Source organism: Rhinolophus ferrumequinum, chromosome 6 (genome assembly GCF_004115265.2).
Source record: "Rhinolophus ferrumequinum isolate MPI-CBG mRhiFer1 chromosome 6, mRhiFer1_v1.p, whole genome shotgun sequence".
Lineage (NCBI taxonomy): Eukaryota > Metazoa > Chordata > Mammalia > Chiroptera > Rhinolophidae > Rhinolophus > Rhinolophus ferrumequinum.
In genome coordinates, this window is record NC_046289.1 from 2,001,651 (window position 1) to 2,123,461 (window position 121,811).

The following is a 121,811-nucleotide window of genomic DNA, read 5'->3' on the forward strand; positions in this document are numbered from 1 at the left end:
GGAAGGCCAAGCACTGCCCCCTTCCCCAGTGCTCCCCTCAGACCCTGGGGGGGCCCAAGCTGGGTCTGAGGGGGAATATTTAACATTGAATCAAGTTCAGAGATTTAAGCCTATAGACCTGGACATTCTAATTTCTGAACTGAGACAGTTTGCAGCTTGAAATAACAGGTTGTCACGCTTCGGAGTGCTGGGGATGAGGTTAGGCTTAGTCCCACTTGCTTGTTCCAAAAACCAGAAACCCACTGGAGCCAGGCCCAGTAGGAGTTTACTGTAAAGATACTGTTATGGACTGTTTATGTCCCCCTACATTTCATAAGCCCCACCGTGATATATTAGGAGGCGGGCCTTTAGGGAGGTGTCAGGTCATGAGGATGGAACCCTCATGATGGGATTAGTGCCCTTCTAAGAGGACAGAGCTCCCTCTTCCCTCCAGGTGAGGACACAGCAAGACAGTCCTCTGTAAACATGAGGAGGCACTGACCCAGAACCTGACTGGGCCAGCACCCCGATCCCAGACCTCCAGCCTCCAGAACTGTGACAAATTTCAGTTGTTTATAAGCCACCCAGTCTCCGGCTCTGTTATAGCAGCCTGAAATGACCAAGACAGACACAGAGGAACCTCATGGGTGCCTGAGGACACTGGGATTCCCTGGTTTGGAGGACACAGGACTGCTCCATCCGTCAGCTGGTCACAGGGTCCCTAGTTTCTGAAATAATAAGTCTAATGCATGATACCAGCGGCCAATGTGTGAGCACTTGCTATGAGCCAGGCACTGCTCAGAGTGCTCTATCGGTGTGAATTCATTTAATCCTCTCGGAAACTCACCAAAATGCTGAGGTAGGTCCTATTATTATACTCTTTTTATCACTGAGGAAACTGAGGCACAGAAAGATTTCTAGTCTAGTGGGCAAGTCCACAGGTACCCACTGTGCAGAATGCTAAGGAAAACTCCAGGGTGAACTGGGCCTGATTTAGCCCAGAGTTATGCAAGGTTGCCCGGAAGGGACAATACTGAAACAAATTTGGGTTGAGTAAAGTGAAGGTGGTTGGGGGGGACATCCAAGGTAGAGGGCTTGGTGAGTGCAAAGGCCCTGAGGCAGGAGGGAACAGGACAGTTGAGGAGTGGCGAAAGCCGGAGAGCCTTGTCAGAAACTGAAGAGGAGGGGATAGACAGGGTCGAGAGCTGAGCAGGCCCAGGCTGAGCCTGCTAGGTCTGGAGATAAAAAGGATACATGGCCTAAATGGGGACATGTGGGAATGAAGGACATGGTTATATTCACACTGGGACAAAACATGGGGATGGTCTTGGCAAATTCAGATGTCTGATCACTCTATTTTTTTTTAATTAGTTTATTGGGGTGACAATTGTTAGGAAAGTTACAAAGATTTCAGATCTCCCTATTTTTTAAAAGCCAAGGTAAAGAATTCGGTCTTTATCCTAAAACCAGTGAAAAATCTTTGGCTTTGGGTGGGGTGCTCACCTCGGCCTTTCTTTCATTCTTTTTCTGAGGTATTGTACACACAAAGTGCAAATATTTAGAGGAGGTTTGGTCAAATTTTATATATGTACAGACCCATGTAACAAGCTGAGTCTGTCTGATGAAGGTATAGAATATTCCTCACCTCCCAGAAGGCTCCCTCATGCCCCCATCCCCTGCAGCCCCCCAAAGTAACCACTACTCTGGCCTCTAACATCAAAGACTGTTTTTGCCCACTGTTTAAAAATTAAGGTATGATACACAAAAACAGTGATATGCATTGTTCTTGAGTGTACACTTTGCAGAATGTTACTTATTTATAGGTACTCCTGTATAACCAACCACCACCGGAATCAAAGCATCGACCATTTCCAGCGGCCTGAAGGCTCCCTCCTACCCTTGCCAGTCAATACCTCCTCCACGGACAGGGGGAGCCGCTATTCTCATCCCTATCTCGTGGATTAGTTTTGCCACAGCCCCCTCTATCTACCCGCTCACCTGTCCCATTTTCTTGCCCTGCCCCTACTACAGTGCCTCCTCCCTTTCCTGAGTCACGGTTCCCACAGCCCTGCACCCTAGCTCCCAGCTGTCACCCACTCCCACCACCTGGGTGACTGACCACCAGTTCCAGGCGGTCCCTCCTGTCCTGTCCTGACGTCAAGAATTAGAGTGGGGATATTCTCCATCACCCTCCTCCCCCGCCCCCCACACACAGATAAACCAACAATCTTAGTTCAAGCAAGCAGCGACTCGCTAGGCAAACCCAGCCTGGACACAAATAGGGTTTCCAGGCGGGAATTCCCGCCCGTTCTCAGGAATAATTTCCGCTTTCCCGTTCTGGAATCCCGAGATATAAACTGTTTTCCGTTCTCACGATGAATCGTTTCCACAAAGTGACAGCCGATACTACCAACCACCTGGATTCAAGGAGCTGATTTTCCCGATTTCCAGACCAATGTTTCTCAGGATTCGGGAACCGGAAAGCGAAAATTATTCCTGAGAACGGGCGGGAATTCCCGCCTGGAAACCCTAGACACAAACAGCCGGCCGCTTCCTAACAATTTGCTATCCCAAGACATTTGTTTGCGGAGAGGGGTAAGGTGGACAGTGGAATTGAAAGTGGCCTCTGTGGGGGTATCACGAATTCACCGGGCGCTGGGTGGCCCGCTGGGCCGCCGCCTCTGCTGCAGCCCCGCCTGTCCTGGCCTCAGTTTCCTGTCTGTCAAGTCAGAGGTGGGCTCGCATTTTCGAAGGCCGTTCCGAGCTCGGACGAGCCCCGGTTTTAAAACAGTTCGTCCCGCCGCCGAGGCCTCCACAGTTGCCCCTGTGGGGCGGCCCCGAAGTCCCAGGCTGGTGCGGGCAGGCCGGGGATGCTCTGAGCTTCGTGCTCCCTATCGAGACTCTGACGTGCGCGAGCGCGGACTCGGCACACCGGGGGCCAGACGGCGAAGCGATCCCGCACGCCGCACGGGCGCCCTCTGCGCACGCGCCGCCCCGCAATCTCGGCAGCGCACTGGCTCCTCGCTCGCCACGCCCCCTCCGGGCGTCGCTCCCCTCCGACCCCACCCGCCCCCAGCCTTCCCAGCATCCCGGCCTCCCTACGGCGAGCGGCGAGGTCCGATCCCGCCGGGAGCCGGGAGCCGGGACGCAGGGGCGGGGCGGCGCGCTGAGGTCAGCGCGGCAGTGGCCGGCCCCGCCGTGGTTGGCTGCGCCCGCGCTGGCCGCGCCCTGGTTGGCTGCGGGCCGCGGGGCTGGGCCGCCGGGTCGGTGGGGCGCCGGCCGGGTTTGCGCTGCGTTCGGGTCTGCGCCGCTCCAGGTCGGCGGGTGGCTGGCGGCGGGGAGGGTGCGGCTGCGGGCGGGGCTGAGGGGCGCGCGGCGGGGACGAGGCGGGGCGAGCCGCGCCGGGCGAGGAGGGCGGCGGCGCTGAGGGGGGGAGACCGGCCCATGGACCCGCGGGGCCCGGCGCCCCAGACGCTGCGCCGCCGGGACCGAGCCCAAGATGTCGGCCTAGGCCGGGGCGCGACGACGCGGACGGGGCGGCGACGAGGCGCCACCGCTGCCGGGGCTCGCGGCCGCCGGGCCCCCGAAGGCTCGCCCTGACGGACTGGCCGAGCGGGCGGCGAGAGGCCGGCGAGTGGGGAGCGGGCCGCGCGGCACCATGTCGGCCAAGGTGCGGCTCAAGAAGCTGGAGCAGCTGCTCCTGGACGGGCCCTGGCGCAACGAGAGCGCCCTGAGCGTGGAGACACTGCTCGACGTGCTCGTCTGCCTGTACACCGAGTGCAGCCACTCCGCCCTGCGCCGCGACAAATATGTGGCGGAGTTTCTCGAGTGGGGTAAGTGCACGCGGGGCGCGGACCTGACCCTCAACCCCACAGACCCCCCCCCCCCCGGGCTCACCTTTCTCCCCACCCTGCCGCCACCTCCGCGCTGCCCTCAGGCTTCCGTTGAGCCCGCCTCCCCATCCCTCTCCGGCCGCTCCAGTCCCTTCGCGGGACCGCTCCCTCCCTGCGCTCAGGCCCTTGCACATCCGCGTTCGGCCGTCCCGCCCCCTCATCCTGCCCCTAGGAGCCACATCCTCCGTTCCCACTCCCACTCCCTCCCCCCGCCCGGCCATCGCCCCTGCCGCTTCCTAGATCCACCCTCCGAGTCTGGATATCATTTCCTGCAGCACTCGCTGGGATATCCACCCCCACCCCCGGCCCCCGCTCTGGGGTCCAGAGTCACGGTCCAGGGCCTCCCCCCCACACACACACTTAGCTGGCTTGTGGTGCAGCCGCGTGTGCTTTTTGCATCTGTCTCCCCAACAGTCCCGTGGGTCCCCCAGCCCGTGGGCAACTCCTGGGACCCTCTTAGGTGACAGCCTATCTACATTCTTTTGGTGTCTGGGGTCTGCACACCCTCTTTACTGTTGCACCTCCAAGGGAATTTTAGGGTTAAAAGCCTTCTTTTGAATACGCCATGCAAGAGCAAATTGGTTTTTTTTTTTTGTAATTACACCAGACCGTTTTAAGGTTTTGGGGGTAGCTGGAACTGTCAGTATATGGAAGTCATTTAAAAACTTTTTTCATCTGATCTTTGCATGCCTTCTCTAGTTCATTCAGGGGTCTATAGTTCTGTAATCGTTGGTCAACTGATCTGTTATGCTTTATTAGGACACAAATTTGGTTAAACCATTTAATGATCATTAGAATCCTGAAGACTGCTCCCAGTGTCAAGTGAAACCCTTTGGCTTCACCTTTCCCCACCACAGGCATTGTCAGGACCCCCAGACTCACCTAAAAGGGTCGACTTGGAAGATGCTGTGTGCAGGCCGAACCTATGAAAATCCTGTCCTTGGGTCGTTTGTGTCATTGCACTGGGACTGTGCTGTTTGAACCAGTAATTTCTAACCTTTAGTGCTGATAAAGCAGATGTTTATGTGAAGAAACAAACGAATGTATTCTGCAGTGAGGCCTCCTACTCAGCCAAAATGGTAGTAACTGGAATTGGAATTTTGTTTACACATTAAACCTTAAGTTACCATATTCTTTAGAGGGCTTCTGGTTTTTGCTCCTTAGCGAGATGTTGCCGTGATGTCTTGTGAGAGCAGCAGCAGGAGGCCCAGAGCCCCAGGACAGCCTGTTACTACGCGTTAGTTCGGTGGGGACCACCGTTGTTGGTTACATACCAGTACAGTATCAGGAAAATGAGAGGAATCGCTTTCTGGGGTCCTTTATCAGTGGCCTGATTTCCAACTGATAATTAACTGACGTCACAGTTGCTTTGGAAGTGTTGTCTTTGGTGCCTCTTACATCTGAGCCTTCTGAATATTGTATTTGCCACTCCTTCCTGAGCATTCGATCTTGAAATCCAGAGTTCCACATCAGGTTCAACTCTGTGTAGTCTTTGAGTAAAAGTGTGACTGAAAGGAGGAAGCAGAGGGAAGGCTCCTGTCGCTGGTAAGGTGTGGCCCCCTGGCCTCTGGCCTGAGAACTGAGCAGTGTCTTGGTGGAGCTAGTCCGAAGGCTGGGTGCCCTGGGGGCCAGGGGGCCTTGTGCCGCACCCCACCACCAGACAGTGCCAGCCACTCTGCATTGGCGGGCTTCGCTGAAGGAAGCTCCTCTCAGCCTGTGTGGAGCTCTTATTTTATGAGATTTGACCTTGCCAGATCTAAACAGAAGCCATGTGCTATTAAGATAGAAATATTTTCAAAATTGTATTCTGGCTTGTTGGAAATTATGATTACAGATAAATTACATTATCCCAAGAACTCAGTTTGCACAGAAGTATAAACTTTAAGTTACGGAGAGGAAGCATGGACTTCCATTTAAGGGGGCATTTTACTGAAATACTAGTATAGCTTTAGAAGCAATATTTGATCTCATGTGTGTTAGCATATGCACCATCGTAACTGCAGTGGTGTGTCATGCACCATTGTGACTGCAGTGGTGTGTCGTGCACCATTGTGACTGCAGTGGTGTGTCACTAGTTGAGATGTGTGTAGTCATTATTTAGCGTTGTCGGAAGACCCAGACACTGAGAGGGGAAGGCTAGGGTGGTCTTCCCGATGGCGTCGTTGGTGGAGCGTTATCAGGCACCCTACCGACTGCTGCTTGGGAGACAGGTCCGCAGGCTGTCAGTCTGTGGGTTGTTGCGTCGTGGGATTCACACACAAGGGTTTGAAACCTCGGAGCTGTTGAGTCTGCTCATGCAGAGGGCCAGTCCCTCCTCACCTTCCAAATCTTGCTAGGTGTCTAATGACAGGTAGGTGGAATTCTCGAAACTTAAGGAAGGAAAGTGGCTGATTCAGCTCAGATTTTGAGACTTACTGGGAAATATTTGAAGAAATCTAGAAAGTATAGATAGTAAAGTTTTTAAGTTGTAAAAGAAGACTGTTTCTGGCTCTTACTTTCTTATTTCCACAGTGGTTGCTTGGAACAAGAGTCATTCTAGCCTTCAGTGTAGGTTATTGTCTTTAATTTTCCCTTGATTATGTTTATAGTTTGATTAGTTTCCTCTATTAAATCATGGATCTTAATTAAAAGTTGGAAATACTCTGCTTTGCATGTGTATTTCTTTAAGCTATTTTAATGCAAATTTGATACCATTTGAAGTAGAGCATGTGAAACACTGAAATTTCTATAAACAGCAACAAACATGGACAACTGAAATGAGAGGAATTGTCTTTCATCTTTGTTACATGGAAATACTCTTACATGTGTTAAATATGTAAGGTGGCTGCAGTGTTATGGATCGTGTTACATTTCGGTGGAGCTGATGTTTGAAGTCCCAGCCCCTTGGCACCGGGTGGACCACAGTGGCCCTCCGTGTGTGTCCCCTGGGGCCTGTAGCCAGGGTGGGAGGTGTAAGGCTTGCTGCTGGTGCAGCCATGTCTCACGGAGGCCGGCCTAGGTGTGAGTCTACCGGTTCCCGGTCAGGGCCACCTTCTCTCCCCATGACCCGTACTTCCTCTTATCAGGAACAGGATTCATCGTCCAGCCCTCAGTCTAATTTCTTCCTTGGTGCCTTTTCTTATTATGAATGGCGCCGTACCTTCTCAGAGTCCTCTGCTGTGCGTCCCTGTGTCTTCAGCGTGGGGATGCGCTGCACGGGGTGTGTGTGAGTGGGCTCACTCTACCAAGTGGAATAAGTTCAGGCTTCACAGATGGTGCTGAACATCTCAAGATATGTTTTAATCTTACTGGTTTTTCCAGATGGGATGTTTGCATAACATGGGAACACTTTTTTTAAATAACAGATTTAAGAAACAGGTCTTTTGAATATTATAATAAGCACCAAATTGTAGGGAGATACTGGGATTGCATACTAAAGATTAGGCTAGCATAATTTAGATTTTATTCAAAGCTGTTTGAAACGCACAGTGAGAGGGAGCACATGGCATGTGATGGGAGTGGAAACCAGCAGACATTACCTACCAAGCCAGCCTTCCCTACCTTTTCTCTCCCACAACCTCCCCCACTGGCAGTGGGACTTTAAAGTGAACAGGATGTCCATTAAATCCGGACTTGCAGTAAATAAAACTGGAGTTGGAGCGAGTTATCCTCATCTCGGTACCACGATGTGAGCCACCCGCCAGAGTGACTGGTGGGCAGTGAACTCTGCAAGCACAGGACCTGGAGGCACCAGGCAGCCACCTCACACTCCGCAGGGCGGACAGGTAGCTCCCCTGCCTTTGCCCGGCCTCCTGCTGCCCTTGGCAACCCCCCCCCCCCCCCCCCCCCCCCCCCCCCCCCCCCCGGCTGTGCTCAGATGCTGGTAAACACGGGAGCAAACAGACTGTTAATTCCAAACTATATTAAGAACCGCAAAACTTCTGAAGGCTTTTCTTGGTAAAGAGGCAGAGAGTATCTTTTGAGACTAATAAAGTAAGGATCTTACTGGAAGAGACCAAATACAAATTTTTAGCTTTTTTATCAAAAAGGGGATAAAATAAAGGTAATTTCAAAAGAATTAAAAAACCACAACCCTATAATCACATCACCCTAACCCCCGTAACATAGCATAACACCTTTTGGTTATTGTCCCGTGTTGGTTTGATTCTTAGATTCTTAGAATTTTCCAGAATGACAGTATGTTACAGTTATCTTAAATTTGTGTGAGAATCTCACTAACGAAGATAGATGAGAGGGAAATACACTTTCCTTAGATTTTAAATCACGAGTGTTTTGACAATATGAACTATATATATATGGACTTAAAATCTACCAGAGAAACAACTTCAAAAAAAAAACAAACCCAAAATAGATACTACCTACGAGTATGAAATAAAGGTCATACTTTACAATATGGTTTCAGACAATCTATGTATAAGGTTTTGTGTATTTGGTTTTTGGTTAATTTTATTGGCTGGTAGGTAACTGGCAACAAAATTGTTTTTAGAGGAAAACTTTGCAAAAAGGATCATTTATATACTAGGAGACTTTGGATTTTCTTATTTATCGTTAGAAAAGAATTAGAAATTCAAAGAGAAATTTGAATTGAGCTGTAAATTTCAGTCGAATTCGATCTTGCATTGGAGCTTCTTGGAGACGTGTGGAACTTATTTTTCTAAGGGGATTCCTAATGTGATTGGGATGGTGGTGATCCCGCCAGCCTCCAGAATCACAGAAGCATGGGTTTGAAAACTGTTAGGAATTTGAGTGGTCACGTGATCTGCCCTCTACCCACCCCATCCCCACTGTCCCTTGGGTAAACCAGGCTCTGGATGTTTTCCTGAGTCATTTCTGAGCAAGCAGCTTTCCAGCCTAGCTGGGGTTTCTCTTCTCCACTGGACTGTGGTCAGCCTCGGGCCTCATTGCTGGCACCTGCTTTGAAATAGCTCAATTTTATTGTAGCTTTTTCTTTCCATTTCCATTGTCACTGGCCTAGCTGAAGCTCTGAAGCCGTCAGACCTGAGTGAATACCTTTCTCACTTGAGAATGTAAATACTGCTACGAAATCAGTCTTAATTAAACGCTGCCTTTCATTTTTATCAACTCTCCCTTTTCCAAAACCTCCACAATGACTTTATATTCTGTTGCCTTGAAAAACTCAGTTGTGAAATCCATGGTCAAATGTTAGAATTTAAAATTGACCGAAAAAGACACATCTAATCTTAGTTTTGAAGTTGAAATTAACAGCACTTCTGACCAGACCCTGTGGGGTGATTTTCTTTAAATATAATTTTACCTTTATTAAGGCATTGCATTTAGTTTTAAAAGTCGTAGTTCTACAGAGTTGTAATGCAAAACAGCAGGCGCTCTGCCCGCCCGCCCGCCCGCCCACTCTGGGTTCTGACTTTCCTAAGCAGCCACTCAACCCCTCTGTTCTACTTACCGTGTCTGTCTCAGGATCACATTCGGCTGCCAGAACAGAGAACCGAATAACAGTGCCTTGAGCAGAACCAAGGTTGATTTCTCCCTCATGTGGGATTGGGATGTTGGCCGTCCAGGGTAGTAAAATATCCTCATTTCAAGAAGTCACCTGCTCTCACTCCCTCATCGGATGGTGGCCAGCCCCCTCTGCATTCCGGGCCACAGGGTGAAAAGGTGTCTGTACTGCGCACCGTCGGAAAGAATCTCGGATATTGGCGGCGATTTATTGAGCAATTCCTGCCGCAGGCTTCGTGCTTCTATGTGGTACGCTCACACTGTTAATTTCTGGTTTCTCTATTTTAGACGTTATCTGTTGACTTCCGTGGAAGAGAGGCTACAGAACGCTCCCCACCCGCCGCCATGCCCTGACACACATCCCTTCCTCTCCCTTTTTCCAGATGGTTATGTAATAATTTTTGTTTCAGTTGATATGTTATCATTGGCTAAGTCACATAAGATACAGTTAATTGCCTGTCTTCTGTGTTTTTTGGTCTGAATTAGTTTTTCCTTTTCTTTAGCCTGGATGCCAGTGTACAAATCATGAATTTAGTCCCAGATGTTAAGTAGCTCTCGCCAGTACAGCCAGTCGCCTGGAGTCATCTGTCACTTTCATCCCTTGCAGAGCCTTTCATTTACTGTTCCATCCTCGGCCACTTGTTCTCACAGCCTGCAGTTTAGCCGTCATCTTGAGACTTCTCTTCATTCCTTACGGAAATGCTTTTGTCGCTCTCCTCTGTTGAACTCCCCTTTTCTGGACTCCATGTCTTTCTCCTTTGGGTGGAGAATGTCTTCTAGTGGCTTTCTGAGAAAGAGTTCATCAGAGATACATTTCTTGAGACCTCGTCTGTCTGAAAATACCTTTTCTTCCCTTACACTTGGAAGACAGTTTGCCTGGATGTTGAATTCTAGCTTGGAACCCATTTTTCCTCAGAAGTGAAAGCATGACTTCATTGCTGTCTTCCTTTAATTGTTGGTGATGAGAAGACAGACCATTGTGATTCCCAAGACTTTTTGTGATTTGTTTTATCTCTGGAAGCCTTTGGAAACTTCTGTCTATCCCTAGTATTCCTTGGTGGGGCTTTTTGGTGGGGACACTTGGGTCCTTCAGCTCTGGGAAACTTTTCTGTATTCATTCTTGAGAATCATTTCTTTGATTTCTCCTTCCTAGCCTTCTTGATCTCCTATTACCCAGATAGTGGACCTTCTGGAGTGTTCTGTTAATTTCCTTTTCTCCTACTTTTTCCCATTCATTTATCTTTTTGTTTGATTTTTCTGGGAGAGGGCCTCAACTTTATCTTCTAGTCCTTATATTGAATTTTATTTCTGCCATCATGTCTTTCATTTCTAAGTGTTTTTGTTCTCAGTATTTCTTTTTCTAACATCCTGTTTTTGTTTCATGAAGGCAATACATTTTTTACATCTTATTAATTTTTTTATTGATTTGTGTGCACATTTATGTTTTATAGACTTTTTCTTTATTTCCTGTGTTGTCTTTGTTTCTTCTGAATCCTTTTTCTCCTGGTTTCTACTTTGGTCTTTGTGTTTTGATGTCAGAAGCTTTGCTCCAAATACCTGGTGATTGTTGGCCGTCTTTTCATAATTATGAGCGGGCTGATTCGAAACTGTGTGTGCGCAGACAAACTTTAAATGTTGAGTCTCACTTTTAGGAAATAGGCCGGGGACCATGCCAGTTTGAGGGGGCACTTCCAGAACTTGCTAAAATAACTTTCTCTTGGGCCTGTCAGTTCCCCCAGAGAGGGGTTTCCGGTCCGGTGCCTGGGAGGTGGTATTTGCCTGGCGGCCAGCTTTGTGGGAAGTGGGGTGAGGTGGAGGAGGGCCGGTGGGGGAGTGGCGGACGGCGGGTGGAGATCTGGGTGTGAGTGCTCCTGCAGGCATGAGACATGAAGCCAGTCCTGTGTTCTGGCCATTGCCGTTCAGGCCTTCAGAGACCTTAGTGCCGCTGATAATTCCTGAGCCTTCTTACCGCCACCTCACACACACTTACCTTTTGGCTTTCTAGTTTTGCTGTGTTAGACACCACTTGTCCATTTGCTTTTCCCACTGTGAAAAATTAGGTTGACATTGTAGTCTGCTGTCATCGCCTGTTATCCATTCATCCAAGTATTTTTTAAGGTCTTAAGATGTGCCAGGCTCTACAATGGTGACACGGACTCCAGAAACGGGAATTCAGCAGAGGGAGACACAAAACAAAATTCCTGTTCTCTCAGAGCTCATATTCTCCTTGAGGCTGTGTCTCCTTGTAACTGTATGGTGTCATTTTAGTAGGGGTTCCAGGTGGCGCAGAGATAAGGTGGGTGTTCTGTGCACTAAGCTGAACCGTACCCACGTTTTCATTTCTATATGAAGTCAGAGTGTATATTTACTATTTTCTTCGATTTGGATGTACTGCCATTTCTATTCCTATTAGAAAGATTCTCTTACAAGTAGAAAGAAGAAATGGGAATAAGGGAGGGCATGTTTTTCCCTAGTACCTGTACAACATTGAAAGGGTGAAAGGGAGGAGAGTAAAGGATGTGGAGAAGGGAGTCACGTGATGCTATATTGAAAGCAGGATAAAGGGTGGCGGGGAAGTGGCGGGGAGCAGCACTGCAGGGTGGGCATGGGGTGACGCAGGGGGTGTCTGTGGAGATCTTGGTAACGGGGTGTTTGTGACTCGGGGCCTGCGTGTGTGAGGATCTTTCTGGAAGTGACATGGAGCTGATTCTGTTTAACTCCAATGCTTTTGGTACGTAGGAAGAAATCACTAATATAAAATAAAGAGCAGAATAAGAAATGTTCTTGCCACTCATAGTTTTCTAAAAACACAGATAACAGAAATGAAATGCAATGGTAAATGACCTCGCATGACACCCAAACTACATTTTAAGGCCTGTTCTCTATTGTACTTAACCCCTGTTCATGTGGAAGAATTGAATTGAAATCATTGAATCTCTCTCATTTTGTTTAAAAACTTTAAATCAGGGCTTATTCTTTAAACTTATACATATTTTTTAACTTGCAATAGCATTTGCGTTGATTCTTCACTATTGAGGAAGACGTTGGTTTCGTAATTAATGGCTATCCTTAAAGAAATTTTGCAGCTCTATCACAAATGGATTTGTTATTTTTTCAACCCTAAGTATTTGAAATGAGATTATTGGAAAGTCTGTAAGTATGGTAACAAAATGTGCTTTCAAATTCATAGGCTATGTTGTCTGAACCAGCAGCAAACTGGGAAGTCATTGGGAATGCTCTATTTCCAATTTCATGAGTTGATTAAACTGTCAAGGCTGGCAGTTATAGTAGAGTTAGCACAAAAAATGTTTCTCAAAACATCAGCATTACTATGGTTTTTTTATGTAACCAAAGTGATAAGCCTGGATATGTTTCCTTCTACAAATATTTAATTATTTTTTCAAAAAGCAAGATTTGTGTTTATGAAGTTGTGATAATCCTTGTGAAATAATATGTTAAGAGGGTTATTGAACCAAAACCAGTTGTCTATCAGCAATATGAGAGAAACGTAAATTGAATTACGCAGTGAACTGATTAAGTTTGTTTATTTAGTGGAAAAGGAAGGTTTCTTTGCTATTTTCAATTTCCAGATGATTTTTTTTCTTTGTTTACTTATGTTTGATAATGGCTTTGTTGAGGTACAACCCGTATACAATTTACCTGTCTAAATTGTATAATGGAGTGGTTTTAGGGTATTTCTAGGGTTGTGCCATCTCCACTGTTTATTTACCTATTCTGGACATTTCCTGTAAATGGAACCATATAATATGTGGTCTTTTGTGCCTGGTATATTTTTCATGTAGCATAATGTTTTCAAGGGTAGGTATGAATTTCATTCCTTTTTATTGCCATATAATGTTCCATTGTGTGGATGGTCCACGTTTGTTCATGCATTCATCAGGTGATGGACATTTGGCTCATTTCTATGTTTTGGCTATTGTGACTAATGTTGCTGTGAACATTCATATATAAGCTTTTGTGTTTTCATTTTTCTTGGGTGTATACCTGGGAGTGGAATTGCTGGGTCATTCATGTTTAGCGTTTTGAGGAACTGCCAGGTTGTTTTCCCTAGCAGCTATCCCATTTTACATTCCACCAGCAGCATGTAAGGGTTCCAGTTTCTTCACATCTTTGCCAACACTTATTATTTGTCTTTTTTATTCCAGCCAACATAGTGGGTGTGAAGTGGTATCTCATCATGATTTTAGTTTGCTTTTCGCTAAAGGCCTAATGATGCTGAGCATATTTTCATGTGCTCATTGGTCATTTGTATTTTGGACATTTGGGTGGTTTCTACCTTTTGGCTATTGTGCCTAATGCTGCTGTGAACATTCATGTGTAAGGTTTTGCGTGGACAGATGTTTTCATTTTTTTTGGGTGTTTACCTGGGAGTGGTATGTCTGTTCAATTCCTTTATCCATTTTTTAATTGTGTTGTCTTTTTGTTGTTGAGTTCTAAGAGTTCTTTATATATTCTGGATACAAGTCCTTCATCAATTGTATGATTTGCAAATATTTTCTCCTGTTTTGTGGGTTATTATTTCACTTCCTTGATGGTTTCCTTTGAAGCAAAAACATTTTTAATTTTGATGAAGTCCAATTAAATTTTTCTTTTGTTGCTTTTGGTGTCATATCTAAGAATCCATTGCTATTTAGGTCTGTGACCCATTTTGAATCAATTTTTATATATGGTGTGAGGTAGGGGTTCCACATTCTTTGGCATGTGAGTATCCTGTTGTCCCAGCATTATTTGTTTAAGAGACTATTTCCCTTTCAATGGTCTTGGCATTCTTGTCAATGAACCATAAATGTATGGATTTATTTTTGGACTCTCAGTTCTGTTCTATTGATACATATCTCTTCATGCCAATGTCACATTGTCTTGATTACTGTTACTTTGTAGTACGTTGTGGTAAGTTTTGAATCTGGGAAGTGTGAGTCCTCCAAATTTCGTTTTTTTCAAGAATGTTTTGGCTATTCTGGGTTCCTTGAATTTCTATATACATTTTAGGATCAGTTTGTCAATTTCTATGAAGAAGCCAGCTGGGGTTCTGGTCGTGATTGCATTGAATCTGTACATCAATTTGGGGAGTATTGCCGTCGTAACAATATTGTCTTCCCACCCATGAACACAGTATGTCTTTCTATTTATTTATATCTCAGTGTTTTTTCAAAAATGTTTTGTAGTTTTCAATTTTTCTCATTTGTTTTTACTTTTTTTATTGTGGTAAAATATGTATGACAAAATTTGCCATTTTAACTTTAACTGTTTGATTCAGTTGCATTAATTACATTTACATGTAATTACATGTAGAGTATAAGATATGCACTTATTGTGTTAAATTATTCCCAAGGTCTTTTTTTAAATGGAGTTATTTTCTTAATCTCATTTTTGGATTGTTCATTGCAAATGTGTACAAATACAATTGCTGTTTTATATTGATCTTGTAGCCTGCAAAATTGCTGAACTTGTTTATTCTAATACTTTTTTAGTGGATTCTTTATGGTTTTTACATAAAATCGTGTCACCTTTGAATATAGTATCCTTCCTTTTTCAATTTAGATGCCATTTATTTCTTTTTGTTGCCTAATTGTCCTGGCTAGAACCTCTAGTACAGTGTGGAATAGACCTTCTTGTTTTGTTTCTGACCTTGGAAGGAAAGCATTCTGTCTTTCACCATTAAGTATGCTGTTAGCTGTGAGCATTCACAGATCCTCTTTATCAGGTTAAGGGGGTTCCCTTCTGTTCCTAGTTTATTGAGTGTTTTTGTCATAACAGGGTGTTGGATTTGTCAACTGCTTTTTTTGCATCTATCTGCTTTTGTTTCTTATTCTATTGATGTAATGTATTTCATTAGTTGATTTTTGTATGTTGAACCAACCTTGCATTCCTGGGATAACTCCCACTTGATTGTGGTGTACAATTCTTTTTCTGTGTTGTTGGATTTGGTTTGCTAGTATTTTGTTGAGGATTTTTGCCTTTATATTCATAAGAGATGTTGGTCTGTTTTTTCTTTTACTTTTATGTCTTTGTCTGGTTTTGGGTATCAGTGATACTGGCCTCAAAGAATGAGTTAGGAAATGTTCTCTCTTCAGTTTTTTGAGAACTTGTAAAAAATTAGTGTTAATTCTTTAAATGTTTGGTAAAATTCACCTGTGAAGCCATCTGGGTTTTTTTTTGTGTGGTTAGTTTTTTGATTAGTTTGATATGGTTAGTTAATGCGTATTTTTGAGCAAAAATTAATATAAGACCCGGTATTATATTATATCATATCATGTTATACCTGGTCTTATAGTAAAATAAGACCGAATCTTGTATTAATTTTTGCTCCAAAAGACGCATTAGAGCTGATTGTCCAACTAGGTCTTATTTTCAGGGAAACACAGTACTTGTAGATCTTTCCACATTTTCTGTTTCTTCTTGAGTTTTAGTAGTTTGTGTCTTTTTAGGAATTTGTTCATTTCATCTAGTTATCTAATTTGCTGGTATTCAGTTATTCATAGTATTTCTTAGTGATCATTTTTATTTCTATAAAATCAGTAGTAATGCCTTCTGTTTCATTTCAGTTCTAGCAATTTGAGACTCCTTTTTTCCCTTGGTCAACCTTAAAAATGGTTAAAATTGCAAATTCTGTGTTATACTCGTACATATTTTATCACAATGAAGAAGTCATTGCAAGTAAAAGTAATTGGGATCACATAGTTGAGTATGACTGTGGTTAGTTCTTTCTGGTGTTGTGTAGTGTTCCACTGCATTTGTGTGTCACAGCCCAGCCATTCACTCCAGGTGGACATTCGGATTATCCCATTTGGGGCTGGTAATGAAAAGTGCTGCTGCTACCAGACATTGTAGTTTTGTTTTGTTTTGTTTTTACTGGGGAAGAGGAACAGGACCTTACTGGGGAACAGTGTGTACTTCCAGGACCCTTCCCCAAGTCAAGTTGTTGTCCTTTCAATCCTAGATGTGGAGGGCTCTGCCCAGCTCCAAGTTGTTGTCCTCTCAGTCTTAGTTGTGGAGGGCGCAGCTCAGCTCCAGGTCCAGCCCCCGCTGCCAGCTGCAGGGGGCGCAGCCCACCATCCCCTGCGGGAGTCGAACCGGCAACTTTGTGGTTGAGAGGACGCGGTCCAACCAACTGAGCCATCCGGGAGCTCAGCGGCAGCTCAGCTCAAGGTGCCGTGCTCAATCCCAGCTGCAGGGGGCGGAGCCCACCATCCCTTGCGGGACTCGAGCAGTTGAACCGACAACCTTGTGGGTGAGAACCCACTGGCCCATGTGGGAATCGAACTGGCAGCCCTTAGAGTTAGGAGCACGGAGCTCCAACCGCCTGAGCCACCGGGCCACCCGGCATTGTGGTTTTTAAAACTCTACAAAGGGAACTAATGATTTCTTTGAATCCAGTGCATCTTATCATTAGTCAGCTTTTCTTTAAAAATCCCTCTGCAGACATTTCTGGAGTTACTGTCCCTTACCTTTGATTTGTGTGATAGTTTGTGGAGGATGGTCAAGATTGCCCAAGTCAGAGTTCTTTGTGATTGAGGACCGCCCTGCATACCAGGTATTAAAAACATCAGAAATGACGTTAGGCCAGTACTATTTTATTTTGGGTAAAAGTAATGTGTGCTCAGAAATAAAACAATTCAAGCGGCACAGAAGGGTCTGCCTTAGTAAGTAAAAGTCTTCTTCCCCCATCTGTATGTATGGTAAGCTCTGTCACTTTTTCTTTTTTATTTTAGAGCATATTCTAGATACTAACACTGAATGTTGATTTGAAAGATTTTTTTAATATCAAAATATATATTTTTATTCATAACCATTAAAAATGATTTGTTTTTGCGAAATGTTTATGATAAATTAATGTTGAAATATTGCATGATCGAGTATTGTGATATATGTCTTTGATAGACTATTAATTTTTATTGTTTATATTAATACACATAATGCTTTTGAGTCATTCATCATTCCCAGAATAAAGCACACTTAGCCATGGCACTTTATTCTCTAACTGTATAGTTGAATCTCTTGTATTCATGTTTTATTTATTTTTAACTTATAGTCGCAATTTAGAAGTAGTCTGTAGTCAGTCTATGGTTTTAACTTTTGTAATCTGTGGAATATTTTGGTAACAGAGTTATAACAGTTTTATGAAAGATTACAAAGCTTCCCATCTTGTGTTTAAGGATATTTTAAAGAATGAAGCTTTATAGTATTCATTTATAAAACTATCTGAATATAATAGCTTTCAGTGACGGATATTCTTAGACATGTTTCAAACTTTTTTCCAAAGTTAATATTCTTTTGGGTTTTCTGTGTCTTTTGGCTGATTTATAATTAATATTCTCTAGAAACACCACCCATTTTATCAGTAATTTCTGGTTTATTAACATGGAATTGTATATAAAATCATTTAATGACTTTAATTTTCTTTATATCTGTGGCTTTGTCATTTTAAAATCCATCTTCACTTAAGAGTTAGTTAGGGAATTACCAATTTTTATGTTGCCAAAGCTTATATCATTTATGTCATGTTTTTTATTATAATGAAGCCTTCCCTTTTTTTGTCTAAGTTGGTTATAAGGATTGGAAACTAGTAAATAGCATTTTTATAACTATAGTTAGGTGACTTATTTTCTGGAAGACCAAGTGACTGGACCCCGAGACGAGGCTCTTGTCCTGTGCCTGGCGTGGGATTTGTCAGAGTGGGTGCGACGGGGCTCCCCTGGCTTTCTTCTCACCCCATTTTGCTGCTGGCTTGTACTCAGTTGCTGCTGTTTCTTGTGTTCACATCACTTTCTTGGATTCTTTTCTGATGATTTGCTAGAGTTCTTTCATGGAGCAGGGCGTATGTGTATGTGTATGTGATCCATGAGTTATGTCCACATACAAGTATGTATGCATAGATAACATTTCCCCCATATAGGGGTCCAGAGTGATAATCTTTCCGAGTTACTGAATGTCTGAACATGTCTTTTAGTGCCCTCATTTTACTGGTCGTTTGTTTGACTGAGTATGGAATTCTAGGGTTGCAGTAGCTCCCTATTAAAGAAGATACTGCTTCATGATCAAGGTGAGGTGGTTGGTGGGGGTGGTAGGTGGCTGTAGTTTCCTCTTTCTGAGGGTGCTAACTAGATTTTTTTTGTTTTCTTCTCCCTGATTTATTTATCTGTTTCCTCTGGGGTCAGTTCTTTGTTCATTTTGAACTTTTCCTTCTAGTGATTTTCCTTCAAAGACTGATAATCCTTGACTGTTCATTTTGCCAGGGATTATTTAGAAAACTTCCCTAACAATAATATAGAATCACTAGTTGTCCCTATGGAATTGAATACTGCTAGATCCTCAGGTGATCAGATTTTATAGTTTTTCTTTTCCAGTAGCATTTTTATAACGTGGTTTGCAATATAAATAAAATGTTGTTTAATATTAAGAAAATCCTTTAAAAATCCATGCTATTCTCAATGGTTACCCATTTCACAGAACCGTCCACCTTCCTTTTCTCTACGGTTTGTTTTTTCCCTTCTGCGTTAATTCTTGTTGATTGTGTTGCAAGTTTAATGATGCTTAAAATATTACATTTATTATTTGAGAAAAATATTCTCCTGTAAAATGAACTTTAAATGTTTTTAAAAATAACATTTGCTGTGGAGAAATTTAATTGTTGTTTTTTCATTATTCCTGAAGTTCCCCAGCACCACATTTGAAGGGGATCTTTAGGGAAACAGTTATAAGGTGTGATCAAACAGTACACTGAATGTTTAAATAAAAAAAAATTATTACAGTAAAAGACACATTGCCATTAATCCCCCTCAAAATACTCCCCCTTGCTTCAAACACACTTATCCCATTGTTGTTGCCACTTTCTGAAGCAGTTCTGGAAGTCCTCTTTCCTGAGTGTCATTAGTTGCGCTGTCGTGGCTGCCACAATGTCCCAAATCGATTCAAAACGTTTACCTTTCATGGTCATTTTGACTTTGGGAAAGAGCCAGAAGTCACACGGTGCCAGATCCAGTGAATAAGGTGGATGAGGACACACTGTAATGTGTTTATTTGACAGAAATTGCCGTACCAGAAGTGATGTGTGACATGGAGCGTTGTCATGTTGGAGGATGATTTCCGGCACACTTTAAAACACACCTTTTTCTCAACCGTAACTCACACCCGACTGACTGCACGGAACAAGTTGAAACTTGTCACACTGTTACTAAGGTTCCATGCGCTGCTTCCCGTATTGAAGATCCCTTCCTTTCCGTTGGATGGCACTTGGCAGCAGCATTTACTATATTTTGTGATCACAATGGAAAGGCTCCATGTCACACAGTGCTTGTGGTACATGGCAATTTCTGCCCAATGAAAACATTACGGTGTGTTCTCATCCACCTTATTCACTGGATCTGGCACCGTGTGACTTCTGGCTCTTCCCCAAAGTCAAAATGACCGTGAAAGGTAATTTTGAATCGATTCAGGACATGGAGGCAGCCACGACAGCGCAACTAAAGACACTCATGAAAGAGGACTTCCAGAACTGCTTCAGAAAGTGGCAAGAACGATGGGATAAGTGTTCGAAGCGAGGGGAAGTATTTTGAGGGGGATTATAATGGCAATGTGTCTTTTACTGTAATAATTTTTCAAATTTAACCATTCACCGTATTATTTGATCGCACGTTGTAGTGATAAGAGCGGGGCGATAAGCCTTTTACAATAGGGTCCAAAGTGCCGCTGTCCCAGTGCTTTTTAAATTGAATGTGCCGATACTAATCAGATTCAGGATGTATATCTCTTATGCTGAATACTGAAACCATTAGTCATGTTGGCTTTGCAGAGTTCATGCAACGTTTTTACCAGCTCATAAAACTTTTATGATCCAGAAGGAATGCCAGCAATAAAACAAACAAACTCATAACAAATAAACGGGGCATGTCACTGATTTTCATGCCTAGATATGCTCCAGTGAGGAAAACTACTGTGTGGTTTGCTACAAGAGCTTATAGAGATTTGGAGTCCATCGCCCTGGTTTGAGTATTTGTAAAAGGAAACTTATTTTTCAAAAATGTCTAGCCTAGTATCCCATGTCAGCTGTCCTCCATGTAGATAGATATCTTGAAGTAACAGATGACCCCAGGTGTGAAAATGTCACTGTTCCTTTCTTGGAGTGGCTTGAATTTTTCATATGTTGATGTGCTTTATTTTTGTAATCAGTATTAATAAAAGTGATAATAATTGGTATATTTCCTACTCCAAATTTTTAATTTTTTTATTATGAAATTTCATACACATTAAAAAGTAGAGAGAGTAGAATAATGACCCCTCTGTTTCAATTACTCAGCTTCAACAGTTGTCGAATCATTGTTGGTCTTTTTTTAATTCTCCCTTTTCCCCCAAAAGGATTATTTTGAGGCAAATCCCAGACATCTGTCACCTCATTTGTAAATATTTCCGTATATACCTCAAGAAAATAAGGGCTTTCTTTAAAAACATAGCCATAATAATATTATAACATTGGAAAAATAACAGTAGTTCCTTGGTACAATCAAATACTCAGTCATGGTTTAAATTTCCTCTTTTTGTTGTTTTTAGTCGATTTGTTCTGTGGGAGCCAAAGCAAAGTCTGCACGTGGCTTTGGGATTATACGCCTCCTGATTCTCTTAACCCACAGGCTCCTTCTCCCTCTTTTCTCCCCGTTTTGCAGTTTATTTGTTGAAGGAACCAGGCCATTTGTCCTGTTCTGCTCCTTCCATTTTAACTTATTTCTAGTGTTTTCCTAACTGGAAAAATTGGACTTTAGACAAATCATTCCTATACTATGGGCCCAGTCTATTTTGTGGGAAATAGAGCTATTTGGGGATTAAGTTGTAAAAAATTAGGTCTTTCTTACTTCATTTGAAATGTTTTGTGTTTTTAATCGTTGAGGTATGTTCTCCGTGAGTTCCTGACTTGCTTAAGGTTCTGGGTGTGGGCTGGACTGAGGCCGGTGGTGACGCTCCTGGAGGCTGTGCCGGGGTTCGGGGCGCCCTGTGGACGGTGGAGGCCCCTGATCCGCCTTTCCTCTCAGACCCACACGTTTGATTCACCTCCCCCGTGTTTTAGGAACACTGTAAACATTGGAAGCGTTGATTAATGTTTAGCTAAGATCCTTCCCTGTTCCCCAGACTTCACATTGACCTGTTCAGCCTTTTCCTATTCATTTCTTAGAACTCTTTATATTAGGGAAATCTGCCCCTTTTCTGTGTAGTTTTTCTTAGTTTGCCTTAGTGAGCACTTGCTGGTATTTTGTTCCAGGTTTGTTACTTCAAGTTGAAGTGGAACGTACTGGGGCCTGAGCTGTCAAGTGCTGTCCCCTTTCTAGCTGGATGGCCCCCCTCCCCTTCCTGTTTGGATATTCCCCCTTTCTCTGCAGCATCCCCCCTTTCTGTGCTGAATGCCCCCGATTCTGTGCTGCATGGCTGCTACACTAGTCTCTCCTCAGCTACTTCCGACAGCCGGGGTGCAGCCTGCCATGGAGATGGAAACAATACTTGGCCTTCTGTGTGGGAGAATGAAGAAGACCTTGCTGACGTGACACGGTCACATTTGATCTGGTCACAGAGTGGGATGGAAGTTTGCCAGATTGGGGGGGGCAGAGTGGGCAGTATGGCCCGGAGGCCTCGGGTGGGGAGCTGGGAGTGACTGGACAGTGGTGAGAAGTTTAGCAGAGGGGATGGGGTGGAGGGGCCTGAGGCCAGGTTAAGGATGAGCACCGTCCTTGGAGGATTGAAGTGATCCGGGAAATGGAAGGAGGTGTAGACGACTGTAGCTTGAAAGTCACTGCTGGCTCCTTGATGCACGTGTGGCAGCTGAGCCACCGCCACGTCGCTCTCCAAATCCCATCACAGCAGCCACGTCTGTTCTGAATGTTTCTTGGGGCTGTGGAAGAGGAGGTTAGTTACATTGATACCCCTACACAAACTTCAGACCAATCCCCCTTCAGGCTCCTCAGACACGGCCTGGTACCTGCTCCCATGAGCCCACACGGGCCTTCCGAGTCACCTTCTCGCACCTTTGTTTAAACCCCTGCCCGTTGTCAAGCCCACTTACCTGGCTTGGGCCGTCCATGGAGGGTATTCACTTGGGGGCACCTGGGCCGGGCACACGGGTCTCCTGCTCTGCTGGCTTCCTGTGAGAGCAGCCCCGTGCAATTCTCGGGTGAGGGGGAAGCTGTATGTGTGGGGTGCAGGGCTGGATAGGTCTCCGGGTGGCAGGTGGAGCCAGGAGTGTGCGGGGTAGATGACAGCGGACAGAGCTTTGGGGTTCATGATGGGAGCTGCGGGACAGCTGCACTGCCTGCTGTGCCCCTCCCCACCCTCTCTGCTCACCTCCTGAGACGCTTGACACCTCATTGACTGTCCTGCAAAGCCCACGGAGCTTCAGCTCCAGGGCCTTGGGTTTCGGGGCGTCTGGATTTGTGAAAACTTCTAAGAGGGAAGTTGTGGTCACCCTGGGTGTTCTCTTCTCAGTCTGGGGTTTGTGTGTCAGGGTGGACGAGCTTGTGAGTGTGGTCTGCGCTGCAGGAAGTGGGAGCTCAGTGGGGACCTCAGACGGCCTGCGACAGTAGAGGGGTCAAGGAGAAGGGAAGGAGGTGAGTGTCGCCTGTCAGTCCTTCCTGTCAGTGAGACACCGGCCCGGAGCCAGCGTAGGCCAGCTCATCCCAGAGGCAGGTGCTTTCCGGTGCTCCGCCGGCCTGCACAGCTCACGGAAGGGGCCGCTCAGAAGGCACACCGCGCTTTTGTAGTGTTTCTCTTACCATACACACTGTGAGGCAGGTCGCACCTGTGGTACACGAGTTGTTCACTGGAGTCACCCTGGGATCGACATGTTTGAGGACTCTAGAATGTGATCTTAAGCTTTTTGGTATTTTAGATGAACTTAAGAAAAATTAGTGCATTCTTGCCTGTGTCTGAGTGATGCCACATTCCGGTGTTGGCGTGTCCAGCTCTTATGTTTTCTCTTTAATCCAGCTCTGAAAAGTCGACCTGCCAACCAGGCCAAACAAAGTCTTTGCTTTTGAAGTGAGGAGAGCGAGGCAGCTTCCTGCTGAGAGCACTGAGGCAGAGAGCTAAGTGTGGGTGTGTATGAAGGTTTCATTCACTCAGAATCCCGAGACATTCTGGAAAAGTGCGATTTTTGTGATCAAGTAACAATAGTAATTAAATCTCTCATTTTTGCTGAAGGACTGGTTTAAGAAGAATGCAGTTTTGACTGCTTTGTAGCGTGCAGATGCAGACAGACTTCACAAAGCTGGATGTCCTGTTTTGAAGTGTTAAACATTTGCCAACCGGTCAATAAAACTTTATTGATTTCTGGAAAGCCCTTGTCATTCGCCTTGTGTTTAGTGTATGTCATCTCTAGCCATCTAGTGGGAAGAAGACTGGCTTCCAACGGCCGAGGAAACCGGAGTAACACTTTAAAAAGTCTGACATAAAAACAGCTTCCTTCCTTCCTGTTTATTCATTCATTTATTGTGTGGATGGTGGCTACAGATAAAAGACCCAGGGCACATTTACTTCCTCGTGTCTGCATTATTTAACTTTGTGTTTCATCTCCTTTATGCTGACATTTTTATCTTACTGAGAAAATACCAAGCATGGAGGGTTTGTATTCTTATTTGCAAAGGAGGAAATGCATAGGTAGGTTGGCTCAGGTGGGTCATGGGGCATACCATTTGATGTGGGCAGTGCACCAGCCAGTGTGGACAGATTTAATTGTTGATGCTCAAATAAATGATGTGTAAAATGAGTGAAGCCGTTCTGATCACATCCAGAGTGTTTCTGCTCCTCGGACACCTCTCAGCCTCTTTGAAAACTCTCGCTTCTTTGTGCCATCGGGAGCATTTTATCAGGCACTGCCCCTCCTTAGCCTGGTGGCTGTCGCCAGGGCTGTGAACATGGACCCCAGGCACCAGAGCGTAGGTTCTGGGAGGCCGAAGTGGGTGACAGCTGGTCCAGGTGGTGGCTGCCCTCCTATTGAGGCTGAGGCCGGCAGAGAGGCCAGGCTGCACCCCGTTTCTCCTTTTTGAGAGGAAAGTGGGTGCATTACTCTGAGGACAGCTTGCTTGGCTCTTCTCTCGGATCCAGACGTAGTAGCCTTGAAAGTCACTTAAATACTGAAATTGCCGAATGGTTTGCTGTTGCCATTTTGAATATTCTTTTCATTTTCACAGTCGTGTCTGGCCACTGGAGGCTGCAATCTACCATTTCTTTGTAGCCTCAGGTGTTAGGTTCTAGGAGATTTATATAATTTTGGTAGAAATTTTTTTTTCCTTCTAGAGACGTTATTCCCCAGGCAAAAATACAGACAGAGCTAATCACTAAATATAGTAAAATCTTGAATGGATTTTGGCTAAGAGGATTACCTGCAAAAAGGTTTACAAATGGTCCGCCCGGATCTTCAGTATTTGGCTCTTGGCGTTATTATGACCACTGATGAAAACAGTTTATATACAGAAGGTTTAGGAGCTTTGAAATAGGACTCTACTGGTCTCAGGATGTATGCAGGAATTTTTTTTTTTTTAAATCCCTGTCATAAATTTGTTTCTCTAAGGTTTTTCAGTTCAGGGCGTTTAAAAATGAGTAACCGTGCTGTTAAACAGGAATTCCATGTACCTGTGCTGGGATAGAAAAGTACCTGCCCTAGAAACAGGACGTGAGTGCAGAATGGAATGACGGGTAGGTGACACTGAAAAAGCCTTCCTGGACGCAGTGGACTGTGTTTTATTCAGACGTGGCCGGTGGCCGAGTGCTCTGGGAGAGGAGGTCTGTGAGGTCAGGCTCGGACGCGGCATCCTTAGGGCCCGGCGGGGGGTTGGGGGGTGGGGGGGCCTTCTCAGTGCGTAAGGGCAGATGGAAGGAAGTAGTGAAAGAAATGCTGGGAGGACTAGCGCTGCCGCGGGGGAGCGCTGTGCCCCAGGAGAACGCCACAGCGGGGGATAAGGGACAGCTGCGGTCACCGGTTACCATCCTTGCAGGAGCCGAGCAGGGCTGACACCAGGGGCTGCCCGCCCTGCAGACAGATGTGTGTCCCTGTGACGTCGTTTCTGTGGGAAAAGGAATGGGGGTGGGCACAGTGAGTCTTCCTGTGATGAGTGCATGATCACAACTCGAGGACAATGGCTCTGCACATTGATACAGTGAGCCCGCTCTGCTGGTGGCTGACGCCGGCCACCGTCTCATTTACTCCATCCAGTGCCCCGATGCCGGCCTGCCCGCCCACTCACCGCGGAGGAAGCGAGCTCGGGTCACGGATCTGCAACACAAGCAGGCGGCCTGCTTGCAGCCACCGTGTCTGTTGCTTCATTTCAGTAATTCCTTTAGATATCCTTGATGCCATTTGAGTAAACTCATGGATGAGTCATGTACGGAGCCGGCTCCATAGTGACCCTTCCTGCCCCCCCATGTGGAACCCCGAGTAGGAGGGTTGTGTGACCCATATCACAGGTACAGTATGCCTGTTTTTTAAAGTTTATAATTTTTTAAGTGTACAATTCAGTGAATTTTAGTATTTTCAGAGTTGTTCAACCATTACTGCTACCTCATTCTAGAACATTTCACCACCCCTAAAAGAAACGGTGTGGCCATTAGTAGTCACTCCCATACTCCCCATCCCCTGCCCCTGGCAACCGCTAATCTGCTTTCTGTCTGTGGATTTGTCTTCTCTGGACGTTTCATATAAATGGAATCAAACGGACTGTGGGCTTTGTGACGGGCTGCCCTCACTCAGCGTCATGTTTGTAAATTCCAGGTTGTAGCCTGTGTCAGTAATTCCTTTTTAGGGCTGAATAATATTCCATAGCGTGGATAGACCACATTCTTTTTATCATTCATCAGCTGATGGACATCTGGGTGGTTTCTGTTTGTTGGCTACTGTGAGTAATGCTGCTGTGAACATTTCCGCAGGAGTTTTTGTGTGAATGGACTTGTGTTCCATTTCTGTTCCACCGCGGAGAATTGCTAAGGATGCGGTAACTCTGTTTAGCATTTCGAGGAACTACTAGACTATTTTCCTAAGTGACTACACCATTTGATAATTCCACTGGGCACTATGAGGGTTCCTGTTTCTCCATCTCCCCAACACTTGTTACTTGTCTTTTTCATTCTAGCCCTCCTAGTGGGTGTAAAATGGTAACTCATTGTGGTTTTGATTTGCATTTCTCTGATGCCTAATAATACTGAGCATTTTCTCATGTGTTTTTTAGCTGTTTGTATGTATATCTTCTTTTGAGAAATGTCTATTCTGAGCGGTTGCCCATTTTTTTCATTGGGTTGTCTTTTTATTAGTGAGTTGTAAGAGTTTTTTCATGTATTTTGGATGCAAATCCCTTATCAGATATATGAATTTGCACCTATTTGCAAATTGGCACATATTTTCTCCATTCCGTGGCTTGTCATTTCATTTTCTTAGTGGTGTCCTTTGAAGCACAAACATTTTCAGTTTTGATCAAGTCCAGTTGAAAAAAAAATCCTTGCTTATGCTGTTGGTTTCATATTTAAAAACCCCTTGCCTAACCCATGGTCACAAAGTTTTATACTGATGTTTTCTTCCAAGAGTTTTATCTCTTTTAGGTCTTTGATCCATTTTGAGTTAATTTTTGTGGATGGTGTGAGGTAGGGGGTCCATATTTATTCTTTTGCATGTGGATGGCCAGTTGTCCTGGCACCATTTGTTAAAGAGACTGTCCTTTCCCTGTTGAATTATCTTGGAGTTGTGTCTGTTTTTGAGCTTCATACAGCAGAGTCATGCTGTACATATTTTGTGTCTGGTTTTTTCAGCTTCTTACTGTAGGCTTGCAAGATCCGCCAGTGTGGTGTGTAGCAGTAGCTCTGTCTCTTGTTGCTGGGTGCTGGCCCATTGCATGGATATGACAGATTGTCCCTCCTGGTAGTAAACATTTGGGGCGTAATCAGGTTTTGATGGTTATGAATAAAGCTGCTTGGATATTCTTGTATTTTTTTGGTGACATACCTGGGTCATAGGTCCACATGTTAGCTGAAGAGATACAAACACAAATGGGGGACATGAAAGGGTGATACATACTCTGTTTAGAGGAGAGCAAAAAAATTATTTACTTGGATTACTAGTTTTCAGAGAAGTTGAGTGAGATCATTCACCTTTAACTAAAATGATGCTGGGTGCCGTTGATTGAGGGTGAGTTCCTCAGAAGATGCGCTAATCGTGGAATTAGAATTAGAAGCAGCGGTGGGGGTTGGGGGGTGGGGGATGAGGGTGAGGGGGATCAAATGTATGGTGATGGAAGGGGAGCTGACTCTGGGTGGTGAATACACAGTGTGATTTATGGATGATGTGATGCAGAGTTGCACACCTGAAATCTATGTAATTTTACTAACAATTGTCACCCCAATAAATTAAAAAAAAAAAATTAAAAAAAAAAAAAAGAAGCAGCGGTTATACTTTGCTGTGCAGAGAGAAAAGTGAAACTTTCTGAATCACGGCAGTGGCACACAGATTTGATAACCTGCTGCCTTGTAAGTGGTTAAGAACAAGAAAAGTAGAGATCATTTTTTCCTCTGGTTTTTAAAATTGAAAATTTTAAAATAAGAATAAGAAACAAAAAGTCACATTTGTGGGAAATAAAGAATACCAAGCATTTATGCAAACTGGGGCTTTGAGTGGTCTCAGTTTGCTTATTTATCAAAAGCGGATAATAATATCCTACAGGTTTTAGAGATTATATGACATTTCTGACACGTGTACATGTTCAGAAGTCAGTAGCTGCCATTAGCTACTAATGGGGTGAGCTTAGTATTTCATCAAATATTTGGGTAGAAGAGAGTGAAAGACAAATTTAAAGTACAGTAAGTCCTCACCCAGTGTCATCAATGGGTTCTGGGATGTTAAGGGAAACAATGTATAATGAAATGAATTTTAGCACAGGCTAATTGATCTAAACAACGCTCTAACCAAATGACAGACGTTATCTGAGCACCTGCTGTATTAGGTCAAGATCCTCCTTCCTCATGTCTCTTAAACAGGACCATGTCATACGTTTGAATTAGTCGGTAACAGAAAGTCACTGGATATTATTTGGTTGCTAAAATTCCCCTAAATTACTGATTAATGAAATTAAGTTGCCTTCCTTTGAATGTATTAATTTGCTGATGCTTTGCAAACTTCTTTCTTATTTTACTCTCCCCACTCCCTTCTCAGTTGTAGTTTCCTTTCTGGATACTATTTTCTGGATACTAACGATACAGTGTCTTTCGTTATAAACCCTGTGATTGATTTGTGTCTCCTAGAAATGTGCTAGCAAGGCTCAGACTCGAGAGTCAGGGAACCAGGAAGAGAAGGTTAGGACTGACTGCTCTCTGACTCTCGTGGCTAGAGCTTTGGCTTTCCTTTTTGTCCTTCAGCTTCCAACAGGCTAAAGCCGAGGCGTTTGGGAGGAAGGGATGTAGACGGTTCCCTTCCTTGCTGTTGCTCACGTCCTTCCTGCCTCCGCAGGTCACAGCCCAGTTGTAAATGTGGCAAGGTCCCCTCTGTGCCTAGGCCGGCCCTGGCTTTGTGCTGGGAAGGGGCTGGGAAGGGGTGAGGCCTTCCTCCTTGTTTTCTCATCCTGCTGAGCTCACTGCCCATTTCCTGTGCTGGGCAAGCGCTCCTGGGAGTCCTGCTCTCTTGCTGGTTGTGTGCGGTGGTCCTGCCCAGGTGACCTGCGGGGCGCCATGTGTAACCATAGAACATCCAGCACTGTGTACTGCTTTTTGTCTTTGAAGTAACTCAACGGAATGCTACCGGGAAAATTGGCCACTTACTAAGATTCTTAGGCATCAGTTAACAAAGTTAGATTTGGAATTACAAAGCCATTAGAGTGGCCATGATACTGTGTTGCTGAGCTAGCAAAATGCCACACTCCCTTACTGTCCATGGTCTTATTAAATGCCTCAGCTGGCATGCCGGGAAGTCTGTGTGTTATTACAACATATGTGTATAACCCCAGTAAGTTGACTTGATAAAGCAGTATGTATGTTTATAAACTTAGTTTCTTTCTCAAAATTCAAGTTTTTCCTCAAAATTCAGTAGAGAAAGATCAGGAAAAACTAAAGAAAACCCACTGAGTAAAATCATTCAATTTTACAAAAAAAACCCCACAGAAAAACAAAAAAACAAACCGTGAAGAGCTAGTGTGGGACTGTGACAGCAGCCTGATGCAGGTGGGTGGGCTTCTCCTGGAGGCACCAACAACTTGCTGGGCGTAGCTGGGCAGGGATCGAGTGCCGTGGGCATTGTAAGGAAACGTCTGTCTTTTGTGGATTGCTCATTGAAGCCTGGGGCATTTATTCTGTAACCATACAATTATGGTTTCCCTGTTAGTGTCGAAGCCAGTGAAAACGAGCTTCTGGTTTATACCGTGTGATGTGGGCAGTGCCCGTCCCCGTCCTCGGTGGGTGGCTGGGCAGTGATCAGATGTGACAGAGGTGTGGAGTGCATCACCTTTACCTCCCTTCCACGATGAGTGTGTTTGGTTTTTTTTTTAAAAACATTTGTTGAAAATGATTTCAAGCGTCTGATAATCTATGCATTTTTTTTGTAGCAGCACAACTTTTCAGAGTTGTCTGTTTGCACTCCCTCTTCTCCCGTTCTCAGCCTTTGTCCCCCATCGCTCCCTGAAAACGGCTGCTTTTGTCCAGGCACCATGGTCTCCCCAGGGCAGAACCAGCAGTTGAGTGTGCGTCCCCGCCACCTTAAGGACCAGCCCCGGCTCCCTGGTTCCCTGCGTGCACGTTGGGCGCTCTCCTGGGCTCCGGGGCTCCTCCTCTTCTGCCAGCCTCCTAACCCGCACTCCCAGGTTCAGTCCTGGGTCCTTCCTCTCTGCTAACTGCCTGGGGCATCGCATCGTGGCTGGTGACTGATACCAGCTGTATACCGAGTACCCTGACCCACAGCTCGAGCCAGGCTCCTGTCTGGACGCGTGCAGTTTACCCCGCAGCCTGCTCCGTCCCTTCTTCCCATCTCACTTCCCATCCCACTGCGTCCTCCCAGCTGCTCAGGCCAGGGCCTTGGGTACCCTCACAGTGCCCATTCAGTCCAGCAGGGAGGCCTGTCGGCTCCCCCTGCAAAACACAGCCAGCACCTCCGTGGCTTCTGTCCAGGCGTGGGTGGCACTGTGTAAATTGTAACTCCTTCCTGCCTCCACCACATTCCCAGTTTCCCTGCTTTTTTTCTTTTACCCACAGGGTTTACTATTTTCTATGTACTTTACTTGTTTCATATATATTTTGTTTTTTTCCTGTCTTATTCCGCTACAATATAAGCTCTGTGAAGGTAGGCAGTTTTGTTCCCCGATCTACCCCTTTTGCCTGGAATAGTTCCTGTCAAAAAGTAGGTGCTTAGTGCATATTTGTTTAGTTGATTCTGATGTATAGTACAACCTGTAAATAAAGCCTGTTGGGTGCTTACTGATTAGGTACTAGTCCTTGTATCAGTGACAACAAGCCACTTTGTACAGTATTGCAGCTTACAAAGTGCTTTCGCACATGACCTCATTTAATCGTGTGTTCCGCCAGGCAGTCTCCAGTGAGCAATCCCCACCTGCACAGAACCCTCGGGCTCGTCGCTGTGGCCTCCCACGTGAGGTGCAGCTGTGTGCCTGTGCCCGTGTTGGCCTGGCCCATTTTCTCAGCCAAATCTTTTCCCACAGCCCTGCGTGTAACTCATCCTGCAGCTCAGCCATACCTTTTGTTCCTTCACCTCTGGTTCCCTTCTCCGTGCTTTTGTTCAAGCTGCTCCTTCCTAAACCACCCTGCTTGTTGCGCACAAACCACACACACATACACACACACACACACACACACACACACACACACACACTCCTACACCTAGGGTTTCCAGGTGGCAATTCCCGCCCGTTCTCAGGAATTTTTTTCGCTTTCCCATTTCCGAATCTCGAGAAAAGTTGGTCGGGAAATCGGGAAAATCGTCTCCTTGAACCCAGTAATACCCACAATGGGAAATAAATGTACTACTCATAATGTATCTCTTAAATGTTTTTCCTATTTATCGCTAGGGTTTCCAGGCGGGAATTCCCGCCTATTCTTTGGAATTGTTTTTGCTTTTCCGTTCCCGAATCCCAAGAAAAGTTCATCGGGAAATCGGGAAAATTGGCTTCTTGAACCCAGGTGGTTGGTAGTATCGGCCATCACTTTGTGGAAACGATTCATCGTGGAGAATGGAAAACAGTTTATATCTCAGAATTCGGGAACAGGCAAGTGAAAAAATTTCCTGAGAGCGGGTGGGAATTCTTGCCTGGAAACCCTGCCAACACCTACACCTACACCTACACCTGTCGTAATTCACTGGCAGGACTTCCAGGTTGACTTGGCTCATGCTCGTTTTTACCTCTACCTCTCCTCCACTTAAAAAAAAAAATTTTTTTTGAAGTTCCGTCCCTTATACTCTCATAGCTGGTTTCTTTTCTCTCTCTTTAACAGGTTTATTGGGATAAAATTCACCCATACAGCTTGTTTCTTTCAACCCTTTATAGTTCATACCTTGCTTGTCCCTGTGCCATATTCAGTGTTTCTGGCCCTGCTCTCCGCTAAACCCTGTGGACGCTGAATGGCAGCGGCCAGCCTGTTGGAGCGGCCCAGGCAGGCTTTCCTCAGTACAGGTGTGAGTTGAGTTTGGACGGGTGGACCTTCCCACAGGACTGAGGAATGACTCGGACAAAGCCACAGGGTCCCATGGGATGACACTGTTTACAGCGGAAGGTGCACTGCCAGCCTGCTGCCTGTGGGCAGTAAGGACTGGCGGCCAGCCTGGCTTCTGCCGGCTCACGGAGCTGGGCCTTTTTGAGAGGCCCTCTCATGGTGGGTGGTTCTAGATATTCAAGTGAAATTTCTACAGAACTGTTGCATTTGAAGAACAATCCAGGTAAAGAAGGATGTGAAAGACGTATCGTTTAAAGAAAAACTACAAAGTTGATTGAAAGGCCCAGAAAACTGAAGAGGGTTGAAAGGAACAAGACGCTATGGTTATTCCATTCAAGAAGGAGAAGCAGTTTACCTTTTCTCTCCACAATTGGTTCTTCTTTGGTAAAAACTCAAGTGAAAGCAGATACGTGGCCACATTATGTTAGGATTTTTCTGAGTTAAATTTTGGAACAGGGTACATTAGAGGGTAACAGAAACCTAAAACGTTTATTCAGAAATCTGCCTTGGCTAGTATCGTCCCATGAGCAAGGAGGTGACTTAGATGACCTCGTGGGGGCGATCACCAGGATGGCCCCGCTCACAGGCTTTAGCGCTTTCTAAGCCAGTAACTAGCCGATGATGCCTCATTTTTCCTCTCTCTACTTGAGAGGCAGAAAGGTGAGACAGCATACCTGACCTGTCCCCAGAAACCCGACCTCAGTGCCCTGAAAAGACACAGACCGTATACATCGCGGCAACTTTGGGTTCCAGAAGCCGTGCGATTGGGGCCCAGATCCATAGTTTACTTACATATAAAATGGAGACAGAACTACTGACCTTGCAGGGTTGCTGGGGCGGGGGCAGCAGTAATGTACGTTTGTATGGACTCGGGCCTGCCATTTGTGGCCCTCAGACGCTGTGCTGGTTTCAGGAGCTGCTGTGCTGGGAAGTGCTCTAAATTAGTGGGTTACGGTTTCATGTTCTGCATAGACCATGCCCTGTGTCTGTTTTATTAAAATGAGGTCCAACAAACAGCAACAAACAAAATAGAAGGAGAATTAAAACTCTTATATTGAAAATTCTACTTGTTACAGGGAAAAAAAAGTCTTCCAAAAGATATTTGTCCCATTTTCCCCCAGAGTAGCAGCGTGACGTGTGACTGGGCCTTTTCAAGTGTATCTTCAGTTCTGTGTAATTAATGATGAGCCTTCCAGCACATTCGGGAAGCAGTGGCCGCACAAGGACCTGGCCTGTTGGGTGCCTGTCAGAGTCTCTGCCTGAGACAGAGATTTCACTGGAGTTTACCCTTCATGTTTTACATTAATAATGAATTCTTAAACAGGCATCACTGAAGGAAAGTAGCCATGCGTGTGGAAAGAAGAAAGTCATTAGAAGGACCTGAGGGCCGCCCTTCGTTCCTTCCACAAGTCTCCGCTGCTGTCTGATACTTGATGGGGGTCAGTGGATGCTGGGAAGTCGGGGTCGGTGGCACCCAATGGCGACTGTCCATGGTGGTGTAGAGTTTGCAGGTAAAATTTTCCTGCCTCCCCTAACCTGCCAGGTCCAGGAGCCTCTGCTGGGTGGCAGCCTCTGAAAGGCGTGCCGTGAGCTCCATTTTGCCCTCCTCAGGGCTGTGTGGGGCTCTTTGTTGGGCCCTTAGTTTACAGGGCTGACATCCCTGTGTAACCTGCCTGGTAGGAATTGTGTGTGACAGGTGTACCTTCCTGGTGGGTTCTAGCATAATTTTGGTGACAGTTTGTTATTGTTAAATATGACATACAAGTAATACTGAAATAACTGATTAGAAAACAGAGCGGTACCCAGTAATAACACCCTTTAATGAGAACTTTCTACATACTGGACGCAGCGCTCCGTGCTTTGTGGGGATTATCTGATTAAGACTCCCTGTGACCTCTTGGGTGAGCACGGTTATTCCAGGTGGCAGGTGAGGAGACAGCCTTGGGGAGACCAGGTAGACCTGCCAGGCTCGTGCAGTGGACCAGTGGTGTATGGGTTGAACACCTGGCCCCACCAGGTGTTTGCCTGACCGTGGGGCTGTGCCTTCTACATAGTAGAAGAGATCTTCGGGCGCTCTAACGCCCCCATTTGCTAACCAGTACTTGTTCTGTAACTCTGGTTGTGCTTTTTCTTAAATGTGTGGTACAGACGTGGGATGCTTCTAGTGACTCAGAAGAAATGGCCCGAACCTGGCCGTCTCGCCAGTGTGAGCTCCAGAGCGTAACGCCATGTTCTGGGCAGACCTCGTTGTGTGTGTGACTTGTACATGCGACGCCATTGGCTCTGACCTTCATATTGTTTCAGCATACGCTTTGATTTTTTTTGACTTAAACATATTTGTATTCACATCAGCAAGGGAGCTGGTGTTAGAAAAGAGGCATGTGAAGGTCGCTCACTTTGCACAGGCTCTTTTGCTTTGATAGAGGAATCCCAAAGGATGGTGCCATCCAGAGTTCTCTGACCAAGGACCTGCCGCCCTCGGGCAGGAAGAGAGATACTTCTAGCTGGTACATAGCAGTGACGATGTAGGGTGTTAATTCTGTAGTGACATAGCAAGATGGGCCAAATGAAAGCCAACTGAGAAAAGCAGTCGATTGACTATGGAGAGGAAGCAAAGGTAAAGGAATGCGTGGCTGACCCCAGAGCCGGCCGAAACTAGGTTGGAGCCGGTGTGGCCGGCCGGCGGGCGGGCCGGCCTTCCTGTGACGGCAGGCCGATGGAATGAGGTCTTTCCCGGTTTATTGTTGATGCAGTCCAGCCTCCCCACCCTGGCTTCTCAGATTTTCACTGACTCAGTCCAGACCTTACTTGTCTTTCGAGTCAGAGTATTATTAAAGGGCATCCCTTTCAATCCTCTGGAAGTTTGAATTAACGCAGTGGAAATTTCATGTTTGTTCACTTTCTGTTGTGGTTCCTGATTATCGGCCTGTGTGGAAGAGCTCCTATGTGGAGAACTTTATTTGGCAGTTAATAGTGCTTCTTGGAAGATTCAGCTTTCTCAAGTAGTGATTGATAATGAGAAGGACTTGTGACTGGCTCCCGGTGAAGGATAGTGTTCTGTCAATAGAAGATCTTCCTTATTAAAACACATGAAACCCAGTGGGGCGGCCGCTTAGCTCAGTTGGTTAGAGTGCGGTGCTCTTAATAACAAGGTTGCCGGTTCAATCCCCACGTGGGCCACTGTGAGCTGCGCCCTCCACAACTAGATTGAAACTACTTAACTTGCAGCTGATGGATCCTGGAAAAACACACTTAAAATAAATACAAGTTAAAAAAAAAACCAAAAACATGAAACCCAGTTAGTGTAATTAAAGCATGTTTTTCAAAATCTTTATGAGGGGTGTTCTTCTGTACGTGTCCCAGGAGCCTGAACTGTGAGAGTGCATTTCAAGCCATTTGGGAATTATGAACCCACTCCAGGCTGGTGCTGGTAGAACAGTGGTTGCTTTCCCCGGCACAGTAGACCTGGACCCAGCTCTCAGCTCTTCCAGCTCTCTGGTACCCACGGCGGTTATGCCGTGTGCTATGCGGCCATTGAACTCATGCCCGTCCACTCTGCTGTTCTTCTGGGGCCACAGTTGCTGGTCCTTGGGGTGCTACTCTGGCCCCTTCTCCCCCTACAAGAGATCCGATACGTAGCACATGGAGGTGCTCCTGGCCTCCGACCTCCCTGTACTCGCCATCTGTGGGTGTCTCGTGACTGCGCCCTGCCAGTCACGGGGTTAGTGTCCTGTTGTCTCATGACCGGACCAGGGCGTTGCCAGGGGAGGACTTCTAGAAGTGGAGACCCATGCCATGGGGTGGAGCTGACTGTTCCCTCGTCTCCTCTGCATGTCACTTGGCATTCGGGGTGCCTGTTTCTTCATTATAAGTGTACTATTTGATCTGGATAATCTAAGACCATTTCTAGTTCCGAACGACCGACCACAGAGTGGCTGAGGCGGAGACAGTGAGACGGAGTAACGGGGCTGAGCAGTGCAGCTGAGTCTAGAGGGAGGCCGATGGCTTTCGCTGCAGAGGGGCAGAGCGGGACTTCCTGGCTGCCTTCGGTGGCTGCTGCCCTGTGACACAGTGCTCTTTCCTCAGACTGTCCCTCTCTGGCCACTCCTTCCAGCCAGCTGATCTTATTTCCTCTCTTGATAAACAGAGCAAAGCCAGGGCATCAGTTTCTCATTTCGCAGTGATGTTCTGTCAGTCTCAGCCAGAGACCTTCCTCCCGCCCCCAGTTCTTCCTGGCCCAGCTTTTCCTGTTGAAAGGGAGCACTGGACTCCAGCTTTTCCTCATGGTTGGGGTCTCACGTTTGCCAGGGCTGATGATTGCTTCATTGCCTTTTAGGGCCTCCGGAGAAGTTCTGTAGGGGACAGCCTTGTGTTGTGGATGAATGGAGAGAGGAGGAGGAAGTGTCTCCTAAGAGCGTTTAGGACTAAAGCTTTACGCAGGTGTTCGGTGGAACATATCCCACGTTGTTGAAGATGTTCTTTCCTTAGGAAAAAAGTACCAGCTCTCCCTGTAGAGAAGGTCGCCTCTTCTGGGGACTGGTCGCTGGGGAGCCGTGTTTTCTGCGTGCCCGTCTATGCTGGGAGCAGTGTCCAGATGGGGGGGCCCTGCCTTCCTGGGCCTTCTGTCCGGCGGGGAAGATGGCGCTGAGCAGGTGGAGCGGAGCGCGAGGCCCGCTTCCTGGAGGGCTCGCTCGCGGGTCCTGCCCAGTCAGCTGGCTGGAGGCCGGGGCTCTGCTTAGGAAGACGGGGGGCTGGGAGCCCCCAGGTGTGGCAGGAGTGAGGGGGCCCGGGGTGAAGTGGGTGAGGCGGGGTGTGGGCGGACACGCAGCAAGCTCTGAGCATTTGGACTCTGTCCAAGCACCGTGGAAAGCTAAAGCAGGGAATCTTCAGCAGGGCAGGGCTGCGGTTCTGTTGGCTTTGGGAGGATGGCGCTGGAGACCAGCTGCTGGAGCACAGGCCAGCGGACGGCTGTGGCGGGGCCGGGAGGAGCTGGCTTCGTGACTGACTGAGGGGGTGCCTAGGAGGCGCCCCGATGCTGTGGCTGCCGCTGCAGGTAAAGGTGCGAGGGGTGCATTCTGCCGAGGGGGCACCAAGCCCTGCAGCCTCGGGACCTCTGAGCCGCCCAGGGGCAGCTGGGCAACCTGGCCCCTTCTGGCTGGCTTGTCCTGACGCGGCACCTTTCAGTGTGTGTTGATGGGATATGAAGGAGAGAAAACTTGACTCTTCTAAAATTTCTACTTATATGGTCTCACTTCAGAGCTTTATTATCACCGTGAGAATCAGACATCATTTCAGGCGTTACAGCTATCGTTTTCGTCATGCTATCTGAAATGTCTGTCTTCTAGGAGAATCTTAGTGTAAATGGTATTTAAAATGAATCCCTAGTGGTGTTTTGGTTGTCATGGTTTTGCTTTGCATCCCGAATGTTTTAAGAGTGTGTGACAAGCGGTGTTAACACCCCAGTGGATAGAATGCGTACAGTTTTGCCTGTACCATTTTGTGTTCTGGAGCACCCGGGGCTCTGGATTCAGTCGTTGAAGGGACATTGGCAGACTGAAAAATGGTTTAAAAACGCGCAGCCCTGCTTCCCCTCAGACAGCTCCATCCGCAGTTTCCTAGCACAGACCAGTTCCCCTCCCACCCTCCCCTCCATGGCAGCTGGTGGTTCTGGAGTGATTATTTTTGAAAATAGGAAACAGTAGGAGAATTGTGTTAAGAAAAATCAGTTTGGCCTCTTGACTGCCTTAGGCTGTGTGGCAGTAACTGAAGTATTTTGCTCTCATTACTCCATCTCCTCTGTTCCCCACCCTAACCACTCATCCCTGGGTCCTTCCCACTTGAGTAAACGGCACCCCAGGCTAAAAACCTACCTCATCCTTGAGTCTTTGCGTCCCCCCATGTCCCAGGCCATCCACTTCCAAAGCCCAGCTTGGGTGTGGCCCCTTCCTCCTCATCTGCTGGCCCCATCGTGGTCATTTCCTACGCCCCACGAGCCTCAGCGCCCCACGAGCCTCAGCGCCCCACGAGCCTCAGCGCCCCACGAGCCTCAGCGCCCCACGAGCCTCAGCGCCCCACGAGCCTCAGCGCCCCACGAGCCTCAGCGCCCCACGAGCCTCAGCGCTCTGCTTCTACACTTGCCCCTCTGCAGCCTGTTTCCCAAATAGCAACAGATTATCTTTTTAAAATGTTTTAAAAAGTTTGAAATAGTTACAGACTTACAGAAAAGTTGCAAATGATACACAGAGCTCTCCTCCCACAACAGTTTGAGCTTGTGAGTGTGAGGTGCTTATACCATACCCATCACCCTGACTACTTCAGTGTGTGTTTCCGATAAAGGGGATTCTCTGTAAGCGCCCGAATCAGGACTTCAACACTGACACATTGCTGCCTTCTAACCTCAGGCTCCACTGAGTGTTACCTGGATTCTGGCATCCTCCTCTGTAGCAGAGCTGATGCAGTACGTACACGCTGTCGTCCTGTCTTTTCAGTTCCTGTCTCTGTGAACAGTTCAATTCCTTAGCCTTTCCTTGACTTTTATGACCTTGAAACTTGAACATTGCAAGCCATTTTGTAGAATGTTCCTTCAATTTCGGTTTACTTCCTGTTTCCTCATGATTAAATTCAGGTTATGTAACTTTGGCAGGAAAATCACCGAAGTGATACTGTGTTTTTCTCCTTCTGTCCTGTCAGGTGAGGCACAATGTCATTCATATGATCCCTTGATTAAGGTCTGCAGACTTCACTGTAAAGTCACTTGTTTCTCTATATGATCTGGAATATTCTGTTTGGATGTACTTTGAAACTACGTAACTCCCATTTCTCATCAGGTTTTAATTTATGAACTTATTAATTAATATCACTGTGGACTCCTGGTTTCCGATCTTATTTAATGGGTGTAGTCTGTGACTGTCAGTATTTACTTTGATTTACCATCATCTTTGAGCACTTTCTCACTTTCTGGCACAAGATGTTCCAGCCTCACCTTGTACTTTCCTGAGCCAGCCTGGAACTGATGGAGGGAGGAATCCTGGTTTCTTTGCTGGAGAATGGTATTGGGAAACCAAGATCTGACACTAGATACATTTGTTGTCGGGGTGTGGCTGCCTCCAGGCGGCTCAGGAGAGGGAGCTAGGACTGTGTGTGGGGACACACCCATTTATGTCTGTTCTTTTCCACGGTATCCACATGTATTGGACACCACAAGTTCACACTGAAGCCTCCAGTTCTAGTCTCCTGCGGTAGGGTTTGTTCTCCTCCCTGATTCGTGACTCCCTTCTCAGACAGTGAGGAACCTGGCCCCAGTGTTCTGAGTCTGTTTACTTACTTGGCTAATGCCCCATACGTACCAGACCTCCCATCCCCCCTCACCCGGTCCCTAGCATCACCCCATGTGGAGTCTGAACCCTGCTCCCTGTTGAGCCTTGCCTAAAAGGGGGCGTTGAAGGGGCACTGGAGGGGCCTGGATGAGGGACAAGGGACTTAGGGCTCCCTGCCTGCTTCCTCTTCCTTTGAAGCAACCCTGTTTCCTCCTGGCAGGGAAGTGCCTTCCTGCAGTTGGCAGCCGATGCCAGTTTGGCTTTTCCTACACTTGCAGAGACCCCAGCATCAGCTGGCTAGCACTCCCTCTCAGCTTCCTGGGTCCCAGCCCGTGCGGCCCAACTTGGAGCTTAGAAAGCCCAGTACCAGCAGCAGCACCCCACCTCAGACATCTGAGTTTCAGCTGCACAGAGCTCTTTGCTTGGGTTTCAGATATTCCAACACCTTCCTTTGGCTCATCTGATTTTGTGACTTCTTGCATCTGCCATCTCCATGGTAATGTAGTGTTTTTTTAGTTACGCAGTTCTTCATGTTAAATTTTCTTTGCTCAAATAACAGATATAGTTTCTGTCTTTTGACTCTACACTGTCCAGATGGCGGGGTCACTTTGTTCTTGTGTTGGCATTGATTGACACCCTATTTGAAATGTCACTTTCTCCTTTTCACCTGTTTAAGTCCTGTCCATCTTTCTTGGTCCTCTCCTGTCAGAGTGATTTCATGGTCTCTCAGCACCTGGGTGGCCAGCAGGTGGTCCACCGCTGTGACTGGATTTTCTGTTCTGGTTTAGCTAATGCAGTCTTAATAATTCTTATACATCAGCACAATGTTTTTACTGTGTCCTTAGAACTGTTTGAAAATACTTAGCAGTTTTTAGAAAAAGTAATCTTTTCCTTAGACTCTTCCTTCTGGATCCTTTTTAGTGCCTTCTATGTTTAAAAATCAGCTTTCATTCACATAGTTAATTTTCTATTGCTCTTCTCATAGTTTCCTTATCTTTACAAGCTTTCCTCTCGGATTAGTTTCCATAGTCCTTCCCCTGTTTATCAGACTGGCCCTGATAAATCCGTGTCTGTTTCTGTCAGGGAAATGTGCAGAAGTGTGTAAAATGCATAAGCAGCAGACGTGTCTGTCAGGAGAGCAGGAGGGAGATCACGCAGAGTCAGGATGACTGATGTGGAAAGAAAAGAGGTGAAAGAGAGGTGATGAGAGAAAGGCATTTAGGTTGCAGCCTTGGCACAAGGTACTTCCCCTCGTATCTGCCTCAGTTGTCACTGTTAATGGGTCCCTGAGGTGGGTTGGAGAGACACCTTTTGCCCATTTTATGGATGAAGAAATTTAGTCACAGAGGAGCAAGTGACTTTTCTAAGATGGCAGGACCACTGTCCTGAATGGAAGCCAGGGCTTTTCCCTGGGCCTCCTGCCAATTCGGGGAGGGATCAACAGAATTTAGGTAGCACATCATCAGATCACTGACATACATACAGATGGTTACAGCTAGAAATTAAATAAACACACCACGCTCCAAAGTACTCTAAACAACAGATGAATAATGGACTATTTTTAAAAGCTGGTTAGCAAAAAATAGGGTTGACTATCAGATCTTTAATGACTTGATAACTTCCTAAGCCTTAATAATAAAATGACAAAAAAGAAATGAATTAATTCAGTACTATTAAAGATACTTTTATCCAAAGTCATTGTTTGTGTAAAATAAATAGGAGCCTAATTAAGGTGAGAAGGCACAGAATGAAGGAATGGTGTGTACAGCCCTTACGCCTGAGGCTCAACAAAAGCACTTACACGGTTGGTTAAGAAGGATGAAGGATGAGCACGTGGCAGGAGGGACAGTTAAGATACTAGGGTACGCGCCTGGACACCCTCACGGGGCATCAAAGAACTATTTCAAAGGAGGTGAGATGTCAGTGCACGGCAATGGGGACCAGTCACCTCACTCAGGACACACGGTGTGCACGGCAGGCTAGGAACCATAAACAGTGTTAGTGCCCTTTGAGAGTCCTGGAATTTCATCCTAAAACTTACTTTAAAATAGTAAAAGGCTGTGTGCCTGCAAATGTTTGTTCCAAATTTATTCACCATAAGAAAATAATAATTTAAAAAATTAAAAAAGAAATTAAATGTGTAGCCTATGTGTTCCAGTAGATAGATACATGATTTCCAATTGTTGGTGTGTCAATTTAGTGAAATATTACGCATCTGTTAAAATGATAATGGAGGGGGATAGAAACATGACATATAAGAAGTAAAATAAAAGTAGAATACGAAAAACCATGTAAACATTGTATGTGCCTGCGAGCAAGTTGGAATGGGAATGTGGGCAAGTTCACGTGGCTCATGGTACAGTTACGGGAAGTTTTCTTTGATTTCGTGAATATCGCTGTGTGGTTTGCACATTTAAAACTGACTCTCAAGGTTTGTGAGTCTTTGGGGCTTTGTAGACCTGTCCAGAATGTTGTCTTGAACCGCTGCCGGAATGCGCGTTTCTACAGTGATAGCGCATGGAAAGAGAGGCTTTGTCTTCGATAGCTGTTTAGAACACGTATTTCCATTAGGAATTTGGGGAATGGTTATTTTTGGTGATATTTGAAGGAACTAAAGATGATCCAGAGATGAACTTTAAGTTCTAGCTCAAGGGTTTTCTTTACCCTGGCCTTTAAAAGAAATTCCAACGCTGTGTGTTCTGTCTCCTCATCTCTGGGCTGCTGAGCATTTGTAATGATGGTGGTAGAAATTCGCTGTCGGTCGGCACTAAGGACCATCTGTGCTTTGGCTGTTGTTACCATGTTCATTGAACCACGGGGATCAAACCTTAGTGGTATTAGGCAACTATTTCAGGAGAAAAAGGATAGAATTAGATTAATACTGTGGAGCTCAGTCAGAAGCCCAGGAAGTGTCAGACGGAGGGTGAGAGGAGATCTTTATAGACACACATGTAGACGGAAGAAACACCACAGGAAGCGCCGGGTACACTTTGCTCAGTTTCCCCAATAGGGACGTGTTGCAAAACTGGTAGTGGAGGATTTGCAAAAGAGCTTTGTAGAACAAATACAAGTTAGCGAGAAACATGCGTTTAGGCCCGAGAGTGAAAAGAACAGCTTTAGGAGCTGGAACTAAATGGACGGCGGTCTGAAGTGCGTGGCTTCTGGGCCTGGTTCTGCCATGTGCTCCGTGTTCCTGAAAAGAAGTTACATAAACTCTCTGGAGAGTTTCCTGGGGTTACTGTCACAAATTAGCATAAACTGGGGGCTTAAAACAACAGGTTTTTTTTCTCTCCCAGTCCTGGAAGCCAGAAGTTCAAAGTCAAGGTGTCAGCAGGGCTGCTCCCTCTGAAGGCTCTGGGGAAGAAGCCTTCTGCCTCTTCCAGCCTCTCGTGGTACCAGTGTGGGGGCACAAAAAGTAACTTTCCTCCCACCTTCTGGGTTCTTCTAGCTGGGCTGATCATCAGATTACCATGAGACAGGTTAACAGGAGAGAATGTCCAAAACTTATTACAGAGGTACATGCAGAGTGCCGTCGGAATAGGAGACCCGACGATGCATTGGTTGGTAGAAGGTTATTTGCCTTTGTGGACTAAGGAGAGGGAGCCAGGGCTCTGGGGTTCCAAAGGGAAACCAGGTGATGTACAGTAGTGAGGAAGAGCAAACACAAGGTGGACAAACTCTTGTTGGGTCACCTGGACACAGATGCCAAGTGATGCTCTCTTCCTCTCAGCAGGTTTTTCCATCTGAATTCCTTTAGGCAGGAGAGGAGGGAGGGTCCAAGGTTCTTTCTCAAGTCTTTTGTTTCTGAATAACCAGCTTGAAATCAATATTGCAAAGGCATATTTTGGGGTGCCTAAACTTGGGCCCCTGTCAGCAGTCCTTGGCTGGTAGCTGAACCACTCCAGTTTGGGCCTCCATCTTCATGTGGCTTCCCCGCTGTCTCTGCCCAAATTCTCTCTCTTCATCGGGACCCCAGTCATGTTAGATTTAGGGCTCGTCCCATTCCTGTTTGTGTCCTCATCTTGTTTACATCTGCAAAGACCCCACTTCCAAATAAGGTCATGCAGCTTCCAGATGGACTTGATTTTGGGACGACTATTCAATACACTCTCCACAAAAACCTAGCTTAGTTTTCTTCTCCCTAAAATGTGGATCATAAGGAATTAGTCGCCAAGAGTAATAATGCGTGAGTGCAGTGCGACGTGCTTCTCCCAGTCGCCGATCGGCGTGACTGAAGGGTGTGACTGAACGATGGTTCTGCTGTTCAGGGCTCTGCCTGTGCTTCTGAGACCATCCATGTCTTGGTGACTGTGTCATGTCCCTCACCTGCCCTGTGGCTCCAGCTGAGCTGACAGGTGAGCTCCAAGCTCACTCACCTGGCGAGCTGGCGCCTGTGCTCGTTACATCAGTACAGCGGCTGCAGAACAGACCAGGAGGTGCTGTCCGTTGCTGAGGTAGCAGCTGATGGGTAGATCTTCGCTTTCATAATTGCTTCCAGAGATCTTTGTGGGGACGGTGTTTGTTAGAACAGGTGTTGGCATGTCGGTGCTAATGGTAAACATCCACATTGATTTAGCATAAATACTGACTTTCTAAAACTTTCTAGATATTAAGCATTTTAAAAAGTAAACATTTTTTTTTCTAAAAAAAAGTATAACTTAGTGGAATACCCCAATTAAGTTTTTACATAATACCACTGTATTGGAGTAAGTTGTTAATTTTGCTTTTTTAAATTTATAGCTAAACCTTTTACACAACTGGTGAAGGAAATGCAGCTTCATCGAGAAGACTTCGAAATAATTAAAGTAATCGGAAGAGGGGCTTTTGGTGAGGTAAGATAAGCTTCCTTTTGTTAATTTTGTTAAGTTTGCCCAAACCTCAACAGCTCACACCTAGCATTTCTGTGGTCCTTACATTGATTTGGGGATGAAGTAATTATTAGTATCGTTGTAGAGTTCTTGAACAAAATCCAAAAGGTAGAATTGAAAAGAGAAAAATAAAAATGAAAGATTGTGTGACTGGTGAGTTAGTTACCCAGAATATCATGTGGACCAAAATAGTTTCGTACAGACAAATGTGTTCTTTAAAAATCCATCTGTTAATTGGAAATTTTCTTTAAAATGCAAGGAGGGTAAAATAACGGTCGTCCCCATTGTTTGGGGCTGCTGCCATCAGTCCCCTGCTGGTTACGTGTCTGGTCGCCTTGCGTTAGGGTAGAGAGCAGACCCAGCAGGTCCCCGCGAAGGGCCGGGTGCTGCCTGCAGCCCTCCCGCCTCGGCTGGATGGCGCGCTGGCCCGGCCTGTGTGTCCGGCAGCCTCCCTGGGCAGCCTCCCTGGCCGAGGCGAGGGCCGGCGGTCTGAGGCGCGGGTTCCCTCAGCAGACGGACCAGCTGGCTTTGCAGTTGGTCACCTTGAGAGCTTTGCCTCTTAAACTTTGAACATGTTAACTCCTCTGCCCAGGAGTTAACCTTCAGTTCGCCGAGGCGGGACCTGTGCATCTTGGTCACTGAGGAAAACCCCAACGAGAACATACTGTCACAGCACAGCGCATTGTGCCCTGTCTGACTGCGAGCCTACTGGGCATGACTAGAAAGTGGCACAGAACGGGAGGTGGCACTTGCTGTGCAGGGCACACGCTTTATGTGCCACAGGCGGGACAGGAAGCAGACAGTTTTCACGCGGTAGCTTCTTGGTTCTCAAGTATCTCGTGTGACGACTGAGTGGAAACAAGACTTGTGATGTGTCTCAGAAAGCGCCTCACTATTCTTGGGATTCCTCTGCTACAGGCACTGATGGCACCCCTGCTTTATCTGCAGGTGTCAGCAGGACACAGAAATACTCCTCCAGACACTGTAGGGACTTGAGGGAGAAAGCTCTGGGCGCGGGGACGCGGTTTGCTGTGTCCTCCCTTCTTCCCTGGAAATTGCCGCCCTGGCCCAAGTCCTCTGGCAGGCCCCGTCTCTCTCCTCCTGCCTTGCCCCGCCAGCCCTGTCTCTTGCCCCGTCCCTGAGTCTCACCGACGGCCAAGGGGGAGGGCTTATGGGTGGCTGCCTGGTCCCCTGGGTTGGCGGCCCCTCCCAGGCCCTGCGAGACTGAGCGAGCTCCAGGTTTACCTCAGAACTACCCTGGATCCGGGGCTCCTCAGCCAGATTCAACTTACTGTGGGCTGGGATGGGACAGGGAGGTGTTTTGGTTTGGGACTTTTTTAACATTAGGGTATAATTACACATAAAATGCATAGATCTAAGTGTACATTTTGAGTTACGGCAGATGTCTACACCTGGGTAACCAGCACCCCAAGTGATACAGAGCATTTCTGTCCCCTAGAAAGTTCCCTCCTGCTCCTTTCCAGACCCCCGTCCCTCCCCGTAAGCCCCACCCATCTGCCTCTCCTGAATGCCACCAACAGGGAACTTAATTTAGAGGAACCACAGGAAACAATTGAGTTCTGCATAGAAATAACAACTCTGAGCTACAGGTAGTTTCTGTAAGGTGCGGTTTTTGGTGGTGTTTAGTGAGAAGGAAGAGAAAGCCTGTTGCAATTAAACCCAGTTCGATCCTGTGTACACTTTACTGACTGTCCTTCGTGTGCCGAGCAGTGTGAGCAAGGCCACGGCCCGTCCAGGCTCTGCAGTGACAGTGTCCACCTTAGAGTGTTCCAGAGGGGCAGCGAGGGGCGCCAGAGCCAGAGAGGCTCCCCTTTAGGAGGAAAAATGAAAGAGCCAGAGAGAGCAGTGTGCCAAAATCGCTTAGTTATTTTTAACACCCTTCTTTGCCAAAGAGCTTAGTGCAAAACCCGGTTTTCTGCGTTTTGAAGAAGGTAGCACTGATTACCTGCACGTTCCTCCCAACTCAAGGAAAACTGGCCCTTGCCCGGGCCTATGCAGGCCCTGGGAGCTCTCCTTTGCGCTTGCTCCCTCTCAGGCTCTTCCACCTTCTTTGAACCCGCCCCCAATGCCCGCCGCCATCCCTCCCTGGCCCTGTGGCCTGGGGCTCTGCACGCCAGCCTTCCTCAAGCAGGTTCTCCAGCCACCCAGCCATTTGTCCAGTCTGGGCTCCCTGTGCATGCTCGCCACTCCTTTCCAGCCATAACTAGAATCTTGGACCCCCATTGCTGCCTCCCTGCGATATTCTCATAATCACACACCTGAAATGTGCCCAGTTTCGGCTTCTGCGATTCTGACGATGCCAAATGGATCACAGAACTGAGGACACTCTTTATCCGTGCCCGGACTGGAAGTGCTCTTCACAAATGGTTCTGATTGGGTTATGTTTTCCTAATGCCAAGCCAAGGGTCCCGTCAGGGTGTGTTTATTGCGGATCCCCACCTTCAAGCCCACGGGAGATTATATTTAATTATGACCGTCATTATAACACAGTCTTTAAATGTAGCCACCTGAGGGTGAGAGGCATGTTATCTAACCCTTCTGAGCCTCAGATTCCACATCTGTAAAATATGGATGTCAAAAATACCAACTATCAAGAATTGTGATGAGGAATAACTGAGAGTGTGCAGATAAATTGCTTAGTTCTGTTCCTGGCACATGGAAAGTGTTCAGTGCATGTTAGTTTCATGAGTACTTTAGTGATGTTATTGAGAGATATATGTTGTTTAGAAAGCAAGGAAGTAAATAACTTAAGAACTCTTCGTTCCATGCCTGCTGTGAGGCTGCCTGCCATTGGTAACAAAGTTTTGTGGTGGAGACTTAGGCTAATGAATGATTGGTTTAAAGAGGGGAGAAAGTACATGTGATGGTACAAATATCACATCTGGTGTTGGTGGCCATGGAAGAACACATTCGAGATTTGGCAGGGACCAGGATCCAAGAGGACTTCCTGGAAGAGGTGGTATGTAAGTTGTATTTTGAAGAATATGTGTGACAGTCAACACGCGGAGTGCTAACTGTCTAGCACCGTTCTGAGCACATTAAATGAGACGTGAGCGGTAGGCGACTGAGGATCATGGGCGAGGAGGACTGAGCGTGGGGGGTGGAGCCCGTGAACGCAGGGATGGAAGCTTGGGAGCCACTGACGAATTCTAAAAGTTTTAGTATGAAACTCCCGGACACACCGCAAAGGAGCGGATGATGGAACCCTGTTCACCCAGTGCTCAGCACTGGGGTTTTCTGAACTGAGTGGGTGAGATCACTCAAGTTGCAGTGTGGCTAAAGTCAAGTTTTTATGCTTAAAAGGGCAAATCTTTACTTACATAGGAAACTACTTTCCTTAGCAGCTCATTTTCCCGAGTTTCCAGGCCATTAAGATTTCACTGTGGTGATATGCAAATGCGCTGGCCTTCGGTTCCATTAACTACATTTTTGTGAAACTCCCATTTGTGTTCCAGGTTGCTGTTGTCAAAATGAAAAACACTGAACGAATTTATGCCATGAAAATCCTCAACAAGTGGGAAATGCTTAAAAGAGCAGAGGTAGGTGTGGAGTGCTGAAGAAACAAACACGCGAAGAGTTTTCTGTGAGGGGCAAGTGAGATGGCTGTGAGGCTCCACAAGTGTGGGCCTGCCCGCGGTGACACAGGACTGCCCCTTGTCCCAGGGTCTGCGCCCCGCCCGCCCGGCATGCCTCCCACGCGCTCTGCTTTCCACGTGCTCTGCTTTGCTTGAGTCTGTCGGCCAGATTCGTGTTTCCTGGAGGGCAAAGGAAAGCTTCGTGGGGACTTGAGGCATTTATCTCAGTTCTCCATATGTAAAAGCAATGATTGAATGTGGAGCCTACCTAGTAGAGGAATGTTTTTCTATTTCCTCTTAGCGGGGGAATGAAAATTATAAATAAAAGTAGATGATTGCCGCTTGGCAGTCTGCGGTCCTTTTTGTTACTTCTGTGGCCACCCCTGCCACAGCTGTTTCATGCCCTGACCCTATCTCCCCAGCCCCATGAGCAGCCCCAGCTGACACAGGCAAGGCCTGCCAACGAGCCCAGGCTTCTCCTCTGGGTGCCCCCAGACTCACCTCCCCGTGCCTCAGCTTCTGTCTTCATCCTCCCACTCCCTCTGGGGGTTCCCCTGAGGCTCTGAGGCTCCCCTGCGCCTCCGAGAGCCAGACTCTTCCTTTCCAATCTCCATTACTTACCCTTGTCCTCTCAGCTGACACCCCCTGCCAGCGTGCACTTAGCGCCTGTCCCATCAGTGGTTGTGTGGCTCACTCATGCTCCCCTTCACCCCGCAGCTGCTAAGCAGGCCCGTGGTTTCGCAGGCTCTCCCCTCTAGACTCGGCCTTCTTTGGTTTATAGCCTCCCTCATCCTATCACTGTAAACACTCCTTGTAATTTTGGGTGGCCCTTTCCTCTTCTGCTCTGGGATTCGTGTCCCCGAGGATAGCTGCCACCGTGGGCAGATCACAGTACAAACCTTTGGTTTAAGTCCGACCGCTCTTCTGAGCACCGGGTTTTCAGTGACCTGGTAGGTAGGTATTCTCCAGCCGCCCACCAGCACCTCATCCATCTGTCTGATCACTCTGGCTGTCCTTCCACCCGTCCACCGTTTCTTGTCCCTGCTGTGGCACCCAGCACGAGGTCTCATGCCCATTTACTGCTCACCAGTGCATGTTGGTTGACGGCATTATGACCATTTTTTGTAGTGACCGGGGCTCACAATGTTAGTGGCCCATGACTGCCTCAGCCACCGGCATTCCACAGCCTCATCCTCACTGCACTCGTCTTGTCCTCTCCTCGCTCACTCTCACTGCCTTGTCAGCCATCCTGGGCCCAGCCACCCTTCGCGTCACCGCTGGCACTTTGCTGAAGGCAGGAAAAATCAATGGGGAAAAGAAGTAGCTACCACTAAGTGGAAGTTTGGGGAAAGAAACAGTTGTAGCAAATTCCATTCAGGTTTATGTTTTTATGGGAGTGATTGATTTACGAAAGAAGACAGCTGAGCCATATTTAATATGACTTGTTATGTTAACCTCCGGAGTGTGTAAATTTTAAAAATTATGAAAGTCCTAAGGTTAGGGAGTAGTGATTCTCTCCTTGTGCTAGTTAGTATTTTACCCATATGTCGTGTCAGGTGAGGTAGTACACTTTAAGAGTAAGTATCGCCTGTTTAATTTAAATCTGGTGACACAGTCCTTTTTCATCAGCATACTCAGGAAAGTCTAAGAATGTCTGCTAACCATGATGCTTATCCTAGAATATACATATAACGGGATGTATCAGGGTGTGATGTATATGCAGATACAATATGTATAGAGACAAAAGCCTGGTTAAAGTAATGTACCCTTTTATTCTTATTTAGTAGGCTTATTTTAAATATGAAATTGTATACTATTGACTTCTAAATGTCTTCTTTAAAAGCATGACGTCAGCAAGAAGCAGCGGGAGAAAATTGCAAAGCAGTAGAAGTTCATACCTTGCAGCCCAGGCCAGACTTCTAGCTCAGTGTATTTGGTTTTCAAAAACCAGTACAAGTTCCCGTGCTCTTACAGCACATCTGCTGGGAAATCCATGTGCGTCCCCATGCTGGCGGCCCTCGTGAAGAGTGGGTGTCACTCTGAATGTTGCTCGGGGAGCATCTCCCCTCAGGAATGGTGTTCCAGGCCCTATAGGTCTCAGCTGGCTGCGGCCCCAGCACCCGGTTTTTCTCTCAGCCGTCCCTTTAGGCCCCATGGTCTGGGTGGCCACTGGCTCCGTGAGCATGATGGTTCCAGAATTCATGCACATTGCAAGCAGAGTTTTGGCCGTGTAAGTCTAATTAGTAGAATCAGGACACAGTTACCTCAGTCATTTCTTTTTGAAAGAAAGACATTTTTTTTTTTTTAAGTTTAGAATAGAAAAACTTGCAGAAAAAGCAAGTTCTAAAGGTTACTGTGAGATTTAAATAAGAGAACAGGTAACACACACTCTGTCTCGTGCGTTGCATGGCAGACGCTCCATCAGAGGTATGTTTATTTTTGCAAGTTTCAAATTTAAGGAGTGAAAATCTTACGTTATGTGCTCAGTATTATAATTATGCCAAAAGAGCCCCTTTGCTGCCTTCCAGTTCCTCTGCGTACTATGGGTCACCAGTCTCCTGACTGCTGTCTTTCTTTACCCCCCAATGTCCACCACTCCGGCAACCATCAGCATGTTCTCTGTGTCTGTGGGTCTGTTTCTTATTGTTTTGTTTGGTCATTTATTTTGTTGTTTTAGATTCCACATATAAGTCCAATCATACAATATTTGTCTTTCTCTGACTTATTTCACTCAGCATAATACCTTCTAGGTCCATCCATATTGTCACAAATAGCAGGATTTCATTCTTTTTTATGGCTGAGTAATATTCCGTTGTGTATATTAGCACATCTTTATCCATCTGTCTATCGATGGGCACCTAGATTGCTTCCATGTCTTGGCTATTGTAAATAGCGCTGCAGTAAACGTAGGGGTGCATCTGTATCTTTTCAAATTAGTGTTTTTGTTTTCTTTGGATAAATACTGAGAAGTGGAATTGCTGCGTGGTATAGCAGCTCTATTTTTATTTTTTGAGGAACCACCATACTGTTTTCCATAGTGGCTGCACCAATTTACATTCCTACCAGCGGAACACGACGGTTCTCTTTCCTCCACGTCCTCGCCAGTGGTTACTTTTAAATTCAGATGCCACCTGTGTATTAAAGCTCTTTAAAAAACCCCATAGCAGTGTCAACAATAGTCTTTTACCGTCTGCTACGGGCCGTGGGTCTTTATGGGAGAGTCCTGTGAGGATTGTGTACATCAGTATAATGCAAATAAATCATTTGCATGTAAAGAAAATAACCAACTCAGATCAGTAAGCAGATGTGTGTCCTGTCTTGCCAGCCATGTGGCTGCTAAACTGGGGGTCTGTGACAGAGGGGCAGACACGTGGGGCAGCGTGTGGCCACAGCACCGCTGCCCTGAGGAGGCTGGCCCGGTACAGGCAGCGACGCCGGGCGGGAGGGGCCCGCTGGGAAGCTACTGCTGAACAACCCCATCTTGTTGTGGGCCAGGTTTAATCTATAGTGTTGGCTGTAGAAACGGCCTGTGTGGACGGGACAGGTGCAGGGCCCACCTGGAAGTGTGTGTGTGGGGGGTGTGCGTGGGGGTGGGGTGCAGGTAAGCACAGGGATGCACCCACTTTGTGTTGGTACAGGGGCACTGAGGCATCACAGGAGCTGCCTGGGAGGGCAAGGGTGGTGATGGTGCCTCTGGTTCCAAGTGAGGGAGGGAGGCCACACTCCCTGCACTTGGAAGGGAGGTGACACCCTCCAGAGCCTCTCACCAGGGACCCCTCTGTTGAGGACTGTGCTCCACAGGGTGTTTTTCCAGGTGGAAGCACACCGACTTCCTTCTGATTCTTTACAGACTGCTTGCTTCCGAGAAGAACGTGACGTGCTGGTGAACGGTGACTGTCAGTGGATCACCACGCTGCACTATGCCTTTCAGGACGAGAATTACCTGGTACGTCTGCGTCGCCAGAGCTTGAAGACTCCATCCAGTGGCATTCGCTGACTTACTTGATTCCTTTGTGCTGTCACTAAAATAATGAGAAGACAAGTGGGAGCTGAGGTTTAAATATATATTTGACTAGATAAAACTAAGGGGTTTGTTTTAATGTAGTGGTTGTCGTGTGGATTTTTCAAAAATAGACTTGTGACATTATCGACTTGTTTTTCTCGCATCACTAGATAACCTGATTATTTTGTTCTCTGGGTTTATTACATGTAAATAAACCGGGGGTTTCGGTATTTTCTATTTTGAATTACACATAAGAATAAGAAGTTGTTGTGGGATTTCAGATGTCAGTCCTGTACACCGAGTGGGTGTTTGCCCCCTGCGGGGTCTGCAGGCCCCACGGCAGTGAGCTAGCCTCCAGGAGGCCTCCTGACAGCCTCCGTGTGACGCTGTCTCCATATTCTTGTCATCTGTTTAGTCTGATTTGAACTGGGGCTTGCTTTCAATATTGACCGAACAGCTTTGACTGACATGCGTGTGTCGATGGCTAGAGAAACGGCACAAGGCGTCCAGGCACCGAATAAGTCACAACTGCTTTGTCAGCACTTTAATTCCGAAAATGACTTTCCGGTTTGCCTAAACCTGAAAAGTCCACCTGTGGAGCTCTGGGTGGACAGAGGCCAGCTCAGACCTTGCTCCTCTGGCCAGCGTGTGGCCAGCAGTGGCTACAAGGGGCCTCAAGGGTCACCGCAGCCTCAGGGCGGGGACCTGTGCTGTGTTCTCTTTCTCCAACAGCCGACTTGGGAGCTGCTTCTCAGTGACGTGCTCCGTTTGCTCACAACATGCAGCATAGTATAGGAACTCTTAATCTTAAAATAATCTCTTTCAAACATCAAATCCCTTAGATTCAAACGTCTACGATTAGGTAAAACGGTTTATTTTACTGTTTAGAATTGCAAATACCCATACTTCAACAAATATGAGGGGGCAGCTGGTGTTTATTGAGCATTGGCCCGTGGGTTTTCCCAGTCTTCCGCGTGACCCAGTGAGATAGGCTTTCACGAGTTTCATCATGTTATGAAGGGGTGTCTGGGGCAAGGAGAGGAAGTCAGCTGCCCACGGCATCGCAGACGCAGGACGGTGTCAGGACCCGCCCGGCCTGTGCGGCAGGAGACGGTGCCCGGTGCCCCTCGGCAGTCAACAGGGTCCTCGTGCTCTGGGGCATCTCCACGTAAACCCCTTGCTTCCGGGACTGGGGGTGCTGCTCCGAGTGCACTGTCTCCAGTTCATTTCCTGTTTTGATAAGAAGTGCATGAGGTTTCTAAGGAGTGCTAGGCAACACGGGTCTGTCCAGAAGGAAAACAACATTTTTGTCTCTCAGACTTTTCCTGAGGTCAGCATAGCATGTTGCTGTCTGAAACATGAGGCATTACCAGCTTATTCTAACTTGGGACAGTCAGTGAGGAATTCCAGCCTTCTTGAGTTTTGGGAGTTGCCCAATTAGAAGTAACAGTGAAAATTAAGGAGAGAGGAAGGCCAGCGCTCTGGCGCTGTCTAGTATGTGGACACGGGCCCATGACGGGTTACAAGGGTGGTGGGGGACCAGGCTTGGCACTCCTCCTGCCACCCACGGTGGTGTATTTAGGCAGTAATCCTGTGAGGTGACCGTGAGGAAGAACGGGCACGAGTCCACCCTGCGGAGCTCGTTCATGTTAGAGCTTCCAGTGGAGGTGGCCAAACTCGACATTTCACAAAAATGAAACCTGTTTTACCAGTAACTCAAAGGGTGTTGCCTTACTGACTTAGCTCAGAATCCTACATTACGTGATAGGAAGTAATCAGTGCAGTTCTTACAAGTGAAAAGATAAAGTTTCTGCTTGTCTGCCTACGAGCCTTTACAGTTCTCGTTCTTATAAACTTGTTTTCCAGGAGCCCGTCCGTTACGTTGAACACTGTGATAGTATGGGTTTTGGTTTTCGTTGGAGATTTCTAGGTGGACATGGAAACTGTTGAGGCTCGGCTCGGTACGGTGCTGACTCCTTCCTGCTCTCTTTAGCACCAAAGACAGTGGCTGTTCATTCTCCTGACCGCCCCTCACCCACGTGTGTTCTCTTCTCCAGGTGTCTGTACCTGCCTCCTGCCCGCTGTCCAGTCCTGCTCTTGTCCCTTCTCTTCCAGTCCATTCTTCACAGGGCGGCCAGAGGAAGCGGTAAAACGTAGATCAGATCGCAGCTCTCCACCCCCACACGGTGGCCTGTGGGGTCTGGCCTCGCCTCGTCCCCCCTCGCCCGTCATGCTCCAGCCGTTGTCACTCTTTTCTCTTCTTCCAATGGCCACATTCATCCTCCTCTCAGCCTCTTTGCACCCGTCCCTTTGTCTGGAGCATGACCCCTGGCCCGTGCCACGGCCATCTTCTGCCTGTCAGTCAGGGTCCCATCTGTCAGGTGGCACTGTGCCTGCCGTGTGGTTTGGTGTTTTTCCCGGCACCTGTCTCTGAGGTTACTGTGTTCATCTCCCTGCTTCCTATGGTGTCTCTCCCTCCTCCATGTCAGCTCCATAGAGGACGTACCTGTCGCCTAAAGGGGTGCTAGCAAGTTCGTTACTGAGAGAATGAGCCAGTGAACACCCTTTGAGAGCCTTCTGTGTAACAGGGTGTGGGGGAGACAAAACGATTAACCCGGGATTCCTGCTCTTAAAGCTCACTGTTCCCGGAAGGAACAGGCCACAGTGCTGGGAGGCCGGGCGGCGGCCTGGCTGAGGCTGGCCTTGGGGCGGGGGGCACAGAGATCCAGGAAGGCTTCTCAGATGAGGGGTCGGTGTGGTGAGTCTTGCGAGCTGAGTTCTGAGGCAGGATGAGAGGGTTTGTTGGTGAGACATCGTGTGGGAGAACAGGGACCTGATGTGAAGGCTTCCCTTCCTCAGACAAACCCGACTGAATGGTGTTCAGTTTCCTTCCTTAGCAGACACTACAGCATCGTGTTTAAGACAGGCCTGGAGCCGCCGACAGCTTGGGTTCAAAGCCTAGCTGTGTCGCTTGCTAGCTGGGTGACTGGTCATGTCATCAAGCCTGGTCCCGTCACTGTGAAGTGGGACATGCTAGTACCTGTGAGGAGGGCGATCTGAGGATTAGCAGATAATGGGGTCACGGAGCATGATGGCCACTGGCTGAGTGGGGCGGTGATTATCGGGGGCTCAGTAAACAGCGAACGATCGTTTCTCGGGCAGTGGTATTTCCTGTGTTGATTAGTTAAAAGTTAACAAGTAAACTGCTCAGGCCAGAACATGCATCTCTGAAAGGAAACTGGTATCAAGGTAGGTGGTTCCGAAGAGCTGTATGTAATAGTCTCACCTATCCAGGCCCCTCTGACCAGGGAGATGCCCGGCTCAGGGTGTCCACAGACCCCAGGCCCCTCTGACCAGGGAGATGCCCGGCTCGGGGTGTCCACAGCCCCCAGGCCCCTCTGACCAGGGAGATGCCCGGCTCGGGGTGTCCGCAGCCCCCAGGCCCCTCTGACCAGGGAGATGCCCGGCTCGGGGTGTCTGCAGCCCCCAGGCTCCCTTTATAACCGCCTTCAAAGTGCAGGGGCAGGTGGGCTCTGAGTGACGGTACTGGCTCAGTCTTCTGGCAGAGCACGTCCAGCACCTTGGGCATCCCCCTCTCATTGCTTGAAGTTTTGCTTAAGCCATAGATTTTCTGATACTTTTCAGCTTGTTCATGATGCCATCTTCTAAGAGCTGCAAGTTTGGGGTGACTTTAGATAATTCACTTCCCTTTTCTGGTCTGGTGTCTTCTTCCTGTGACAGAAGGGCCTGGGGAATTATTTTTAAACCGCGTAGAAGTTGATGGACTTTGCACTGTGTGTCACTTTGGGCCACTAGCTTTGGAATGCCTCCTCCAATACTGAACCCTTCAGTCATTGCCATTGATTAAGTCCATTATTTGTTGAAGTTTGTTCTCTGCCACATGCATGGCGTAGAACTATCACGGTGTTCTAATGGACCGGGGTGCATGTTCTAAGAGGGGACGTCCTGAGTGACAGGAGCCACTAGGAAGCCACCTGAGCAGACCTGAGGTCAGAGGATGTCCGCACTGGCAGTTGGGCCTCTGACTGTCAGGGTTAGTGGGGACTAAATGTTGTATTCTCTCCCCTTCTCTCCCCGACTTGCAGTACTTGGTCATGGATTACTATGTGGGTGGTGACTTACTGACTCTACTCAGTAAGTTTGAAGACAAGCTTCCAGAAGACATGGCAAGATTCTACATTGGAGAGATGGTGTTGGCCATTGATTCTATCCACCAGCTTCATTACGTGCACAGGTAATCGCCTTCTTACATACTTTGTGGAAACCACACTTCATGTGTTAAAGTGGTCCTTTCAAGGTCTGAGGCATAGACCCAGGTCCTTTCAGGGTCTGAGGCATAGGCTTCCAGAATAGTCACACACTTAGCGAGACCTCACTTGGCGCTGCTGCCTTGCAGAGCAGCTTCCCCAGGTCACCGCCTTCAAGCCCCCGCGCCGGTGACGGTTGTCATATCTAATTTTTGCCAGCTGAAGCCTTGTCCTATGGCATTTACCGGACATGAGCTCACTACCTCCCCTGCATGCCCCCAGAGCTCGTGCGGGTCCCCGTCCCACTATGTGTCCACTTCCCTGTTTTACACCAACCCAAGGGCCCATGGCTCAATCACCGCACAAAAAGCTCAACAAAGGAAGATGGGGTCGAGGAGAGGGGCTCATGCCACAGCACCTTGAGTAAGAGTGTGACTCCCCTTGAGGAGTGTTGTGTGGGTTGAAACGGGAGGCAGGTCTCCCTCCTGCTTGCCCTGTCCCCCTGCTGTGCCCGCCCTCTTGCTGGGAGGACAGTGGCCTTAGCCTCAGCCGGCCTGGACCTTTGCATCCATCTCCTCCTGCTGTTTGTGTAAAACAACTGTTCAGACCTGTGGGGTTTTTTTGTTTTGTTTTTTAATTTAAAGTAATTTCACGTTCAGTAGTTTTAAACAGTCAAATAGTTCTGCAGGGCTTATAAGAAAACATGGGTCTCCAGCCCTCCCCACCCTGGTTCCACTTGCCACAGGTAACTGTTGTCAACATTTTAAGCTGTTTCTTCTGCTGTTTACCTTCATATTTCTAAATACCAGGCTTCGGTTGCTATTTTCTTTTTTGTGGGGTCGGGAGGGTTAGATCACATCTATTAAAATGGGGATTTCACCTTTGACGTAAGTGCCTCTCTCTCACCCGTCTTCCCAACAGGTTCTCTCCATCCTCGTTCTCCCATGTTGTCCCAATTAGTGAAATAATACCTTTCGTTATTATTAATGAAAGGTTAAATCAGTGTTCAGTGTTTGTTTATGATACAACTGTGTAACTGTTGCAGACAAGCCTTGTAGAATAAATAGTTGCACTTCTTTATATAAATTTTCATATCCTCTGGGGTTCATAATTGCCCCGTTTTTCATTAGCCTACTTTTTTTGTGTAGCTGCCACTAATTACCCCCCGATGTGAGCAGACGATAAAGCTGTGTACGTCCAGACGTGTCTGAGGTAGCCTCAGTCCCCCTCGTTTCCCTGCCCTTCTGGACTGTTCTCATCCTGACACCTCTTCTCCCTCCTGCCTCCCTGAGTCACGTGGCGTCTTGGTTTATTCTTTTGATTTGGTAGTACTTATCCCCCAGTATTTCTGGGAAAAGAGGTGTGTGAGACCCTTGTTTTGAGATCCGTGACTTAATCCCGCCCACTACCTGACTGATAGATTATCCAGTTGGCCATTTTCAATTGGAAGTCACCGTCCTTCTAGCACTGTGGAAGTGTCTGCTCCTGTGCCCTCCCCCTTCATGTGGCCATTGAGAGCTTTGTGGCCATTGGGGTTCCCTGGGCGTGCACTGTGGTCGGTCGCTGACCCCACTCAGCCCCAGCGGCCGGCAGCCTGTCAGGAGATCTTCTGGGCAGAGGCATTTCCTGCCCTGAGGGTAGGGATGGCGCCCAGCCGCCCGCTGGCCCAGTGTTACAGTACCAGCTGCACAGGGAGGAAACTGAGGCCCAGTGAGATGGAACAGCCTGCCTTGGGCCATGTACTCCTGTCGAGGTCACCGTACCCCAGGTCCCATGTCACAGAGTGAGTCAAGGGAACTGCCCCTAAACAACAGTCGCTTCTTGGAAGGCAATGAGGTTTGGGATGGTGGTTTTCTCTTCTTCACGTATTCTTAATGTAGTTATGTCTGCTTTTATAACGGTGGTTATAATAGTTTTCTTTCTTTCTTTCTTTCGTTCTTTCTTTCTGGAGGGTACAAGTCCCTGTGGCCCATGCAGGGATCGAACAGGCAACCTTAGTGTTACCCACAGCACGCTCTAAACGAGTTAATTGGCTACCCCAATAGTATTTTTTTTTTAATTGGGGGATATTGGGGAACAGTGTGTTTCTCCAGGGCCCATCAGCTCCAAGTCGTCGTTCTTCAGTCTAGTTGTGGAGGGCGCAGCTCAGCTCCAAGTCCAGTCACCGTTTTCAGTCTTTAGTTGCAGGGGGCGCAGCCCACCATCCCATGCGGGAATTGAACCTGCAACCTTGTTGCTGAGAGTTCGCTCTCTAATCAGCTGAGGCATCCAGCCGCCCCTCCAGAAGCTGAGTGGCAGCTCAGTGGCAGCTCGTTGTCTTCAGTCTAGTTGTGGAGGGCGCAGCTCACTGGCCCATGTGGAAATCGAACCGGCAATCCTGTTATTCAGAGCTCCCGCTCTAACCAGCTGAGCCATCCGGCCGCCCTTACCCCAATGGTTTTTAACATTAGACGTCACACTCTGTCTTCTTGACAGAGCTGTGCCTACTTCACATCGGACTGGTCAGTGTCTTTGTGTTTGTCACACTTCTCCAGGGAAATTAATTTGACCACCTTTGTAATAGTTTAACCTTTTCCTATTTTCCCCTAATTAGAAAGCTTTCTCCTCATTTTCTTAATTGGCTGTGTAGAAGCTTTTCTTTGTCATTTCACCTCCAGGCATAGAAGGAGACATTAAAATACATAATTCAGAAACTTTTTTCCTTAAAAATTAACTCAGTATTCAGCTTAAGTGCTTGAATGACCCAGTCTAAAAACAGAAAGATTGCATTTTTTGCTAGAAAGTTCATCAAGTCAGATTTTATAGGAAGTCAGTCCTACCCCAGTCTCAGGCAGGTACCTTGTAAGTTGAAACTGTACATTTGGTGGGGCTGGAAGTGAGTTTTGTCAGCACCTGAGTGCTACCACTGATGGATTTAACAAGCATGGTTCTGACTAGAATTTTGGGCTCCTTTCCTGGGGTTGGATGTGGGCCCTGGAAACTGAGGGCAGTCCTGGGGCGTCGGCAGGCAGACAGCTGCGAGCTGAGAAGTACGGTGCGTGCGGGAAGCAGTGCGGCGCCAGGACCGCACGGGGGCACTGCCCCTTGCTAAGGGGTCAGTTAGGCACATCAGCAAAGGCCTAGAAAGATACATAGGATTGCAGACGGAGAATGTCGCCTCCCCAAGAGAGTAGAGAGTACATCTGCACAAGGAAATAAGAACAGGTACAATTTTAAGAGGAGCAATATTCAGAGGACAAAGACAGCCTTGGACAAAATAGAAAGCTGAGTAGAAGAGGTGGAAGACAAAGCAGAGGAACTCCAACAAAGATGGAGAACTGGGGAGAGGGCAGCTGCTCAGAGTGGCTCTGCCTGTCTGTGCGGCACTGGGCACCACGCCTGACCCACCAGCGAACCCATTTGCTGGGTTTGTAGCAGAAGTTCCGCAGGGCTGAGGTTGGAAGTTGATGCTGACTGATCACTCGGAGACGGTACAGCGATGGACGGAATAGGCTCCCTTTTCAGTGTGTTGGGAAGACAGGGAAAGGAAAATCAGGCTGCATTCGTCCATGGCCGTGAACTGCCCCCGTACCACTGTTTGGGACGAGAGTCACAGCAGATGTGAGAGAAAAAGGCCCTTGTGGGTGACCGGAGCTGCTGCTTAGCCATGTGCCGACTCTGAAAATGCTGCCGCCACTGGGTTTTGGAGGGAGAATGAGCGAGTTGGGCCCAAGCCTGGTGGTGACCCACCGGGACCATCAACTCTTGGATTGGGTGCTGTCTTGGTATGGGGACCACCTGCCCAGCTAAGAAGTGCTGCTGGTCAGAGCTCTGGGTCCGTCCTGTGCTGGGCCTCCAGTGGTGCTCTGCCCAGAGGCCTTTCTTTGTAACGTCCCTGCATACAAATAGCCAATTCGCAGGAAAAAAATATATATATTGGGGGTATTGTATTTTAAATATAGAATCACACTGCCCAGATAACCCCAATGCCATTCAAAAAACAAAAGTACTACAAGCAGATGTTAGCGGCAGCCTCTCTGGGGGCTTCTCAGAGTCAGGTCGTGAGAAGAGGACGATGAGTTTGTCCTGCAGGGCCAGTGGGTGCTTCCTCCTGCACCAGCAGCAATCGGGAGAGACAAGACACTTTAAAATCATGCAGATATCCTCTCCTTTTCAGAATTTCCCCCTAGATTTAGTATGCATTGCGATTTTTGCCCAGGACAAGCTTTACAATGATGGTTGCAGAGAGATTCCCAAACTTCAGGCCCTCCACATGGAAGCACCTCCCTTCACTCCTGTCTGTCTACTTATTATCAGTAGGGTACATGCATCCTTTTTCTTCCCTTTTTCTAATTTGTCACTCTTTTCATTCCTTTTTGTGCTCATGTTGTCCCATTTGGCCGGTGGAAGCCCCTTCTGCCTAACTTCCCTGTTTGTGACACGTCCTCAGGTTTGAATTGCCTTAGTTTCTGGCTCATCTCATACCTTCTCTGCCCCACTCACTCATTTCTCAGAACTGGTGGGGAATGGTTTTACAGACCAAGATCTGGGTGCTGGGTGTACCCATTACTACAGGGGATTCTAGACCCCTTCAGTGGGCGGGGCTGGTAGGATATCTTAGGTCCACACGCACACACATCCACACGTACCTGTACCTCACTTGGGAATCATGAGTTCACCTCTGCCTGGCTCCCACTGCACATTTTTGTCTCTCTCGTACAGTGACACTGCTGGCTCTCAGGGACACCAGCACGGACTCATTTGCACAGTCCTGTCGTATGTCTGAAATAGCTTCAGACTTGCTCAGCCCACACGCTACTGAAAAGGTTTCAGGATTTGTTTGCAGTCCCCCCGCCTTCTGTCCTACCTGCACACGTCAGTGCTGTATCCTGAGTTACTTTGAGTTGTTTTTTTTCCAACTCTGTTTCCCCCTGTTACACATTGGAAGTGCAGTTGGGCTCACTGGGTTCAGTCGGCTTCCATTTGAGGCTCCCCTGCCCATCTTTGTTGATTTATTTTCATTTTTTGAGTATGGACAACATTAACATGTTTCAGCAGAACCAAAACTGTACAGTTATACTCAGAGAAATGTCACTTCTTTCCTCATCCCACCCACCGCGTTCCCACACTTCCTTGTCTCCTGCACGTCACGCGTGTGCACACTGGCGCACACAGGTAAGCAAAGATAAGCAAATGTGTTTCCTTATTTCTTCTTGAGTTAAAACAAAAGGTAGCATGCTAAATAAGCACTTTTGCATTTTGTTTTGTTTTCCTTGACAATATATCCTAGAAATCATTCCGTGTCAGTTCTCAGAGCTTCATTCTTTTTCACACTTGCCTAGTACTCCATACATTCAGGTACCACAGTTTATTCAGTCAGTCTTGCATGGGTGGACATTTATTTAGGTAGTTTCCAGTATTTTGCTGTTTTCTAACCTCGTACATACATATTTTTGTATTGTTAGTCTGTCTTTAGGGTAAATTCCTAGAAGTAGGACCGCTGGACCAACAGAGAAAGAAAATACATATTAGATACATATTAGCATATTATTTTTAAAAATTGGTTTTATTAGATGGTACTAATTTCCCTTCATAGAGAGTATACCTTTTTGTATTCCCTACAGCAGTGTATAAAAGCAGTGCCTGTTTCCTTGCAGCCTTGCCAACATAGTGAGTTTTTATTTTTAAACTTGTGAATTTTTTCCATCTGATAAGTGAGAGATGATATACAGTTTTAATTTTCTTTTTTGATGTCATGTGAAGTTGAACATCATGTTTATGTCTTTGTAAGTGTGCCTGTATGAATTGTTTATTTCATGTCGTTTGCCCATTTCTTTATAGGATCTTTGGGGTTTTTTTCCTTCATCTGTTAAAGAAATATTTGTTTTTTTATCTGTAATGTATGTTGTAAATATTTTTTCTCAGTGTTGCCATTTAATTTTTGACTTTGCTTATTGTGTTTTTACCATGCAGATTTTTTAAAAGCTTGTGTATTAAATTTATTGGTCTTTTTATTTCATCTGGATTTTTCATCATAGTTAGAAATCCTTTTTTTTAATCCCCAGAGAAAAAGAAAACCCACGTTTTCTTATAATAGTTTTGTATTTTTCATTCATATAGTTTCATTTTTTACATATGGATCTCTGATCCATTTGGAGTTTATTCTTATTTAAAGTACAAGCAATGAATCTGATTTTGTCTTTAGTTAAAAGGCTCTCCAGTTGTTCCAACACCAACAGAATTGTGTCTTCACCCCATCGATTTGAGATAACATCTTTATTATATACTCAATTTCTTTATGTAGTTGGGCTGTTTCTGGCCATTCAGTTGTATTCTGTTGTCTTTCTGTCTCTCCAGGCACCAGGACCATCTGCTTTAATTATGGAGGCTTAAAGTCACGTGGGGCTGGTCCCCCATCACACCTCTTTTTCTTCAGTGTTTTCTAGCTATTCTCACCTGTTAATTGTTCCATATAAATTTCAGTATCAATTTGGCTCCAAAAACAGGAATTTGAATTCTTTTTTCTTTTTCTTTAAATTTGATGCCCGACTCCCCCCAGCCTGTAGATTCAGGTCTTTTTGTTGTTGTTCTGGAAAGTTCCCTCAGATTATAATTTTAGATATTACTTATGTTTATTTTGACTTCTTCAAAGTCTCCAATTATGTGTATGTTGGGCCTGCTTTGCCTGTCTTCCATTTCAGTCTCCAATTACTTTCTCTTTGAACCTTTTTATTTCTTTCTTTGTCTCATTTTTGTTCTTCTAAATCTTTTCCTTCAATGCCTTTCATTAGGTTTTTATTTGAATTTATTCTTCTTTGGGTAATTTGTAACTTAGTCTTTATTTCTTTTGTACTTCCCTGAATTAAATCAACTCTTCATTTCATTTCTTCCTCGTTTTGTCTAGTTCTGTTTTTAGTTTTTGTTTTTCTGACTCATTGATGGATTGTTTTGTTTTGTTTATTATATTCCTGACTGTTTAAGGATATTTTGGTTTAGAATGCTGTGCTAGAGTTCTCTTTTGCTTTGTGGGTCTTTTTTGGGTAGAATTCTCATCTTTTGTTCACATTTGTTTGTGAGGCTCATCCCGTTGCTGGGAGTAGTAGGTCATTTGTTTCCATTGAGGTCTCACGTTCTGTCACATGAGGCCAGCCCTGCTTGTCGTCCGTTCTCCTCTAGTGGACAGTACATGGATTCTACCTTTTGGCTCCTACGAGCTGTGCAGCTGGGAACATACTTGTGCTCCCCTTGGTGAACATCCTTTTAAGTGTGTTCCCTCTCATGCTGTCCAATCATATAAGCTGTTGTGCCAGGAAGGAGGGCTAGTGCTTCTAAGTCCACCCCACCACCCACCCTCTGCCCAGTGTTTACAGGTACAGAACAGCAGGTGAGACAGACCCGAGATGACTTCCTGCCCTCACTTGCTGCTCCATCACTGGGCATGTTACTCGATTTGTAGGCCTCCGTGTCTGTGACTATAAAGTACAATTTGAGGGTGCATGGTGGTTTGCTAGCCTGCAGCGGTCGCGGCCCACATCTTCACCCGACTCTCTTATTCCTCAAGTCTCTGCTCAGGTGTCTCCTCCTCAGTGGGAAGGGCCACCTGACTCCCTCCACGCATCCCACTCTATCCCTCGACTTTCTTTTCTGTTCCTTCCTATTTCATCATAGCACTTACCACATGGGTTGTGCTCTGTGGTACTGAGACCACATGCATATTTGTGCATTTGCATGTTCGTTTTCTGACACCTCAGCTAGTGTGAAGCTTTGTGGAGGGGGGGCAGCATCTGTTGTGGGCCTGGGGTCGAGAGCAGTGCCTGGCACAAAGGAGATGCCAGGAAACATGTTTCAGTGGTGGAGGGTGGATGGGTGGGTGGGAACAGTAATGGTGACTCGTCAGGTTAGCTGGTGACGGGCTGATGCATGGGAACGAGTGGTGGTGGTGACTTGCTGCTAAATCAGGGCCGGGAGAATCTTCTAGATCGTTACTGTGGATCCTCTACTAGTGAAGGGCTTTGACCCACCTAACGTGTTGCATGGCAATGGCTAATTTCTGTATTTATTTTACTAACAGAGACATTAAACCTGACAATGTCCTTTTGGATGTGAATGGTCACATTCGCCTGGCCGACTTTGGATCATGTTTGAAGATGAATGACGATGGAACTGTAGGTATTTTTAATAGAGATTTTCCATATGGTTTTGGGTTTTCCTTGCAGTTAGAAGGGACTTAAAATTTCAGTTTGAGGTACAATTGAAAAACCAAGTTTGTTAATGCGAATTAAGACAAATCCATTTAGGAGACAGTTTTTACCTTTAAAACATCTCTATTGCTTTTTAAGTTTGCAGAAGTAACATCTGTGCCTTCTAAAAAGGGGGGTTGTTGGGTTTGCTCCGCTCCCCATGCCAGACTGCACTGAGGCAGCTCTGGGCCCTTTCTGAAAATGCCCTGTACACGCTGGTCAGATGGACAGACAGTGGCTGTAGCAGGACACCCTCCCCTCTGTGGATGGAGAACTTCCTGTCTGTCAGTTGTAGACCTAGAAACGGGGTCCTTGATGCCAGCAGACACCCATGGCAGAGCAGGAGACGCCCTGAGCAGCCATCACTGGGAGACCTGCGCTTGGGCCTCGGTCACCAGCATTGGGCTGAGTGGCCTCAGTGGGGCCACTCGCTCCCAGTCCCATTCCTCAGCTCCTTCCTGCGAATTGCTTTCCGTGCCTAGGGTACTGCCTGCATTCTCCTGCGGCCACTGTCACGGTTTTTGGTCTTGGATGTTGGGAGACATTTCTTCTTTAAAGCCTGCACTTGGCACCTGTGAAGGCTGAGAAACCTGCTTCTTCAGAGGCAGCAGTGCCTGCCTTTCCTGCTGCGCGTTCTCAGGCAGCAGTAAGAGAGCCCCTAGAACTGCCATCAGCAGACAGTGTTTTAAAGGAGCGGGACGATTGACTCATGTCCCCTCCACAAAGCCAGTCCCCTCATTTCGGAGCATCTTGCCCACATACTGATTCATTGCTAGATTGGCACTGTCCTTATCTCCAGTCTTCTAATGACACCGAGAGCATTGGTTACCTTTCTTACCTGCATGGCGCTCCGTCCCATGTGGACACTCACCTGAGTCACCACCGAACAACCCAGTGTCCCCGCTGTCCCCTGTAGAGCTCTTGCAGCTGGGCCAACAGGTGCAGAGAAGTGGCCCCGAGCAGGGGCCATGATGCAGGCAGAGCTCCCTGACTCACCCACTGACTCCAGGGTGCTGCTTTGTCCCCCTGGTGCTCTTCTCAGACGTGATCCGGGGGAGAACCTTCCCCGACAGGCCTTGTGTGACTGTTGTCCCTGCCTCCTGCCTGCCTGCCGACCTGCGGAGCTCTGCCCGTGCTCGGCCCTGGGCGGATTGCCCTCGCTGAGTGCAGCTGCCTGCACAGACGGTACCGTGTCCCGGCCCGTCGGAGCTGAGGAGCGCTTCTTCCCCTGCAGGTCCCTTAGCCTCCTGGTGCCCTCTGGGCAATGCCTCAGCGCCTAGCTCATGCTGGACCTGCTTCCAGCCACTCCCACTGGGAGAGCGAAGGATAGGCCGTGGCTGGGCAGCCTTAGCATCCCCCCAGGAGCAGCTTAGAATCTCTACTTGGCAAGAGCCCAGGGGTCTCTGTGCACATGACAGTCTGAGGAGGGCTGGCCAGGACATAGCCGGTCCCCGGCCACATTGATGGTGCGGAGCATGTGGGAAATGGCACCCCCTGAGGGACTGCGATGCCATTGGGGGCTGTGGTGGGCACTTGGGCACTGCGAGACAGGCGTGCAAGAGTCTCGTGCATCCTGGAATCCACCCGGTGTTTAGCGGCAAGAGAACGTTTATTTGCATTGAGTTTTGAATTATGAGGTTTTTCAGGCATGATCATGTGCCAGTTTTATTCATGATGATTTCATTATCATCTGGTGTCCGTATTTTAGAGAAAGTGGTGAGAAATTCGACACGAGCGGTGTCCCAGGGTTGCCTTCAGCACGCCCTCTCCCCTCAGGTTCAGTCCTCTGTAGCCGTGGGCACACCGGACTACATCTCGCCGGAGATTCTGCAAGCGATGGAGGATGGCATGGGCAAGTACGGCCCCGAGTGTGACTGGTGGTCTCTGGGCGTCTGCATGTACGAAATGCTGTATGGAGAAACCCCGTTTTATGCAGAATCACTCGTGGAGACCTACGGAAAGATCATGAACCACGAAGTAAGCTGCTATACTGCCACATCCCGTTTGGTTCCGTTTCCAGGCACAGGCAGCCGAGCAGAGGGAGCTCAGGTGGGGAGCTGTAGTTAGTCGTTGCGGAAGGAAGAGTGAGGGGGCTGGAGCAGGCTGGGGGCTGTCGGACGGTGATCGTGAGCTGGAAGAGGCTTAGGAGGTAGAAAGCGGACATGGTGCCTGTGGCCTGGCGTTGGAGGGACGGTCCCACTTTGTGGTGGAGGCTGATGTGATCGTGAGCTGGAAGAGGCTTAGGAGGTAGAAAGCGGACATGGTGCCTGTGCCCTGGCGTTGGAGGGACGGTCCCACTTTGTGGTGGAGGCTGATGTGTTCACTGGGTCAGAGCCCTCCAGGAGACTCGGGCTTCAGCAGAAAGATGCGGACGTCCGTGGTGACTCTGTCGGGTGTGTGTTGCCGGGGGACGGCCGGTGGGGAGTGTCAGCTGGACAGTTTGACCTGTGGGTCCGGATTCATCAGATGCCAGCTCTGGTTCTCAGTCTGTTTTCCCAGAAACATGTCGTAAACAGATTACGCTTCTCAGCATAGTCGCATCCTAATCCTTCTCGATCCTGTTTCTCTTCCTCTTATTTCTCCTCTTCCCTTTCCGGCTGTTCATTCTTCACGTCAACCTTGCCTTCCCTCTGTCTTTTCTTTTAGTTTTTTGCTTTTTATTATTTCCTCTTCCGTCTAACGTTCTTGTCCTCTGTTTTTTTCTTTATACTCCTCTAATATTTCTTTCTAATGCCAGTCTCACCTTGTCTGCCAGTGTGCTCCTTCCCCCACCTCTGTCACACACACAGTCTCTCAGAAATGGTCCGTGTCGCTGCTGGTCTGTGCTCCAGTCCTGCTCGTGTACGGAGCAGATGACACTAACGTAAATGGTTTTCCACTTACTCCAATTCAGAGTACATTACACACTTTTCACGAAGTAGAACGAAATGTTTTCATTTATGAACTAGTACTTACTATATACACTTCAGACCATGCCAAGTGCCTACAGTAGGTGGTGAAAGTCACCCTTCTCAGTGGTAAGCGCAGTTAAGGTGACCGGCAGGACTGGTTATTCTGAGAGCTGCCACCTGGGCCCTGGTCCCTTGCTCCTTGTGCCTTTGTGTAATCTCCACAGCAGCCCGGGAAGTGGTGCTGTTGTCCCTTTTATAGGTCACAAGTGGTGGCTCGACACTTAGGTCTAGGCTGCTGTGTGTTGTGTGGCTGTGGCCTTGGGGACTTAAGCAGGGGTGTGTGTGGGGAGGGATGTGGATTTAAATAAATCTTCACATCACGTGTAACTAGGGCTTTTTGTCAGTATAATTTTGTTGTCTTTCTAGTTATCACAAAGAAATAGACTTTTTTCTCTGTGTGTCTGAGCTTTTTTTACCACATCCCTTTGGATGGGCATTGAGGTAATTTGCGGTTCTCTTGCTTAGCTACAATGCTATTGGGAACACGCTGTGTCCTCTCTGTGCCTGTTTTCTAGAGTAGATTTTTAAAAGCAGAGTTGCTGTAGACGCTGGCAAAGCACATTCTAAGGGCAGGCCGGGGTCTGTCCTGCCACAGGATGTGGTCAGCACTCTGCCCCTTTACAGGTGAACAGTGAACACTGTTGAATTTACAGGCAATGTAATGACAAGTCTCCATGAGTAAAACCAGCCGAACTCCATGATTTTCCTGTTGACTTTCTGGAATTCACTTTCATTAGCATAGGTTTGCATTTAGTTACCACGAAATGAAAAGTGACTGCTGCTTTGGAGCTTTGTTTCTGCTTTGTTTTCTGTAATGTCTGTACATCCTAGAATTTTCTGAGGAAGTTTTCATCGCGTGTGCACTGATCGCTCTCCCCTGCCTGCCCAGGAGCGATTCCAGTTTCCGTCCCATGTCACTGACGTATCTGAAGAAGCGAAAGACCTCATTCAGAGACTGATCTGCAGCCGAGAGCGCCGACTCGGGCAGAACGGGATCGAGGACTTCAAGAAGCACGCCTTCTTCAAAGGCCTGAACTGGGAGAACATCCGGAACCTGGAGGCGCCCTACATCCCTGACGTGAGCAGCCCCTCGGACACGTCGAACTTTGATGTGGACGACGATGTGCTGCGGAACATCGTAAGTGTGACGGCCACCTGTCCTCTGGGATGTGTCATCGTGGGCGTGTGACAGCCACCTGTCCTCAGCGCTGTCACTGTGTGCGTGTGACGGCCACCTGTCCTTAGCGCTGTCACCGTGGGCATGTGACGGCCACCTGTCCTCAGCGCTGTCACCGTGTGCATGTGACAGCCATCTGTCCTCAGCGCTGTATCACCGTGGGCTTGTGACAGCCACCTGTCCTCAGTGCTGTGTCACCATGGGTGTGCTTTTCAGTATTGAAGGGGTCGCTTATCAAGACAGTAAATCTTAGAACTGTACTGATTTTTCAAAACTTAGGCTGTTGTCTCAAGAAATGTCCCTTTTATTCCAGCCTTCAGCTTGGTCCTTTATGTCCCTTTTTGAACATGAATTACTCAGTTTGAGTAAAAGTGAGGTAGATAGCTGTTTTGTCTTGTAATTAATCAGAAATACTTGTGCTTTGATTTTCACTGCACTCTGTGCCTTTTCAAAGCAGTGTCACCCCATTGTCATATTAGAGCTTCGCCACAGGCCTGTCACCACTTCTAGATTTAAAGACCCAGCGAGGAGCCTGGCCTGCAGCCCCACAGGTGGCAGCGTGGAGGCCTCTGGTTTCCGGTCCCTCTCACTGTGTCCTTACACATGACAGCATGTCTAATCTTCCTGCCATCGTGTGTTCTAGCGTCTACATGTATGTCTTCATACAGCAGGACAGGAGCGACAGTGATGATGAGCAGATTTTGAGTCTTTCGCTGACATTTAAGGTCGTGGATTTTCCAGGGACCCAGCTGGGATCTGGCCTGGTCTGACAGGCCTCTGAGTTCTGCTCATTCGTTGTAAAATTATTTTGGTCTCATCAAACCCAGCCTTTTTAGTCCACACATGTGTCTTGCTTTGAGGATAAATAAGTGTTAAGCAACTAAGAGAAAAATCTTGATTATTGCTTAACTTAGAGACTTTCTCTTATAAAATAAGAGCTGAACTGTAGACCACATGGAGAAAAGTGAGAAAAGTATGGTCATTGTTGAAAGGATTTTCCTAGGCTCCAAAGAAAGTATCTCCACACTGAAATTTCCCAGGTAAATTATAACTTTGGTTTTATTTTTAATAAAAAAGGATCCTCAAGCTGAGAAATAGGATTGTAATTAAAACTTATCTGAAGTCATCTGCTTTTGGGTTCCAGCTTCCTCTCTGCCTCTGGCCTCCGTTTCGGGCCAAGAACCTGAGAGCCCCCCTGCCACATGTCCCCAAGGAGTGGCACCTGTACCCCCACTACTCGTCTCTGCTCAGGAGCTTGTTGAGTATGGCTGCTGCGGCTTAAGGGAGTTGGAAAGGCGCTAGGCTGATCCAAGTTTGGCCCATGCCGATACGTCATCAGGAGCAGTGTGTTTACCCTCCTAGCTTCATTGTGCAGTGGACAGAGCCAGGAACGAGAAGGAGCTTGCCAAGACCCAGCTCCTGTGCCGGTGACACCATGGAATCAACATTCCAGAGGGCCTTGCGGCCTCCTGTGCACTCTGGTCTCACTGCTCCGGGACGTTCTTTCCTCCCTTTGTCTTGTTTGTTAGAACGAAGATCTCATTTATGCTGTGTGTGTTCTTATGCAGGAAATGTTACCTCCTGGCTCCCACACAGGCTTCTCCGGGCTTCATTTGCCGTTCATTGGTTTTACGTTCACAACAGAAAGGTATGTCTAGATTTGTCATCACCAGGTGGACCTCCCAGGTGGAGGGACAGTCAGGTGTGCTTCTGTGCAGTGCATGCGTCGGTGCTGGGAGGGCCATGCTCGGGGAGGCGTGGCTGGGTTCATCCTTTAAAAATGCACCAGGGGGCCGGCCCAGTGACTCACGCTGTTGGAGCGCCGTGCTCCTAACACTAGGGTTGCTGGTTCGATTCCCACGTGGGCCAGTGAGCTGCTCCCTCTACAGCTAAGATTGTGAACAACGAGTCTCCCTGGAGCTGGGCTGCTGTGAGCAGCCGGAGGTCAGTGTGCGCTGCTGTGAGCTGCTGTGCTGCTATGGGCTACCGTGTGCTGCCATGAGCGGCCGGTGGGCAGTGTGAGTGGCTGGCAGCCAGCGAGAGCTGCCGTGCTGCTGTGAGCGGCCAACCGAGGACCGGTGACTGACTGCCTCAGCCGGGAGTAGTGCAAGGCTCATAATACCAGCATGGGCCAGGGAACTGTGTCCTACACAACTAAATTGAGAAACAACGGCTTGAACTGGAGTAGGGGGTGGGGAGAAGGCGGAAGAAGGGGAAAACATGCACACCCGGTCACCGCACGTGATGACATAGCACGGCCGGCAGACTTCCATAGAGGGCCTGATGGGAACAATTTATGCTTTGTGGCCTCTGCTATATTCTTCTTCTTGGTCTTTTCTAACAGCCATTAAAAATTGTAAAAACCATTCTTAGCTCATGGGAGGTACCAAAGGGGTGGGGGCGGGGGCTGTGTGGCCCCAGGATGTTGTTTGCCGACCCTGACCTGGAGCCCGTCACCTCCGACAGACAGCAGTCAGTGGCCCAGTGGCTGCGGCCAGCATGCTCAGCTGAGAGCCGTCTTCCATTAGGGCATGATGTTGCTTTTAGGGATTTCAGCCGAAGCTTTAGCTGCCATTAGTAGGGCGGGAGCACAATCCCTGACATGGGGAAAACTCTGCCAAGCTGAGGGTGACTCCACCCCCACGTGGGAGTGCCTCCCGAGTGTCTGTATCTGCCCGCCTCTGACTGTATGGGCCTCTTGCAGAGACGTGACACGCCTGAGGTGGTCTTCCTCACTTTCAAGGGGAAACTGGGGCAAGAGGTGAGGGGTGAGGAAGAAAGAGGGGAAAGAGGATAAAACAAGTGAAACTGCCATGGTGTCTGAGGGAAGGTCACAGAAATTGATTCACGGCACCTTCTAGCAGCTGCTACCTGAACTGATGTAAGTTCCTTCAGGAAAGGGTTACTTCTGCTCTCGAGCTTATGGAAACTTCTGGTATGAGCTGCAGGGTGAAACCACACTGAGCTAAATGATGGCCAGTGCCTCCTAGCCCAGGAAAGCGATCCAGGAAGCGGGGGGAATATTGATTTATTATCCACTGTGTGGAGACTGTCGACCTGCTTGTCAGACCTGCCTGTCCATGGCTCAGGGGCTCTGGCTCAGCAGGCTGGGCCCAAGGAGCTCCGGAACAGACCTCCGCAGAGCTGGCGGTCACAGCACTGAGACACAGCACTGCCGTCTTGAGAAACCCTGGAAGGCTCTTCTGTAAACACGTACACGTGCCGGTTCCCTACTGCACTTGGTGTGGGACCCAGAAACGTTTCCCCAACAGCACTGTCCCATGAAAAGCAGGAGGAACCACACCCATGTGTAACAGCCCAACCATGGAGCTCGGGACGAGAGCGCTTTCTCTGGCTTCCATCTGTGCGGTGGGGTCTGTCACACACAGGCGCGTTGTTGGGCTGGCTGTACGGTGCTGAGTGTCTTAGCTGTGCTGGTGAGGGCTGCAATGGAAGGAACCTCCTGGTGGCTTAGTCGGCAGGGGGTGAGCCCAAGGAGTCGAGGGAACTGTCCCTAGTTAGTGGTAGAACCCGGGAGCTCTTGGTGGGTCCTGCTGCTCTGACCACGCCGCTGTCCTGTCCTCCAGCGCCGTCTGGGGAAGCCTCTGTGTGCAGCTCAGCAAGGCCCGGCAGCCCAACTCCTCTCAGAACGCCTCTCTTTTCGCACCTGTAGTTAAGTGAAAGTGAGGATTTAGAAATTCATTTCCCCTTCACTGCAGAGGTGGCTTCTTTACTAGCTCTGAAGGCGGGTCCTTCTCCATCGCCCATTGTCAGCACTCACTGCAGTCAGGAAGGCTCTTGTCTAATTTTGGCTCCATAAACAATAAAGCCTTTTCACAGGTATTTTTGTTTGCCAATTTAAAGAGACTTATCTTTTACCCCAGGAAGTTTTTAAATGCTAATGAAATCCGCGGAAATGCTCAGTAAATCTGAAACCCTGTCGCTCTGCTTGCAGCTGTTTTTCTGATCGAGGCTCTCTGAAGAGCATAATGCAGTCCTGCACATTACCCAGAGATGAGGGCGTGCAGCGGGACTTGGAGAACAGCTTGCAGGTGGAAGCGTACGAGAGGAGGATACGGAGGCTGGAGCAGGAGAAGCTGGAGCTGAGCAGGAAGCTGCAAGGTGAGTGCTGAGCTGCCGCCCTCAGCCTCGGCCTTCTCACGTCGCCAGGCTGCACTCAAGCCGTGTCTCTCCCCCTAGAATCCACCCAGACCATACAGTCCCTCCACGGGTCAGCTCGCGCCCTGGGCACCTCAACCCGAGATAAAGAAATCAAAAAGCTAAACGAAGAGATCGAACGCTTGAAGAATAAAATAGCAGGTATGTTTTAAAGTCTAGCTGCTTAGTCTCTATTCTCAGGGGGCGCTAATCTCTGCAAAGAAAATTTTCAGTCCTTTTCATAAAGTGGAAAAGCAGGAAAAAAGCTTAAGCTTTAGCAGACTCGTTTAGTTTATTTAAAATTCTTTCTCTAAGTTGCTTAGCTGTAATATAATTTTGTAGTTAGAGGTAGAACCAAGTCCTGATATTTATCTATAAACTCCCAGAATATTTTGCATTTCTGTCCTAACTCCCCTTTGTAGCTCTGGCACGGAACTGCCATAGCTTGCTTCTTTCTAAAGCTTTCATCAGTGGCTGTGCCCGCTTTCCAGTGTTCTAGGTGCTAGATCTCTTGTCACCATCTATCTCTGTGGTTCCTAGGTCATCACAGTTTCCTAAAATCTCATATCCCTTTGAAGTCTTAACCCACAGCCTGACACAGGTCGGTGCTGCAGTCGCCTCTCATCTCCAAGTCAAACCTGAGTCAGTCACCTTCCTCCAGGTCCTCTCTGGAACCCCACAATCCTCTTCCAGAAAAAGGCTTCAGTTGAGTGCATTTCTCACTCAAGCCCGTTGCACCCTCGGTCACACTGTGCTAGCTCACACGTTAGCAAGGAAGGCACAGACAGGTGGGCACCGCCTTAGGGCCCACAGCCTGGGAGAGAGCTGTTCCAGAGAGGGCTGAAGTAGAGGCTGTGAGTGTGTTTATTGCACAGGTAGCTGGGTGCATGACACTGTGTGTGTGTGAGAAAGTCACAAAGGCTCTAAGTGAAGAAGACTGTTAGGAATTATTAGTAACTCACTGTTGGTAAGTCAGAACGGACTTTGGCACTGAAGGGAACGCGATCTATTTTCTCTCTTGCTCAGATTCAAACAGGCTCGAGCGGCAGCTTGAGGACACAGTGACGCTGCGTTCAGAGCAGGAGGACCCCGTTTACCGGCTGAAGGGCCTAGAGAAGCAGCACCGCGTGCTGCGCCAGGAGAAGGAGGAGCTGCACAAGGTAGGTGGGGGCCCGGGGCTGCAGCGGGGGCTCCAGTGCTGGGCCGAGCAGAGGTTCAGAGCTCTCCAGGCCCTTGGCTGCGACCAGCGCCCACTTCACACTCACCTTTTGTCTCCACTGCCACCCTGCTGAGTAAGGGGTGTCCCCCCAGGTGAAAGTAGAGACATGACTCAGAGGAGGTGGGGGTTTCCCCACGTGTCAGGGTCCATAGCAACTGACTCCGCTGGCTTTACGCCCTTCCCACTCACCCAGGCCACCCCGCAGCAGTCTTCCCGACCTCTTAGTTACGACTGGGCAATGCAGAAGAGACTGTTCTTTTATAAACCGGATTTTCAGTCAGATACATCAAACTGTGTGGTCGGTCTCCAGGTTATTCATACCAGTTAGTATCATGTTTTCTAAACTACATTCATGTATATACTTAAGTCCTTGACGCTGTGATTGGTGATCTGGTCTGTAAAATGGGCAGGATTTCAAACCAGGTGGACTCTTCAGTTCCCCTGGTATCATACAGCTGCAGTGCTTTGTGTGGGAGTCGGTGTGGGCCGCAGGTGCCAGGCTGCTCATTCCACCTGGGCCAACAGGGACCACAGTGACTGAGCAGCCCGGCTGTTGAAGGACCAGTTACAAGGAGGTGGGCTGGTCAGTGCAGCCAAAGGGCAGCCAGCATCTGTAGCTCCAACTCTCCTGAAGGGCTAGCTACCCGGCAGTTGTTGTCATACAGTTCTTTTCTGTGATTGCAATCTTAAGTATTTAAGAACACACAATATGTTCTTTCCTGCTTCTGTGCTTAAGGAATTGGATGGGTGACCAAAAGAACCTCACGAATTTCCTGCTTTGTGCACTCTTGTGACTGTGTGGAGGCCACCGGGAGAGAGCCGTGCACGCCTAGGGAGGGTCTTCTGTGCAGGGGAGCCAGCGCTCAGCACCTGAGCTCAGGTGGCCTGCCAGGCTGTGCACATTCCCTAGAGTGACCCCTGGATCTGTGGCCATGGTCACTTTAGCTCCCAGTGAGACTGGGCTTCCCGCCTTCTACCTCTTTGTTAAGCACACGTAAAATGTCTGCTTCCTTTTGTTCAGCAACTGGCTGAAGCTTCAGAGCGCCTCAAGTCCCAGGCCAGGGAACTCAGAGATGCCCACCAGCAGCGGAAGCTGGCCCTGCAGGAGTTCTCAGAGCTCAATGAGCGCATGGCGGAGCTGCGTTCCCAGAAGCAGAAGGTGGCACGCCAGCTCCGGGACAAGGAGGAGGAGCTGGAAGCCGCGCTGCAGAAGGCGGACACAATGCGGCAGGAGGTCCGCAGGTCTGAGAAGCTCAGGAAAGAGGTAGCTCTCGTACGTCTCTGCTGTGCCGGGTGGACTGTGTGACCTGAGCACACGTCTCTGAACACATGGCTGCATGACAGCAGCTCCTTTAAAATGGAGCTTAAATTTTACGTGAAGCCAAGTCAGTCGGTCTGCCAGGCACTCATTTTGTGGTTCTCAGCCCTCGACATCCATCTGTGAAATTATTGAAAGTGATTTTGGTAAAACTAATTTTTAAAAATTTCCTCTTAAAGCAAATAGAGGGTGTGCATGCCCAACAAATGTAGTATAAATGTGCCATGCCTTGATGTGACATAACACGGCCACGTGAGCACGAGCACCTGCATCCGTGTGGATGGACAGGAGCCGGAGGGCAGGCCTAGCCTGGCACAGCTTGTGTCGACTCTTGGACCAGTGATCTAGACCCTTAAAAATTACTGAGGCCCCAAAGAGCTTTTGTTTATGTAGTTATGGCTCTTAATATTTGTCCTGTTAGAAATGAAAACTGAGGCTTCGTTCAATAAACCCAGTACAAGGTAACATAAATAACATTTTTTATGAAAAGTATTTTCCAAAAAAAATGTAGTGAGAAGAGTGGCAGTTTTGTAGCTTTTAAAAATAACTGGCTGTTTGGGGTAACATACATGAAGAAAACCCAGCCCCTTCAGGTGGCTAATTAGAAAAGGAAGGGCTTTGTGGACCCCAGACAGGGTCTCAGGACCCACTTTGAGAACCACTGCCCTGCACAGTTCTGCTGTTCTGCTGTTAATGTGTGACCTATTCTAAGCAACCCTTAGTGTAAAATCGGGTTAAAATTCATTGGTAAGCCCTGTGGATCAGAAGGCGGGTCCTTCTTCCTTTCACATTCAGGGCTCTTTGTCATCTGTCCTCAGAAAGCCTGTGTGCTTTCTTAGACAGCTTGCTCTGCAGCCCGGACGCGTTGGCAGCTGTAGCCAGCTGTAACTCAGTGAGCGAGGCTCCTGGGTGAGCATGGCTGTTCCAGTTCTGGATGAATGAGGCGCTGTCTGGGGTCTGCTCTGGATAGTTGGGGAGGCTGTGTAGAGATGCAAGCTGGCCAGAGTCGCCCTCTATGGATGCTGATCCCTCTGCTTCTGTGTATGTTTGAAATTTCCCATTGAAAAAATGGATCTGTGTCCCACTTGTTTTCACAAATCAGTACCTTTTCTTGAAATTTAATGTCAAATTATTGATTTAAATGAGAACAAACGTTTTTTTACTAAGCTGCCATTCCAGTCAAGCCCTGAATGTGCTGCTTCGCCCTTACCTTGCGGTAATGCCAGAGGAAGCGTGAAGAGCTCTTGCGGGAGTGCGTTGGCTGAGCTGCTGTGGGCGGGCCTCACCGACTGGCCGCGCGCGTTGTTCTCCTTTTGCAGCTGGAAGCTCAGCTCGAGGACGCCGTGGCCGAGGCCTCCAAGGAGCGCACGCTTCGCGAGCACAGCGAGAGTTTCTCCAAGCAGGTGGAGAGCGAGCTGCAGGCCCTCAAGGTACCGCCTGCATCCTCAGCCTGCCACGCAGTGGCTGTGTTCACTACATATCGTGGTCAGGTCATCCTGAGGCGTCTGCTTGTCTGGCAGTCGTCACCAGGCAGCTCCAGACACATGGGGACGGACAGGTGGTGGGACGGGAACCCGCCTTTATGAGAGTTTTACTTTTAAAAACCAAGTCCCTTCATTTTATGTTCACATTTCCGTCGCTTTATAGTAAGCCCTAGTAAACTAACAGCTAATGCCTCTATACACCCGGTTTCTTAATTCAGTGGAGCCCCCTTGTGGGAAATCCCTTAAAGCCAGTGTCCTGCTGCTGATGTGGAAGAGACAGACTGGTAGTGCGAGGCCAGAGGGCGGCAAGGAGTGAGGGCTGTGGTGGGGAGAGCACGGGTGAGGGGGTGGTGGGGCTCCTTGATGGCCTAGTGCCACCTCGGGTGCTCCAGCTTCTGAGCCGCGGGCTCCTCGTCTGTGAAATGGATGCGATGGCTCTTCTTTCCCCCCAGCACATATCCCCAAGGTATCTGTTTCTCTCCATCATCTTTGCTGTTACCTGTTCCACCCAATTGTGTCCCCACCCCCGCCCCAATGCTTAATCACATTGCCTGTGTTATTGTTGCTCATTTGCTGGTTTGTTGCCAGTCTTTCCCCCTCTGCCCCACGAGAGCAGAGACCTCACTGTAACCCTGTTACCAGAATGGTACCTGACACGTAGTCAGCTCTCAGGAGAATATTGTTGCACGACTGAATGGAGAGAGTGGGGAGACCTTGAGGATCCTTCTTGTCAGAGGGAGACAGAGCCTCTAGGGTCCTAGGCAGCTCTAGGCATGTCCCTTCTGCACGGAAAATACTGCCACCTCCCTAAGGTCTGCCTTGCAGGTGTTATGAGTACCCCATAATCGAGCTTAGCTGTGTCACTTATCACTGGGAGCACGCACACAGGAAGCAGCGTTTATAAGCACGTGCATGTGGCAGGGATGACGGGTAACGTGACCCTCGAGGGAGGGCACAGAGGTTTGTAATTTAGTGTAACCTTTATCTTCAGATAAAGCAAGGAGGCCGCGGACCAGGTGCCACCCTAGAACATCAGCAGGAGATTTCCAAAATAAAATCTGAACTTGAGAAGAAAGTCTTGTTTTATGAAGAGGAATTGGTCAGACGCGAGGCCTCCCATGTCCTAGAAGTGAAAAACGTGAAAAAGGAGGTGCATGACTCTGAAAGCCACCAACTGGCCCTGCAGAAAGAGATCTTAATGTTAAAAGATAAATTAGAAAAGTCAAAGCGAGAACGGTGAGTTTCCACGAGCTCCTCAGTGCAGACAGCGCAGGCTGTGCCCAGGCTGCAGATAGGAAGGCTCATTGACTACTTAGAAACTTCTAGAACTTCTCTCCTTTCCCTTCTCAGGCATAACGAAATGGAGGAGGCAGTCGGTACAATAAAAGATAAATATGATCGAGAACGAGCAATGCTGTTTGAGGAAAACAAGAAAGTAACTGCTGAAAATGAGAAGGTAATTTAAAAGATCTGAGCTATCAGTTTGGGGAAGCTGTAATTTTCTTCATTCTGGAGTGTTGGAAGTTTACTATGTTAAATGTTTTCATGTTGAAATCAAGTAGTATGTTTGAATTTTTAAATGTGATACTTTCGTTTGGATAAACGCTGTGAATTACCTGACATCACTAACTCTTCTCATGTTTATGTTGATTTGTATTGAAATGTGACTAGAGTTGGATACAGTCAGAAAGGCCGTGTCCTGAACTTAGTTGGAAAAATCTCATAGCGATGAAAGAAAACTCAAAATCTTCAGGAGAGTGTGTAGTTTTAATAATGCTGATGTGTTGTTTAAAGCGTGCCAAATAACACGTGTGCGGCACTCTTGGTTAATTTCAGCTTTGCTCCTTTGTGGACAAACTCACAGCTCAGAACAGACACCTGGAGGATGAGCTGCAGGGACTGGCGGCGCGGAAGGAGGCGACTGCGCATTGGGAGGCTCAGATCGCAGAGATCATTCAGTGGTGCGCGCGCATGGCCGGCCCGGGGGCTCCCAGCTCCCACCTCTGCCTCTCTGACTGTCTTATACCTCGTGCTGTTTCTCTGAGGTCTCAGTACAGGTCTCATTGCTGTGTCCCCGAACCGCTAAGTCTGGGGGCAGCAGTACTGTCCACTGGTCATCACGGGACTAAAGGTGGGAAACCAGTACCATCATGCCACCGAAAGTGTGGGTCAGGCTGTGCACGACCCACACGCTCTCGGGGACACAGGGGCACAGCTTCCACGAAGCACAAGGACGGGGAGACCAGAGCGGGTGGGACCAGCCTCTGCTGTAGAGACATTTGCTTGTCATGGGTGACCGGTGTCACTGTGTCCTGAGGGAGGTGGCTCCTGGCCCTCACAGACCACGTTCCCTCTGCAGGGTCAGCGATGAGAAGGATGCCCGGGGCTATCTTCAAGCTCTTGCTTCTAAGATGACCGAAGAGCTGGAGGCCTTGAGGAGCTCCAGTCTGGGATCAAGAACTCTGGTGGGTTCTGTCCGAAAGTCCGCGCTTTCATTGCTGGGGAGTCATTAATGGCTTTAGTTTTCATGTGAATGTGGTCGTTAAGTTCCACGCATGTGACTCCAGGGAAAACGCTAACCCAGTTGGAGGAGCACCTGCCTCTGGTCAGTTACCAGGAGGTCAGACTCTGGATACCGCTCATTCACTAGCAAATGGCTGCTGAGTACCAGGCTCGGGCAGACCTTAGATTAGCAGGGACTTGTTTTAGTATGTGACCCTCCAGCCAGGCAGGCGAGCTCGGGGTTACGTGGAGCGTCACCTCAGCCCCGTTCTGGGCGGTAACCACACGTGTTCCTCTTCCTGGTGTCCATTTTTCCGGGTCCAGTATACTTTCTTATATGTATGGCAGTTCTTTTGTGAGTAATGTGTAGAAGTAAGAATAAAGGCACAGTGAAAGAAGTTTATTAGAGTTTTAGCTAGAACTTCATAAACACAAGTTTTTTTCTCATGTTTTCCTGGCTTGAAGGTGATTCCAGTTTACCCCAAACTGGAATCACCTGTGAATGTCGTTCACACGAGAACCCAGAACACGTTGCTCTTGTAATAGTGACGCCGGCTTCACACGCATGTCTCATAGGTTCTCGCTTATCGTTCCCTCTCCTCCTTCCTGATCTTGCATCGCCAAAACATAGTACTTCTGAAAACAGTGACCGCTCATAATTATTAAAGAAAAGAATATGACCATGCTTGTTCCATAATTGGAAAACATTTTCAGATTCTAGATTTATAAACACCAATTAGAATGATTAGTAAATTTCTTTCATTTCAAATTTTTTCTTCCAACCATATTCACAGACACTTGGGCACTTATGAACTGCATTGAATAAATTTTGTGCTCAAACCTCAAAAGATGGAAGAATACTGTCACGGGTCTTTTTAGCAAAATGGGATTTTTGAGATTCTTTTTGCAAGATACTATGTAAATATTTCTTCTTGTTGAAGAACTAATTGGATGAGATTATATGTCCTTTTTGTCCTTAGAAGTATATTCACTTACTGATTCTGGAGGAATTTGTCTAGGATGTGGTCACCTGGAGACTCACTGAGATCTCTCATTCGACCAATTTTCCATCATCCTTAGATATACACCTCTGTCCCTCCACACCCACTTCTGATAATTGTGAAAAATCTCCCTAAGTCAGTTTTCTTGTCTTCGCTGTTATGTAAGGAAGAGGAAAAACTCTCAACTATGGTGAAGGAAAACTTTAAAAAAATAGTTACCTCCAGATGTCTTTAATGCCTCTTGAAAGTCTGAACTACATTGGCCATTCAGTAAGAAAAGGAAAGAATGCTGTAATCAAGCTGTACTGGTTCACTGTTTCTTCATCTTCTAGAACATCTATCATTCTTTTTCTTATTATTTTAGTCTTTTATCAAGGGTAGGAATAATTGATGAATAATGACATAATTCCTAGGATGATGAAACAGGCAAATGTTTCAAGATATAGGAAAATCTAAGATAACTGTGATCCCATGACATAGCTTAGATTTGTAACAGTCTAGTGGGCCCATATAGAAATTACACTACAGGATCCATTTTATTCCTTTAAAAAAATAAAAAAGTAAATTTTATTCTTCAGATCCCAAAGAAAGAATTAAAGTCATAAGAATATAAAAACTAAAATTGGATTCTGATGGACTTTGGTAATATCCCAGAGTTAATATTTAAATATGATAAAAGTTTGAGGTTAGACAAAGAGGAGTTGCTTATTTGTGATAATTAATTTTGTTACAAATAGCTTAAAAATGTATTTCCATGTTTGAACCAAAGGATCCCCTTTGGAAAGTTCGCCGGAGTCAGAAGCTGGACATGTCTGCACGGCTGGAGCTGCAGTCCGCCCTTGAGGCCGAGATCCGGGCCAAACAGCTCGTTCAGGAGGAGCTGAGGAAGGTCAAGGACACAAATCTTTCCTTTGAAAGGTACTTGTCCTGCAGTCTGGCTCCTGGTAGGAGCTAGGCGCCTGTGTGACCTCCCCCCTACCCCTGAGCTGTTCCCGTGGCAGGCAGCCACACTGTCCCCACGTCCAGATGATGGGACAGGTGCAGGAAGGTGTAGGCGTCGCCCATGTCACCCACCAAGTCAGTGTGGACCCCACTCCTAGCGCTGACTGGCCTGTTCCCCCGCCACCACATGTTAACTGTCACAGCCTGGCTTCACTCCATGCGCTCTGCGAAAGCAGTGGGACCACAAAACCGCCGTGTCAGGGGTCAGGGGCAGTGCCCTTGGTGCTGCCCACCATCTTCCCATTATGGGAAGGACATTCACAGGCCTGATGGCCGAGTAATCGGGGCCATGTGTCCTCAGAGGACAGAAGACTCGTTTAGAAGGAGACGAGGAATGTCAGAAACCCCACTGGGGCTTCATGAGATAACACTTTCCTAAGCCATGATTTTTAAAATCCACATGTTTACAATGCGGAAATATCAGTACTCTCCGTAACGTGCTAAGTGGCAAGGCTGACCCATTCCACGAGTGGGTGTGTGAGTCTGTCCAGCAGTGGTTGTGAGCCCCTGCCCTCACATCTTGACACTCTGAACGCTATTCTCTGTGCACTTATAGCCATTTATTTCTTCTTATAGCAAACTAAAGGATTCGGAAGCCAAAAATAGAGAATTGTTAGAAGAAATGGAGATTTTGAAGAAGAAGATTGAAGAAAAATTTAGAGCAGATACCGGTAAATTAAAATCATAAGCTTCTGTATTTTTTAAACACAAGCCCTTTTTTAATGAAATGGTTTGATTTTAGATTTTATTTCTTTTAGGTTTAATAGTTTGTAGTTATATAAAGAAAGCACTTACGTCATTTCCAAAGCCAAAATTCTAAAATGGTACAGTTCGTTCAGTGACACCTTCCCCAAAGTTACCCAAAGTATTTGGTGGATCCATCATTTGCTTCATCTTGAAAATCTGTATATATGTGCAGTTAGACATCAGATCCCCCTGTTGTGCTGCATTCTGCGAGTGGACGAGGCCACAGCATGCCAGGTGGCCCGGGTCCCTCACGGCCGCACAGCATACCCCTGTGGGCGGTGCCACCCAGCAGATGGGCATGAGGCTGCTCCCGTCCTTGCTGTCAGAGAACGTGCGCATACGTAGCCATGTGTATGTAACGGCTCACATTTCTGTCAGTGTTTTGGGGTAGATTTCCAGAAGTGGAATTACACTTCTGCTAGATATTGCCCGACTCTGCTCCAGAGGCTGTTCCATTTATGTCCCCACCGTGCAGGCCACGCCTGCGAAGTCTGATTGCACACTCTGGACAGATGAGGGGCCCCATCGAAACAGGCTTCATTTGTGTTTTCCTTACGAACAAGAATGAGCGCTTTTCCTGTTCTTGAGGGCTATTTGTATTTCTTTTTCTATGATTTATATACTTATATCTATTGCCCATTTTAAAAAATTCAAGTTAAATCTCTTAATTTTCAAAAGCTTTGTATAATTGAGGATTAGAGTCTTTTGTTTGTGACAGAAGTTGCAAATATTTTTCCTGTGTTGGCATTTATCTTTTTATTTTGCTTATGATTTTTTTTTTTTGGCTAAGCATAATGCTTTTAAAAATTGTCTGTGTCAAATTGATCTGTTTTTCCCTTTTTTAAGTCATAGGGAAATATTCCCATGTCCCCAGTTTTTCAAGTAATTCACCCATGTTTTCTTCCAATACATGTATGTTTTCATTTTTTAAAATTTAGGTTACTGATTCATTTGGAATTTACTCTGATGGTTGAAGAATTTAAACTGTAGTTTGGGGAATGGATCCAGTTTTATCTTTTTCTTTCAGCTAGCTATTTGTTCAATTCCAGTTATTAAAAAGCTATTCTCCCTACGGATGGAGTATGACTCTTATCATATGTGAGATTACTGTAAGCACCTGGGTCTGTTTCTGGATTTTCTACCCTGTTCATTGTTACTGGGCAAGACCCTTTCGTGGATACATTTAATTTAATATCTGGGAAATCACTGCCCCTCCCCCTTCTTTTTTTTTTTTTTTTTTTTTTTAGAGATTTCCACAATAGTTTTGCTTGTTTGAATAAACAACAATAAAGTCTTGCTGGACTTTTCAGTTCACTTGTCCAGCTATGGGAAAACCTGATGGTATTTCTAGTGATGCCATATCAGGTCTATCAGCTGACTCCAGGAGAATTGACATCTTGATGACACTGAGTCTTCCTGTCTAAGTGTAAATTATTACCGTGCCACCTTATTTCTTACAGGACTCAAGCTTCCAGATTTCCAGGATTCTATTTTTGAATATTTCAACACCGCACCTTTGGCACACGATCTGACATTTAGAGTAAGTCACTACTTTTAAATATTGACAAGAAAGAGTGTATGGCACAGGGTGTGACCTCCCGTGGCCTCCATCCCACAGTAATGCTCTGGGCGCTGCCTCTGGCGTGCCCACCGTCACTGACCCTGTCGTTACCAGGTTAAGTGTCCGGGTTGGAGACTTGTAAGTTATTTAAATGTTCCCAGAGAAGCTTCCTCGAATTAAGGGGAAGTTGATTAAAAAGTACTCAGTATCTTTGGGGGGAAAGTCTATGCTGGCCTCTGCCTGTGGTGATCATTTCAGGCAATTTTTTAAAGACAGATTCTCACACGGCAGCAAATGCAGAAGTCAGACATGTTAGTGTTTCGGTGACTTCTTTATGGCCCCTCAGCTCGGTCTCAGTGACGGGTGAAGAGAGGGGTGTATCAGAATGTGGGGCCCAGGCCCCATGTTGCCGTCCTGGCCTTGGAGCTCAGTGCCACCTGCGCCCACTCAGGGAGTGACCCACGTGACAGCGACTCAGCAGCCTGTCTCGCCGGGCAGAGTGCTGTCTGCTTAGGAAGCAGCTGTTGGGTGCGGAGTGGACCCCACTTACCGCATTTTCACTGCGTGTTCTTCATGGCCCTCCATGGGGGCCCCATAGACCTTCCCTGTTTTCCCAAAACCGTAGGGATGAGATGGACCCTTACTAGCAACCCCTTGAAGCAAGCCAGCAAGTAAAAATAATGAAAGCAAATCTCATTAATGGGACTTCTGTGAGGTATTTTGTTGGCTTTGCAACTTTTCATCGAGAAAAATTGAAGCCTGCAGGAAAGTTGAAAGACTAGTGCAGCGAATACATGTCTCACCTGCCATTTTGCCACACTTGTTCTCTCTCGCTCTCGCTCTCCCCGCCCCACATGCACTAAGACTTTTCCTGTGAACTGTTTGAAAGTACGTTGTAGGTGTCAGCGACCCCAGAATACTTCCCAGTTGATTCCCTGGGATGCAGGGCGTCCTCCCACATAACCAGTGTCATTGCCGTGTGGGAGACGCAGGTGCTGCTGGCCTCGTTCAGGATCCAGCCAGGGCCCATGACGCCCACCTAGGTGTCACGTCTCCCGTCTCCCTCACTTGGGAACAGCACGCCCCCCCCCCCCCTTAATAGCATGGATCCTTCTATAGTGTCCAGACCGGTTGTCTTGTAAAATGTCCTATACTCTGGATTGGTCTGGTATTTCCTCCTGTTTAGATGTGGGTTGAACATTTTGGTGTGAATTCACAGGAGATGGACATGTTCACACGTGGAGGCCAGTTTGTCCAGGGTTGGTGAGGCTGAGTTTGATCACCGGGTCGAGGTGGGGTCGGCCAGACCTCGCCCCTGGAAAGGACCCCAGTGAGCAGTCAGCAGGTGACCGCTGGATGTGTGTCCACCAGCAGCCTTTGCCAGTGACCCTTGCCTAGATGAGGCGAGCAGGTTGCTCATGCCATTGTGGGCATACACCTTTTGCAGTCATCTGTCAACGTGGGTCTTTATCAAATTGTCTTTTCCCTGAAGTCTTCAGTTTTTAAGCAGTAAATATATTTAACTGTCAGATGCACACTGGGTCTTTCAAAAACCTGTTGCTGCACAAGCCACGTGCCTTTTCCCGTCACAGCAGAGCCAGACCCTGTTACAGGGTGGGATGAGTACAGATGCCAAGAACCAAAGACTGGCGGCTGTCAGCAGGATGGAGGTGGCCAGGAAAGCAGTGGCTTTTCCGTAAACTTGGACAGACTAGCCTCCTCATTGGACAACCATAGAGCATTTCAGCATGGAGGTGGACGTCGTGATGTCTGTACCTTACTCTGTAGTCAGCACGCCTGCCATTTTAATGTTCAATTTTAGTGCCTCTTGAATTCTTCTGTGGTTTAAGTAGGAAGGACATTTACTGATGGAAAAAAAAAAAATCTTTGTCAGAGCCTGGGTCTGTTAGGAGGTGTTTCCAGACCCGTGGATCGTCTCAGAAGCTCCTATCCCACTTCCCCACATTAAACACATCGTTTAGCACTAGAAGTGGTTTGCCACCATGATTGAATCTGTGTTTTCACGCAAGTTTTTACTGGGTGTTGTTCCTTCTGTCTGTCACAACCAAGGACTCTGTCTCCACCTCCACATCCTCCCTGCTAGCCTCTTGGGAAGAAGTAAGTCACTGCCGATGCTGGTTCCCTTGTCGCTCCCTCGTGTCGCTGCGGCAGCCTTCTAAGTGTGAATGTCTCCTCTTAATCTCCGTCCTTCTGATTAATTAACCAACTAAATGAAACGAGTGGGGCTTCTGTTACGTGGCTAAAATGAAATGACTTAATATGCCTTTGCTCTTCATTTATCTAAAGATGGAACTCTAACTCGTTTAACGTACCTCATCCGTGGGAGAGATTTGCATACATTTGTAGCTTTGGTGATTAGTGACCTGATCCAGCCTTTCCCTTGTGAGCGTCGTTGTGAATCAGAGACTGCAGTGTGTGGTTGTGCGTGCTGTGTGGACGGCTCCCTGTCCGTCGGAGCCGGGCTCCTCCTGCAGCAGCCTAGTTAATCGCACTTCCTGGGAAATGTCTGACATGGTTCAGTGGGATTTCTGTGGGGCGCGCCAGGTCCATGCAGAGGGCTCGCATAGGTATGCCGCAGCACGCTCTTTCTCGGCGCGAGCGCCTGCCACGCACACAGGTGATATGTGCCTGTCTGTGGAAGTGGTGACAGCCTCTGATGAAAATAGTAGCTTCAGAGCACTCATTAAAATGAGGTCATTTTTAAGTGGTTTTAGAATGCAGCTTTAGCTTCAAAGCTTTAGCTTCGATTTCAGATTGTGAAATTAACTTGGGAATTTTGAGTTGTTAGAACAAAGACATTGTTTTCCTAGTGTTAAAAGCTTTCAGGGAAATTCGTACTTCTGGTCGGAGGCCCACAGACCTCTGTTGATATTAGGATTTCTTCTTGATCCCAGAAATGAGGTTAACAAGCTTGGATGCTGTATTTAAGGCTGCCAGGTACAGATGGAACCACTTCTGAAGGATGGCAGAGGGCGGGGGTCCAGATGGTGAGGGCTGCAGCTGGAGGTGAAGCCCGGTGGTGACTCACTTGTCAGATGCCAGTGTCACCACTCTAGCCTTAGAATGCCAAGGGCAGTGGTCGCAAGGAAGGCAGGACAGTGGTGAGCGAGCTCTGGGACGACAGGGAGTCTTGGGGAAGGAGCCTGTGCTGAGACCTCTGGTCCCCCTTGCAAAGCACTTTTAAATAAACACGTAATTAAAGTCTGAATTCAGCAGGATAAGTCCTTAATTCACTCTTTCTTTGCATTTTTCCACAGACCAGCTCAGCTAGTGAACAAGAGACACAAGCTCCAAAGCCAGAGGTGTCCCCGTCGACTTCTGTGGCCGCAGGCACAGAACAGCAAGAAGTAAGACAGGGTTGCCCTATGACACTGTGAGCCTTTGCTCTGCACCCCTTTCCCCCCAGTGTCCCTGTGCCACCCACTGCCCTTGAGTAAGAGCTACTCTGAGGCCAAGGCCGGCTGCGGTCCCCCTCGCAGCTCCCGACCCTGAGCCTGGCTGCATGTCAGAGTGGCTGTCAGCAGGTCGGCTTTGACAGCTGTCTCAACAATGTAGTGAATTAAAAATGCAGAACTGTTCATTATTGATCAGTTTGCAAGAGAGGGAGGCGATCCCAGGCAGGGTCTGCTGTGAGAGCAGCTGTGCTCAGATAGCGTTCACCTGTCTGCTTGTCTCCCAGGACATGGCTCGGGCCCCGCAGAGGCTGCCCGCCGGGCCGCTGCCCACCTCGCAGGCCCTCGCTCTGGCTGGACCAAAGGTAGGCCTTGCTTTTTCGCCCGGACACCTTCTCAGTTTAGGAAATGACCTTGGTATCAATAGGGCAGATACTATTTTTGTGGGCGCAGTAAATAAGCCTGTGTTCTCTTAATGCTTTATTCTGAATAGTGTGCAGTGCAGGAGTTCAGGACCCTGTGCTTTCTTCCTTGAATTAATGACATGAATGCATTTTAATTGAAAAATTTCAGAGTACTGTCTCCCCAGGCCCTTCTTCCTTCTGCAGACCATATTCCCTTTGCCACTGGGAACTGCTCTGTGTTCTGTTTGTAGTAAGTTCATTCTCCAAGTTTATTTCCATCTGTCTGTCTACACTTACAATCTTAGAGAACCATGCGGTTTGTGGGAGGGACTTCCCCCAGCATAAATGGAACTGCACTGGACGTGCACTTTGTAATATCTTTTTCGTCAGGTACTTGAGGGCCATGTACGCCGGTGCATACAGCCTCCATGCAGACCGTGGAGTCCCAGCCAGGATAGGGCCCTCAGTTTCATCATAGCTGGCATTTGGGCTTATGTACTTAGATGCTTTCTTTTCTTGAACGTAGACATGGCCTCTTTCAGGGTTTCACATGGACAGCCATGCCAACGAGAGACAAGACATTTGATTCTGTTTTGAGACTAATTAATAGGGTGGCTTTCGGACTTTGATTCTTGTAGAGTCAGAGGTCAGGTAGACAACACCCTGGATTATGTGCTGGTCCATCCCTTGCTTCTTACAAATGGTTCCGCAGTCCTTACGTCCCCTGAGGAAGAAGTCCTTTCATTTTGCCATGTTGGATCCTTGTTGACACACGGTTCTCTTCCGTCCATAGCCTGCCTCTCCATGAAGCCTTACTTTTCCTTCTATTCTCGATCACATCATGATGTGCCCCTTTGCCCAGCAAGGGACAGCGGGCCTTCCCGCTCTTGCTAACAGGAATAGGGCTGCTGCTCAATTCTTGCATGTTTCTTGGTCTTACACGGAAGGGCTGCTCTGGGTGGAACCCCCCCAAACATGGCCCCAGGCTGTCCCCCGGGGCCACTAGGTGAGGAGGTGCCGCCAGAACAGGCGTCAGCCATGCTACTGCTTCGCCAGGCCAGACGACCTTGCCTTTTGGGCAGCAGGCCTCTGAGGGGAGCGTGTTGACAACCTGGCCCGGGCTCCGTGGGGGGTGTTAACACTAGTCTGGTTAGCACTGCGAGGGGCCTGCGCTCCTCAAAGTAAAATCGCGCCTGTGCAGCTTTTCAGATTGCACCCAAGTTGTTTATAGGTCCAGTCGCAAGTGGATCGACCGCCTGTTCTCAGTTTGCGCTTCACCTTGTCGCTGTTTTTCCTCCAGCCCAAAGCTCACCAGTTCAGCATCAAGTCCTTCTCCAGCCCCACGCAGTGCAGCCACTGCACCTCCCTGATGGTGGGGCTCATCCGGCAGGGCTACGCCTGCGAGGGTGAGTGTCGCCTGCCTTCCTGCCATGCCTCCAGAGGTGGGATCTGGCCGCCTCCGGGAAGCAGTTGTTACAGAGGCAGATAAGGCTGAAGTGAAGCCCAGCTGTGAGTGAGCTGAGGGCAGCTCTGTCTTTAGTCCGTGTTCTCAGTAAAGGCTGTGAGTGGAATCCTGAGTCCTTGCTGCAGTGGAACACACCCTGCTATGGGGTGACCCAGGTCATCTGCTGATGGTTGTTGATCATAAAATGTAACATATGCAGTCATTCAGGAAAATGAGCAAAGGCAGAGAGTAAAAGACTTGCAGACGGCCCATTGGCAAGTGCTCTGGAGAAAAGCGCCCTTCACAGTCTCTGCTGCTTAGCTCTTGCCATGCTGTGCTGGGCGCTGGGCTCACATTGGGCTACATGCCCCGTACATGCAACCAGCCAAGGTCACACGATGCCAAGCGACAGCCCTGGGGCAGGAGTGGCCCCTGAGCACGCTCCCCAGTGTGGGTCAGTGGGCAGGGCGGCTCTGTAGAAGCAGCTCTACAAGACAGCAGCAGCCTTTCCCCTATTACCCAAACTTGGCGAGCTTTTGATTGGCTGCCCGGACCTCTGGCAGACCCCGTCCTCAAAACCATCGCCCTGTCGCAGACCTGCAGGTTGTTTCCTGTTGAGGTGGTTTTGAAACTTAACTATGTTGAATGAGGTCCGGGTTTTCTAGGAGAACAAGGAGCAGAGCTTTGTGATGATCCTTTCATGTCAGGAGTCCTCACGCCCTGACATGCTGCTATGAGTGTGGTGAAAAGTCACTCAGCTCCAAAGACCCTGAGCTTTTGTGGGAACCAACCTCAGAAACTGTTTACCGGGTATCTGGATCATTTCCTGTGACACGTGCATGTTATCAAGTGGCCGTCTCTGGGCCCGTGTTCCTGACGGGGTGCTCCTTCACTCTTCCAGTGTGCTCGTTTGCTTGCCACGTTTCCTGCAAAGACAGTGCTCCCCAGGTGTGCCCCATCCCTCCCGAGCAGTCCAAGCGGCCTCTTGGCGTTGACGTGCAGCGGGGCATAGGGACCGCCTACAAGGGTTACGTGAAGGTAGGACCGCAAGAACGTGCGTCTCTGTCAGCTCGCTCTCGCGTCTCTGGGTGATGACCCTCCTGGGAACCGAGGTCAGGACCAGGTCCCGAGGACCCCACAGAAACACACTCAGAATCAGGGGCCCCCTTCCCGCCTCCTGGGCTGTGCGCTTAAGGACAGGGTCCCAAAGCCACGTGCTATTGGAAGACACTGCAGGACGGCCCCGAGCTCCTGTCCAGCTACGGCATCCCGAGATGCTCCGGGCTGGTGTGAACACACCTGTTGGCTGAGTATTCTCCTTGTCCCTCTCCCCTCCCACCCCGTCACCTCCGTCAAGTGTGCAGGTGGGGCTCTGGCCACCAGCCGGTGGGGGCATGGAGAAGCGGGCCAGCGTGCAGCGGCTGGAAGGAGATGGTGGGCACGGAGACCCTTCTGGGAAGTCCCTAAGGGCCTCGGCCTCCACGTGCCACTGACCAGACGGTTTGTGACCATCCTCCCTGTCCCAGTGAAACGTGGTCACTGTTTCTCTGTAGGTCCCGAAGCCTACCGGGGTGAAGAAAGGGTGGCAGCGGGCTTATGCGGTGGTCTGTGACTGTAAGCTCTTTCTGTATGATCTGCCTGAAGGAAAGTCCACCCAGCCCGGCGTCGTCGCAAGCCAAGTCTTAGATCTCAGGTCTGTGCCCTCGTACTGTGAGTTTTGACTTGTCTTCCACCAAAGTGAGAGTTTCTTGCGTGGTAATCTTTAACCTCATTTATACCTTCACACCCTAATCTTTGTGCTGGTTCAAAAACAGGTACTTAACAAGTTGTGATTGAAAAATACAGTGAATGTTTAAATAAAAAAATTTATTACAGTAAAAGACACGTTGCTATTAACCCCCCCCCCCAAATCCTCCACCTCGCTGTGAACACATCCCATCGTCCCTGCCACTTTCTGAAGCAGTTCTGGAAGTCCTCTTTCGTGAGTGTCTTTACTACGTGACAACGCTCCATGTCACACATCGCTTTTGGTCCAGCAATTTCTGTCAAATAAGAACGTTATGGTGTGTCCTCATCCATCGTATTCACCAGATCTGGCACCATGTGACTTCTGGCTCTTCCCCAAAGAAAATGATTCTGGACATCAAGGCAGCCACGACAGCGCACCTAAAGACACTCGAGAGAGAACTTGCAGAAGTGCTTCAGAAAGTGGCAAGAACGATGGGATAAATGTGTTTGAAGTGAGGGGGTGTATTTTGAGGGGGATTAATGGCAATGTGTCTTTTACTTTAATATAAATATTCACTGTATTTTTTGATCACACCTCATAAGTGCATGCCAGAAACTTCCTGCTTTGGATGTTTTTGCATTAGAAAATTTGCCAGATAAGCATTTAACATTAAAAAAACCACATGACCCAAGAACAATTAGAAAATATCCCAGAGACGCATTGCATATTTTAAGGTGTCTGCTTTTTAGCACCTGACAAGTACTCTTGTTTCTGACAGAAATCTAGAGCCCTGGCTGTGTGTGGCCCTAATGTTTGCTGCACGGCCGCATCTCTTACCACTTCTATCCTCGTCAGATTCCTTCCTTGCATCAAACATTCAAAGACAGCAACATGGCTTCCTTCCTTCCCAGCTTCCCTTACAATTAAGATCTAACGCTCTGCTTCCCATTGTAAAGTGGGCACAATAATACACTATGGAGGTCAGAGGGTTGTTGTGAAGACTCAAAAGTTAATAGATGGGACATGCTTAGCACAGGGCCTGGGGTGTAGAGCTGTTGCTGCTGCTGCCAGCTCATCTCCCGTCCTGTCACCCACTCCCAGTGTCACAGAGGACAGCACCTGCGGGTGTCACGAATGTGCTGGCACCTGCCTGGGGCTAGGGCCCGGCCTGGAGCCTCAGTCTCCAGCATTGATTCTGGGGGGACAAGGAGTGCTACGGCAGGTGCCGTTGAGGGCAGCTGTGAGCAGTCACCTCCACAGTGGTTTCCACTTTCCATGTCCCCAGCCCATGGACTGGGGTGAACAGCTGGGGCCCTGCGTTTTGGAGAGGGCCCCGTGCCCCAGCTTGTCCGTGCCGTGCACAGGTGTGCCCTGGCCTAGAGGGGAAGAGGACACTGCGGGCGTCGTGGGGGGTGCGCTGAACGTGGAGCCCAGGTTTAGAATGTGTTGGAGCTGGGGCTTCCACGGTTCTCTCAGCACGTCCTACCCTGTCCTCTGAAAGTGATGGCCAAGCGACTGCCTGACTGCAGTCAGGTACCGGCCTTACCAGGGATGTGGTCTTGTGGTAATGGGGACGGACCACAAGGAGTGCTGTTCTCAGACAGGGTCATTGACACCCATGCGAGATTCTTGAGCCGTTTGTTGGCTTTGTGGAAGCGTTTTCTTAATCAGGTAGAGGCGAGGGGGCCTACCTCAACATGGAGAAAATGTCATAAGTACCCTTTCTCACCAGATTTGGGATACGAGCGGGGGAGGAGAGGGCCTTCGTGCGTTCTTTCCCAGTGTTCTGAATGCTCTGTTTCCTACCAGAGATGAAGAGTTCTCGGTGAGCTCCGTCCTGGCGTCAGACGTCATACACGCTTCACGCCGAGACATTCCGTGTATATTCAGGGTATGGTTTCTTCCTATTTGTTAGAGACATTTCATTCTTCATAAAACAAGTCACGCGCTTAAAATAGAAGGATTGCTCCGAGCATTTCCGTGTGCCATGGAAGGGGCATGTGGAGTGTGCCCGCCCCGCCACACACACCACCCTGCCCAGCCCAGCCCTGTCTGCCCACGTCACTGGCCCTGTCTTTCCATCCTACGTCCTACCTGGTCTACACCTCAGTCACTCTAGTATGCTTGATGCTAGAAGCTTCCACCTCCCTTCCTAGGATTTCCTGGTCGTGGACGGAACCAAACAGGAATAAAGAAGCAGACATTGCTCACCAGCATTCTTGCTGGTCAGTTGGAGAGCCCCGTGGGTCAGTGCTGGGAGCTGTGGCATTTGGAAGCTTCTAGGAGACTGTGGTCAGGGAAAGAATCCCGCCAACTCCCTTCACTGGGAAGTCTTTATTACAGTGCCACTTCGGTTGACCACGAAACTAAGCCTGTGAATCATTTTTCTTAAATCTCAGGTCTAGTCAGAAAGTGCCTCTTGTATACAATACAGAAAATTGTCATCATCGTGAGCTTAAAAGATGATCATTGTGTAGCATCTAAAGCTGCCCAGACCTCCTTGTGCTAGGGAATGCTCACAGAAGCGTGCTTAGGCAGTGTTTTTGTTGGAGAGCTTGTTGTCTCTGCACCTGTTCTGAGAACCTTTTTCAATTAGATCGTTCAAGAAAGCAGTTTTAAAATGGGCAGTTACAGCACAGTTTGGACAAGAGCGGAATGCACTGGAATCTGACAAGGGATGCATGGCGCCTGTTTATAACTGCGCCCCCGCCTGTGTGCGGCACAGAAGAGCCCTCGGCCTCTGCAGGCGCCTCAGAACGGACCCACGACTCGGCATCGAAACCTTAACCCCAATGGTCCTTGAGTCAAACGCCCAGGAAGCTTGTTCTTCCTGCTCTTCACCTCTATTGCGAATGGCGTCCAGGCTGGGGTGTGGGCGCCTGTGTGGTGTGGTTTGGTTGTCTTAGGGCTCTCATCTCTGTTTTGTTTTCTGTCACGAAGGTGACAGCCTCTCTCTTAGGTACACCTTCTAAGACCAGCTCACTGCTCATTCTGACAGAAAACGAGAACGAAAAGAGGAAGTGGGTGGGGATTCTGGAAGGACTGCAGTCTATCCTTCACAAGAACCGCCTGAGGAACCAGGTGGTGCACACCCCGCAGGAGGCCTACGACAGCTCGCTGCCTCTCATCAAGGCTGTCCTCACTGCCGCTGTCCTGGGTGCGTCCTAGACGCCGCCAGGGGGAGGTTTCGAAGGGTGCCATGTGCCTGGTCTGAACATTCCAGCAGACCAAGGCCACGCTTGTTTATAGTGTCCCCACATGTTTTAAGAAGCGGATGGTCTGTGCTGACAGAATTGATGTTTGTGTTCTTGCCCCTTCTGCCTCTACAGATGGTGACAGGATTGCGGTCGGCCTGGAAGAAGGGCTGTATGTCATAGAGGTGACCCGTGACGGTGAGTGGCAGGGATGACTCGGGGCCTGCCTGTGCAGTGCAGACGGGCACAGCTTCAGTAGTAGGAACGTGCAAGGGTTAAGACTAATTCACTGGACGCGTACATTGTCACCACGTCACAGAACTTTATAAAAATGGGGAAAGGCAACAGCCAAGAAAAATAATTTGCAGCAAGTAAGACTGACTCTCAGCAAATGTAATGTCCGTTGAGTGTCCACAGGTCCCTCAGACTGGGGGCAAGGGCATGGTGGTACGTCGGCTGCCGTGTCTTTAGTTTCCTCCAGTTGAGGAGTGAGGGGACAGCCAGGCAGGGGAGCGTCCCAGGAGAGGCAGGAAGCTCGTCTGCCTAACTCTCAGGTGTGCAGAGACCGCGCCAAAACATTCCTTTGTTCCCAATTTTGACATTTCATTCTTCCCCACGTCTTTCCTCTTCTCTGTCTGGGTCTGGGGACAAAAGCGCAAGGAGCCTAGGACTGGCCCTGGGAGCTTCCCCAAGTCACACGCTGTTCCCTGGGGGGGCGGCGTCCTCTGGCACTGGGCCCCGAGGAGGAAAGTGCACACGTGCAGCCTCAGCTGCTGCTGCAGGCCGGCCCTCAGCCGTTCGTCCCGCTGGATCCATCCCGCTGGCCCAGAGAGTTAGGACATCGGGGTGTTGAGTTCATTTGGAGGCCCAGGGCGGAGGCGAGTGCTTCCGAGAGTTTATTAAGGATCCAGTGACCTTGGAGACAGTCCTTCATTCCCCAAATGCAGCCCAAGGGTTCTTGGCTTCAGGGATGAGCTGGAAGGAGGTCCAGGCCCATCCCCAAGGCCACACTGCACTGAACATGTCCCAGCCAGGTCCCTGGGGCTGCAAGGGTGTGTGAAGTGACGGGGCAGATGCAGAGGGGTGACGGCGCCCAGGCTGGCCGCGGTGGGGAGGGCGTGGAGAGGGGGCTCCTGAGCAGCCCCCTTGGTCGGACTGTGACATGGGAACCCCGTCCTCCTGTCTGCAGTGATCGTCCGCGTCGCTGACTACAAGAAAGTGTACCAGATTGAGCTTGCCCCCAAAGAGAAGGTCGCTGTCCTGCTCTGCGGCCGGAACCACCACGTCCATCTCTGCCCATGGTCCGCCTTTGACGGGGCGGAAAGCAACGTTGACATCAAGCTTCCAGAAACAAAGGGCTGCCAACTCATAGCAACTGCGACGCTGAAGAAGAGCTCTGCCACCTGCCTGTTTGTGGCGGTGAAGCGGCTGGTCCTCTGCTATGAGGTCCAGAGAACTAAGCCTTTCCACAGGAAGTTCAATGAGATCGTGGCCCCTGGCACTGTGCAGTGGATGGCCGCGGTCAAGGACAAGCTCTGTGTTGGCTACCCCTCTGGGTTCTCTCTGCTGAGCACGCAGGGAGACGGGCAGGCTCTCACCCTGGTAAATCCCAGTGAGCCCTCGCTTGCCTTCCTCTCCCAGCAGCCTTTCGATGCCCTTTGTGCTGTGGAGCTCCCGAGCGAGGAGTACCTGCTCTGCTTCAGTCACATGGGACTATATGTGGACCCGCAGGGCCGGAGGTCACGCGTACAGGAGCTCATGTGGCCCGCGGTGCCCGTCGCCTGTAGTATGTATATGTTCTCTGTTGCCACGCCCTGTGCTGCGTCTCACGTCCACAGGCAGCACGTGGCCTGTGTTGCTTTGGTTTGTCTCCTAGCTCCCCCCGCCAAGGAGCCGGGTGCCAGGAGAGGGCTCCACGATGTCTGCCTTGGAAGGTCCCAGTACCACGTCCCGGGCCAGCGGTGGGTGGGCTTGCAGGTGGGCCCAGGCCTGCTCCCTCTCCAGCCCCCCGGCACAGGCTTTGCAGGGGCCCCTCAGCTGAGGAGCTCCGACGGCGATAATTCACAGACTTACACAGGAACACAGACGAGCTACAGGTTTTAGGACAGCCAGGAGGAAGTTGGTTCTGATGTGTAGGTGCAGTTTCTTTTGAGACATGTTTTCCTGAGAGTAGCAGGAGCTCTTCTGGAAAACAGTTGAATTACTTAGTTCGCTTAGTTTAAGTGGCTTTCTGTGTGAGCACAGGTGCTGGGTGGACGTCCTGCAGGCCCAGGAGCGTGGTGAGCAGGGCCCCTGGGGTCATGTCCTGCCAAGCCTGCTGTCGGACCCTAAGCCTCAGAGACCACTGCTGCGTGTATCTCCATAGCCTGTCAAACCAGCAGGTTGGACAGAGCAGGGAGTAATTAGACGAGTCACAGGGACACTTCCATTTGAGCAGCAGGGCTGGGGTGACGGGGGTGCCAGGGGGTGTCGTCACCTGAAGTACAGCCTTGTCTGCCCTGATGCTGGCTGTGCTTCGCTGGCAGAGAAAGAAGCCAAGGGCGTTGGGACCCGGAGCCCAGGCCCGTGAGGTGTAGGGCCCGCTGCTGGCTCTCGCGGGCCTGCTGGGTGTGTGCTGACCCACTGGCACTGAGCTAGGGCTGGGGTGCAAGCGGGCGGCCCGGAGCTGTGAGGAAGGCCACCGGCCGCTGCGGTGACACTTGTCCTGCCTCCGCCCAGCCAGCCGGTACAGGAACAGCCTCAGAACCACACGGGGCCTTGCTTAGCAGGGTCTTTTCCTTTAGATCTCACACTTTTGAAAAATGTAACGTGGAAGGGGACGCAGGTCACCGAGTGTGCAGTCTCCAGGCCCGGCTGTGCGTGAGCCGCCTGTACACCTGATGTTCTCGGCCCTCTGATTCCCACTGTCCCTCCCACTCGCTCTCCCCCCACACAAAGGGCAGACGCCAGGTCAGCTTTAGCGCTGGTGGGATATTCCCACTACCCCAGCCAATCACGCGGGGAGGCGTAAGCCGTCTCACGTCACCGAGAAGGACACGGAGGGCCGGAGCTGAGGTGACCCGAGAAGCACACACACAGGTGGGGCTGGCTCACATCTGGTGACTGCACTGCCCGTGTTCTTTGCCCTGAGAGGAACTCGCCATTTGTCTTCAGCCTGGACAGCTCAGCTTAGCTCTGCTAGCAGCTCAGCCCCACACAAACGTCTCTCCTGGCTCCTTGCACATGAAGAGCCCCCATGTGGAGAGGGGCCTCTGAAGGCTCGTTCAAGACCCCCTGGGTTCTCTGACCGCCTGTCTTGTGTGTGGCACTCAGAAGGAGAGCCTCGTGTTTTGTCTGAACAGGCACTGCTGAGACAGTTTGGTGACTAGTTCCAGCATCTTCTGTCTCCTTCCTAAACGCTGTTTTCTTTTTTGTGTTCAAAAGAAAAAGGCTGCAAGGCAGCCAGCCCATTTGGAACGTAATAGCAACACAGCAGGAGCTTTTAGACATTCGTCTTCAGTTAGAGAAGTGTGATGTGATAAAGATTAACTAACTATGGGAGGTTACCAGGACTGAACAGGAGCCATCTGCAGAGCCCTGCGCTTCTGCAGGGTGGTGCCGGGAACAGCTGGTGACAGCTGGGAGAGGCTGAGTGCGAGAGGTCAGTGCACCTCGGCCTGTGGCATCACCGTCCCTAGCAGGACCTGCAGAGCAGCAGACACCCACTGCTGCTTTCTGTCACGTGTTTTTTACTGCTGTTTGAAACATGGGGAAAGTCCCCTTAAGCTTCACATGCCAGATGGGCCGTCCGTCCGTGGTGTCATGTCTTTGGTACACCTGATGGGTTTTCTGTCACCCCTGACAGTGTCCCATCACTTAGAATGTGAAGGGGAAAGACTCCAGAGCTCACTGCTGGAAAAGTGACTGTCACGTGTTCAGACGACACAGACACAGGGATGATTGAAAACGTTCCAGAGGACCAGTTCCGTAGAAACCACGTGGTAGCGTGGTGCGTGGATGGCCATTTGTTGCCCCAGAGCTAAGCAGTAGTGTGCATTTTAAATATTACCCAGAAAGCTGACTTCTTGGCGTCTCTTACAGAAGGAATTTGCTTCACAATACAGAATGTTTGCCCCCCCTCCTAATTTCAGATGTGTTGAGCCTGAAGCCTTTGTAGTGACCACATAAAAAGCTACATGAGAAAGTAACTTAAAAAGTCCCCTTTGGCGCTGGCTGTGGGGTTCCAGGTGCCTTCAGTTACAGGACTGCTGTGGTTATTGGTCTGACCTTGGAAGTGAAGGTTCACTCTGGAGTGGGGGTGGGCAGGTATCTGCCGCTGGCCCCAGCTGTCGCCGCCTGAGCCGAGGCTGGGCGCCCTCTGCACTGTGGTGGCCTCGTGCTGCCCTTGCGGAGGGAGGCACCAGGCCTGGGCCCGTGGCTGCTCACCGCGCTTTGCTCCTTCCTCCAGGTTGCAGCCCGTCACACGTCACAGTGTATAGCGAGTACGGCGTGGACGTCTTTGACGTGCACACCATGGAGTGGGTTCAGACTATCGGCCTGCGGAGGGTGAGGCCCAGGGCGGGCGGCCGCTCCCCCCACACACACACACTGCGTGGCCGCACGGCTACCTACTGTCCCTCTCTGGTTCCCAACAGATACGACCACTGAACTCGGAAGGCACCCTCAACCTCCTCAATTGTGAGCCTCCCCGCTTGATCTACTTCAAGAGCAAATTCTCGGGTGAGCCTTTCTCAGCAGGTGTCACAGCCTGTGTCCCCCTCCGGCCTGCATGGCACAGCCTGAGGGCCATGCTAACTACAAGCTTCGTTCCTGCAGGAGCGGCTCTCAACGTGCCCGACACCTCTGACAACAGCAAGAAGCAGATGCTTCGGACCAGAAGCAAGAGGCGGTTTGTGTTCAAGGTGCCCGAGGAGGAGAGGCTGCAGCAGCGGCGGTGAGAGCTGGGCTGGCAGCCTGCCTGCGGGAGGCCACACCAATCAGAGCCCAGAGGCTGTGACATGCTCCTGCATCACAAAACTATTTTCTTTTCCCCAGGGAGATGCTTAGAGACCCAGAGCTGAGATCCAAAATGATTTCCAACCCCACCAACTTCAATCACGTGGCCCACATGGGCCCTGGCGACGGGATGCAGGTGCTCATGGACCTGCCGCTGGTGAGCCCCGCACGCGTATGCCAGCGCTCTCCTCACCCGTCGACCTTCTGGGAGCACCTGGCACACGGTCCCTGGTGGAAGTCCCAGCCACGGGACAGTCCGTGGCCAGGGCCACCCCTTCTGCCCCTGGGAGCTGGGTCCGCCCCCCTGTTAGTGTTTCATGGGGTAACCAGCTGTCAGCACTGATTCCTAAACAACATCTTAACGTGAGCAGGTAACACATTTGTCCTCTTTCACTTTAAAATGTGGGCGTCCTGTAGGATTCACCTTGGTCTGCAATTGCTATTGCCAGTTCTTAGCTCAAAACTGAGCTGTACAGACAGCCTTGCCACCCGTCCCGCCCATTGAGGTCCCAGCGGGACTGCCTGCATTCCCAGCCACGTCGCCCCACACGCTCATGGGCTCTTCTCTCCCCACAGAGCGCTGCGCCCCCCTCCCAGGAGGAAAGGCCTGGCCCCGCTCCCACCAGCTCGTCCCGGCAGCCTCCGCCCAGGAGCAAACCCTATATCTCGTGGCCGTCATCAGGTACCAAGGTCCGGGAGGCTGGTACTGCAGGCTTTCCATTCAGCTCCGACTGTCCCTAAAACGATGGCTGTCCTTGTGCCCTAGGTGGCTCCGAGCCTGGAGTGGCGGTGCCTCTGAGAAGCATGTCTGATCCCGACCAGGACTTTGACAGAGAGGTGAGACCTGCCTGGTGATGGGGGCCTGGGCGTCCACAGCGCCCCATGTGGAGGAGTCAAAGTGGCCGTTCTCCAGAAAGTGTCTCCCCTGGAGCAGCCACACGGGTCTCTTGGGGGGTGAGGGGTTCTGCTGAGTCACCACCCGCATGAGAAAGAGCAGCCTGATGACATGGGCCTGGGTGGTTGTCCCAGTCCCTCTGGACTCTGGAGCTCCTCGCTCACTTTGCAGGCTGTGCTGAGGGACGCGGAGGATGACATGGGTTCCGGCTGTGAGCCTGTCGGGAGGAAGGTGTGAACGGGCACCTCTGGGTAGCAGCACAGGCCTCCGTGCAGGCTCTGCGCCCAGGTCACCCGGCTCCCCTGTCCCCCTGAGGCCGGGCCAGCCCTGGGAGAGCTCCCAAGAGCACTGAGCATGCAGGGGGCTGTGGGGCTGTCACTGCATGACAGAGCAGTGAAAGCCTTCCTGAGAAAAGTCCACCCAGCTTTCCCTTCTGGAGTCTTCTGTGCAGTGTTCCACACTTAGGTGTCACATGCCCATAGGTGCGCTTTGTAAAGCACAGGTAGCCTCCTGCATCTTCAAGAGCGCCTCTCCCTCCTCTGATGGCCACTCGGGGTCAGAGTTTGGTGGCTGGCCAGGGGAGCCACCTTGGCTCAGGGTTCCTGGGTGATTCAGACCCTGCCCCGGCCAGCAGGCAGCCTCCTCAGGCACGATAAGGCGTGTCTCTCTGTGCCTTGGTTTCGCCTGTGTGAGATGGGTGCAGATGCTCCTGCGTGCAGGGCTGTAGGGGAGACGTCCGGCACTGAGTGGGGGTTTTTGTGCCCCTGGCACTCGTGTAGGAGGGGGACCCAGAGCTGGCACTCTGCCCTCCTCCCCTCAACCCGTGGCATGGCCCTCACAGCGTCTTTGCAGCAGCTGGGCTGATGTTTCGTTTCACATATTCCTGTTCTTCCCGAGGTTGCCCGTCTATTCCAGCGTGGGCTGGCCTGGCTCCCCCGAGGTCCAGCCTCGCGTGGGCTGTCTTACTGACTTCCAGGAACTCGGTGTAGTCTGGGGTGCTGTCACAGATACTTTTCCGGGACCACTACTCTTTTGTCTTTTTGTTTTAAGGGTTTTTTTGTCATATAGAAGTTTTTCATTTTTATGCAGTCCAGTCTGTTTATCTTTTTCAGTTAAGATAGGTAATAATTCTCTGGTCTCTGTGTGACTGTGTGTGTGTGTGTGTACGTGACAGTATGTATGTCTCAGTGAGTACATGACTGGGTGTGGGTGTGTGACTGTATATGCATGACTGAGTGTAAGTGTATGAGTGTGTAACTGAGTGTATATGTACGTGTGACCGAGTGTGTGTGACTGAGTGTGTGTGTGTGTGTCGGCTTCCTTTATAAACGGAGGGCACACTGGCCTTTGCCACTTCCTCCCTCCAACTTGAAATCATCTTCACTTTACGTTAAGTTCCTTGTCTACGTTCCTCCTTCTGGAAGCTCTGCCCCACGGCGGCTGATTGTTTCCCCAGCAGCACACCTGTGACACCACATCTGGCAGATCTCTTTGTTCTCCCTTTTCAACAGTTTAACTATTTTTATTTTCTCCTTCAAATACATTTTAAACCAGGTTGTTGGCTCTCTAATAAAAAAGCACAAATTGGGATTACGTTGAATCGATTGATTAAATTGGGGGGGGGTCTTCTTCATCATTGTGACTTCCCCTTTGCGGGACCATTGCATGGCTCTCTAGTTGATGGTTTCTCTCCTACAGGTCGTGTGTGTTTGTGGTCAGTAAGTTTTCTCTTAAAATTCTAAGGTTTTTCTTGCCACTGGGAGTAGAATATAATCTCCTGTTACGTATTTGGTGCTTATTGCAGGTGTCTCTGCAAGCTGGTGACTGGGGAACGCTCTGAGTTCTGAGCGGCTCTGGTGTTCAGTTCATAGTCTTGGAGTTTTGTCTCTTTGATGCTGGTGTGGTGTGTATGTATGTGTGTGGTTGTGTGTGTGGCATGTGTGTGTATGGTGTGTGTATGGTGTGTGTGGCGTGTGTGATGTGTGTGGCGTGTGTGTTGTGTGTGTGGTAGGGGTGTGTGTGGGGGGTGTGGTGTGTGTGGGGGGTGTGGGGGTGTGTGTGGGGGGGTGTGGCACGTGTCGCCTCTCCCGGTGCTGCCAGGCCCCCAGGCTGGGGATTTGGATCCCGCCACCACAGGCTCTGTGCTCTGGCCAGGTCTCCCCCAAGGACGGTGCTGCCGTGGTTTCTGGCAAACACCTTGCACCTGGCACAGGAAGTGTCTCTTTCCAGCTCGAGAAGAATTTTCAATAAGGGGGGGAAATCGATATGAATCGGATGCTTTTTGATGTTTTCCAAAGTGACTTTCTTCTGTTTTCTCTCCGGCCTGTTAATGTCGTGTGTCAGAGCGCATTTCCTTGCATTCTGAGAATAAGTTCTCCTTGGGCGCGACTTGGTACTCCTACACGATAGATTCAGCTTGTGAACATTTTGTTGACAGTTTCTGCATCCGTGTCTGTCGTCAAGGTGCCCTGTTCCTTTCTTCTTCTGTGCTGTCCTCGGCCAGCACTGTGTCCCGGCTGTGCCAGCCTCGGCTCTGCCATCATACAGCCGTGCCCTTCCTGCAGGGCTCACAGACCTCCCTTCACTACCCGAGCCTGCTGGCTCTTTTGCGTTTGGTGTGAGTTAATGTTTGTATGTGCATGTGGGTACCCAGCACCATTTGTTGAAGACACTGTTCTTTCCCCGGTGAACGGTCTTGGTGACTTTGTCAAAAATCAGTTGACCGTAGGTTCTAAATTTATTTCTCGACTCTCAGTGCTGGTCCACTGCTCGTTATACTAGTATATGCCATGCTGTTTGGATTATGTTGCTGTATAGTACATTTTGAAGTAGTAACTTTGCAAAGTGTGAGTCCAACTTTTTTTTAATGTTGTTTTGACTATATGGGCCCCTTGCAATTCCATATAAATTTGAGGATTGCCTTTTCCATTTCTGCAAAAAAAAATAAAAGGAAAAGGAAAAAGCCATTGGTATTTCAATAGGGATTGCATTGAATCGGTGGGGGTATTGCCAGCTTAACGATATTTAGTCTTCTGATCCATGAACAGGGGGTTTCTTTCCATTTATTTATATCTTTAATGTCTTGTCAGCAATGTTTTATATATTTTAGTGAACAAATCTGTCAGCTCCTAGGTTACATTTATTTCTGCCTGTTTTATTCTTTTGGATGCTATTGTAAACGGCAATCCAAATTGTAAATTGTTTTAATTTCCTTTTCAGATTGTTCTTTGCTGGTAAATAGAAACACAACTGATTTTTGTGTGTTGATCTTATCTTCAGCTTTGCTGAATTTGTTTAATTGTTTAGTGAGGTCTTTGGGAATTTCTATATATAGAATCGTGTCATCTGTGAACAGAGACGACTTGACTCTTCCTTTCCAACGTAGATGCTTTTTTCTGTTTCTTGCCTAATTGCTCAGGCGAGGACTCCTGCAGTATGGGATGGCGGCACCCTTGTTTTGTTCATAATCTTAGGGAAGGCTTTGTGTCTCACCATCAAGTGGGAAGTTAGCTGTGGGTTTTTCATGGACACCTCTGTCATGTTGAGAACATTTCTATTCCTGGTGCTTTTATCACGAAAGCATGTCACGTCTGTGACTTGTGACTGTGTGGTTGTGGTGTTGTCTGGTTTCTTCACTGCAGGGTTGCTCATTCCCCTTTGTAATTATAATTTCTAAGTTGTTTACGGGGTTGCGCCTTGGTTTATGATCTCTCACCAGCAAGCCTAAGGACAGTGTGTGCTCTCCTAACAAGAAAGGAGAGAGCAATCACCACCTGTCCCCACAGACACCCACGTGGGGCTGGGCAACAGCCCCAGGGCAGTGGGTTCTCATACTGTCCCCCTTCTGTGTATCAACAGCCTGATTCAGACTCCACCAAACACTCGACTCCATCCAACAGCTCCAACCCCAGCGGCCCACCGAGCCCCAACTCCCCGCACAGGAGCCAGCTCCCCCTTGAAGGCCTGGAGCAGCCGGCCTACGACGCCTGAAGTCCCCGGCCCAGTACCTCACCATCACGGGCCAGGGAGCCGGGTGGCCTCCACCACCAGCGCCAAGACGGAGCTGACTGACCCTGCACTGTTGTCCAAGGAAGCATAGGGTCCATTTGTAGATATGGAGATGAAGAAAAATCTTTATTATAATAATGATCAGTTTTATGCCGCGGTGTTTGTGGCAGTTGACCAGATCCTGTCTGCACAGCTGTGAGGCGACACTGTTCCGTTTGCACATGAAGGACCAGCACACAGCCTCTCGTGCCGAGAACCAGCTGAGAGGGCGCGTGTGGCCTGCCGACGCCCCCCCCCGGGGAGCCCTGCATGGGCGGCTCTGCTCAGGAAGCAGACAGCTCGGACGCCTCAGGAACGAGTCTGTTCCCTCTTTCCTGAAACTTTCCTAGGACCATAAGAGAATAGTAGGAAGTTGTATGTCATTCCCAATGTCCCTAGAGTTTTGAAGACAGAGGAAGGTGGAGGTTAGTTTGTGGCCTTTACTCATTTAGCCATCACATAGCTGCAGAAGTCCTTCTGCCGACCTTGTAGCCATGGACAGAGGCCCATTCCAAGTGACGTCCGCCCTGCCCTGGGTCCCTGTGTTAGTCACCCCGAGTCACAGCCACGAAGTGTCACCAGTATCTACTACTGTGAAGTCAGCTGTGCTCTGTCTCCCACTTGCTTCCACAGCTTCTGCCTCCTGCCATAAAAGTGGGGGTGTCACGCAGCCAGGCCCTAGGCCTGCTGGGCCAAGAGGCCAGAGCCCCAGGGGGCCCAGTGGCAGGTTCCAAGACACCCCACCCCACCCGGCCCCGCCCCTGCATGGAGCCCCGTGATTTAGTGCCGTGTGGGTCGTGCAGGCTCCGCTGCCTGTGATGCGGTGACGCTCACCCTGTATTTACTCTCACCCTTCCTGTGTCATACGCGAGTAGTCAGGTCTGTGGTCTGTCTCCTTGAAAGCCAGCACACAGCTTGTCTTTGGCCCAGGACAGCTCTTCCCCACTCTCCCACCGGTCAGCGTTCTTGGAGAGGCTGTTTCAGACGTGCACTTAACCTTGAGTCGGCACTGAGTGACGTGGGCACCACCGGCCCGCCTGTGGGTGTCGCACACCCAGCACCTGCCCGCCCACCCACCCCCTGGGCCTTCTGCTGGGGCTGGCACCTGCTGGGGGTTCTGGTTTTTACTTTTTTAATGTAAGTCTGTCTTTGTAATTATTGAATCGTGAGAACATTTTTTGAACAATTTACCTGTCAATAAAGCAGAAGACGGCAGTTTTAAAGTTCTCGGTGGTTTGTCTGAAGGTAATGACCTGTCACCCTGAACGTGTCTGGGCACCCTCAGTGGTGCCGTGCTGGAAATGCCTCCCCCAAAGCCTTCTTGCTTGCAGGAGTTATTATAGGTCATTCACTCGGGGGTCACGCAAAAGGCCATCTGTGCCCACGGGGCGGACTGGCCTCTGGAACAGGGCCTTCTCACCTGCCAAGGTGTCGGTGGGGGCCCGCCTGGGGGAAGCTGTGCAGGAGGGGCTCCCGTGGGTGGGGCTGCCGAGAGCAGCAGAGAACCCTATCCACATGCACGCACACTGGCCCCACAGCAGCACTCGGGGACAGGATGGACAGGCCAGGCTGGGTGGCTGAGCACACTGGGGCTCTGGGCCTGATGGGCCAGTTTCCCCAATAGCAGGGACAGCCTGTGGTGGGGTGGATTATATGTGCCCTGCTGACACCCCCAGTAAGTTCTTGTTCTTGGTAAAATGAGGGCAGTGATAGAACCTGCCAAAGAGGGTGGTGTGAGGATACAATAAAGTGCCAAGAGCAACCAGTGAGCGCCTGGCACTATCCCTGAGGCTCTGTGCCAGTCAGCTTGGCCCAGCCCGTGCTCAGCGGCCTAAACCAATGGCCCTGCCCTCTGCTGCAGCGTGGAGCTCCTCTCCACTGCAGTCAGGCCCGTCTTGCTGGGGCCTCCGTGGGCACCCTGGGAAAGGAATGGGACACATTCCAGGAGTGCTGCTCCAAAGAGCCACCCAGAAGGGGTTCCCATCCCAGCTGTTCCCATTGTCTTGTCAAGTCACAACAGCCCTGACCTCCCAAGGGACAGATGGCAGTCTTGCCATGTGCCCACTAAGGAGCCTGGGAGCAGCAGAGACCACACAGGCACAGGTGAAGGCTTTCAGAAACACCTGTGTGAAATTGCAGCAACTGGGAAAGCAACAACAAGCGTGGAGGGTGCTGGGGGAGGGAGGAGGCTGCCTGCAGGCTTCGGGGTCACATGGGGTAGATCTTGGCCCCCAGTTTGATGTCTGTGCTGCACGAGGCCAGGACACCTGTCATGGGTCTGAAACAGACGTTCAAGTATCAGCCGTTTTTTAAAGATGAAACACGAGCTGTTGTAGCACAATGAATGGTATTCACACATGGAACACTACACAGCACCGAGTGACCACCACACAGACCATGGGGCATCAGACAGGTCCTGGCCACAAAGCGTGACTCTGATGATGGGCTTTCAAAAACTAACCCATAGTCAGAAGCCAGCAGAGTGCTGGGGTGGGGCTGCTGATGTTTCCAGACCCAGATGCTGGTTACACAGAAAGGTCGCTTGGTGACAGTTCAAGCCGGGCACTAGGAGTACTCCACGCATCCCGCTGAGTGGTCACCTTCGCACTGCTGCCCCGTCAGGTGTTGGGTGTCCTACTTGGGGCTGCTCAGTCCTGGCACCCACCCCCAGGTCAGAGCCACAATCAGAATGGGGAGGGCAAGGCCTGGCCTTGCAGTGATGGAAACCCAGCACCCCCAGGCTGCCACCTGCCAGCATTCTTCACATGCTCCACCACTGTGTGGGGCCTATGGCCTCCCACCCCTAGCAGGAGGGATCAGCCCACCCTGTCCCTCCAGGACAGTGTTCCTGGGACCCCCACTCTGAGCAGCCCAGTCTGTCCAATCTAGTGGATGCCGTGTCCACCTGGCTGTCCCTGTCGCCTGTAGCTTGGGCCTGAGCCGCTTGGAAATGGGGGAGAGGGGAGGGGTTGCGTAGCAGGCAGCGCAGCTTTCTCCACCCTCACCAGTGCTTCAGCCTCCCTGGCGCCAGTCACCTCCTGTCCTGCAGGGTGTCATGCGGGGGTCTCTGGTCCCGCTCCCCACATAAGAACACAGGACATGGTGAGGCCAAAAAAGGAACACCCACGGAGCCATAGATAGGGGAGTCATACCGCTATATTCTCGCTGGCGGCTGGGTTGGAGACAGGAAGCAGGAGCCAAACGATCCACAACCCACCATCCCAACCTCACTTGCTAATTGCAGTTCCCCTGTGCTAACTGCAATCCGCCTCTCTGCAAGCCGCAATCCACAATCCGCTTGCCAGCCACCATCTGCTTGCGAACCCCCATTTTCCGTTAGTGTAGCCACCGTAGTTATATTAGTAGCCAAAGGCTCACTGGTTACAGCTGACGGCCAACTAGCTACAGCTGATGGCCATCCAATCACAGTTGACGGCCATTTACTACCCAAGTGAGCACCTTTCCAGGTGAGGGCGAGAGCCTGGAAATTGCACTCCTGGCTCTGTCCCCACACCTCCCCTTTCCCTTCCAAGGGCTCCTCCAGCACAGGACAGAAAGCCTCCAGCGATGGCCAACATATAGTGCTCAGGGCTGCCCCCAGCGGCTGGGGACAGGCTGAGGGCCACCCCTCCCGTCCAACTGTGACCCATGCGGTTGCGGCCGGCCCTCCCAGCTCCCACCAGGGTGGGCAAGGGATGGGGGACAGCAGGCGGTGTGCCCACGGACATCAGGTTCCAGAAACCCTTTATTGCACAAGGCCACCCTGTGCTTGGCGGGAGAGGGGGAGGAGCGTGCAGACGGAGCAGGGATCCCGCAGGGCCAGGGACCCGCACACTCGGCAGGGTGACGCCGGGGTGGGAGCGGGGAGGGAGTGTCACGCGGCCGCTCAAGCCTCGGCCTCTGCAAACAGCGGGTTAACGAAGTAACTCTGGCTGGTGTTCCTGGCGTCCGCCTGTGAGGCCGGGGTCTGCAGGGGCGCAGAGTCAGGGGGAGCCGAGCGCCAAGCCCCGCCGGAGGCCCACCCCCCACTCCTGCAGCCCCCTCACCAGCTCCACCGAGCCTGCCACGTTGAACACCGGGTTGTGGAAGCCCAGAGGCGCCCCCGGCGGCCCGTCGGCCGCCTCGTCGTTCTTCTTCCACCTGAAAAAGGGGCCCCTCCTGAGCGGCGCACGCCCCGCGCACCTGAGCCCCGCCCCGAGGCCCCGCCCCGCGCGCCGTCGCCCCCGCAGAGCCCCTTACCTGAGCCTGCCCCCGCGGTGCAGCCACAGCGCCCCCGCCGACAGAGCCAGCAGCAACAGGAGCAGCGCGGCCGCCACCGCGCCCGCCAGGCCCGCGCGCGACCCTGGCCCCTCCAGTCCCGCCGCCGAACCGCCCCCGATAGGCGCGCCGGACTCGCGGAGCGTCGCCGACAGGACCCCGAGGGCCTCGCCTGCAGCGGAGGGCGGGGCTCATTCTCTCCCCGGCGGCGCGAGGCGGGGCAGGGCTGGGGAGCCGGTGGGGCGCCCGCGGTTACCGTGCTCGGCGACGTCCGCCAGGAGGGCCCGGGCCAGCCGCCCCGCGACGCCCCTCTCGGGCCCGGTCTCCGCCAGCACCACCTGGACCTCTGTGTCGGCCTCCGGGCCCGTGGCCTCGCGGGGCCGGGGCGGGCGCAGCACCTTGGACATAGCCATTTGCAGGCCCTGGTACTGGGGCTGCGGAGCGGGACAGGGTTGGCCGGGGAACTCGGCCCCTCAGACCTGCGGGGACGTTGGTTGGGAGCAGAGCCAAATGGTGGACAGGTGGGCGGAGAGTGGACGCGTCAGTGAGGAGGCGGAGTGGGGCCTCGGGGTCCCTGCGCAGCGGCAGGTCCCAGCAGGGGGCTCCGAAGGGGACCGGGGTGGGCGCGCGGCCCCATTACCAAAGTCAGGAAGTCGTGCAGCAGCCGCTCCCGGTACCGCTCCAGGTCAAAGGCTGGGCCGTGGGTCAGCGAGAGGATGGCTCCTGCGGCAGGAGGGTAGGGGTCAGCATCGCGGGCCCAGGACCGACAGGAACACTGGGGCTGGGGACGAGTCAGGGTGGTCAGGCCGTCCCAGTGAGCAGGGACCAGGCGAGGACTCTCACCACAGAGGTCGCAGCACTGCCCCTCGGGCTGGAGAGCTTCGTGGCAGGCGGCCGAGGGGCAGCGGCCGCCCAGGGGCTGGAGCAGGGCTGCGCAGATCCATGGCTGCACCTGGAGGCGGAAAGCGGGGTCAGCGCAGAGAGCTCGTGGGGCAGACCTCAGCGAGAGAGGCCTGCACCCCAAGAGGCAAGCGAGCCGTAGACGACTGGGCCAAGCGGCCCGGGCCCATCCCCGCGCGGTGCCCAGGCTGCCCTGCTGCGGGCCGCGCTCACCTCGGAGTTGCCGCAGACGCAGCCCGACGGGTCAGCGCAGGCCTCGGGGTCCACGCTCAGCGCGCCGGGCCCGTGGAAGTGCAGGCGGCCGGCGCGGGACTCCAGGAAAGCCAGCAGGTCCTCGTTAACCGTGTATTTCTGCGGTGGCCAGGTCGCCAGCAGAGCCAGCCCGAGAAGGGGACAATATGGGGACCGCTCAGAAACCACGTGTCCAGACTACAGGGTTGGTAGGCGCCCTGGGGAGGGGCCCTGCCAGAGCAAAGGCTCGGAGCTGAGACCTTAGCCCCTGCCGCGTCTTTGCGCGCCCCACTCACCTGGCCCAGAGCCCAGATGCTGCGGACGCGAATGGGGCGGGCGCCCAGGCCAACCCGGAAGGAGGCGTTGGGCGGAAAGACGACGTCGTCGTGGCGGCAGGGCACGCGTTCGGCATCCACAGAGAAAAGGCCATGCACCTCATCGCGGGAGCGCCACGAGCGCGGGTCGTGCCACGAGAAGCGGTCCGGGTCGAGGAAGAGCGCTGGGGCACCTGGGCACAAGTCCACCGCCCAGACCCGGCCCCTAAGGCACGCCCCCGCCCCCAAGACGTGCCCTCTGTCCACGCCCCTCATTGAGACAGGACCCCATCCAAGCCCCTCCCCTAGACCCCAATCCTCCAACCTGGCCCTGCCCCCCAGAAATGCCCTCCAGTCAGAAGACTCTCCCACAGAGAACCTGCCCCCGGCCTGGCGCGGCCCTCTCACCTGTGCTACAGTCTGGGTCCGAGTTGGTGTGTGAGGCGCTGAATCCAGCTCCTGAGGCCAGGACAAATTCCCCGTCCAGCGGCAGTAGCTGCAGGAAACGCAGGCTGAGGCGGCGCCACCAGTGGTCCAGGGCGCGCGCTAAAGTCCCAATCTGCGCTCACTGCCCTCCCCCTCACCCCCCACCGCTGGGAAAGAGAACCTAGACCGCAAGGAAGCAGGCAGGTGAAGTCCGGGCCTGGGTGCTCCTCACCCTGGCTGAGGGTCAAATAGGTCGAAGGGAGCAGGCTGAGGAGCAGGACCAACCCTGAGACCTGGGAACATGGAGAGTTTGGGGCAGGGTGACACTTGCCAGGGCTGTTGCTCCCCCCACCCCCTTTTCACCCCTGAGAAAAGTGTACAAGCCAAGGGTTCACGGGTTCCAGGAACCCATGCCACTGAGAAATCTAAAGGCAGCCCTGAACCTTGTGAAGGAGAGGCGGAGGCTGCAGGTGGGAAGAGAAGGGGTGCCAGGGGTGGCAGGGAGGATAGGGGCTTCGGTGTCACCCGTCTCCCCTCCAGCCTGGGCAGCCGGTTCACCACAGAAGCCCAGCCACAGCCCCGGCCTCAGAGGTCAGAGGAAATACTGCAGCAGGAAGGCCAGGAGAGGGAGGACTGACAGGCCACCTCCCCTCCAAGCCCCAGGATCCCCACCCCTACTTTCGACCCCCAGGGTTGGGGATGGAGGTGAGTGCTGAGCCAGGGGAGCAGCTCAGTGCAGGAGTCATGAGGGGTTCAGGCTCATCAAGGGCCACCCACCCAGGGCCCAGCCTCCTGTCCCAACTTGGTGGGCAGGGCCTGCTCTTCAGCCCACCTCCAAGCACTGGACCTGACCAAGAGGCTGACCCCTGGGGGGATGTGAGGTCCCCCCACACCCGAGGGCACAGCACTGACCACAAGGTAGTGCCACCCACAGGCCCAGGGCAAGCCATGGGGACAGACGGACACGCTATGCCTCAGGAAGAGTGCAGGTATTAGCAGGGTGAAGCATGAACTCATTTTTTAAAAGAACCAAAGGAAAAAATACAAATAAATCATGAAAAACAATACTTGAGAGGAAGAGCACAACAGGTAAGATACTTTTTTTTCTTTTAAGGAGGGTACAGCTCACAGTGCCCCATGTGGGGATTGACCTAGCAACCTTGGTGTTATTAGCACCACGCTGTAACGAACTGAGCTAACTGGCCACCCCAACAGGTAAGATAAACATGAGGATTGATCGAGCTGAAGAACACCTAGTAACTTAGGTATTTCTGTTAAGGAACTCTCCAGAAGATAGCAGGAAAGGACTGAGAGAGAGAGAAATCAGGAAAGATGGAGGGTCAAGGTCAAAGTATCAAAATTCAGATACAAGGGGTGGGAGAGAAGAGAAAATATTGAAAGAAACAATGAAGGTGAATTTTCCAGATTTAAGGAAAGCTGGGAAACTTGAGATTGAAAGGTCTCATTGAGTGCCAAAAGGGAAACAAGGGAAGTCACACTTAGACACATGACAGTGTGCTTATGAATATCAAAGACCCCAAGAATATTATAAAAGCTTCACAGAGAAAGAACAGCTCACCCAAAAAAGAAAATTGGAATCAGGTTTCTCAGCAACCACAACGACGCAAAAAGGCAATAGAATAATATTTTGTATACTAAAAGAGAAGAACTTTCCATCAAAATTTTATATCCAGACACACTTCCATTCAAATTCAAGAGCATAATAAAAATATCCTCAAGCCTAAAAGACGTCAGATGGTTGCTATACAAAGACCTATCCCGAAAACAGGCATGGAGAAAGTGAGAAGGAAAGATATCCAGAAGCTGTGAAGAGATATAGGAGGTAAAGGTGATAAAATGGTTTGGTAAAACTTATTGTTGACTTTTTAAATTTTTAAAAAGTTAGTACTACATATGACAAGGGAGGAGGAAACCAAAAGGACAGGGGCATACACTATAGAACTTGTTTGTCAAGGGAAGATACAGATATTGAAAATTTTAAGAAATCAAAAGGAGGGTCAAACATGAAAACCTGGATGAAATATGTAAAATTCTAGAAAAATTTAAAACACCATTATTGGCACCAGAAGCAATAGAGAATTTGAATACACCAGAAAGCATTAAAGAGACTAAAATATTACTCAAAGACCTCCTATTTTCAAAATCTCCAGCCCAAATGTTTTTACAGGTAAAGTATACTAAACTCTCAGGGAACGATTTCTTTTTACAGAAACTGTTCTGGAAAACAGAAAAAATAACAGAAATTGCCCAGTCCGTTTTATGAGGCCAATGTGATCTTGATTCCAAAACCAGATGAAGGACAATCCAAAAGAAGAAAATTACAGGCTTATTTCATTTATAAATAAATGCAGATGCAAAAATCCTATATAAAATCTTAGCTGACTAGATCCAATAGTTTTAAAAATACATGGTGGTCAAAGGGATCATGTCCCAGGAACACAGGCAGGAAGGACTGGGGACTTCCCGGTGGTCTGTAGAAGGATGTCCCAGCAGATGGCAGTGAAGTCTTATACTAGGAAAATCAGTATGACAGGGAACAAGACTCTTGAAGAAGAGGGACGTGTGAAGAAGTGGCACACGGAGGTGCACACGGATGGTGACAGGAGGACGCCAATCTCGCAAGGATGGTTCAATCCCAGAACACATCATTAACTGGCTACAGGAGGGGAGAAAATCCCATCTCAGTCCATGTAGAAAAAAACTGAAGGAGTTTGACAACCTAGTTATGATTTTTTAAAAAACTGCTAGCAAACTAGCAGTAGAATTTCTACAATTTAATAAAGTTAATGTACCAAAGCCCTACACTCAATGGAGAAACTTGACATGCCTTCTCTTTGACATTGGAACAAAACAAGTGCACCCACTTTTGTCACTTTTGTTTAACATAGGGGTAGAGGTCCTGGACAATGCTATAAGGAAAGGAGAAGAGATAAAAGGAGTTAGGAGTGAAAGGGAAAAGGAACAGCTGTCATTATTTACAAAAAAAACACAACTAGAGAACATAATTTTAAAAAACTAAGCTCCATTCACAATAGAAACCAACTATAAAGTATTTATGAACTAACACTATACAAGACCTCTGTGGGGACCACTTAAAAACTCTGGTAGATCCGGAATACATGGAGAAAGTCCATGCCCTTGAATGGGTAACTTGCTAGTATAAAGCTGTTGATCCTTCCCGATCAAAAGCCCCAGGTTTTGGTGGTGGTGGTGGTGGTGGTGGTGGTGGTGGTGGTGGTGGTGACGTTGTTACCTGACAAACCTGCTCCACAATTCTCCGTGACACTCATGTCCACAGAGTACTAGTTGACCTTGTAACAGAAGAGCGAAGGGCTCGAGTTGTGCGGATGGATATTAAGACGTCCCACAGAGCCACAGCATGACAGCATGGTTCCGTCAGGACATAGGGAGAGACTGAAAGGGACGCTCAGAGAGAGCGGTGTCTGGTGACGAGTGACGGCAGCGCCCATTCCAAGGGCAACGCTTCTGGTTTCGGGGAGGACGTGGGAAATTGGGTGCATTCTAAGAAGAAAAATAAAGCTGGTTCCCTAGCTAGCGCCCCGCTCAAACACGTGCCCTTGATGGCAACACTGTGACTTAACAGACATAATAAATATATGGTTGTTTACGGTTGTGACTGAGGAGCAGGCCAGGGATTTTTAAACAAAACAGCAAAACAGTTATAAGGCATTGGATGTTCATTTGATAAAATATAATGGGGTTTTTGTTCAGTGAAGGGCAGCGCATGAAAAGTTCACAGTGAGAAGACCAATCGTGGATTGATGGATAGAAAATAGGAGGTTCCCCCAAACAAGAAAACTGGGCAAAACGTAGAAATGGAAGGGGAGAGGGAGCTCAGGAGGAAGCAAGTCCTAGAAATACAAACTAAAACCTGAGAAAAACAAATTAAAACACTGCTATCCCCACGCCTGTGACTAGGGCGACATATGTGCTGCAGGACAACGCTAGGCTCTGGGCATCGTGGAGGTGGGGACCCCCATGCAGTAGGGATGTGAGGGGCCTCAGGCAACGCTGGGTCCATCCACCCTGCCCCGGCTTCTGCGGGGACCCCTGGGCCATTGCCCCAGGTCCCTAGGCTCCTTGAAGTTCCCACCAGGTTCTCTGAGGAGGCCTCCATGCTGAGAAGAGCTTGGGGAGGTGAGGGGGTGCCCCAGTGGCCGTGCACTGGGATACGGGTGCCTGGAACCCCCAAAGGGAGGAGGGGCGGCTGGGGAATGGAAGGGCGGATGGAGGGGCCTGTCTGGCAATGAATGAATGTTGTCTCCCAAACTCTTCCAAATCATCAAAGGAATGAAGTTGGACAAGAGGGCCCTAGGCTCCAGCACCCTACCCCAACTAACTCCCTTGCCCTCGGATCCCCCACCTGCTCCAGGCCGCTACCTGGTTGCCAGGGTTACCGCGAGCTGTGGGGGCGGGGCGCTGGGTCCAGCCACTCCCCCCAGGCCTCTGACGCCTCCATACCTTAGTCATTGCATTGGACAAATGTGGAAGGGCTTCCTGACTCCAGCTCTGCCGGGATGGGACAACCAGCCTCTGCCCAATGCCCCCTCCCCAAGTCTCCTGATCCCCCCAGCCAGGCCCCCAGTTGGCCAGGCTCCCAGAATTCATGCCGTTTTTTTGAAAATCAGCAATTGATGGAGCTGCCTCGGAGTGGACATTCGGCCTGGGATCCCCAGACCCTGCAGGAGATTAGGCAGGTGGGGTCACCAGATGGCCCCCAGTCACCCACACAAATCCAGTGGCCTCTGGTGAGGACCCCAACCCTGGAACTCACACACAGAGAATATCCCTGTTAGTTCCCCTCTTGCTTGGAATCAGTGACCCTCACTGTGTGACATGATGGCAGGTCCGCAGGTGACTGGACAGTGATCCACCCCAGGGAGTGCTGGGCCCTGGGGTGGCACAGCTCCACCACCAGTGGGCCCTGAGACCCTTAATTCGATGCTTCAAAGTAGGGGTGGGCCACCCTTTCAGCAATGGGCCAGACAGTCAATATTCTAAGCTTTGCTGCTCACGCGGTTTTGTCACAGCTACTCAACTCTGCCGTTTTGGTGTGATAGTGGCCATAGATGTAGTGACCGGATGGGTGGACTGTGTTTGATAAAATAATTTACAGACACTGAAGTTTGAATTCCACATAATTTTCACTAACCACAAAATAGTGTTCTTTTGATATTTTTCCCCATTTAAAAATGTGAAACCCATTCTTAGCCTTAGCTGGAAAGGGGTATTTGGGCAGCTTGCTGACCAACTTTTAACAGATAGCCGGAGTCTTTCTCACCGGCCCTATTAGAGCCTTTAATACTGTGAGAAGCTCCAGGCAAGTGCAGGTTGCAGCATTTCCCATGTTAGGTGGTTATGGAACCTGTTTTCCCCCTAATTCCTGTCGTTGCCTGGACACCAGCGTTCTGGGCAGTGGTTTGAGAGAAAGGTCCCCTAGAGTTCTGATGGGGAGGATTCTGGAACCAGGACAGGAAAGTCTTGGGGGGTGAGTGCCTCTCATTGGTTTTCCCCGACCTCCCAGAAGCCCATCCAGAGGCGTGCACGGTCCTCTGCCTCCACCCACCCCCGCGGCGCAGCCGCCCCTCACCATGTTGGTGACGCTGTGACCTTCTCGAACTAGGACTGACACCATCTGCAAGAAAAAGCGGCATCAGCTTTTCTTGGCCCCTACGGGGCCCCCACCCCCAAGACCACGTGGGTCCGAGGGGCCAATTCCCCCCAACCCCAGTGGGGGCCCCAGGGACCTTGTCCGCAGGGAACTCCACAGCGGCTCCAGCGCAAGGGGTCCGGTTCTGGCTCCAGTTGGCGGCAGTGTCGAAGTCGGTGTTGGGCACCCAGATTTTGTAGGCGGCCCGGGTCAGCACTAGGGAGAGAGCGACTGAGTGCTTCGGGTGCCCGCGGCATCTGGGTTCCATCCCAGAAGTCCCGTCCCTCAGGGAGGACGATCTGGCCCAGAGAGGGGCAGCTGCCGGCGTGGGTCACACAGCCGGGCGCAAATGGGGTCCCGGAGGCGGCCCAGACCAGGCCTCGCCTCCCGGCGGCAGATCAGACCCCGCGGAGTCCCGCCCCGGCCCTGACGAACTCCTACTGGATCTGCAGAGCCCACTCAAACGTGCCCTCCTCCAGGGCGTTGGGAAAGATCGTCTCTTTGCCCCGCCCCCCCGTTTTGCCCGGTGCTGGAGCAAAAGACCCGGCTGGGCAAAGATTGTGACAATCAAGGACGGAGGTGAATGGGACAGTGGTCTCTGCCAAATACAAGGGGCTGAGGGCTGGCGGGGACAGGCCAGGAGGGCTCTGAACCAGAACTGTGTCCTGAGGGACCCGCGAGAGACTTCAGAGAGGGGACAGGGCCGGGGTGCAGTTTTTAAAGCTCCGGGACGTTGGGTGCGGGCACCGGAGACACGCGCTGGCCTGGTGCTCTGACGGAGAGTCAGCGGCACCCTCGGGACGGGGAAACTGAGGCACGCTGTGGCGCCTCGCAGACTCCCGCACGCAGACGCTACTTTTCGCAGGGAAGAGGGCGCCCAAGCCAAGGAGCGCGGCCCCCGCGGTGGGCTGACCCCGGGCTCCACGCCTCCCGCGCCGCCGGCTGGGGTTGCGCCGGTGGGACCCGGGCCGCCCACATCTCGGGGGAACCTCAGTATTGGTCTGCCCCGCTGCCGTGCTGGCCCCATCAGTGCGCCTCGCTTACCGCAGAGCTGCAGCCACAGCAGGACCCGGCCCAGCGCGCCCATCTCACCGCCCCTCGCGCCAAGCCGCCAACCAGGACTTTGCCCCGCGGAGCCCACGTGACCTGGTGGAGTGGGGGCCACCAGGACAGTTACACATTTACCTCCAGACCCGCCTGGGCAGAGTCTCCAGGTCCCTGTGAGGCGCCTGCGAGGCCCCGCTCCTCCTCCTCCAGGATCTGAGGACCTTGGGTGCCCAGGAAGTGGGGTGGTCAGGATCCACCTGCCCGGGGCAATGGGTGTGTTGCGGGGCGAGTAAACAACCTTTGGGCTCCCGCTTCTCTGTTCTGGGGCTGGGCAGCACCCAGTCTGTCCACCTGGTGAGGCTGGGTGTCCACTCTTCTTTCAGGCAGGGCCCTCCTGCCTCCTGGCCTGGTTGGACTGGGAACCCAGAGGGGTGGATGGAGGTGGGTGTACAATGAAGGACTGTGGGCGAACTACTCAGCCTTGGAAACCCCAGGGCCTTCCTCCTTCCAGGTCATGCTGCCCTCTCCTGCATCCCCACCCCTCACCTGCGAACCTCCCGTCACTAGTACCCTTCACTCTGAGGGGTCTCAGCTTCTCCCACACAAGGATGGAGCCTGCTGCGGGGGTGCTCTCACCTCTGCGCCCTGGGTAGGGGCAGTGGCTTCTCTGGGAAGGAGTGAGCTCATCAGCTCCCCTACCCCTCCCCGCACTTTGTCCTGGTGGGATGGGGCACCTATTCTCAGCGACTCAGAGGTGCCAGCCCTGCCCAGAGGGGTGGGCTCCCAGCCCAGCCGGGAGTTTGGCCGTGCCTGCCTGCTGGGCTCACAGGAGGCTCCATCCTCTGTAGCCTGACCAGGAACAAAGGGGCTGTTTGGGGTTACATCTGTTTTGCCCTTTGTCTTATTTCTTGCTGGAAAAGTTGGGCCTCTACTCCTCTGTTGATTGGGCCTCCACTCAGGAGAGGCTGGCCCTGTTCCCCTCACCTCCTCCCACCACCCCACTTCTGGCTCTCAATGCACAGAGCTTAGGGGCTCAGCGAACTTCACCCCTGGGCCCAGAGCACCATAGCCAAGCCTGAAAGGCCAGGTGGGCCTGCCCAAGGCTGGGGGCCTCTGTCTCTTGACACAGGAAGTGCTCTCTGAGGGCAGGGCTGAAGGGAGGCTCTGGGATGGGTGGGGCTAGGGGAAATCGAACTCTGACCACTGTGGCCCCAGCTGGGCAGGCCATTCCCAGAGACTGTGCTGTCTGCAGAGGGCAGCAAAACCATCTGGGCAGTCAAGGAAGGCTCCCTGAAAGAGGCAGCCTTAAAGCCAAGACAAGAAGGCTGATATCACAGCTGTAGGCACAGTGTGGAGGGTGGAGTGAAGGTGACAGACAGGAGGAATTGGGGTTGGTTGGCCATGGGGTATTGGCGGTCATAGCCCTGTCCTGAAAGGGGCATCCTTGAGCAGAGGCTGGAGGTGGGTCCAGCTATCAGAGGAGGGCCCAGACAGGAGCCCATGCTGGTCCCAGGCTGCAAAGCTGCAAAGGGTCCCCGGAATGACTCAGGAGCAGAGCCGTGCTAGGTCATGCTGCAGGTGCCATTTTCACAGGAGGTCCACACCTGTTGCTCAGGTGCCCTGGACACCCAGGTACAAGGTGGGCATATGCTTCCAAATTGGTCAGGACCTCACTGGGAAGTGGGAGACATGTCAAGTCCTGAAGTTTCTTTGTTACAAGAAATCCCACAGAGCAGCTGTCTCAGCAAGGCTGGCCCCAGAGGCTTGGGCTGGGTGGTCTTGTGGTCTGTGTCACTCTGTCTGGGCTTGACTGCTCCCGCTGTGTTGGTTTTCCTGTGCACTCAGCCTTCTCCACGTGGTAGGGAAGGTGGCCTGGGACAGCGAGACCCCCACTGCCCTGGCAGTGGTCTCATCTTGGTCTCTGCACTAATCACAGGCCCAGGGTGAGAGCGCCAAGAGTGACAGCCCTGCTGCCCTGGGGGGTGGGGGTGGGCAGACCTGCCCCAGCCATGGTTCCCCTACTCCCAGGGCACAGGTGTCACCCTTCCCTCTCTCCCTTCCCTGCCCCCACTTTTTTCAACTCTGTGGGGACAGATGCACCCCCTCCAGCTCCTCCTCACCTTTGTCCGTGACTTGCTGTGTGACCTTGGGTCGGTCCCCACACTGCTCTGGGCCTTAGTGTCCCTCTGGAGGGACTGAGGCTCCAGCCTGCATGGTTCTATTCCTGGACACTGGAAGAGGAGGGGTAGGGGCTGTGGAGAATGAGGGGGGCCCCTCTTTGCAGGGATTCCCTTTACTTGGGTCTCTGCACAAAGGGGGCTCCTCAGAGAGGCCATCTTGCCTGCCCCCCCCCCCCCAGTCATCCGCATGTACTGCCTGGAGCACAGGAGACAGCTGCCACTCCCCAAAGGCAGGGTGGGGGGAGGGGGCGGGGGGAGTGCTGGGGCACGCTGCTGCTGGCGGCGCTTGGGTTCCCTACACATGAGGGGGTGCCCAGAGGTGTGTGAAGTGAGCTGGGTCTCCCCCTGGCCTGGATGGGGCTGAGCTGGCCACCTGTCAGCCTGGATGGGCAGGCCGTCCTCCCCCGCCATGGCCTGCAGCCTTGGGCCCAGGCTCACACAGGCTGTCCTGGGTCTGCAGGCTGTGTGAGGCTGCACGACTCACTTAGCCTCTATTTCATTCCACCTCACAGGGCTCCAGGGTGACGTGAGGCCTGGCACCCCTTCCCGCTGCTGCTCTGGCCTGGGGCAGCACCAGGAGACCCTCGGCCCAGGGCAACATCCATCCCTTTTCCACCTGCGGACGATGGTTAGCGGGTGTCCCAGGGCAGCGAGAACCTCAGAGGCACTGACCGGGGAGCCGCTCCCAGTGAGTCACCAACTCCCATCTCAGGGTGGGGAGGGTTCTTACCAGGGTCCAGCCAGGGGCCCTCTGCTGTCCTGCTTCTGGGTGGGAGGTCACCCGCCTGCCTGCTTTTGTACTGAGGAGTCACAGGTCTGGGGGGAGTCACAGGTCTCTGGGGCAGGAGGAGCCAGGACGAGAGGTCAGGGGTGTTGGCCCAGGGCTCCCAAACCCTCATTGTCCCTCCCTGGGACTGGCTGGGCCAGGACATGTGAGTGGACGAGACTTAGTCCCAAACTGCACAGGGGAGGGAGAGATGGGGGAGCCTTGGAGCCCAGCGCCAGCAACGCCACCAGTCACTGTGTGTGCCACCAGTCACTGTGTCCACCCTGAGGGTGCCGTCCCTGGGGGAGGCCTCTCAGCCGAATAACCTTGGGGCAGGTCCAGGGCCCAGCCACAAGCCCTGCAGGCTAAGGTCACCGTGGGGTGTTTCCTGACAGGCCTGTGGCCACCATCGCCAAGTGCACACCCCCAATGCAGGGTGCCTGTCACACGTGCCTCATGCCACCCTTGTACAGACAAGCGGACACCCAGAGAGGTGCCCAGGGGTGGGGATGGGCTCCCTACATGGCCCGGGGCGGCCTTCTGGTCCTGCATCCAGGCCTCTGCCCCCTGCCAGCTACCAGCCCAGCCCCTGGCTCCCTGGGCCCTGGCAGGGAGGGGAGGAGCTGCGTGGGCTTCTGAGCCCTGCCCTGCTCCAAGGTAGACCCTGGCGTCTAGGGTCAGTGGGAATCAAGGCTGGGTCCCGCAAGCTCCGTCACTCAACGCTTCCCCTCCATCTCTTTCTTGTTGGTGACCCGGGCGCATGGTGAATACTGCAAGGCACCCGAGCCCTTGAGGGACACAGGCTGTGACCTTCGTGGCAGGGTCAGGGCACCGAGGGTGATAGTGCTTCTTCCGCTGGCCTCTGGTGCTGCTCACAGCACCGTGGATTCCGGCGTGGAGTGCGCGCTGTCTGCTCTCAGGAGCTGGAGACACCCCAGGACGCTTCACGACCAGATGACATGGAGATGACACCATCTGGGACTCCAGTAATGCACATGAGCAGATGTGAGCGCCACCGCCAGGCAGTCACATGGAAGACCAGCCAAGTGTGCGGCAGGCTCCAGGGCTGCCTCCTCTCCAGGCCTCGCTTTTCTTACTTGAAACGGATCTTTCAGAATGCGGGCTTCTCTGGCCGAGTAGTTGGGCTGTGGACTCGGGCCCCCTCCCCAGCCTGGTCCTTGGTCCTGTGGGACGTCACCGCTTCGGGGAGCCGAATAAACCTATGGTGGCCGAGAGCCAGCTGCACTGCGGGGCCTTTGCATGACCTGCTCCCTGGCTCGGCACAAGTCTCATTTCATCACAGACATCAGAAGACAGCGGCCCCTCCCGTCACCAAGGCAAGGGAGGCAAGGGTCACAACAAGCCGCCTGGCCCTGGCAGCCTGAGCTCGTCGGGAGAGCCACTGTCCCTAGTGCTGACCCGTGGACCAAGGCAGAGGCTGAGCTGGTCCGCGGTCTGTGCTACACAGTCCCCTGGAGGTCGGTCGGTCCTTGGGTGGGGGCGCCGGGCCCCTGGGAGGAGCTGTTCGGACACCCGGGCCCATGGCACATGCTTTCTGCTGCGGGACAAGCCTGGGCTGCAGCGGCTCTGCTGGTCCCCACAGGCGCCTCTGGCCCAGATGTGCCCAGCGGCTGTGGGCCTCATCGTGGGGTGTACTGCCAATTTCCTGTCCTGTGGGACTCGGGAAACTACTCCAAAGGGTGACAGGAGAGGGTCCAGTTCTGCAGTTCTGGTGGAGTGGGCCCCAGTGCAGCTGGGAATCCCATGGACGCTGGGGCTCCGGGCCACCCAGGATGCCGCTCAGCACCTGCCCAGGAAAGTGGATGGAGGGCAGGGCTGCGTGGACTCAGGACGGCTCAGGTGGAGGGGCCGGCAGCTCCTGGGGGGCCTGTGTCACAAGAGCTGGGGGCCATGGGCTCCAGCGTAGGGACGCAGGAGCAGTGCGGCTGCTAGACAGCGGTGAGCCCTGAGAAGGCCCTGTAGGACCTCCGGCCAGGCCTAGACCTTGGGAGGGAGCAGCCCACGGCCGTGACTCGGAGAAGCGGGTGAGCGTCGTGCTCCAGGGGCTGAGTGGGCTTCGGTGGTGACACCTGGAGGAGCAGGGACGAGGAGGAGGGCTGAGCGGTTCCCTGGGCCTCCACACCAGTGCTAGGAAGTGGCCCCCACACCTGAAGATTTGGAAGAAGCTCAAGGGAGACACAGGGCTTCCTGCTACTGTGTGGGACCCCCACAACCACCTGGGAAACGGGAGGCTGTCCACACTGGAACGGAGCTGGGGAGGGGCCGTGTTGGCCAGGACGCTCTAACACTCCCACCAGGAGTGGCCGCCAGGGGCCCCCCGACCACTCGCTACGTCAGCACTGGGATGGAGTCTTAATAACCACCTCACTGCATCCTTCCATTTGGCAGATGAGGAAACTGAGGCTCAAAGAGCCCAAAGTCCCACAGCCGACA

At 50.1% G+C, this 121,811-nt stretch overlaps 2 protein-coding genes across 4 annotated transcripts; one reads left to right on the top strand and one right to left on the bottom strand.

Moving 5' to 3' along the window:
- Window positions 1–3,421: 3,421 nt before the first annotated feature.
- CDC42BPB (CDC42 binding protein kinase beta) lies at window positions 3,422–106,694 on the top strand. Of its 2 annotated transcripts, XM_033107090.1 has the most exons (38): window positions 3,425–3,812; window positions 44,090–44,181; window positions 47,694–47,777; window positions 51,664–51,759; window positions 55,923–56,071; window positions 64,135–64,228; window positions 66,080–66,280; window positions 68,144–68,392; window positions 70,000–70,079; window positions 72,387–72,553; window positions 72,632–72,751; window positions 73,616–73,749; window positions 74,830–75,081; window positions 76,446–76,556; window positions 77,602–77,846; window positions 77,961–78,066; window positions 78,447–78,571; window positions 78,970–79,075; window positions 80,883–81,031; window positions 81,692–81,786; window positions 83,323–83,402; window positions 85,494–85,541; window positions 86,702–86,791; window positions 87,124–87,201; window positions 88,541–88,646; window positions 89,586–89,722; window positions 90,238–90,377; window positions 92,223–92,304; window positions 93,354–93,570; window positions 93,743–93,805; window positions 94,797–95,393; window positions 98,055–98,152; window positions 98,242–98,326; window positions 98,423–98,540; window positions 98,642–98,759; window positions 99,179–99,284; window positions 99,369–99,439; window positions 103,356–106,694. In XM_033107090.1, exons 1-38 carry the CDS (start codon window positions 3,638–3,640, stop codon window positions 103,485–103,487), a joined length of 5,196 nt encoding a protein of 1,731 aa, XP_032962981.1. In that variant the 5' UTR covers window positions 3,425–3,637; the 3' UTR covers window positions 103,488–106,694. The 2 variants fall into 2 exon arrangements, 1 of the variants encoding a protein (XP_032962981.1); XR_004423138.1 differs by lacking the exons at window positions 98,642–98,759; window positions 99,179–99,284; window positions 99,369–99,439; window positions 103,356–106,694 and having other exon boundaries at window positions 3,422–3,812; window positions 94,797–95,209.
- A 577-nt stretch (window positions 106,695–107,271) lies between these two features.
- Window positions 107,272–116,527, bottom strand: AMN (amnion associated transmembrane protein). 2 transcript variants are annotated; one of them, XM_033107011.1, is made up of 12 exons: window positions 116,409–116,527; window positions 115,462–115,580; window positions 115,305–115,349; window positions 109,655–109,742; window positions 109,229–109,440; window positions 108,915–109,052; window positions 108,645–108,753; window positions 108,442–108,524; window positions 108,058–108,235; window positions 107,784–107,973; window positions 107,591–107,684; window positions 107,272–107,511 (listed from the first exon to the last, which is right to left on the bottom strand). In XM_033107011.1, exons 1-12 carry the CDS (start codon window positions 116,449–116,451, stop codon window positions 107,431–107,433), a joined length of 1,380 nt encoding a protein of 459 aa, XP_032962902.1. In that variant the 5' UTR covers window positions 116,452–116,527; the 3' UTR covers window positions 107,272–107,430. The 2 variants fall into 2 exon arrangements, with proteins under 2 accessions (XP_032962902.1, XP_032962903.1); XM_033107012.1 differs by lacking the exon at window positions 107,784–107,973.
- Between the last annotated feature and the right edge of the window lie 5,284 nt (window positions 116,528–121,811).

Bases quoted from the DNA above. Each gene is read 5' to 3' on its own strand.
- CDC42BPB (XM_033107090.1), top strand. From the start codon at position 3,638: ATGTCGGCCAAGGTGCGGCTCAAGAAGCTGGAGCAGCTGCTCCTGGAC. The intron at 73,750-74,829 runs GTAGGTGGGGGC...CCTTTTGTTCAG, and splicing joins AGAAGGAGGAGCTGCACAAG to CAACTGGCTGAAGCTTCAGA. The intron at 89,723-90,237 runs GTAGGACCGCAA...GTTTCTCTGTAG, and splicing joins CCTACAAGGGTTACGTGAAG to GTCCCGAAGCCTACCGGGGT.
- AMN (XM_033107011.1), bottom strand. From the start codon at position 116,451: ATGGGCGCGCTGGGCCGGGTCCTGCTGTGGCTGCAGCTCTGCG. The intron at 108,525-108,644 runs GTGAGAGTCCTC...CTCCTGCCGCAG, and splicing joins GCAGTGCTGCGACCTCTGTG to GAGCCATCCTCTCGCTGACC. The intron at 107,974-108,057 runs GTAACCGCGGGC...CCTCCGCTGCAG, and splicing joins GGCGGACGTCGCCGAGCACG to GCGAGGCCCTCGGGGTCCTG.